This window comes from Solanum verrucosum, unplaced genomic scaffold (assembly GCF_900185275.1).
Source record: "Solanum verrucosum unplaced genomic scaffold, falcon-dt-bn FXZP01000278.1, whole genome shotgun sequence".
Lineage (NCBI taxonomy): Eukaryota > Viridiplantae > Streptophyta > Magnoliopsida > Solanales > Solanaceae > Solanum > Solanum verrucosum.
The window spans coordinates 997,221-1,119,116 of NW_026020332.1; the positions used below are offsets into that span (position 1 = coordinate 997,221).

The window sequence follows — 121,896 nt, forward strand, 5'->3', positions numbered from 1 at the left end:
AACTAAAGGAAAAAATTCATACCCAATTTATAGAAGACGAAATATAAGAAAAAGTCTGAAAATTAGAGGACACTTTCTTGATAATTCGTGGGTTGTTCCTTACAATCCATATTTACTTTGTAAATTCAACTGTCATATAAATGTAGAGATTTGTTCAGATATAAAAGTTGTTAAGTACATTTATAAATACATTTGCAAAGGACATGATAAAATAGCATTTCATATACAAACTAATGAGGTAAACCTAGAGATAGATGAAATAAAAGAATATAAATATGCTAGGTGGGTATCACCACCTGAAGTTGCATGGAGAATATTCGCTTTTCCTATTATCAAAATGAGTCCAAGTGTATATCATCTACAACTACATCTTGATGGACAACAACTTGTTTCCTTCAAAAGTACCGACAACATTAGTAAAATTGCAAGTAATCCCATGATAAGAAAAACAATGTTAACTGAATTTTTTTGGCATAATACATATATTGGACCCTAAACTTGGCTTCAAATTCTAACTTTGACCTCCAACTTTCATAGTGCACAAACAGACACTTTAACTATCCAACCTTTTAATAAATAAACACGCGATTTTTGGAGGCAAAGAGCGTGAAATGCAAACGCTCCCACATGTATTAGTGAGTCACTCAGTGGCTGCCAACTAATTAAATACTTTACACGTCCATTTTAGAACTAAAAAAAAATTAAAATTACTTTTAATTAATATACAAGGGTTATAGCTCTTTTTCAACAATGACAAAAAAAATTAGAAGCCATTTGCACTAAATATGAGCACAAATCGTTTTAAAAGAGAGGAATTTTTTTTTGATTTGAAAGAGGAGGAAAGAGAAATGAGATTTTGATTTGGAAATATAAAGATATTATATAAAATGGATTTATTAAGGGTAGATTTGTCATTTCAGCATTTTTTTACTGTTGTGGGCCTCAAAAAATACTCCTAACTCGCGTAAAATACATGCACATCACGCGTTTTGCCAGGTAGGACACGCGTGTTTATTTATTAAAAGGTTGGATAGTTAAAGTTCCTGTTTGTGCACTATGAAAGTTGGAGGTCAAAGTTGAAATTTGAAGCCAAGTTTAGGGTCCTATTTATGTATTATGCCGAATTTTTTTTAATGAATAAATCAAACAAAGAAGTTATGGATCTAAATTTATTATATCGTGAATTTCCAGAACATTTTGTATGGTCAACATCAGATAAAATGTGGACACGTCGTAAACGAGGTCATGTTATTGGACGTGTAGTTACATGTCATCCAACCGAGGGAGAAATATACTATCTTAGACTTCTTTTAATGAACGTAAGAGGGCCAAAATCATATGAAGATTTGCGAACTGTAAATGGAGTACAATATAATTCATTTAGAGAATCTGCAGAAAAAAGAGAACTATTACTTTGTGATAATAATTTGGTAGAATGCATGTCTGAAGCTGCAAGTTATCAAATGCCATCCAGTTTAAGACAATTATTTGCTATGTTATTGATTTATTGTAATCCAACAAATCCTAGAGAATTATGGGAAATATTTGAAAGCCCAATGTCTGAAGATTTCAAAAAATGTTCGATCATAAATTTAAGAGAAATACGTTATAAAGTATTAAATTGCATTAATGATGTTCTTCATTCAATGGGTCGTGACATTAATGAATTTGAACTAATTTCAGAATATATCAAACCTTCATCAATAGCAAGAGAAGCTAAAGAAGTTCATTATGAAAGAAATATCATTGTTAGTGAGGAAGATTTATTATTAAAAAAATAAATTAAACATTGAATTGAGAAAGGCTTACGATATTATTCTTGATAGATTATTGTCAAATAAATTTGGGGCATTCTTTATTGATGGTCAAGGTGGAACTGGTAAAAGTTTTTTATATCATGCTTTATTAGCTACAGTAAGACACAAGGGGTTTATAGCTTTAGCAACTCCAAGTTCTGGCGTTGCAGCTTCACTTCTTCCCGAAGGTCGAACTGCTCATTCTCGATTTAAAATTCCTATTGATGTCAATGAAAATTTTACTTGCAATATTAGTAAACAAAGTTCACTAGCATCTTTAATACGAGATGCACGATTAATTGTGTGGGACGAAATTTCAATGGAAAAAAAGAAAATGGTTGAAGCATTTGACTTACTTTTAAGAGATCTAATGGAAACTAATACATTATTTGGTGGTAAAATAGTTGTTTTTAGTGGTGATTTCAGACAAACTCTTCCTGTTGTTTGTAGTGGAAAAAAAGAAGATTTTATTCGTGAAAGTTTATTGTGTTCTGAAATTTGGAATCAATTGGAAAAATTACAGTTATCGAAGAATATGCGTGCAACTAAAGATCCTGAATTTTGTGAATATTTAATGAGAATTGGTGATGGAAAAGAAAAAAACAAATGACCATGGAAAAATTGAAATTCCTCATTCTCTCATTATTCCTTTTACTTCTGAAAAAGAATCTCTAAATCTCCTCTTTAGAAATACTTATCCTGATTTATACACATGCTGTACAAAAACTTCATTTATTACTTCTCGTGCTATTGTAACAACTAAAAATGATTTTGTTGATGAAATAAATGACATGTTGATCTCTCAATTTCCAAACATTGAAAAAGTGTATATTGCTATAGATGAAACTATTGATCCAAACGATCAAAGTGAATATGAAGATTTCTTACATACTTTAAATCCTACTGGTTTACGTCCATACAAATTAACTTTGAAGAAAAATTGTCCGATTATGTTATTAAGAAATTTAAATCCTTGTGAAGGTTTATGCAATGGGACATACTTAATATGTAATGATTTTAAACCTCATGTTATCAGTGCAACAATATCTAGCGGTGATTTTAAAAATACACATGTATTTATTCCACGAATACCACTCATGACTTCAGAAGATGAAAATTGCCTCTTCCTTTTAAGAGAACACAGTTTCCTGTACGATTATGTTTTGCCATGACTATAAATAAAGCTCAAGGACAGACATTAGATTTTGTTGGTATATATTTACACGAACCTGTCTTCTCTCATGGACAATTGTATGTTGCTTTATCAAGAGCCACAAGTTCTAACAGTGTGAAAGTATTAATTAGACCACCTATAATTGACGAAAATGATGATCATTCGACATATAATGTTGTCTATGATGAAATTAATGAAAAGGCTTTTTCTTGAACTTTGTGCTATAATTTGCAATGGTAAATCTCATGTACAACTTACATATATATATATATATATATTATTTATCTATATTATAATATTGCGTTCATTATACATTTGCCTTTAGTTTATCCTCTTATAATGTATTTTAATTGAAGATATTTCAACATGGCGGAAAGATATACCATCAATATGATCACTCCAACTACTAAAAATGATCACTCCAACTACTAAAAATTGGACCTGTAAGGTCCAAGTTGTTGATAAAAGTCGACCAAGGGACAACAAAGATAAAACCACAAAATACCAACTCTTAATTCTACAAGATGAAGAGGTATTTATTTTTATTATTAATATATTATTGATTTTAAAATCCTAACTTTAATTGAGTTAACTAAATAATCCATCATTTTATATTTTTACTTTAATAATATGAAAAATAATAAGATAACTTTTAAATTTTACACAACTAATCAAACTTTTTACAAATTCTTTTACAGGAGAATCAAGTTCAGGCCACTATTTTCAGTACTGATATAACATATTTTGAAAAAGAATTTACTCCTTTCAAGACTTACTTGGTATCTGTTGCATTTGTGAAAGAACCACCTCTTGGATATGAAAATTCACTTAACAAATTCATTTGGACACTCGATAAAAACACCATTGTTGAACCAGTTGAAGAGGTCAAACCTCCAGAGGATCCATTACCACCACCAACCCGACTAGCTGTTGCCACATTTGACACTTTTGAGTGTCAACCCACATAATTTGAATTTGGTATTTATAAATTTAATTAATTATTATTATTATTATTCACATAAATAAAATCTAATTGTTAGTATATATAATAGAATAGTTCTCATGATCTAATTATTCTTTCTTTATTTTTGTTTAATGCAAGATGTACTTGCCATTGTCATTAATGGCAGTCCTTCAACAAAGACTGCAACTGGAAAACGAATTCAAGAGTTTATTGTCATGGACAAGCCGTAAGTATATATAGAATATCACTCTTGTTATTTATCTTCATATCTTTGTAACATCCGACAAGTTGAAATAACTATTAAGAGGCTTAGAATTGGAAATAGTCATTTTTTTTGGAAGGAATTCAAAAATCGGGAAATTTGGCTAAGTATGGGAAAAAAAGAGTTTTTTCCAACTTTGAGTAGCCATAACTCCTAGCTCAGGTTGATTTAGGTGTAGTTCCAGTTATTTTTGCGAAGTTCGTGGAATGATCTTTCCAACGCCATCGAGTTTACTCGATTCCGAGTTCTATGAGTGAGTTATGCCCTTTGGAAGTTGGGCAGTTGGCAGGGAAGTCTGTCCGGAAATTTGTAAGGGTATTTTGGTCTTTTCCCTAGCCTTTTCTTTTGGATATATTAGTGTGTTAGACTGATTTTGATCAGTTTATCCCATTTTTAAAGAGTGAAAGTAAGGGTTTGAGAGTGAAGAGGAGAAGAAGAGGAGAAAGAGAAGATCAAGCAAGGTTTCGTCAAAGATCGTCGTGGATATCGTCGGGGGTGATCCGTACTAGGTATGTGAGCTCATAGTGTTGGGATTGGTCCTTTCCCCCACACGCCAACCTCGTTTTATTTCGAGAAAAGATTGATTTTGTTTGTTGAAGTTGTTGGTTGTGTTGTTGAAGATGTTGATTGTGTTGTTGAGGTTCTTGTTGATTTGAGACATGATTTGGTTGTATTTTTGAGTTGAATCTCTTGTATGTTGAGGGATTTTATGATCCTTAGTATTTGGGGTTGAAATCTTTGAAGTTAGGGTAGTTAGAGTTGGGAAGAAGAGGGAGAAAAGTCGGATTTTCTGGGGACGCGTGCCCCAAAAGGGACTCTGAAGTCCAGCCTTTGGGGCGGTGCGCCTAGCAGAGCGCCAGCAGTTCCCTTCTGAGTTTCAAGGGCTGGCGCTCCGCGCCAAGGACGCCAAGTTTCCCCATTCTTTTCATACTTTCTCATGCATGTTCCTTGGTATTGTACTTATGTTTCCTAGTTGTTTCCAACACTCCAAGGTTCGTCTAAACGTCAAGAACTCATCCAAAAACGTGTGATCATATACTTTGAATCCATAATCCAATTCAGGCCGAGTTAGGATCAAGTCAAAGTGAAGTTAAGGGTCAAGTCTAGAAGTTAGAGAAGTAAGTCAAAACAAGTTTTCAAAGTTGTCCAAGAGTCTTTATTGAACGTTTTAACTTCATTTTAAAGGCTCAAGTTTCAAGTCGAGTAAAGAGTATAGAGTTTCAAGTCAAGTAAAGAGTCTCAAGTTTCAAGTTAAGTCAAGAGTTTAAAGTTGAGTTCATTTCTCAAAAACTATTAGGGAACTAAGCATTCCCGAAGAAGTTTATAAATGTTTTTACATTTGAGTAAGAAAGGAACTATGATTCCAAAAGAGCCTTTGGGCTAGTTTTCAAGAAAAAGGAACATCGTTTCCAAGTGAGCCTTTGGGCTAAGTTTTGAGTAATTATCTCAACTAAAGAAAGATGTGTTTAAAACACTTAAAAGCTAAAGTATTTTTGGGAGTAGTCTTGAGCACCGAATTGGGGACACAAATTCATATTAACTCAACTCTCCATAAGAACCATGCAGCCAACATGGGATTTAACGGGTCAAACTTTTTAGATGATCATGTAAAGTTAAGCTAGTGGATCCACTTGGTAAAGTTAGCTCTCTATATCACGGCAAGGTATAGGATGGTCCTTGGGCAACGTGAGGTAAAACGTTGTATCACCACTTAGTTTCATAGTGGTGGTTGTCGGTTAAAAAATCTCCCACAAAAGTTATATTACTTTTATATAAGTAAAGTTGAGCTTGTTATTGTTTTATCATTAACGAGCTAAGTTGTTTACACTGTTTTACAAGCTTTATATATTGCATGTGTCTTATTGCTTTATATATTGAGTTCAGTTATTCATGAGTTGAACAGAGCCAAGGTAAGAGTTCCTTTGTACTCCTTTCAAGCATAAGTTGTGGTTTAGCTTTCCAGCTCGCATACTCGTACATTCAATGTACTGATGCCAGTTGGCTTGCATCTTATGACGATGTAGACGCAGGTACCCAGGATCAGCATCCAGCACGTCGTTGATCCAGCTGAGCATTCCAGAGTCTGTGGTGAGCCTCTTTGTGTTCCGGAGGACTCGATGATATTGTTCTCTTAGTTTTGTTTTATTAGGATGTTGCGGGGTCTGTCCCAACATCCATCTCAGTATTATAGAGGCTTCATAGACAGTCAGTCAGTTAGTTTTGAGTCTCTCATTTATGTATATATACAATATTCTATTTTGAGAGTCGAGTTGCCTTTTTGGCCAGATTTTATCAGTTGGTTGTTTTATAACCTTTCATTGCATTGAGTTATGATGTTGAGTTAAGTTTCCGCTGAGTTAAGAAAGCCAGGCCAAGGGTTCTCTTGGGGGCTAGCAATGGTCTTCGAGTGCCGGCCACGTCCTGGGTGTAGGCTCGGGGAGTGATAATCTTATTACTTGTTTTCAAAAAAAGGTTCTTTTTGGTTGATAGTATTCTCTTTTTTCTTTTTCATTTTTTAGTTGATGTATATACTTGTATTTAATAAAATGATTAATTCTTTCAAGTTTCAGTAACGTTGTCTTTGTAGTCGTTGGTCATGAATTGTTGAATTCTGATTGTTGTACAAAGAAGCCTTCTTCTAAGGATTGATGTGAAACTCTTTAGGCACTTACTTGAGTTAGTGAGATCCAAGATAAGAATGGAAGTTTGTCGAAACAGAATATTCCTAGGAGTTTCTTTATTGGTTCTTTTTGGTAGACATTATTCTTGTTTATGCTACATCTGTTGGTCTTCTCTACTTTCATGGTTTGAGTTGAAATTTAATTTCAAGTTGCTTTGGATTACCTTTTACATTGATAAACATATATATATATATATATATATTGGAGCTTTGTATAATGTATATATGTTGATGGATGCTACGTTGATTGTATAATTCAGTTTTGTTGTGCATAAAATACAACGAAATCCTTGTTCAACAGTTTTTAAGGGCTTTCTTGCATTAATTCTTACCTCATGGTGCTCTCGTGCATGTGCATGTCCATATACAGATCGACAAAGAACGAAAGGACTATGCAAAAGAAGTTTGGTATTAGGGAAAGATTGGTATTTTCAGTGGGTCTAGCTTTCTTATATCTTCTCCTTTATTAGTCTCCCATATGTTCATCTGCTTATGATATTGATAATAGTAAGTCAATCACCTTAGAATCAATACCAAAGATGTTTATGTTGCAGTCCATATTGTATGTAGTTGATCAATTTCACTGTCTTATATTCTGACTTTTATAGGACAAAAATGTTGGTATTTTTTATAATAATCTAATTTGAATTTTATTATTTATAATAGGGAAAAGGGTCAAAAATACCCCTCAACTTTGTTTTATTGGTTGACTAAATCCTTACCGTTAAAACGAAGTTAGTTTTACCCCTGCCGTCTACAAACTCATCATATGTACCCTCCAAATTAACGATTTGCCCCAAATCAATCTCAAATTCTCAATTTCGACCCGAATTACCCATTTAAAACTCATTTAGAATGAAATTCTTTTCTAATCTTATCCGACCCATATAAAACCCACCACCATTATAAACAAAATTTAATTTAATTTTCAATTTTCTCAATCTTGTTGAGTCCATCAAAACTAAAAAGAATGGATTTCTCCCTTGTCATTGAATTTGTTGTAGTGTTACTCATTCTGTAAATATTTTCAAAGCCATTGTTAAAAGCTTCTAAGGGTACTAGTTTTTGAATTGGAGCCTGAAAGTTGAAGAACCAACCATGGAAACTTCATAGCCATTAATGGAGCTTGGAGCTTGAGTTTGATTTTCGAATTTTACAAGCGAGTTCCAACTTCGAAAAATCAATAATTTCAACTTCTTCCCCAAAATACCCAAATAGAAAACATCACACCCATTTCTTCACACTGAAATCACAGATCTGAATTTGTGTAATTAGATAATTCCCACCCAAAATTGCAGCAGCATGAACTTTTTAGTTTCTTTCTTGTTGTTGTTTTCTGGTGGAATTCGACCGCCTAGTACTGCCTTTTCGCCGTCGTGTGCGGCGGATTTGAAGAACTAGTGAATATATCTATACAAGTGACTTTTGGGGAAGAAGGTTATTGGATTATTTCAATAGCAATATTGTTCTTATTTTTGTGTATGAACATAAGGCTGGCATGTCTTCTTCCTCTGCTTTTGCTCCTAACATTGCTTCTTAAAAGCTCATTAATGGCTGGAAATTTATTTGTTCATTAGGAATTGAAATGGGTTTTGGTGAATTCATTACTTTTTTTTTTTTATACATTTGGTATGTAAGATCAGATTAAATGGGTTATGGTCGGATTTAATTGATAATTTGTTTTTAAAGGGATAATTCGGGGCGAAGTTGAGAATTTGGAATTGATTTGGGGAAACCGTTAGTTTGGAGGGTACAAATGATGAGTTTGTAGATGGCAGGGGTAAAACTAATTTCATTTTAACAGTAAGGGTTTAGTCAACCAATAAAACAAAGTTGAGGGGTATTTTTGACCCTTTTCCCTTTATAATATAATGTTTTTACAATATCACATATCTTCAGTAACTTTATTTTAATATTTGAAAACATCCTTCGAATCATATGCAGGAAAAAACCAACAAAACTAACCCTTTGGGAGAACTTTATTGATCATGAGGGTGTTAAACTTTTCAATCAACTTCATGATTACCCGATCATTCTTGCTAGGAGAATTGGGAAATCATCCTCAGGTAAAAGTGCAAATAAATTTATTTTTTTCTTTTTTGAAAAATATATGACATGATGAAACTAAAATCACATATTCAAATGCACGTAGGAACGTCAAATAGATTCGTTGGTTTGACGAGCAAATTCAATACAATAATTGAAATCAATCCTCCATATCCACAAGCTGCTGAGTTAAGGATGTGGTAATATACATTTTTATTTAATGCATCGGAATTCCAGAATATTTTGAGATATAAAACACATCTTTAATCTTACAATCACAAAGTTTTAAATTTCACTTTTATTTCTTTTTTCATAATCTTTCTACAACACATATATAGTAAAATGAAGATAGTAGTATTCTTATTTGTTTTTGATAAATGTATGAACCGTAGACTTCTTTACAATCCTTTTTACAATTTCAAAATGATACAAGTGTTTTCGATGAGCCAATATTAATAAATTTTCATAATTTTACTTGTTTATAGGATCAAAACAATTGAAACAAAGCTTGTTGCTTATAAGATGAAAAGTACAACTCCAATAGGCTCTATTATGTTGATTCCATTTGAGGATGAGGTTATATCTGTGGCTAACATCCAAGCACAACCTCCGGTAAGAACAACAAGTATATTATTCTATTTTTACATTTTTTTTTATTTTCAGTAAAAAATAACATTTGGTATATTGAATTTGAAGGGACAAATATTTAATGTTGAGGCTGAATTGTCCCTTCCAAGTAAGGATCAACTCTTTAGCGTGTTAGCATGCTCAAATTGTAAGCAATTGTTCACAAGATATAACGTGTGAAGGGAAATCTACTGCACAAGTTGTCACCGATCCACACATCTTATTCCTAGGTATATTTGCTCTTCTAGAAAATTAATAATAACTAATTAAGATTATTTATTTTGTTTGTTCAAAGAAATAAATGTCTTACGTAACCATTATTTTTAAAATTTTTCATTAATTATCAAAACAGATGTCAATTTGAAGTTACTATTAAGGACAACAACGGTTTTGCAACAGCTATTGTTTCGGATGAAATTGCAGAGAAATTGTTGCACCTCACTTCAGAAGAAATTTATGAAATTTGCTTCGTCAAGGTACATATTACTTTTTTCGCACCAACTAATCACAAAGAACTTGTTGTGATTTTATATTTTCATTTTTTCTCATTTCTTCTCTTCAACACAAGCTTGTAACAATTAAGGGAATCTACAATGAGATGTTCTAACTCACTACTGTCTAAATGATTAGCACAAAAGCATGTTCAAAATTGAAATTTTTGCTTTTACCATCTTAATAAACTCGGTATGTCCTTTATAACAAGTGCTCTAGCAGGAGAGTCGCAATATACTGATGTGTTTGATAATACATTTCTGAAATCTTACTGCTCTCATTGACAAATAAGGATTGTAATAGTTGAGCACTTATGAAGTTATGGTAGTATATAATCGATTTATGATGATACAACAACCTCACAGATATTTTTGAAAAGGTTAAGTTATAATATAGTAATAGATTTCCTTATGATCAAGTGAACATATGACTTCCTTAACTTGAAAAGGATACTATAGCTCTATAGGCATAGAACTCTAACATAAGAGAATTTCTAATAAAGATTTATTTTTTATGTATCATATAAGTTGTCAAGACCTTTATAGTTGAAGAACTTGAGCTCACAACTTTCAAACAATATCTCGTGAGTTCCTTATCAAATAACATAGAATGTTGTAGATAATAAGGGAATGGAAACTTACCTTCAATAGACAAATATCTCGTGAATTAATTATTAATTACTTATTCTAAGATTACAAATCATATATTTATATTTCTATCTTATTATTTTATTTTATTATATATATATATAGAAATGTGAAGCCTTGGACGACCAAGGGCAATCACTTTCTTTAATTCTGTCAAAAATATACTATCTAACTTCTAAGGGTTTCAAATGAATGTATATATGATCATATGAACATATGGGTTATGTCACGCCCCGAGCCTACACCCTGGGCGGTACCGACACTCGGAGACCATTGCTGGCTCCAAGCAAACCCTTGGCCTGGCTTTCTTAACTCAGTGGAAACTTAACTCAACAAGGTAACCCAATGCAAAGAAAGGTTGTAAAACAACCAACTGATAAAAACTGGCCAAAAAGGCAACTCGAGTCTTAAAATAGAATATTACATATATACATAAATGAGAGACTCGAAACTAACTGACTGTCTATGAAGCCTCTAAAATACTGAGATGGATGTTGGGACAGACCCCACAACATCTTCAACAAGCAAAACCAAGAAAAAAAACAAAATGACCGAGTCCTCCGAAATGCAAAGAGGCTTACCACTGACTCTGGAGTGCTGAACTGGATCAACGGCGTGCTGGATGCCGATCCTGGGTACCTGCGTCTGCATAATAATAAGATGCAGGCCAACTGGCATCAGTACATGGAATGTACGAGTATGCGAGCTGGACCGCTAAACAAATAACTTAAGTTTGAAAAGTGTAAAAAGGAACTCTTACCTTGGCTCTGTTCGACTCATGAATAACTGAACTCAATATATAAAGCAATAAGACACATGCAATATATAAAGCTTGTAAAACTATTTAAAACATGACGTAAAAATCATATTTATTATATCATAAAAATACCATGCTTCCTCTCAAAGTCTACTTGTGCAATGCATGAATGAAGTCCCATACCCCCATCCATACTAAGCAGAACTTTTCGAGGAACCAAGCTCTTTCTACTGTGGGAGTTCTCTAACCGATAACCACCACTACATGCTTAAGTAGTGATACAATGTTCTACCTCACGTTGCCCAAGGACCATCCTATACCTTGCCGTGATATAGGAAGCTAATTTTACTAAGTGGATCCACTAGCTTAATTTTACGTGATCATCTAAAAAGTATGACCCGTCAAATCCCATGTTTGGCTACATGATTCTATGGGGGCTGTGAGTTCTTTGAACGCTCCCCCAATTCGGTGCTCAAGACTACTCCCAAAAATACTTTAGCTCATTAGTGTTTTAAACACATCTTGCTTTAGTTGAGATAATTACTCAAAACTAGCCAAAAAGACTCTTGAAAACTCTTTCTAAAAAGAACAAATCAAAACCATATTTTTTTAATATGATCATTGATGACTCGGGATATCCATACTGCTTAAACATTGATGGTATATCTAGAGACCATACTGTTTAAACATTGATGACATACTCGATTTTTCATACTAATCATGTTTTAGAAACTCTTTCGCAAAACTCATCTTTTCTTAAAAAGAGATAGTACTCAAACTTCTCAAAACTCTTTTGGAAACCTTAGTTTCCTCTCATCTTAAATGTGAAAACATTTATAAACTTCTTTGGGGAAATACTTAGTTCCCTAATAACTTTTGAGAAATGAACTCAACTCTTGACTCTTGACTTAACTCGAAACTCTTGTCTTAACTTAAAACTCTTGACTCTGGAAACTCGATACCCTTTACTCGACTTGAAACTCTATACTTATCTTGGAACTCCATGCTCTTTACTCAACTTGAAACTCTATACTTAACTTGGAACTCTAGCCTTAAAAAGAAGTTATAACGTTCAATGAAGACTCTTGGAGAACCTTAAAGACTTGCTTTGACTTAATTTCTAAGCCTGACTTCTAACTTCACTTGACTTGGAACTAACTTTCCTTGAATTGGAATTATGAATTCAAGGTGTTTGATCACATGTTATGGAGGGATTCTTGATGTTTAGACGTACTTTGGAGTGTCGGAAACAACTATGAAACATAGGTATAATACCTAGGAACATGCATGAGAAAGTGTGAAAAGAATGGCGGAACTTGGCGTCCTTGGCGCTCTGCAAGGTGCGGAGCGCCAGCCCTTGAAGCTCAGAAAGGGCCTGCTGGCGCTCTGAGAGATGTGCCACGCCAGGGGTAAAACATCAGAACCCCTGTTGGGGCGCAGTGGCTGGTGCGACGCCCCCAGCCTTTTCCCCCAAAAATCCAACTCTTCTCCTTCATTTTTCCAACTCTAAACCTCCTTAACTTCAAGGTTTCCAACCCCAAACATTTAGAATCATAAATCCCTCAACATACAATAGATTTCAACCCACAACACAAACGGAAACATGCCCAAATCAACAAGGGACTTCAACAACACAATCAACAACATCAACAACACAACCAACAACTTCAACAACATATTCAATCTTTTCTCAATAATAAAAATGAGTTTGGTGTGTGGGGGAAAGGATCAAATCAACACTAAGAACTCACATACCTTAATAGGGATCACCCCCGACGAAATCCACTACGATCTTGACGAATCTTAGCTTCTTCTTCTCTTTTCTCCTCTTCTTCTCCTCTTCCCTCAAGAACCCTAACTCTCACTCTCACTCTTTTAAAATGAGACCAAATGATCCATAATTCAGCCTAACACAACCATATAACCCAAAAGAATTGGTTAGTGAAAAGACCAAAATGCCCTTAAAATTTCCGGACGGACTTCACTTCCCTGCCAACTGCCCAACTTTCAAAGGGCATAACTCACTCATATGAACTCGGAATCGAGCAAACTTGGTGGCGTTGGAAATATCATTCTACGAGCTTCGCAACCATAACTGGAACTATACCTAACTCATCCTGATATAGGAGTTATGGCTGTTCAAAGTTGGCCAAAAACTCACTTTTTCCCCATACTTAGTCAATTTTCCAGATCTTTAAAATTCTTTCCAAAAATGAAAATTTCCAATTCTAAGCCTCTTCAATTATTTCACATTGCCGGATGTTACAGGTTAATTTCAAAATTCATGATCCTTGCATATGCTATTGTTGTTGAACAACTTCTGTAATGGTAAAAATATCCAATCTCTTTCTATTTGTCTGTTCGCTTTATTTTCTAATTATTATATATATAAAATATAAAATATTAATGATTTTGTTATTATTAATCAAATTTTTTTCATTTTTTCAGAAAGAAACATTATCGCTCCAAAATGTGGAAAATCAATTGAACGGCAATCTATTCAACATTCAAATGAAAAGGCTATTCACAAAAAAATTGGATGCAACGCAAAAATTATCCATTTTGTCTTACCTGGAGAAACAAGATGTGATTCATAAACCAATGACATCTACGACAGTCAATGTTACAGATGCAAAAAAGCGCACAATTGAACATCTTAGTTCAGGGGAAAAAGAATATCCAAGCATGGCAAACAAATATAATCCTTCCACCCACAAACATAGCATGGAAATGAAAAATCATCCCATGAAAAAGAATTAAAAGGTATTTGAATTATTTTGTACATTTTTAAAAACTTCATCTTTGCAATTGACTAATATAAATGGGATTGTATTTATTTTATTTGACTTCGATTCAGTCTCTAGACACATTTTCTTTTATTGTTTTGAATTGCAGTTGGAACACTTTTTGCTGTGGTTCTTGAAGTGATTTTTTTGGAACCCTGTTGTTGCTGCCACTGGATGTTGTGTTTTGCAAGCTTTTGATATTGCTATGTGGATGCCTTATGCCCTGTTCTTTTGTAGAAATTGAAAATATTTTCTCCTTTGATAACAGGTTAGTTAAAAGTTATCTTTTTACAAGTACTCCATTTATCAACTTAAATGAAAATATATTCTTTTTGGTGTTATGATTATTATTATTGCTGAAAACTATTATGTTCATTTTTAGTTCCTAAAAGATGATGTAACTTTCCTCTATTGATCTTGTTGGAATAACCACCTTAAACTGATAGAATCAAAAACTACAATACAAAATAACAATTAGTAATTAAAAACTTGTGAAATCAAACCTATTTGGTAGAATTGTTTGCCTATTTTGATTTATATGACTATTAGACCAATCTCTTCAGTGATTTCTCCTTGTTGATTTGTTTGAGTTTTTCCTTATGGCTTACATTGATCATAGGATAAAACTTTCGATTCTTCCTTTAAAGAGTCAAAATCAAGCGCTAGCTCACAACTGTGCCTTTCTCAACTTCAGCCAATCAGTGTCTGTTGTATCTCCACCATTTTATAAATTTTGTGACCCATATACTTTTGCCAACTGATCCTACACAAGTCAAATAATAGGCATATATGTGGTTGACAGCTTAAAATTAAGGAAGTCAAATTTATCAATGTTTAAATTTGCTCTTCATGTTAGTTACTGTTGCGGCTTGTATATATCAATGCAATATGACAGATCTTTCGAGTAATGGTAATTAAAGCAACCACTTAAATAAATCTTTTTCCATCAATGAAGCTTCCCTTACAATTGTTTAGTATATTAAACTCTCGTATTTTATACTCATTATTCATCTGTCACGCCCCGAGCCTACACCCTAGGCGGGACCGGCACCCGGAGACCATTGTTGGCCCCAGGCGAACCCTTGGCCTGGCTTTCTTAACTCAGCAGAAACCTGACTCAACAGAATAACTTAATGCAATGCAAGTTTACACCACAACTTAACTTATACAAATCTGGCCACAAGGGCATCTCGAATCTCAAAATAGATATTTACATATATACATAGAAGAGAGACTCAAAACTAACTGACTGACTGTCTATGAAGCCTCTAATATACTGAGATGGACGTTGGGACATACCCCGCAACATCCTAATAGAACAAAACTAAGTACACAAAATAATTGAGTCCTCCGGAATGCAAGGAGGCTCACCACTGACTTTGGAGTGCTCAGCTGGATCAACGACGTGCAGGATGCTGATCCAGGGTACCTGTATCTGCATCGTCATAAGATGCAGGCCAACTGGCATCAGTACATGGAATGTACGAGTATGCGAGCTAGAAACTAAGCAACAAAGGCTAGAAGAAAATCTGGAAGAAATTGAAATTGCTTACCTGGCTCAACTCAACTCAACTCAACTCAACCTGACCGACTTCTTTCAATATAAGGCAAATTTTAAAGCAAGTGCGATATAAAGAAAGACTGCTTTAAACATGCTATACACTCTGTGTGTATACAAAGATACAATAAGCCTGAGATGTATATAGAAATACAAATGAACTGATGTATATAAAATACAATACTTTTTGTGTATGAAAATACAATAACTGCTGTGGGAGTTTCTCTAACCGACAACCATCACATGAGAGCTATAGTGATGATACAGCGATCGACCTCACGCTGCCAGAGCATCTTATACCCGGCCAAAGGTATAAGACCTGAACTGCCTAATGGATCCATTAGTCTAATCTGAAAAGGATTCATCTAAAAAGTATGATCCTTTTCTACCCTTGGTGGCTAACATGGTTCTATGGGGGCTGTGGGTTCTTTGAACGCTCCCCCAATTCGGTGCTCGATACTACTCCCAAAAATGTACTGGCTCTTATGTTTTTAAAACATATGTCTTCCTGCTGATATGAGATAATTACTCGAAAACTAGCCCGAAGGCTCTTTTGGAAATCTCAGTTTCCAACCTTGTTTAAATGTAAAAATATTTCTTTAAAACTTCCTTGGGAATACATAGTTCCCTAATAACTTTGAGAAATGAACTCAACTTGGAACTCTTTACTCAACTTGAAACTCTTAACTGAACTTGAAACTTTTGACTTAACTTGACTGGAAACTTGAGTCTTAAATGAAGTTAAAGCATTCAATAAAGACTCTTGAATAACTTTAAAAACTCACTTGAACTTACTTTTAAACCTTGCTAGACTTGACTCTAACTTCCCTTAACTTTGATCCTAACTCGCCTTGAATTGGATTATGGATTCAAGACATATAATCGCATGTTTATAGATGAGTTCGGGAGGTTTAGAAACACTTTGGGGTGTTGGAAACAACTAGGGAACATATGTATAACACCTAGGAACATGCATGAGAAAGCATGGAAAGAATGGGAAAACTTGGCGCTCTTGGCGCTCTGAGAGGCGCGGAGCGCCAGACCAAAAAGTTCAGAGAGGGCCTGCTGGCGTACTGAGAGGCACGCCGCCCCAAGGGGGAAACTTCAAAACCCCTTTTGGGGCGCGCTGGCAGGTGCGACGCGCCGACCCCTTGCCCAGAAAACTCGACTTTTCTCCCTTGTTTCTCCAACTCTAAACCATCCCTACTTCAATGGGTTTAACCCCAAACACTAAGGATCATCAACCTCTCAACATACAATAGATTACAACTCAAATATACAACCCAATCATGTCCCACAACCAACAATAACTTCAACAACACAACTAACAACATCAACAACAACTAACAACTTCAACAACAATTCCAATCTTTTCTCAAATCATAAAAATGAGCTTGGTGTGTGGGGGGAAAGGATCATCCAACACTAAAAACTCACATACCTTGAAAGGGATCACCCCCGACGAAAATCCACGATGATCCTTGACGGAAACTTGTTGATCTCCTCTTTCTTCTCTTCTTCCTCTCCTTCTTCTCTTCTTCTTCACTCTCAAGAACCCTAACTCTTTCTCTTTTAAAATGGGACACCAATGATCCAAAATCAGCCTAACACACAATATAATCCCAAAAGAAATGGCTAGGGAAAAGACCAAAATGCCCTTAAAATTTCCGGACGGATTCCCTGCCAACTACCCAACTTTCACTGGCCATAACTCGCTCATACGAACTCGGAATTGAGCAAACTCAGTGGCGTTGGAAAGGTCATTCCACAAGATTTACAACCATAACTGTAAATACTCCTAAATCATCCTGATCTGGGAGTTACTATTGCTCAAAGTTAGACAAAAACTCACTGATTTCCACACTTAGCCAAATTTTCCAGATTTTGAATTTTTCCAAAAATGACTATTTTCGAATTTCCAAGCTTTTTCATAGTTATTTCAAATTGCCGGATGTTACATCATCCATATGTAAAAGCTATAACTTTCACATTTTTCTCTATGATATTTTAAGTTTCCAAGTTCCATTAATTGTGATCGCATTGCACTATGTGTAATTAGACAGGTTCTTATTGAAAACATTTAGTTGTGGCTTAGTTGGTTAGTTTCCTTCAATATCAACTCTTCTTACAATTTTATTATTGTGCATGTATGTAATATTGTCAAAATGAAAAAGAGGCTTACTATTGACACAATCATGCCACTAACTAAACAGTGAACGAGCAAAATAATGTTTTTCCTTGTAAGTTTTGTTACTACGAACGCCTAAAGAAGAAACTCTTATTTTTAACATTTATTGTTCTAAAAAGGTGTGTGCACTTTCTGTTATATGTGCTGCTTTATGAAAATGTAGAGATGTGTGTTGCTTTTCAAAACCACCTTAAACAAGGAAATGAAGAAACCAAAAGGCTTTGAAAAAAAAAATTCAATTAATCTTGATATTATAATCCATGAAACTTTTACAATGTATTGGCTGGTAAAAGTTAGAATCTCTTTTCCCTGTGATAGTTCCATGCCTTGGCCTCTTCAAAAGAAAACAAAACATTTCTCATGCTACTAGAAAGGACTTCATGCAGGGTAGGGCATATTGTAGTGGTGCTGATCAGTCATTAAGAAGTAAAAACGATAGTTTTGTTGAATTCGTAGTTCTTGGTGGCCTCACTGTTTTATTTTTACAAGTAATGTGTCATTTACTTTCAAGTTACGTTCAATAAAAATCATCTTTACGTAAATTATCATTGTTTCTATTGTCAGCTTATCTACTACAAAATGGATAACAACAACATTTCTTATGTTGTTGTTGGGAAGGAAAGAATATGTGAGTTTGTTGAGAGTTAAATGTCTTGGCCATGTGGTTTATAATGCTTCAGTTATTTCCGTTACATTGTTTGTTGTTGTTTTTAGTGCCTATATTGTCAGAGTTAGATTAAATTATTTATAAATCCTAGACTTGCTAACAGATATATCCTGTGCTGTATAAACTATGCGATTCTGTGCTAACATTTAATCCCTCAATTTTAATGTAACAGGTGATTTTGATAAAAAAAAAATATGGTCCAGAAGATCCAAGCATGAAAGATGCATCTATTTTTGTCTAATTTAAAATAGTATGTAAATGTATGTAATTAGCACTCCCACATATGAAAATGTTAAAACTATGTAAGTATCTCACTTCAACATTCAATAGTATGACATTCACATGAATATATAATGAACAAATTTGGCAGCTATAATGTGTTTAAATTAGTAATTTTTTTCATTGAAATATATTTTAGATCCATTATAAATTATACATCGGGACTGTGCTGTTGCTCATGCCACTACTTTTCTGGAATGTACAGGGAAAGTAGCCACAATGTTTTCTGCCTAACATGTATTCGTATGAGTATAGCATGGCAAATATTAACAATTGAAGAGTATTTAGAAGACACATGTCTGTAGTAAAGTTGTTTCTGTAATGGGAGAAATTAGTTATATAATTGCACTTTGAAGTTCATGTGTTTTAAGTCTATTAGATATGACATTTGTAAAAGATACATATGGCTGTAAAGCAGCATAACTAATGCAATGATCTGTTAACTTTTACACTATATACTCTTATTATGTCATTTAACAACATGAACCATTTATTTCAATTTTATGCCTCAAATTCCCAGGCTGATGTCTTTATTCTTCTCTTAGAAGTCCCTTTTTACCATTTATAACATGTAAATGTCCTGTGAAAAAATTGTATTTAAGCAGCTTGTTCTTTCGCTTTCATTTCTAGACTCCCTCGAAAATTTGGAACCTGTTCTAATAGTTTTTTAGTTTTCTTGTTTTTTTTCTTCTTTCTAAACTCTACATTTTTTATTTTATCATACCTATTCTGCCTGTGTAAAATTAATTATAGAAAGTTGTTTCTATTAAAAAAAATTATTCATTTAATTTTTAAAGAATAACGACACACTGTGCTTTACAAGTAGATTTTCTGTCATGCATTCAATATCTATGTAATAATAATCGATTGCCTTCTTATTATGTATATATTGATAAACTTTGAATAAGGATACTAAATTGTGAATGTTTGCCCAACTTAATATTGAACTAATTGTTGAAACTTGAAAGAAAAATAATAGTGCCTCTCGCTTGTATCTTATTACATGTGGATTCTTTTATCGTGCAGATTAAGAAATGTAATTCGTTACTAAAATTATAGACATTGTATTTTTGAAATTACAGTTATTTAAAAATATTTTTTACCCATGTTGGATTTCAAATATATTTCATAGTAAATCAAACAGAAGCAAAATTATGATAAAATTTTAAACGTTGAACCCGTGTTTAGCACGGGCAATGCTCATCTAGTATTAATAAAAAATAAATCCAACCCTCGCCCAAAATCACCTGAATATAGGTGACTAATTAGGCAAAATGTTAACTAACGATTAGAAACTGTATGTATATTTTATTTTTTAAAAAAAAATAATTGTATGTCTATTACCAGATGGACCCCGTGTTTCCTCATGTATATCTTCTTTTTTTCAAAAAATAAACTAAAATTGAGATAAGATGAACATATTCTAAACAAATAAACATACCCATTATTTTATTTATATATGTAATACACGTAATTATTTCACATCTCAATAAGTTTACTTTCAAAAACAAGTTCTAAAAAAAAAAAAAAACTTCATCAATGGAAGAAGGAAAGTCGAGAAAGCTAGGTGGTTCTCTGAAAGTCCCTAACGTTCAAGAACTTGCAAAGCAACAACTAGCAGCCGTTCCACCACGATATATACGTGATGATATTGAAAATCAATCATATTCTTCCATAGTAATATTGCCTCAAGTTCCAGTTATTGATACGAAAAAATTGCTGGATATTGATGATGATTCGGAGCTCGAGAGGCTTCATCTTGCTTGCAAAGAATGGGGATTTTTCCAGGTTCATTTTTTGTTTTGATGTTACAGAAATGTTGGAGTTGACTTGTTTAGCCATCAACAGTACAACCACTTGCACCCGACAATCTATTATTGTATCGACCATATCTGTTAGTTTTAAAATAAATAAATGTACCTTCGTGTCCCATGATGATATCGATTTTTAAAAAATACATGTGCAGTTGGTGAATCATGGAGTGAATTCATCATTGATGAAGAAAGTAAAATCGGAAATCAGAGCATTTTTCGATCTACCAATGGAAGAGAAGAAGAAATTTGAGCAAGAAGAAGGAGACCTCGAAGGATACGGGCAAGCTTTTGTTGTATCTGAAGAACAAAAGTTAGATTGGGCTGATATACTTTACATGATCATTCTCCCTACTCATTTGAGAAAACCTCACTTGTTTCCAAAGCTTCCAGCCTCACTCAGGTACCATAATATATAACTGAGTTTACGATTAAATATTTAGTGAATCTTTTTTCTTTACAATATTTAATTTCTTGGACTGTCAAGGGATGCATTGGAACAATACTCAACAGCACTGAAGGAACTTGCTATGAAAATTCTATACGTAATGGCAAGAGCTTTAGGGATGAAAGCAGGGGATATAAATGTACTATTTAAACAAGACGGGACACAAATGATGAGAATAAATTATTACCCTCCTTGTCCTCAACCAGAGCGCGTAATGGGGTTATGCCCTCATACTGATGCTATTGGTCTAGCTATACTACTTCAGGTTAATGAAACGGAAGGTCTTCAAATTAAGAAAGATGGTGCTTGGATTCCGGTTCCATATCTTCCTGATGCCTTCGTTGTCAACATTGGAGATATTTTAGAGGTGAGAAATAAGTATATATATGTATGGTGTAACGAAAGACATTTTTCAGCTTCGGAAAAGTTATTTTCTTGTGTTCGGTTATGAGAAAACGTAACTTCTCAATGTTGTTTCATGTGCAGATTGTGACAAATGGAATTTATAAGAGCACTGAACATCGAGCAATTGTGAATGAAGACAAAGAGAGAATTTCGATTGCTACATTTTTGAGCCCCAAATTGGATGGAGATTTAGGTCCAGCTCCTAGCCTCCTCACTCCTCAATGCCCTGCAGAATTTAGGAGGATTGGAGTGGCTGATTACTTCAAAGGATATTTCTCTTGAGAGCTCGTTGGAAAATCATATGTCGATTCTATAAGAATTAGAAATGGAGATGATGGAAGCAATTGATCAATGTTTGCATTTTACGCCCTTGGATACCAACAGCTTGTTTAATTTGGATGGATTTGCTACTGTATTATTTTGTGAATGTATAATGTTTGAATAAATTGTGGCATTTGTTGTGGTTTAATAACATCATTATTGCTTGCTTTTAATGTATCAAATCGTTTATTAGCTAGCTACATGGTTGAATGGAACGATGTGTCCAAGTTCTGCATGCCCCGTGCTACTTGGAGAAGATGCTCAACATCTACTTCAGGGAAATGTGTTACTAATCTGTGTATATAAAAATCAGAATTACTGATTTCAATAAACTTTGCAGAAACACGAAGTAACCAAAGTTTAATAAACCAGTAAGAATAGATGAACAGAAATTAATTGACAAAACAAAAAATCTGTAATAAACGTACCACAATCTGGAAAAAACAGAATCAGAAAAAGATCAAGCCCACTGAATGCACAGTGTCCCCTTAAGGAAATTATTCCCCTCTAGTATCCGAGGTTTGATTTGGAATATGTCCTCCCAGGATAGAATGATCTCAATCACCAGTGTATTGATACCCAAAACGCTGGTGTCAGCGAATCACTCAACAGCAGTAAAGTACACGAAGAAATTTTGTGCAGAAGAAGAAGAAGAAATCAGAAAAATTCGTAAGGAATAAATCTGAAGAATCAATGTATTTATAGGCAAGAGGAACTGGTTCCGAAAGGTTGCAATCCTTTCAGAATCCACACGACCATTCATGAAAGTTTGCAACCTTTCAAACGGTCATGGCTGTTTCTGAAAGTTGCAACCTTTCAGAACAGTCACTGCGGGAAATTTAAATAAAACGGGAAAGATTTAAATAAAACGGGTCGCGCATGGATCCGAGTCGGGTCGGGTTAATTAACTAATTAATTGAATCGGTTAATTAACTAATTAAAACGTTGGCCATTTAATTTAATTTAATTAATTAACTAAAATAATTAAAACAAACTTTGTCCAAAAAATAATCTCTCGATCGATTTTCCAAATCCAAAGCCAAAGCCGAAGCCGAGCCGAGCGAGCGACGACGACGACGGCGCGAGGGGGGTCCCTCTTTCCAACCCTTTTAACGATTAATAGGAGTGTTTCTATATTTAAACTCTCCTATTTTTCTTTCCACCACCGATGAGGGACAAATGTCTTTTCAATGTCTTTTCAATAAAGCATAAGAGGACTTTTCAAGTTCTCAACTTTTCAAGTTCTCAACTTTTTCCAAGTTCCTCTTTCATCTTCCCTCAATTTCCCATTAACTCTTGCTACATACCCAACAATCCCCCACATTAATGGGGAATGGTTATAACATAAGGAATGCACGGACGAGTGTGTACTTTACAAGCAAGAATCAATTGCATCTGGATAAGTAGGTTTCCCCTTGGACTTTCCGTAGTGAACATATGTCGGATATACTCGGTCAATCGGTAGATGCGATATCTTTGAACCGTCGAGCTTTGGTGTATACCTAGACAACCATATGTCACACAATTAACCCTTTACTGTTTATGGTTCTTACGGTTGTGTTCGTTTCAGCCATGAACACCTCCTGGTTTCATGAGTGTATAGAGAATAGGCTTTTGACATAAAATTCTCTTTGAAGCGGCTTACACTTCACACTCACATAGGTGATTTATAACCGTGTCATCTCGTAGATACACTATTTGGTCAAATCTGCCAAACTTTGCAAATCATTAAAAACTTTAAGCTTTATTAACTCATTAACAAGCCTTAAAGTCTTAACCTTGTTCCTGAACATTGTCTTCATCATGAGAATGGATTGAGTTGATTGACAATGTCGAACCGTCAGTCACAACTTTGTTTTTCTCCTTGAATCTAGCTCTTGGGATCTCCAGTCTGCTAGATAGAGTTACCGTCATGCTGACTTGTCCTAAGCCGTAAACCCATTCCCTTAGATGATCTTTCAACTGCCTCTCTCACTAGGCCTTTCGTTAGTGGATCTGACATATTATCGCTTGACTTCACATAGTCAATTGTTATAATTCCACTAGAGAGGAGTTGTCTTACGGTATTATGTCTCCGTCGTATATGACGAGACTTCCCGTTGTACATAACGCTCCCAGCCCTACCTATTGCTGCTTGACTATCACAATGTATGCAGATAGGTCCCACAGGTTTGGGCCAGAATGGAATATCCTCTAAGAAATTTCGAAGCCATTCAGCTTCTTCACCGGCCTTATCTAAGGCAATGAATTCAGATTCCATTGTGGAGCGAGCGATACATGTCTGTTTGGATGATTTCCAAGAGACTGCTCCTCCACCAAGTGTAAACACATAACCACTTGTGGATTTTACTTCATTTGACCCGGTGATCCAATTTGCATCACTATATCCTTCAATAACGGCAGGATATTTATTATAATGCAAAGCATAGTGTTGTGTATGCTTTAAATAACCCAACACACGTTTCATTGCCATCCAGTGAGTTTGATTCGGATTACTAGTGAACCGACTCAGTTTGCTAATAGCACATGCTATATCTGGTCGCGTACAATTCATAATATACATCAAACTTCCCAACACTCTGGCATATTCCACTTGAGAGTCACTTTCGCCTACATTCTTTTGAAATGTAAAGCTTAAATCAATTGGAGTTTTGACAACATTGAAATTCAAGTATTTGAACTTATCCAATACTTTTTCAATATAATGAGATTGAGATAATGCTAGTCCCTGAGGAGTTTTGAGAATCCTGATCCCTAAGATCAAATCAGCAACTCCTAAGTCTTTCATATCGAACTTGCTGGACAGCATGCGCTTAGTAGCATTTATATTGTCAATATCTTTACTCATTATTAACATGTCATCAACATACAAACAAACAATGACTTCATGATTCAGAACGTTTTTAATGTAAACACACTTATCACATTCGTTAATCTTGAATCCATTTGTCAACATTGTTTGAACAAATTTAGCATGCCATTGTTTGGGTGCTTGCTTGAGTCCATAAAGCGACTTCACAAGTCTGCACACTTTCTCTTCTTTACCAGGAACCACAAACCCTTCAGGTTGTTCCATGTAAATTTCTTCCTCCAACTCTCCATTTAAGAAGGCTGTCTTTACATCCATTTGGTGGATTTTAAGATCATGCACTGCCGCTAGTGCTATTAACATTCTAATTGATGTTATCCTTGTTACTGGAGAGTATGTATCAAAGTAGTCCAGACCTTCCTTTTGTCTATATCCTTTGACTACAAGTCTAGCCTTATATTTGTCAATAGTCCCATCGGCTTTCATATTCCTTTTAAAGATCCACTTTGATCCAAAAGGTTTATTTCCTGGAGGAAGATCAGCCAATTCCCAAGTATGATTACTTAAAATTGATTCGATCTCACTATTGACAGCTTCTTTCCAATAGATTGACTCAGATGACGACATAGCTGCTTTAAATGTTGGAGGCTCATTTTCAAGCAAAAATGCCACAAAATCTGGTCCGAAAGAAGTGGATTTCCGTTGGCGAGTACTACGCCTAGGATCTTCATTAGGTTGTGCATTTTCCTTTGATTCTTCCCGTGGTCGTTTAGATCTTTCACTTGTCGACTCACATTCAGTTTTATACGAATAAATGTGTTCAAAGAACTCAGCGTTATCTGACTCAATTACTGTATTCACATGAATTTCAGGATTATCAGATTTGTGAACCAAAAACCGGCAGGCCTTACTGTTCACAGCATATCCAATAAATACACAATCCACTGTTTTGGGTCCAATTTTCACCCTCTTAGGTAAAGGAACTTCTACCTTGGCAAGACACCCCCACACTTTGAAATATTTCAAGTTGGGTTTCCTTCCTTTCCACAACTCATATGGAATTGATTGCGTTTTGCTATGGGGTATCCTATTGAGTATCTTGTTAGCCGTAAGAATGGCTTCTCCCTATAGATTTCTTGGTGAACCAGAACTGATTATTAAGGCATTCATCATTTCCTTTAATGTTCTGTTCTTCCGTTCAGCCAATCCATTTGACTGCGGTGTATAGGGTGCAGTAGTTTGATGGATAATACCATATTCCAAACATATCTCAGCAAAAGGAGATTCGTATTCTCCACCCCTTTCACTTCGAATCATTTTTATCTTTAGATTCAATTGATTTTCCACTTCATTTTTGTATTGCTTAAATGCATCAATTGCTTCATCCTTACTATTAAGCAAGTATACATAACAAAATCGAGTGCAATCGTCAATAAAAGTTATAAAATACTTTTTCCCACCACGAGATGGTGTCGACTTCATATCGCATATATCTGTGTGAATTAAGTCTAAAGGTTTTGAATTTCTTTCAACAGACTTATAAGGATGTTTAACAAACTTACTTTCCACACAAATTTCGCATTTCGATTTATCGCATTTAAAATCAGGCAATACTTCTAAAGTATCCAATTTCCGCAAGGCTTTGTAATTTACATGTCCCAAACGGGCATGCCATAAATCATTTGACTCCAATAAGTAAACAGAAGCAGAATTCTTATTAATACTGTCAACAACTATTACATTCAGTTTGAAGAGGCCCTCAGTGAGGTAGCCTTTTCCTAAGAACATCTCATTCTTACTTATTACAGCTTTGTCACTAACTAGGACACACTTGAACCCGTTTTTAACGAGCAGTGCAGCAGAAACTAAATTCTTCCTAATAGTAGGAACGTGCAGAACGTTGTTCAGAGTCAACACCTTGCCGGATGTCATCTTCAACATTACTTTCCCAGTTCCTGCAATCCTTGCTGTTGCTGTGTTTCCCATGAACAAATCTTCATCAACCTCAGCAGAAGTGTATGTTGCAAAGGCTTCTTTCGCAGAGCAAATATGTCGAGTGGCACCTGAGTCGAGAAACCACTCCTTGGGATTTCCAACTAAGTTGCACTCTGAGATCATTGCACACAGGTCATCTGCATCTTCCATCTCTTCCACGATATTTGCTTGACTTTTGCCTTTGCCTTTGTCTTTGTCTTTGTCCTTTCTTGGAGCACGACAGTCAGAAGACTTGTGACCAGCCTTACCACAATTGTAACAGTTGCCCTTGAACTTTTTCTTGGCCTGTTCTGACTTCTGTCCGTTGGACTTCTTTCTCTTCTTGTCTTTGGTAGGAGCTTCTTCAACAATATTAACTCCAATTACTGTTGAACTCTTACGAGACTTCTTTTCGGCGATTTTGTTATCTTCCTCAATCTTGAGCCGAATCACAAGATCTTCAAGCTTCATTTCTTTACGTTTGTGCTTTAAATAATTCTTGAAGTCATTCCACGAAGGAGGTAACTTCTCGATCATTGCAGCCACTTGAAACGCTTCATTTACTACCATATCTTCAACAATCAGATCATGGAAAATAAGTTGAAGTTCCTGCACTTGTGATCCAACAGTTTTACTATCTGACATTTTATAGTCTAAAAACTTTGCGACCACAAATTTTTTCAAGCATGCATCTTCTGTCTTATATTTCTTCTCAAGTGCATCCCACAATTCTTTCGAAGTTGTCATTGCACTATAGACATTATATAAGTCATCTTCTAACGCACTCAAAATGTAGCCCTTACATAGGAAGTCTGCCTGTTTCCATGCTTCAATAATCATGAATTTTTCTCTGTCTGGCATTTCAGCAGAAGGCACTGGAGTTACTTCATTGGTAAATTTCTGCAGACCAAGAGTGGTAAGCCAGAAAAATACCCGTTGCTGCCATCCTTTGAAATTCACACCAGAGAATTTTCCCGATTTCTCTGCTGGTGGTACAGCAGTTCGGGTTGGTGCAGCAACAGCCACCGTAACATTGTCATTATCCATTTCAGAATCTGTAACAAACAGAAATTGATACAAATGACTCAGTAAGCAATAACTTAAGTTGCAAACTTAACAGGAGTATAAAACCACGAAGGTTTTTCTCTCCACCAGAAACACAGATTAAAAAGTATAAAAAATAATTTCCTTAAGATTGTTACTAATCTGTGTATATAAAAATCAGAATTACTGATTTCAATAAACTTTGTAGAAACACGAAGTAACCAAAGTTTAATAAACCAGTAAGAATAGATGAACAGAAATTAATTGACAAAACAAAAAATCTGTAATAAACGTACCACAATCTGGAAAAAACAGAATCAGAAAAAGATCAAGCCCACTGAATGCACAGTGTCCCCTTAAGGAAATTATTCCCCTCTAGTATCCGAGGTTTGATTTGGAATATGTCCTCCCAGGATAGAATGATCTCAATCACCAGTGTATTGATACCCAAAACGCTGGTGTCAGCGAATCACTCAACAGCAGTAAAGTACACGAAGAAATTTTGTGCAGAAGAAGAAGAAGAAATCAGAAAAATTCGTAAGGAATAAATCTGAAGAATCAATGTATTTATAGGCAAGAGGAACTGGTTCCGAAAGGTTGCAATCCTTTCAGAATCCACACGACCATTCATGAAAGTTTGCAACCTTTCAAACGGTCATGGCTGTTTCTGAAAGTTGCAACCTTTCAGAACAGTCACTGCGGGAAATTTAAATAAAACGGGAAAGATTTAAATAAAACGGGTCGCGCATGGATCCGAGTCGGGTCGGGTTAATTAACTAATTAATTGAATCGGTTAATTAACTAATTAAAACGTTGGCCATTTAATTTAATTTAATTAATTAAATAATTAATTAAAACAAACTTTGTCCAAAAAATAATCTCCAAATCCGAAGCCGAGCGACGACGACGGCGCGAGGGGGGTCCCTCTTTCCAACCCTTTTAACGATTAATAGGAGTGTTTCTATATTTAAACTCTCCTATTTTTCTTTCCACCACCGATGAGGGACAAATGTCTTTTCAATGTCTTTTCAATAAAGCATAAGAGGACTTTTCAAGTTCTCAACTTTTCAAGTTCCCAACTTTTTCCAAGTTCCTCTTTCATCTTCCCTCAATTTCCCATTAACTCTTGCTACATACCCAACAAAATGTTGTAAAAGCTTCAAGTTGCCAACAAAATCACCCCTAATTAGTTTGCTTTTAACACACATCAGCATAGCACAACAGATCCGCAATAGCATCTCCTGTAAATGAGACATGGAGTTGGATGAGAGAGTCTTATATATTAGATCAACCACGATGTCCATACATATAAACACACATTATATATTGTAGTCCAAATTGGTCGGAGAAGTACCTGAAGGCCAAAGGGATTGCTGAGAAGCGTATCCCAGATCCTTAAGATGTGATGCAAGCTAAACTCCTGAGTAAGGAGCAGAGTGATCCACCTAAATGCATAGAATTGTGGGTTAACCTGAAATCAAAACGTTAGCTAGGACGACTGATATATATGTGAACAATAACTTAGCTATTTATAGCTGTGCTTAAGAAATAGGTTCACATTCACCTTTGTTTTAAATTCAAGATGGTGCCACAATTCCTCATCATTAGTTTTCAATAACTCTGACAATTTCGAAAGAGTTGAGTGGATACCAAAAGAACCACAATCAAATTGTTGACAGAAGTGATCCACACAGCTACTCAACAGTATAACGAAACAGGAAAAAGTATCTGCTTCTAAATTTGCCTGCATAGCGGAGAAAAACAAATGAAGCTTCTACTATTTACGAAAGAGTTGGCGAAGGCATCAATATAAACTGTAAGTGCAAATTTGAGGAAGACACTAACAACATTATGCTCATCATTATCGGTGCTGAAGACATAGTACAACGGGGCCAAGACCTCATTCATGCCTTGTACATAACTAATTGCAGGATTTAATTTCGCAAACAAAAGAAGAATGTTTCTCATTGACTCCTGTAAAGCAAAACATAAATTCAAAAAGAAAAAAGTATCACAGACGAAAATGTTAATATTAGGAGTTGAGAGATATAAGTAAAATGTTACCTTATTCTTCCTAGATAGTGATGAGTCTCCTGAGAAGAACTCTAAATCTGGATGAGTTCGCTGCAAATCACGGTCTATCTGCTCTGAAATTTCTGTAAACTACAAACACCACATTTGCATTCATAAAAAAAGGTCTGATAAAAAAGGTTGCAGAAGAAACTCGCGGTGCAGTAGGTACTTGCCTCAAAGTACTGATGCCATATGCTAGTTTTACCTAAACTTAGTGGATGATCATCCTCTTTAGAAATGTTGTAGCGTTTAAAGGGCTCAATGACTCCGCTGCTAGTGTCGTGTCCAAGCAATGTCATGCTTCTATCTTTTCTCCATGACAATTCTGACTGGCTAGATTAAAGAGTTCTATGAACAAGCCATAACAAAGGGGACCAGCTAAGACCATAAGTTACAAGGTAATGCAGCTTACAGGTTTTCGTAGAAACTCCTCCTTTAGCTTGTCATATTTCAATCGACTCTCGTTTAACTCCTTCTCCCATAGATCTTGAGAAGTAGGTAAATATCCAAACAGTAGCTGCAATTTATAATCATGGAAAAACAGAGTTATTCAATTACAATTTCAACACATTTGGCGAAGAATATATAAAGCATATACTAATGCGATCAATTACGGTAATTAATAACCTTCCAAATTGTTGCTCGCAAACTCCCTCCATCAGGAATACCTGAACTGGCAAGTCGTTGCAACTTCTCCAAATTAATCTCCTTTCGAGAAATCTGTTTTACAAACAACATCAATAATCAAAGAATGCGACAATGAAGTAGTGATCACCTCTAAGCAAAGAGTGGAAACAATGAAAATTGTGATTAACTGTCTCACTTCATATTCAAGATCAGATCGTTTTTCATCATCGTTGCAGGCGTGCAATACAACTGATCCCAAATTCCTATTTTTATTTTGGGGAAAACTTATAAGCTCATCATCAAAGTCATAACATCGGTCCTTAATCATCTGTTTCAGAGCAAAATCGCGAGTCAGATCAAATGTCTGTAATTCTTCACCAGATTCAATTTCTTCATAATTACTTTCTTCTCTACCATGATGGAAGCCATTGATCACTAAACTTCCAATCCTTTCAGGAAATACTACTAATTTCCTCGGTTTTTCTGGAACGTTGAGCTTGCTAATTTTAGGCATCATTGTCTCGAAAGCACGAATGAATAGAGGAAAAAAGAGTTTCTGCTTCACTTCAGAAGAAAAAAAAAGATTTTCTTTTGAAGGATTTTGGTTTCCATCTTATTTTTCAGTGTTTTTCAGAGAGGGAGAGGAATGACAGTTAGCCGTTTGAATGGTAGGCGACTTCTTTTCATAAAAAAATAAAACCATAATAAGCTGAATTTTTCAAGTATGATAAAAAATTCTTTCATTTAAACAAGACAAATACATAAATATGTTTTTTTTAACTTTGTCTTATTTCACATTTTTGCTCTCGTATGTGTACATGAAGACACTTAAACTTGTATAAAGTTGAAAAAGTAGACACGTGAGTCCTATGTGGAACAATACACGTAGGACATCACATAAGATACAAATCATGTAGGATGTGACATATAATGTGTATATATCTATTTGCTTAATTTTATACAATTTTAAGTGTCTACTTGTGCACATGCAAAGTTAGATGTCATAAATGTGAGGTAAGGCCAAGTTAAAAAACATATTCACGTATTATGTCTTTAAAGTATTAAATTTTTCTTTTTAATAAAATAGAAAATATTTTCATTTCTCAATATTTTTGGAATTGAACAATGATATAATCATTGATTTTAAAGTTAAAATAGAGCAAAAGAGAAAATGCGTTGAATAACCATAAATCAAGTTCTTGTGAATTGGTGATGTATGCTAATGAGGAAGTCCCAACCGTTTGTAAGAATAATTTCAATAACGATTTACTATTGTTTTTCCTGTCGTTTTCTTTTCTAATTGTTTTCTCAATTTTGCTTTCAATGGTCAAATAGAGTTGCTGAAACTGTTCCGGTAAATTTGGTACCTCACGATTAAACAATGGAAAATGGCATATATAATTAAAAAATTAAAAATTATACTAATTATATGGTTTTGGAAGAGCCTGATTAAACCCAAACCCAAATTAATAGAAATTTTTCAAGTTTGCAACAAAAGCAAATGGAGTCAACGCCGGGAAAATTATACTTTGGAAAATCTCTGTTAGTTCCAAGTGTTCAAGAGCTTGCCAAACAACACCTAACCATTATTCCGGACAGGTATGTCCGCCCAGAGCAAGAAACTCCGGTCATATCCACCGGAGCTCGTATCCGCAAAGTGGACTTGTTTAGGAATTTGCCTTCAAATCTCAGGTGCCTATCTCCTTATAACTATACTTTTTATTAAAACTTGTATTTCTAACTTGGGCCGTGATCTTTGTTCTCCTTATCTATTAATATGTTTGTGAGTTTGAAATGTAGGGACATATTGGAAGCATACTGCAGAGAAATCAAGAGCCTAGCAACGATCATCGTATGTCAATTGGCAAAGGCTTTAAGGATGGATGAAGAAGAAACGCGAGATCTATTCAGTGAAGGTATGCAGTCAATGAGGATGAATAATTATCCGCCTTGTCCTGAGCCAGACAGGGTAATTGGCTTAAGCTCTCATTCTGATCCTGGTGTCCTCACCATCCTGAACGAAACTGAAGGTCTCCAAGTCCGAAAAGACGATATTTGGGTGCCCATAAAGCCCCTCCCAAACGCTTTGATTGTGAATGTTGGGGACATGATGGAGGTAAATATTCTACTATCATTGAAAATATTATGCGCGTAAATCATGTGTTATTTGACTTGCCAGATATTGAGCAATGGTGTGTATAGGAGCATTGAGCAATTGTAAACTCAAACGAAGAACGGCTCTCTGTTGCGACATTCTATTAACCTTGAATCCGAATTAGGACCTGCAAACAGCCTCACCGGACCACATAATCCTCCCATTTTCCGAAGAGTTTCCGTGCATAAATATTTACAAGACTTTTTTGCACGAAAACTTGACAGAAAGTCGAACCTTGATTTCATGAAGGTAGAGATGAGTGATGGAGAATCGTAGCATTTGATACACTTGTACAAGTTATTGTTTCAGTTGTAATTTGGAGTTTTTACGTCCTTATTTTTCTGTTATGTCATAGTCTCTAACTTACTGTGCCCTTGCCTCAATAAATATATGATAGTCTTTGATTGAATATAAAATTTGAAAAAAGTGATTTTTGAAATTTGTAGTTCAAAACAAGTTAGTAATAAATATTAATATACATATAAATTGTAAGAGTAAAATAAAAATTAAAAGTTAAGTAATTTCAGAATATAATGTTAATAGTATTATTTTTTTTAGACAACTTAAAAAAAAATATACCATCACATAAATTAGGATAAAATGGGCTATTTTGCATGCGGCTCATTAATTTTTACCTAATGATCTGAAAAGTCGTGCATATAGATTGATGAATGGTTATACAACGTTGATACTTATTACTACCTCGGTTATTTTTATTTGTCATTGTTTGAGTTGATACACATTAAGAAAATAATTATTGATATAAGTATTTTACCTCACTATTCTTGCCAATTAATATTTAGTATTTAATCTTGAAAAATGATATGGAGAATAGTATTTAATGCTAAGGGTAAAATATGAAGAAAAAAAATTATTTTTTCTTGATATGTCAAAAGTGACAGGTAAAAATCAAAATCTATTTTAGAAATAAGTGATGACAAGTAAAAGTGAACGGAGGGAGTACCTACAAGCTAAGTAGGAATGAATAGTCTTGTTGCCGTCCTACATATTTACCCACAATTAAAACGTTGTCAACGCACCAACAAGGGTTGTGGTGGAATAGTAAACATTCCTTCATCCTTAACTAAAGGTTTCGGGTTCGAGTCCCTCTAGAGTACGGAATCGTCTTTGTTAGGGAGCGTTTTATCCCATAATGTGGAACTTTTCTGTGCGAATCCTGATTTAGTCAGACTTCAATGTGGATACAGAATACTGGGTGGGAAACCAAATATAAAACGTAAGTACCATCAAGTTTTATTGACTACACACGTAATAATCTAATTAGATCCTCCTAGATCCATCATAAATAGTCTTGCGTCGTTGTCCTACATAATTACTACCAGTACTAATCAATAGTCTTGGGTCGTCCTACATATTTATCCAACAATAAATTAAAACGTTGTTAAGGCAACGCACCATAAAATCTTACGCAATAATTTTTTTATTTTGAATTTAAATAAAAGATGGTTAAATGTAGAACAAAAGTCAAAATTTAGGTTAAGTTCTACCCAAAAAATTAAGTTTTTTTTTTTCAAAAGCTGATATTTAATGCTACTATGTAGTTGTGGCATGGCTATTCACGACAAATCAGTATTTTTCCATTATAATGTCTCATTGGAAAATGTCAAGTAATTCACAAATATTTAAATTGAATCGAGAAAATCATAATAATAATATTTTAATATGAAATTTTTTTTAAAATCCCATTAAGTCAATGAGAATTTGAAATAATTTGGCTAGTGGTTATGTATGAAATTCCCCTTATAAATAATCTTTCTATCCTAGTTAACTATTTTGATTTACGGAAAAAAATAAAGTTGATGATGAAAGAAGCAAGGTCGAGAAAGCTAGGTGGCTCTTTGAAAGTTGCTAACGTTCAGGAGCTGGCAAAACAACAACTAGCAGGTGTTCCGCCACGATATATTCGTAATAATGACGAAAATCAATTATATAGTTCTTCCATATTATTGCCTCATCAATTAGCTCCAGTTATTGACATGAAAAAACTGCTGGAAATTAAAAACGATGATACGGAGCTTAACAGGTTTCATCTTGCTTGCAAAGAATGGGGATTTTTCCAGGTTTCATAGATCAAACACACACTCTTCATTTTTGTTTCATGTTCCATAACTTTTTCTCATACATACTAACCTCAGTATTTAATAAATTGTGCATGCAGTTGGTGAATCATGGAGTGAGTTCATCATTGATGGAGAAAGTGAAGACAGAAATCAGAGCATTTTTCGATCTACCAATGGAAGAGAAGAAGAAATTTGAGCAAGAAGATGGAGATGTCGAAGGATACGGGCAAGCCTTTGTTGTATCTGAAGAACAAAAGTTAGATTGGAGTGACATACTTTACATGATCACTCTCCCTACTCATTTGAGAAAACCTCACTTGTTTCCAAAGCTTCCCACCTCACTCAGGTACCATACATAATATATACTAACTGAGTTAAGTTTACGATAATGAATCTTTTTTTCTATAGAATATTTTTAAGTTGTTGGACCTTCAAGGGATGCATTGGAACAATACTCAACAGCACTGAAGGAGCTTGCTATGAAAATTCTGTACGTAATGGCAAGAGCTTTAGGGATGAAAGCAGAGGATATGAATGTGCTATTTGAAGAAGACGGGACACAAATGATGAGAATAAATTATTATCCTCCTTGTCCTCAACCAGAGCGAGTAATGGGGTTCTGCCATCACACTGATTCTATTGGTTTAACCATACTCCTTCAGGTTAATGAAACTGAAGGTCTTCAAATTAAGAAAGATAGAGCTTGGATTCCGGTTCCATATCGTCCTGATGCCTTTGTTGTTAACATTGGAGACATTTTAGAGGTGAGAAATAAGTATGTTTGGTATGAATTATGATACAAGTCAATTTGTAAAGCTCTGTCGTCAATTTTGTTTTTGCAGATTGTGACAAATGGAATTTACAAGAGCATTGAACATCGAGCCATCGTTAATAAGGACAAGGAGAGGATCTCCATTGCTACATTTCTGAGCCCTAAATTGAATGGAGATTTAGGTCCAGCAGCTAGCCTCCTCACTCCTCAATCCCCTGCACAATATAGGAGGATTGGAGTGGCCGATTATTTTAAAGGATTGTTTTCTCGAGAGCTCGTTGGAAAATCATACATAGATACTCTAAGGATTGGAAATGGATATGATGGGAGCAATTGATCAATGTTGCATTTGGATACCAACAGCTTGTTTAATAATTTGGATGGATTCTTCTTTTAAGAATATAATATTTGAATAAATTGTGTCGTCTGTTGTGATTAATAACATCCTCATTTTCTGATTTTAATGTATCTTATCATATAATGACCAAGAATTTTACCTAAATGTCCTCAATATTAGAGGGGCTAATCGCTTATCACTTTATATAACATGTTTAATTTTTAGGATTTTGATTACTCCATTTGTTTCAATTTAATTATGGGAGAAGTAGAAGTTAATTGATATGAAAAGATTGATCAACTCTAATGATTATGACTCCATGAGGAGTGTCATATTTTGATTAATAAATATTTAATATATTAGATATTTTGTACTAATATTTAATTTAACGTAGGAGTAAAATGATAATCTAACTTTGTATTTGGAGCTTTCCACTTTAGTAATATATGATATATGATGATATGATATGATGTGCTGTTTATTTTATTGAGAATAAAATGTTCTTTTGTTGTAGTATTATATTGGTATGAAGGAAATATAAAATTTGAGGCTACATTTTTTGAGCCCCAAATTGGATGGTGATTTAGGTCCAGCACCTAGTTTTCTCACTCCTCAATGCCCTGCACAATTTTGGAGGATTGGAGTTGCTGATTACAAACATATTCACTGTCCATCTTTAGTTTAAAATCAATTTAAGAGTATTATTTACCTGGTTAAATTCCATGTCAAATCATAACTAAACAATCAAATTAAAACTCAGGAATATATATGAAAAGTAAAATTGATTTTTTTGAAAGTACGAACCATCCTAGATTTTTAGTAGATCTTTCTAAGTTTTTAGTATTTATTATGTCTAAGAAGTGTGTAAATGTTCTAGACAATTCTATTTATAATAAATCATAATATAATCTACATCTTGTAGTAACTAGAACCATCTTACACAACTCCTAAATAGGAGTGAACTTAGTTATTTGTTATCATTCCAAAGAAAACATCTCAAGCCAATTCTAGTTTTTTCATTACGAAGTTCTCTAATCCAAAATCCTCCTTTATCCTTTTATAGTTTTTCTTCTTATTTATTTGAATCTTTCGATTCTAATTAAAGACCTTTGGGCTAATCGTAGGTTTTCATGATTATATTTAATTTTTCTTTTGTTATTCTCTACCGTAAGAAAGACTTCATTCTATGGAAGAAGCAAGGTCGAAAAAGCTAGCTGGCTAGCTCTTTGAAAGTTCCTAATTTGAAGGATTTATTTCTCGAGAGCTCGTTGGAAAATCATACATAGATACTCTAAAGATTGGAAATGGAGATCATGGGAGCAATTGATCAATCTTGCATTTTATTTTTGAGTGTCAGAATAGTCATTTTTTAATGTAAAATTGAAATTTGAACGAAAGTACCCTACTTAAAATATAGAATTAAGAACTATGAGCATTTGAACATTTATCGATTCAAACTCCATGGATGTGTTATTTATTTTCACTGTGTTGGCGTGAAAAATCTCCATTATTGCTACGTTGTCTCGTACCTGAATTCTAGAATAGTTAAATATTTTTATAGACTCGTGTTTAGTACATGGCGTGTTGCTGGTAAGAAGTGACATGTATTTTGTGAAATTTATCAAGTATGCTAAAGTTTGAAATGAACACCGCGCTCATAAAAAAAATATTAGTACTTTAATAGTTTTTGAATTGATGACTAATACTATTTGATAGTTGACATTAAAAATGGTCACTAATTTGCCGGTGCTATTCATAAATTTAATTCCAACTACTCATTTGTCACTCCTATCCACAATATATATGGTGATCTTCCGTTCTTATTGACCACACACGCAATATATATATATATATATATATATATATAGTTAGATCCCTCCAAGTCAATAAGTATAGGATAATCAATTTGGGACGATCATAAAATAGTTGAGGAAACAAGTGTTAATATATCAATATAGTATAGCCATGGAAACACGTACGGGAGAACAGCTACAAGTTAATTACAAGAAAGTTCCGTCTGTCCAGGAAATGGCCAAGAACAAACTTGTGACCATTCCATCGCGATATGTACGCGAAGATCAGGACCGTTCAAACGTTGCATCATCAAATAATAAGGAAGTTCCAGTTATTGATATGCAACGATTAATCAATGACTCCATGAATCTCGAGTTTAACAAGTTGCACTTTGCAGCCAAAGAATGGGGTTTCTTTCAGGTACTTTATCTATTTAATTACATGTTCGGTGAATAGTTTATCGTAGATGTTGTATTTCTGTTTAAAAATCTATAATTATATTTTGCAGTTGATTAATCACGGAGTTAATTCTTCATTGGTGGGGAAGATAAAAAACGAGATTAAAGAATTATTCAATCTTCCATTAGAAGAGAAGAAGAAATTTGAACAATCATCAGGGGAATTAGATGGATTTGGACAACACTTTGTTGTCTCTGATGAACAAAAGCTTGATTGGGCTGACCTCTTTTACTTGAAGACTGCACCTCCATACTTGCGGATGCCTATATTTTCCAAGCTTCCCCTTTCACTTAGGTACGTTATTTAACGTTCCTAATTATCAATCTACTAATCATCTATCATAATATTTAAAAATTTATTACAAAATTTTTGTTGACTTTTTTTTACACAAAGCAAGAAAGAATTTTTTAATATATATTTAAGAAAAATATAATGTTGACTTAGAATTGTGGGATTGTAAAAATCTTTTAGGAGAAAATATATGAAAGTAATTAATTTTTCAAATAACCATAGTCAGGGCTTTATTTTAATTAACTAAATCTTAGCCATTAAATTAATCATATGCCATGTGTCAGCAATCCAAATAGGAACTTGGAGAAAATGGAGATCAGGAGCCGAATCTGAAGTATTAGAATTTGAAATATGATTTGGGAATAAGTAATTAATATTAAAAATTAATAAGCAAATAAATAAAAATATATTTTCTTGATATATATTAAAAATGACAAGTTGAAACGAAAATCTATTTTTAAAACATACATAGTAAAAGTGAATAAAGAGAGTATTATCTAGAAAATATACACCCTTAATCCCATATTTTTGGACTTATTACTATGTAGAGAGACAATCGAAGAGTACTCAGAAGAAGTAAAGGAGCTAAGCATCAAACTTTTGAAAATGTTGGGTAAAGCTTTGGGGATTGATGAAGAAGAAGTGAAGAGTCTTTTCGAAGAAGGAATGCAATCAATGAGGATGAATTATTATCCACCATGTCCACAATCAGAAAAAGTGATGGGACTTACTCCTCATTCAGATGCAACAGGCCTTACAATACTTCTTCAAGTCAATGAAATTCAAGGTCTTCAAATTAAAAAAGACGGAATTTGGATTTCCATTTTACCTCTTCCTAGAGCTTTCATAGTCAATGTTGGAGATGTTTTTGAGGTACATACTTCTCTCATTCTCTTCTCTTTAAAAAATTAAAGTTAAATTATTATAAAATATAGGGAAAGGGGTTAAAAATGCTCTTAACGTATCTCAAATGGTTCAAAAATGCCCTCCTTTCATCTTTTGGTTTAAAAATGCCCTCAACGTTTTCTTAAGGTTTAAAATTGCCCTTTATTAACAACCCTAATGATGACTCATTTAATTAGCCAAGTGACTTTATCTTATTGGTCCACCTAATTTTTAAAATCCAGCCCAACGACCCGACCCATTTGTGCTACAAAAACTTAAACCCACCCAAAAATCCATTTTCATATTAACCTATCTTATCTTTGAGCTCCATTTTAGGACGACTCTCAACCTCTTTTGTAGCATCCAATGATGGCGATTGAGGGTTGCAAATCACAACACCTCTAGTTATGTTCTTCAGATAATACTTTTTTGTTTCTTCAATTTTTTACACAGTTGATTCCACTACTCTGCAACTTAGGTAATGTTTTGCTTTTTTAGGAGTTTGATTAGGAGTTTGTAGAGGTGGGTTTACAGCAGAATCTTGATATTGATCAGTTTCAGCTTTATGTTGAAATTATGAGATGTTTTTGCTTGAGAATTGTTGAAATTCAGGTCAATTATTGACTTTTGATGAGCTTTTCTGCTCTAGGTCGATTTGCTCCTAAGCTTTCAAGGCATTTTCTGAAGATATGTAGGGGGATTCTATTAAAGATGTCTGTAAATTGCAAATTGTTGGGCACGAATTAGAGCTTCTCTTCAAGTTTTAGGCTGAAGAAGGCAAGAGAGTCTTTGCTAGAACCAAATTGTGGGTGGAGATGGCAAATGAAGCTTTTGTTTTTATGGCTCATTTTCTTGGGAATTGGATTTTTTGGTTGGTCATTAACTTGAATGGTGTTGTTTATAGTTGGAAGCAGGAGGCTTCAGAACCAAAGGAAGATAAATCTTATTTTCTTCTTGAACGTTTCAATGTGGAACAAATTCAAGATTTAGCTAACCTTATTCTTTGTAGTTCTTCCTTTAACTGAGAACTGGAAAAAGAAGACGAACTGAAGGAGGTTGGAAGAAAGAAGAGAGTTAGAACAAATGGGAACAAAAGATCCAAAATTAATCGGTCATTCCGGGTCAGATTTGAAATGAATTTCTAGACTAAGTGGGTCATATATTTTGAAATAGATAAAGAAAATCCATGTCACAATTGTCATGTCATTGTGCTGTTAATAAAGGGCAATTTTAAACCTTAAAAAAACATTGAGGACATTTTTAAACCAAAAGGTGGAAGGAGGGCATTTTTGAACCATTTGAGATACGTTAAGGGCATTTTTAACCCTTTTCCCTAAAATATATAAAGGTGGATTTCTTTTTGCATAAATTAAATAGAAAATATTATCATAGAAATTGATACGGAGAGAACAATGGATGGAAAAATTCAATTTTCCCTACCTACTAATTTTACGTGAATATATATTTGACTGAGCACAAAATTTTAGAAAGAAAAAGACTATTTTGAACTTTTAAATCTCAAACGGTATCATGACATCTTTGTTATAAATCATGTTATGGAGAGTAAAATGATAAATTTAAGATTAATTTGTCTCCAAAAGCCGGAGGAAATTATCATTTTATAAGGACGAATTAAAAATAAAAGTATATCACTATTAAATATGTGAATTTGAATATTTCCTAATAAAAATATTACTTTTAAATAACTTTATTTTTGTTTCTTTTCTTTTAAAATCACTTTAAATAATAAATAAATAATACTAATAATTTTTTTTATTCTTAATTTCATGATATTATCAATTGAAATGGAATAAATATATATTTTTGCCTCAGTAAATAACAATAAGATCATTTTTTGGATTAAACTATTGGCAGCGAGAATATTTTGAGATCAAACTACTAATCGAAAACATTTTTATTCAATTTCAAGCATTTTTTACTATTTTCCATCTGTTTTAATTATAGTTTACTCTTTGAGCTTTATCTAAAGGTCTTAATTTTTTGCCAGATTTTCTCAAATGGAATTTACAAGAGCATAGAGCACAGATCAGTGGTGAGCTCAGAAAAAGAAAGGATTTCAATAGCAACATTTCATAATTCAAGATTGGATGGTGAATTAGGTCCAGCTAATAGCCTTATTGATGCTCATAATCCACCAAAATTCAAAAAAATTGATGCTACTGAATTTTATAAAGGATATCTCACACGTGAACTTGTTGGGAAATCATATGTGGACACCATGAGAATTAATTAGTAGTTGTATTATTGGTACCTACGTAAAATCCTTCGATTATGAAAGGATTAAAACAAAATAAATACCCCCCCCCCCCTTTCCCCCCCGCTTGATATAATATGTGATGAATAGATATAATTATAATATGCATTACATTGAAAATGCATAAGTTAAGGTAATTCCGACTTCAAATATATTATTGGCTAATTTGATCGGTAATTTGCATTTTTAGTATACATTTAATGAACAGACAACGACGACAACAACAATATCAAGCAGTTTTCTCTTTGTGCTAAAAGTTACTCTAATGATGGATCTTAGATTTTTTGTTTGATCAAGCTACCAAAAACTTCTTATTTTATAAAGTACTTTTGTTTAAAAAATAATTGAAAAAATACTTTTTGAGAGAAATATGGAGGTTGACAGACGAGATTGATGGTGACAACTGACGATTGATGATTGTGGCGGATGATTGTAATAACTGTGATGGTGATGAATAATTAGTGAAAATGGTTGGCAATATATAAAGTATTGGTGATGGTTGGTTTGGTGATAATGACCACTGATTATAGTTATTAGTGGTGGATGGGCATGTAATTGATAATAGTGGATGATAATTGTAAATAATGGCTAGTGACTATGATAACGACAACTGATTATAACGATCGACAATGATGATGGTTATTGGTGGTGGATCATGGCATGTAATTGATAATAGTGGATGACAATCTATATTCTATACAGGGGCGGCTCAACATAGTTGGGGGCCTAAAACGAAATTCCAATTCGAGGCCTAAAATATAAACAAATTTCGTATACACATTTATTCAAATTTTATATCTATAAGCAATAAGTTGACAAATCTATATATATAAAGGAGAATGTCAGACTTGCTTATGTGGCATGCCTCTAAGGCCACCATTCTTTTTTCTCTTTTTTTGGCCTTTTTTTTCTTATTTAAATTAGTTTATTACTTAGTTATATATTTACAAAGAACAAAATTCTTTATTACAAGAGAAATATGTTACTGGAGAGTTTAAAAGTTACAACTGTTACGGAAGACTTAGAGACGTGTTCCGTTATGAAAAACCAAAAAGTTTCTGCCGTATTTATCTTACCCTCATTCCGTTACTCTGACATCTTCTATTTATTCCTTCTTTTTGGTTGTCTTCTTCTTGTAGCTATGTCGTCCTTCCTCTAATCATTTCCTTGTCATTTCAATTCATGTTTTATATAAAAGGAGACTAAAGGGTGATTTCACTATATGAACAAAGTTGCTTTCATCGATGGTCACTTGATATCAATGATCAGTTTGTGGTAGTGAAATTTTTTCTTTATTGTATTGGAATTTCAAGTATATATATATATATTTTTTATTTATTTATTTTTTTTTATATTTTTTTTTGTATAATATGTAATAGTACCATATAATTAGTTACTGTACTAGATTTCTTTGACTTGTACGTAATTGTTGAACCATTTATTTTTTTGTTTTCACATTCGGTGTTCGAATTTGCATTGAAGCTCTGATTAAATCCAAATAGCACAGGATCCATTCGGGGGTATGGTGAAGCTCCTATAGAAACATATGCATCAGCTTTTCGAGTCTCTTTGTTTTTTATAAAATATTCAGAAGGTGAAGTTCATCGTTAATTTGATTTGTCTTTTAAGCTTGGCTAATAGTTTTTACTTCTCAATTTGAGTATGTGATAATATTGGATATGTCAAGTTTGCGTCAAAATGTTAGTTCTAAGTTGATTGAATCTCGACCCACTGCATAGGTAAAATGAGGCGTTATTGCACATATGTCATTGTTTATTTGTTATATTGTTCAAAAAATTTGTAAAATTATTGATCAATGAGATTATGACAATTTTCGAACTGTTTGATTCTTTTGGTGAGCCTGTATTTATTGAAAAGGAAATTGTTAAATCAATTTGATCTCAAAAATAAAACAAACTACTTAAACGGCATAACTATATTGATTGGTAATTTCCTTACATTTGTTATTAAAAATATGAAAGCATATATGATACTTAGGAGATGGATTTGGCTCATTTCCATTAAAATAATAATAATAATAATAAATCAAATCGATGCCCACAACAAGAGATTCAAGATGAGTTATACTTTTACTCACCCTTATTTATTTATATTCTTCTTATTTCTTCCTCACTTTTAAGTGAAACTATAATTTTTATGCTTAGTAGCATGGTAGTGCTGCTTTTGTGTATTTAAATTATACAAATTTCATTTTGTTGGTAGAAACAATTATTTTAAACTAAATGTAGGGATTAATGTTTTTTTATTATCTTTATTTACTTATTTGTGTTAGTTTTTGTATTTTTAATTTTTCATCTATTACGTTTATATTTTTTATATATAAAAAAGATTTTTTGTACGCAGACAAGTACACTAGAGAATGTGATGTGACATCTCTTTATGGCTTCCATTTTCATTTATATTTTCTCCTTTTTTCTTTATTTTTTTTCATTAAATAATTTGCTTATTAATAAAAAAAATTCAATCATATTTACTATTCTAATTATATCTTATAAGTTACAAAAAAAACCTCCATATATTTATCTTCTCTACTTAAATAACATGTCTCTTCAACTTCTTTTATAACTATTCTTATGGTTTATCAAATCTATAAATACCAATTATCTATGGAGATGTTCAATGTTCATTTTCATTTTCTCATTCTTTTTTTTTTAGTATAGTTTTTTCTCCTATTAAAAAAAATTATTCATCTTTTTCATCAATCATGTACTTAATAATGTTACGATATGACCTTCACTTTGATAAAGATGATAGATATATTCTTCAAAGATTCATGATAGAGATGTTTGGTATAAGTTCATCAAAATGAAGAAGCTAAGGAAGCTTAATTATCTTAGAAGATTCATCAAAAGAGATGCTCATATTAGTATAAAAGTTTGAATGGTTTTCAAACATTATGAAGATTTATTAATGTATTGTCCTGATTTCAATTAATATTAGTTTATTCTTTTTTTAAAAAATAAAATTTGATCAAATATATTAAATTTCCTTTTATTCAATAAAAATTAAATTATGAAACTCTACTAACCAACATATTAGAAAGTTCAAATAGCATTTATTATTAATTAACTTTGCTCTTCTTCTTATTATGCGAATGAATGAGATGAAAAGTATCACATTTTTGTTTTTGTGTGTATCTATTAGTCAATTTCTAATTAATATTCTAAAAAAAAAATCATGGTTGAAATGTATAATATTACCTATGGTACATTTTTCATAGGCCATAGCTATTGGATGTTGTTGCCCCTAAAAATATATGATATGGTCTATCATATTAGAAATCAATCACAAAATAAATAAATAAGTCGATCTTTTTAGTATTTTTAAAATTTTAATTAATAAGCAAATTATTTAATCAAAATAAATAAATAAGTCATCTTTTTAGTATTTTTAAAATTTTAATTAATAAGCAAATTATTTAATGAAAAGAAGGGAGAATTTTTTTTCATGTATGCGTACATATATAATAAAAAGTTATTTTATCCTATAATAATTGTACATATGTGATTAGTGTGTATTTAACCTATAATTATTTAAAGCAAAAATTTTCTATCTGAATTTTCCACATTAAAGAATGAGTTATCTTTTGAATAATTATTATCATATATTAAAAAAAATTTAGTGATGACTACAATAATAATTAGATTAATGTTATAAAACTCTTTCACTCCTCTAGTACATGTGTTAGGGACAAACATTGATCCAACTTTTGATATACTTTTCTATAACTTGACACTTCATGTACTCTAAAAAATTATATTTTGTCACTATGATAATCTTTATATAATCGAGTAGATAAGTAACAGGTCAAATTACTAATGACATCGACTTTTTATAAATATACATTTTATTTTATATTATGTGTTTCGATTCATTTATTTTCTGGTGCAAAGTATAATCTCTGATGTAATGTTGTATAATCAACTTAATTTCTTTTTCTTGAGATATTTTTTATGTTTTTCTTCTTTTTATCAGCCATGTTAAGCGGAAATTAAAGTTTGAAATTATCTTTGAATAGACAATATCAAGACCGTGACTTGATTTGTATTGTTTTTTTTTTATACACTTCTTATTGAAAAATAATCAATTAACAACATCAATTATTTTAAATATATATTTAATTTTGTGTGAAGCGCGAATGTGTACACTAGTATTGAATAAAGATAAGAGTTAAAACCATAGAATCTCATGAAGTTGATGACTTGATATACCTCAATTTAATATGCTTGTTGTAATGCTTGAAGCTAAAATTTAAAAACAAATAAAAAAGAATTTGTAATTCACTTTGTTCAACACTTTTCATTATTAATTCTTATTTTTAACAAAGTACTAAAGATGTTAAAGTGGGTAAAATAATATATTTTTAAAATATTATACTTTTAATCATAAATAATCAATTTTTTCTATAATTTTTTAACAAATAATTTATTCTTGATAAAAAAATTTAACAAATAATTTTTCTATTAGTGTCGTTTTTTTCTCATTCTTTCTTTCTAATAATGTAGTTTTTTTTTCTCTTTTAAAAAAAAATAAAAATTATTCTTCATCTTTTCCATAAGAAATCATAGAAAAGATAGTGATAGATATGCTCTTCGCTTTGATGAAGATCAAAGATATATTCTTCAAAGATTCATTATAAAGAGATGTTCACATTAATTTAGTACAAGATCATCAAAATGAAGAAGGATTAATTATGTTGAAAGATTCATCAAGAGAGATGATTATATTAGTATAAAGTTTGAATGTTTTCAATATTTTAAAGATTCATTAATGTATTGTTTTGATCTCAATATTCAAAAGTTTTTCCATGCTTGAAAGTATATTATCTATGGTACATTTCTTATAGCTATTACATATTGTTGTACTTAAAAATCTCATAGAGAAATGAAGTTACACCTCTCTTGGCCAAAGATTCTATTTATCTTTTTTCCACAATTTTCCATATTTTTCTACTTACTTATTATTGTACAAAAAATAAATATATCAATTACTACTCCTCTATTTATTGTGTTATACTTAAATGTCTGAAAAATTATTTACACTCATTATTATTCTTTGTTACAAGAAAACAAAAGTCTCAATATTTACTACTTTAATATTTCAAGATATTTGTCTATTTTTTTATTGTATTTTTTTTCCTCTTTCACTTTTGTATAACACAATGGAGTAGTACAAAAAGAGAAGAAGTTGATTTGCTTGCTTTCCTAATAAAACTTAAATACCCAACAAATGTTAAATAGTTCATGAGTTTTTTCTGGTCTTCATTATTTTATTTTTTCCTTCTTTTATTTATTTAAAAATTCTTATCTCCATAACTTATACCTAATTGAACTTTTACTTTAATTAATATTATTAACTCTTTTTCTTTAAATTTTTATATTCATAACCCCCAACTATTTAATTTCAAAATTTAAGATACCTTATGATATTAATTTCTTCAACTTTGTCAATACAAATTCATATTTTTTTTATTAGATTCCTACTCAAGATTATTATTTTTATTCCATATTTGAAATAGTGATATTCTATATTATTGTTATAGTATTGGGTTATATACTTTAGTTTGACTCCATTAAAAGGCTCTTGGATATGGATAGAAGGGGTGCCTAATAAAAGCTCAAAAATAATTGCATTGATTATATGATTTTTTATCATCTTTATTTTTGTGATAAAGGACTTGACAAAATTGTGTTGTTATTTTTCTCTTCTTACTTACTTTTACATATATTCTCTCTCTCTCTATATATTTTTTTAAAATTTAGGTTCTTATAAATTTTTAATTTTACTAAATTACATTTTCATTTAGGCTCAAATTATTTATTTGTAACTTTGTCAGAACACAACTAACTACGCTAATAGTCGTTTAAATTTTATTACTCATGGCTAAAAAAAATGCATTGAAATACGAAATTCTTAGGTATTTCTTATTGTGAAGAACCATTTAAATTTGTTCATTTCTTCTACTTCTAAAGAATCACCAGAATAATATAAGATATATACGAAAAATTAGCAATAGAGGTTTATTTAGATGATAATGAAAAAATAGAGAATAATATTATTTAGAATATGATAATAAGAGAAAAAACAAGGACAAAGAAAGGATTAAATATCGAAGAAGAAATGAAATAGAAAAATTTATCTCTATTTCCTCCTATTTTTAGTTTAATCATCTATTTTTTTTAACTAAAGGAAGAATCATCAGATAGTAAATTTATCATTTGACAAAAATAAGAAAAAAAAAAATCAAGTCCTTAAATATGTTTATAAGAATTTTATGTATTAACATCATAATATATGAATTTTTTTCTTAATAAATTAATCTTTTATTTTTGAAAAAAAAAATTGATAATAAAAATGTAATACTTAAGCTCTAATTCTACAAAAATATTTGTATTGTGATTTTATCATTTTTCTTATTTCTATGATAGATTTTTTATTTTTTGTTTCATAATTATTTTTTAAAAATAAATTTACATATATATTTCATAATTGCGTGAAGTGCGGTCAAATTTCCTAATTAATAGTAATTGACAATAATTGTAACGATGAACAGATAAAATTGATGAACTGATATTTTTTTAACGTAATTTCTTTTATCCTAACACATTGTCATAAATATAGGGAAGGAAAAATTGATCTAGGCCCACCTAACCCAACCCAATGTCACATATTAGGGCATGACATTGTTTGACAGGCTTATTTGGGAAATAACTCATCTAGTAATAATATACTAGCCCAAACTCAACCCAAAAGTATATTGAGAAAAAATTTAAATATGTCATTAAATTTTTAAAAAAATATTTAGTTATGTCATTTGTTAAAAGTTAAATTCACCTAGGTTATTTCCGTGATACTCTGTGTTCAATGTCGTCATTATTTATTAACGAAAAATATAATTGATTGTGACATATTATTTTGTACATGTGGCCAATTTGCGAATCCAATATTTTCCAAGCTTTACCTTTCACTTAGGTACGTAATCATATACAACATTGATACTTATTACCTTCGAGAAGTAATTACTAACGGGTCGTTTGGTTTGAATACAAGTTATGATGGGATAAGTTATGCTGGGATAAGTTATGTTGGGATTAGTTATACTGGGATTAATTATCCTGGTATTATTTCTTATTGATTGTTTGGTTTGTTGTACTAAAAATAATACTTTCTAAAAGTAAGTGGTTTGATTACAAAAATACCCTCTTATTTAACTTTTTGTATATTTCTTTGGTAGAGTTTTAGTTAAAACCAAATTTAACTACTCAATCCATCCAACATAGAAAATCTTATCAGCTTTTCCCAGCGGATCTGTTTCAGCAAACACTGTTTGAATTCCCACTTCACTTGCTATTGCTCTTGCTGCCGCCCAGTTATCACCAGTCACCATGACACTTGTGATGTCCATTGAGTGGAGAAAAGAAACAACGCGTGCAGCGTCTGGCTTTACAGGATCAGTCACAGCAAAAGCCCCAGCTATTTTCTCATCCACAGCAACCAAAACACAAGTCCGAGAAAATGTTCATGCTCTGAAATGTAGTTATCAACTTCACTGCTTACTGGGACGTTGAAAGCATGCATAAGCCTCCTATTTTCGACTAGGATTTTCCGTTCTCCAACTTTTCTGCTTACGCCAGCTCCAGTGTGCACTTCAAAGTTCTTTATCTCAGAGTGAAATTCATTTTCAGCACCGTGCTTCAGGCGTAACTTTTTGGCATGGTCCACAACTGCTTTTGCAATAGGATGCTCACTATTTGCCTGAAAATCAAATTCTGGACAAATAAATCCAACACAGATATTCCCAAGATAATTGATACTTCACTAACTTTTTTTTAAAATAACTTCTTCACTGATGATTACACAATGAAAATACCTCGTTTTATTTGAGTTCATTGAATAGCCTAATTTTATAATGGAAAATCAAAAATATATAGAAGGAGTAAAAACTCGTCTTTATTGAAAAATCGAAGAAAAACCCTTTCGTTAAAAGTAAGAAAGAACCTTTCTAGAAAAAAAGAACGAGCACTAGAATCTATACATTGATTCACAATTTTTTTGAACCATATGCATCAAAAGGCGCATGTATGGGTTTAGTGATTCCTAACTGAACACGATTGTAGGTATTCCACTTTTATTATGAGAAGTCCAAAAATCTTTCACTTCAATGGAATTAATGTTAGCTGTGGTAACTGATGTAACTATATAGCTGCAATAACTGATGTAACTACATTCACAACAATTAACACTCTCTTGTAGAACAATATAATATGTTCCCAAGTCAAATTTGCCTGCAATATCAAGGTTACACTTCAAAAGAAAAAAACGGAACTAAAAGTGGAAAGCGATGCATTATCATTTTACAAATACAAGTTGAGAAGAAATCATGTATGCACCAAAGTTATTATCTCATGTACCAGAGGGCCATAATATTCAGTTCAAATAATTTACTATTACGATAGTACTGAAGCTTCAATTCATGGAGAGGGCCATAGGATAGGAGGTAGACTAATTCAGAAACTTTATGGTGATAATTGAAGGTCAGTCATGTTGAGCTATGAGCTATGAGTCCTTAGCTATGCCACATATGGAGTTTTGATGATTAACAAATATAACAAACATGATGCAAGAACTGGATGTTAAACATGTCTCAATAATGGCAGATATTGTTTATGACAAAGAACTACTGAAGAACCAATTCCTTAACATGTCTATTGTGTTTATGGCAAAGAACTACTGAAGAACCAATTCCTTACTGTCTATTGCAAGATCTGACTACAGAAGTACACTGCAAGAAGCAAAGGAATTAGGTCCTTCACAGGATACTACTGAAACTGTTGATCAGGAACAAAGCAAATTCCAAGTGCATGAAGGATTCCTTGAGGAAATGGAATTACAGCTAATCACATAGATCAAGGAACAAGAAATCAAAATGAAAATATTACAACAATTGCACACTTGGAAAGAACTTTGGAAATAGGAGAAACACAAAGGAGGCTGACGCGCAAATGAAAACCAAGTTAAACTTGGATTAGGTTCTTGGATTCTTCCACTTATTGATAGCATCCAAAACACCGGGTCGTTTGGTTTGAATACAAGTTATAATGGGATAAGTTATGATGCGTGTATGCTGCTGTATGTTGTTAAACAGAGGCACCAGCAGTAAACAGAGGCACCAGCAGTAAACATTTTCCAGTATTAAACAGAGGCACCAGCAGGATACAACAAACCAACCAACACTACAACTAAAACAACAGCTAAAACAAGAGTAAAATTTCAGTAAATATTCACCAAAACACCTGTCAAAACTGAAACAAAAGCTCTGCATCAAAGCAACAGAAAAAACAAGACCAAAAATTGGTCTACCATAGTAGAAAAAATGAGACAAAAACTATAGGGAAGCAACATAAGCAACTGCACAAAAATTGATAACTAGTAACAAACTTACAACAAACTTAACTTTTACATGAGAGTTAATCTATTTAATAGATTTTACATATACAAAAGATTCTAGCATCCTCATGACCTACATTAGTCATACACAAAAGAGTGTGAACATAACTAGAGGATCAAAAAATGGCACTCCAATCAAAGTTTTGATTTGAAACTTTTAGTTGAGCAAAAACTATCACACTAGTGCCACCATTTATATACACAAGCTTATCATACTTCAAAGTTTATCATTGACGACCATGAACATCATTGTTTGGCGCTCAAGCTCACCCATACGTAAAAAGATTTCCATATTTTTGACATCTTCACAGATAACCTTTTTAGCTTTGATACGTTGCTCTATGGTGTACAAATCAAATGTAGGAGATTCAATGATGGAATAAATTTGACCACGCATATCAGAGTGGTCACGATTTCCAATCTTGTCTATCAACGAACCAATTCTTTTATCTTGGCTTTCAGTAAAGCTTTTCATAACTTCCGTCATACTCTTGAGAAATGTTTCATTAACATCTTCCACAACCCTCTTTCTTTTCTTGCCTTTTTCTTTTTCATTGACACTAGAAGAAGATGTTTTAGCATATTTACCTTGCTTTTCAGATGGTCCAGTATGTTCACGAGGAGATCCTCCAGCATATTCATTTTCAGTTGTTTGAGTAAAATTATGTCCTGTATCAGTATTTTCAGCTTCTTCAGTAGGTGCATTAGGTCCATGACTAGATTCATCTTCATATTCATCGTCATCAACATTGATAAGAAATCCTAAACTCATATCAGTAGAAAGTCCTGATGTTCGACTCTTTAAGATATCCTCAACAGCATCCAGTGGCCCTTCTGCATGTTCCCCAGTTGCCCTATCTTTTCCAAAAATTTCCTCCCAATCCGCAAACAGTGGCCATTTTTTAGAATTCATGTTGCTTGCACCAGGTTCATCCTAGACAAACAATAAAATAAAGATGACAATTTTATATGTATTAATTATAAATTATGAAGACTGAAGAAATATCTATATGAAGTAATAATATTCTAATAGCAAAATATTAATTACCTTTAAAAATTTATCCCATTCTTTTGGATCATCAATAATTATAGTTCCATCACTATATTGAAATCCCAAACCACTCCTACCTTTTAGTAAACTTAAGCTTGCATAACTTCTCTTCCAAAATTTTAATTTAGAATTGACATGTGGTTCGCCTTTCAAGCCACTTTCAGGATGATGTTCACGCAAATAGTGTTCCAACTCCATCAGATATCCTGGCCTAAAAGTTCCATTATCAGCTCTCCAACCATTAACACGTAACTCTTTCAAACCATTTATAAGAGTACTTTCTTCCGTAGGAGTCCATGTCCTTCGAGTTGACGGTGTTGATCGTCTTCGTCTTGATCTTTTTGGTGGTTGCATTGAAGATTTCTGAATTTCCATTTGTCTGAATAATTTTGTGAAACAATCATTGTTAGTATTAGTTACCATCATAAAAAGCGAAAGTATCTCCAAATCATTAGTTAGCATCATAAAAAAAATTCATACACTTCAATGTACAAAAACAATAAATTAAAAACATACAAATACAACACAAAAAAGAAATAAATTAAACACATTATAAATTAATGTAAGTAATTGTTTCTTATATCATAAAAAGCTAAAAGTCGATGCATCTTACAAGAATATCAAAAACTAAAGGGAAGAATAATTCAAATGTAGCATAAAACATATAACAAGCACAACATAATGGAAAGATCAATTGTTTAAGTGAGCATTCCACATTGATTGAGCCAACTCATCCCTCCATGTGGTCCACTCTTGAGATGATTCAACAACATCAATGTTATCTTGTTGATATTCTACTTGTTCTTCCACATCGATCTCTAAGGGATCCACTTCCATCTCTCTACGAATAAAGTTGTGTATCAAACAACAAGCGCTAATAATCCTGTTATGTATCTTAACCGAGTACCAAGAAGGGCTTCTAAGAATTCCCCAACGTCCTTTCAAGAGACCAAATGTCCTTTCAATAGCATTACGAGCTCTAGCATGCTTCATATTGAAAAGCTCTTCTCGACATTGAGGTGGTGGATTTTCACCTTGCCAATCCCTTAACCAATATCTATAACCTCGGTAAGGTGAAAGAAAACCATTTCCATTTGTATATCCTCCGTCGCACAAATAATAATTACCTATAATATAAATAAGAAATTAGTTGCTTTTATACAACATTATTTTTGTGATATAATTTTAATGTGAGCATATGTATAGAATTACCCTCGGGAATTTTCAAACCATTCGTTCGAGTTATAGCATTTCGTAATACACGACTATCAGCCGCTGATCCTTCCCAACCAGGTAATACATAAGTAAAATTAAGATTTTTATCACAAACTCCTAGTACATTAGTTGCTATTTCTCCTTTTCTTGTCCTGTATCTTGGTTTGTCCTTAGATGGAACTCTAATCTGAATGTAAGTACCATCCAATGCACCTAGACATCCCTATAAAAAAATTATAACACTATCTCAAACAACAAAAATTTCTTCGTAAAATTATATTTATTTTACTTTTACATAAATTAATAGATACCTAATTGAAAGTGCATATACCTTAAACCATCTCCATCGATCGTCAAGCTCATCTTCAAGCACCGGTTTGGGGTTAACAAGTAACAGTGGAGCTAGTTTTAGAATAACTTTCAAGCATTCATTGAAAGCTTGACTTACGCTCCAGCCCGATCTAATATAATCAACCTTAATGGATCTATTCTTCTCATGATGAGCCAAAATATTTAAAAACATTGCTAACTTTTCACTACTTGACATATATTTGCTATCAGTCAAACCTCCAACTTCCTTAGTTAAGAGAACTAAAGTGTGAAAAGAATTTCGATCCATCCTTAACTTATCAATACATGATGTGTCACTGTCTTGTATAATACAATTTAAATGAGATATAATTTTAGGAACTCGACTACTCATAAGGTACCTAATCACATGCCTATTTCTTTTTATAGAAATACCATGAATAACCATGAAAAGAAAAATAAACATAACAAGAAATTGTTGGCACAATATCTCCTCAAGTATGATAAAACATTCAATATCGGACTGTAGTTGATGATCCATAAGAAAACCTATTTGTTCATTAAAAAATGAAAAGAGTTAATACACACACACACAAAAAAACAATTAAAAAGAATCAACAGGGCAACTTTAAAATGAGGACAACTTGAAATTGTTTACAAATATTTCAAGCACATATAAAGAACAAACTTTTTTCAAAATTTACAAAAGCCCTAAAACATAACATTCTAGATTTATTTATTTTTTTGATTTAAAATTTACAAAAGCCCTAAAACATAACATTCTAGAATTTTTATTTTTTTTGATTTCTTCCATTAAGTAGAAAAGATGAGTGTATCCAAATTATTATGCAATAGATCAGAGAATTATTAATGATGACAAAGAAAGAAAAGAGAAACAAATTCTGAAAAATAAAAAAAATTTACCTTGTTAGAAACTTGAAAGTTGAAGGTTATTGGTAAAGAAGTTCTTCAATCACCCATCTATGGCTTCAATGGAAAATGAAAAGTTGAGTGTACCCAAATCAAAGAGTGATTCTTCTTACTACAATGAAGAAGAGAAGAAAATTGGAAGCTAACACCATAAGCGGTGTTTGTGAAACTTATCATAAAGGGTTTGAAGGGTAGTTTTGTCATTTAATAAATTTATCCCATCACAAATTGTGATGGGATTACTATACCACCTTTTTGGAGGGATAACTTATCCTGGTACTATTTATTAATCCCAGGATAAGTTATCCCAAACAACCCAACCAAACACTAAATAAAGTGCCACTAAATATTTATCCCGGGATTATTTGTCCCAATCCTTCACACCAAACGACCCCTAATAGTCTTGTCGCCGTCCTACATATTTTGCCAAAATTAAAACGTTGTCAAGACAATGCACCATCAAGTTTTATTAAATATTAACCACACACACAATAATCTTACTAGAACCTCCTAGTCAATAAGTATAGGATAATCAAATTGAACATTATAAATAGTGCAAATTCTAGGCATTAGATCGGCCACTAGACTTAGGCAGGCCTAGATCAATTTTACCACCCCTAATTAATTAAGGACCCAAATAATTGACGTTTTGCGTTTTTTTTTGTTGAAGGATACGTTTACAAAGCTTTATCAATTCCTAAAAATGTAGCAATATCGCCTAAACATTAAAGGATATTTTAGTATATTTTTAGTTTAAGATTATAAGATATAAAAAAATATTATTTAATTTCTTAAAGTTGATGCAAAGTCAAAATCAAACAAAACAAAATATCATTTGTACCCATCAAATGAATCTTTTAACACAAATATAAGGTCTAGTCAAAGTTACTGAGTTATGTCAAATCCATAGCCTAAGGCATGGCTCCGCCCTTGATGGTAAGGGCATTTTTGTGTCAAAGAGCAGACAGAGGATAATTGCTCTGTCCTCAATAATTCAGCAACATTTTTTACCAATTCAAGAAATATAAGATTGAAAGTTTATGGCATTTCTTAGCAAACTCATGGTTTTGAATATAACTAACTATAAGCGTAACTGTTCTTCTGCAACCTTTTACATCACATGAGAAACTTCTTTTTATGAATGCAAATGGTGGTGTTTTGTTTCTAGTTTACAGAAATTTCAGAGCAGATAGACCATGATTTACAGCGAACTCATCCAGTTGTTATTTGAGTGGAATAAAATACAACATTGATCAATTGCTCTCATCATCTTCATTTCCAATCCTTAGAGTATCTATGTATGATTTTCCAACGAGCTCTCGAGAAAAATATCCTTTAAAGTAATCAGCCACTCCAATCCTCCTATATTGTGCAGGGGATTGAGGAGTGAGGAGGCTAGCTGCTGGACCTAAATCTCCATCCAGTTTGGGGCTAAAAAATGTAGCAATAGAGATCCTCTCCTTGTCCTCATTAACGATTGCTCGATGTTCAATGCTCTTGTAAATTCCATTTGTCACAATCTGCAAAAACAAAATTGACGACAGAGCTTTACGAAATTGACTTGTATCATACCAAACATACTTATTTCTCACCTCTAAAATGTCTCCAATGTTAACAACAAAGGCATCAGGACGATATGGAACCGAAATCCAAGCTCCATCTTTCTTAATTTGAAGGCATCAGGACGATATGGTACCTGAGTGAGGCGGGAAGCTTTGGAAACAAGTGAGGTTGAGTAGGGAGAATGATCATGTAAATCATGTCAGCCCAATCTAACTTTTGTTCTTCAGATACAACAAAGGCTTGCCCGTATCCTTCACTATCTCCTTCCTCTTGCTCAAATTTCTTCTTCTCTTCCATTGGTAGATTGAAAAATGCTTGGATTTCTGACTTCACTTTCTCCATCAATGATGAACTCACTCCGTGACTGCGTAATTTTACTAAACTAACTTTATTTACTATGTTCTGAAACTTTAAATTTAACTTTATTAAATACTGAGGTTAGTATGTATGAGAAAAAGTTATGGAATGAAGAGTGTTAGTTTGATCTATGAAACCTGGAAAAATCCCCATTCTTTGCAAGCAAGATGAAACCTGTTAAGCTCTGTATCATCATCATCTTTAATTATTTCCATGTCAATAACTGGAGCTAATTGATGAGGCAATAATATGGATGAATTAATTATACAATTGATTTTCGTCATCATTAATACGAATATATCGCGGCGGAACACCTGCTAGTTGTTATTTTGCCAGCTCCTGAACATTAGCAACTTTCAAAGAGCCACCTAGCTTTCTCGACCTTGCTTCTTCCATCATCAACTTTATTTTTTTCCAGTAAATCAAAATCGTTAACTAGGATAGAAAGATTATTGTGTGTGTTGTCAATAAGATTTTATGGTACTTTGCCTTGACAACGTTTTAATTAATTGATGGATAAATATGTAGGACGATACAAGATTATTTATAAGGGGAATTTTTATACATAACCACTATAATAAATTTAATTATGTTTCATATGTATAATTTGTATATTTACGTGCTATTGCTACAGTTTAAACTCTCTTTGTATAATTCGTGATACGTTTGTATAATTCAACTATTTTTGTATAAACTCGAACTAACGAATTTATACAAACACAAACATCTAAACTTTGTATAAACTCGAATTAACGAAGTTATACAAATTATATTACACAAAATCACATTATATAAAAGTTATACAAATTCCAAATTATACAAACGTGCAAATTATACATACTAAAACAATGAGTTGCGTAGTTATAGCTAAAAGTAGATCGCAAATTGTATTTAAGGCATACTATAGCTATGTTAACTAATTAACTACTAATATATATGTGCTTATTCGCGTAATTTTCCCAAATTATTTAAAAGTGAAATTTGAAATTCGACCTCTAAGTTTGTCACTCTATATATACACTAACTAAAAAAAATAAAGTTACTTACATATAATATATTTTTTTGCTGTGAAGGCGAGGGCTTGCCGAGCCTCCCAATATTTCACGAAATAAATGCGCGCTAGCCAAATTATTTCAAATTCTCATTGACTTGATGGGATTTCTTTAAATTTTTTCATATTAAAATATTATTAATATTATTTTCTCAATTCAATTTAAATATTTGTGAACATAGCTACTTGACATTTTCCAATGAGAAATTATAATGGAAAAATAATGATTTGCTGTGAATAGCCATGCCACAACTACATAGTAGCATTAAATATTCAGCTTTTGAAAAAAAAAAATCTTACTTAATTTTTTGGGTAGAACTTCACCTAAATTTTGACTTTTGTTCTACATTTAACCATCTTTTATTTAAATTCAAAATAAAACTTCAATTATGACCTTAATACTTGCAAATTAGATGGTGCATAACTTTGCTAATTTAAGATGGCATAATTAATTAAATCTTTATTAAAATGCATATATAGTCTATTTGCATGCAATTCGTTAATTATTTTTACATAATCTGAAAAGTGATATAGATTAATGAATGATTATACAATGATAGTCATTATTACTTACTTACCGTCCTATATATTTCCCCACCTGTTAAAACCTCGCAGAGGCAAAGGACCACAAGTTTTATTGATCAACACGCAATAAACTAATTAGAAATTTGAAATATTTCTAAAAAATAATATTTTTTTTTGGAGGGAGGGTGGAGGAAGGGGTGGGGTGATAGAAAAATTAAAGATTTAAAAAAAAAAAAACATATCAATTTCTTTTTTACATTTTTTGGGGATAGGCAACTTGTGGTTGGGTGGTGGGGGGAGGGGGTGGCGTAAGTGGTAAAAAATAAATTTAATTTTTTTTATAAAAAAACAATTGAAAAAAATTAATTTCCTTTGAGGGGTTGGAGACGGGGTAGGGGGTGGGGCCAATGTGTGATAAGAGATTTTGCTTCTGAAGCTTTTAACAGAATTCCTATTATTATACTATAATATTCATATTCATATTTATCCATATTATTAATTGGATAACACATTTTTATCCATTTACATTTTACCCATTTTTACTTAATATTCGATTTGTCCCACTCGTTTGCCACTCCTATGATGAATACCATCAAGTTTTATCGACCACACACGCAATAATCTAATTGGATCATCCTAGTCAATATGTATAGGATAATCAAATTGGGATTATAAAATAGTTGAGGAAACAAGTGTTAATAAATCAATATGGCCATGGAAACACACACAGGAGATCAGTTACAAGTTAATTACAAGAAAGTTCCTTCTGTCCAGGAAATGGCTAAGACGAAACTCGTGACCATTCCATCGCGATACATACGTGATAATCAGGACCCTTCAATTGCATCATCAAATTATAAAGAAGTTCCAGTTATTGATATGCAACGATTAATCAATGACTCCATAAATCTCGAGCTTAACAAGTTGCACATTGCAGCCAAAGAATGGGGTTTCTTTCAGGTACTTTTCTCGGTGAATTGATGAAAAGTTTGTTGTAGATCTTGTGTTTCTGTTTAAAAATCTATAATTATATTTTGCAGTTGATTAATCACGGAGTTAATTTTTCGATGATGGAGAAGATGAAAGACGAGATTAAAAAATTATTCAATCTTCCATTGGAAGAGAAGAAGAAATTTGAACAATCGTCAGGGGAATTAGATGGATTTGGACCGCTGTTCGTTGTCTCTGATGAACAAAAGCTTGACTGGGCTGACCTCTTTTTCTTGAAAACAGCACCGATATACTTACGGAGGCCTATATTTTCCAAGCTTCCCCTTTCCCTTAGGTACGTAATTTAACGTCCTTTATCTACTAACCATCTACCATAATACTATTCAAAATGTTAACATACGTCTGACAATATTAATTTAGAGAGATTTTACTGTATTATACAGAGAGACAATTGAAGAATACTCAAAAGAAGTGAATGAGCTAAGCATGAAAGTTTTGGAAATGTTGGGTAAAGCTTTGGGGATTGATGAAGAGGAAGTGAAGAGTGTTTTTGAAGAAGGAATGCAATCAATGAGGATGAATTATTATCCGCCGTGTCCACAACCAGAAAAAGTGATGGGACTTTGCCCTCACTCAGATTCCTCTGGTTTAACAATCCTTCTTCAAGTCAATGAAATTGAAGGTCTTCAAATTAAAAAAGATGGAATTTGGATTTCCATTTTGCCCCTTCCTAATGCCTTTGTAGTCAATGTTGGAGATGCTTTGAAGGTACTAATTCTCTCATTCTCATTTACTTTTTTTTCTCTTTCACTTTTCTCTTGTTTCAATTTATGTGATGACATTGAATAAGATAACTTGTAATTTGAAAAAGAAAAAGTCATTTAGATATTTGTGTGATTATATATATTATTTCATTAAAGAAATTAAATTATATATAAAAATGAATTCCTTTTTGGACAAATTAAAAAGAAAATACTATCAAATGACAGAGGAAGTAATTGATGAAATGATTACTCGATTCAATCCATCCTATTTTATGTGAAGGTAAATGAGTGTAAAATTATAGGAAAAAAATATTTTAAACTATGTTATCTTAAACTATATGTCATGATATCTTTATTTATAAATCATATAACGAAGAGTAAAATAAAAAAAAATCAAGATTAAATTGTCTCCAAAAGAAGGAAGTTGTAATTTTATTAGAACGGATGAAAAAGAAAAGAGTATTAACATATGCTAAAATTGTCACGTAAAAGAGGTTAATAATATAGTAAACCTTTACACTTCTGAATCTATTCATGGTCAGCTTCTAAATTCATTTGCTTACGGAATTCAGTAAACAATATCCCAACAATTTAATGTCCTTAAAACTTCGTGAAATTGATTAAAAATATCATTTATTAATAATTTAATTTTAAAATGTCTTTATCATTAATAGTTTTGTCCAAAAATACTTTCACAATAGGTTGATTAAAAAATGACTCTCTGTTACTTAATGAGTCAAAAATGTCCTTTTTTCAAATAAAAAAATTAGCATTTAAAAAAAAAACAATACAGATTCTATTCCTAATAAAAATTACTACTTTTTAAAGAACAGGTTTTTAAAAAAATCATTTTAATTAAAAAATAGTAAGTAAATAATTTTTTTATTCTTAATCTCATAATTTATCAATTAAAATGGAATAACTTTATGTACCTTTTTAATTGACAATATTGGTCATTTATGTAAGATCATAATAAATCCTTAATTACTTTTCATTTAGATAACCATAAAAAAATTCCTTATACAATAGTAAATATTTTATATCTTAATTTTCTCCCCATTGAATTGAAAAAGGAAAAAGCATCTTGCTAATAAAAAAATATTATTAGGAAAACAATATGCTTACAAAGAAAAAGAATAATGTATTTACTTTTAAAAATAACATATTTTATCCATTGATAATAATACGAGAATTTTTTTTATCAAACTATTAGCGAGAAAAAAACATTTTTAGATCGAACTATTAACTAGAAACATTTTTATTCAATTTCAAGCATTTTTGACCATTTTCTATCTGTTTTATTTGGTTTACTCTTTGTGAGCTTTGTGTAAAGTTTTTTTTTTGCCAGATTTTCTCAAATGGAATTTACAAGAGTATAGAGCATAGATCAGTGGTAAACTCAGAAAGAGAAAGAATGTCAGTAGCAACATTTCAAAATCCAAGATTAGATGGTGAATTAGGTCCAGCTAATAGCCTTATTAATGCTCATAATCCACCAAAATTCAAAAAAATTGGAGTCACTGAATTTTATAAAGGATATGTCACACGTGAACTTGTTGGGAAATCATACGTGGACACCATGAAAATTAATTAGTAGTTGAATTAATTGTACGTAAGTTAATCCTATCATTATGAAAGGATTAAAACAAAATAAACATCCCTTGATATAATACCCTCCTATGTTCCTAATTACTTGTCTAATTTTTCTTTTTTACTTGTCCTTGTTTGCTTGTTCATTTTGACATATCAAGAAAAGACAATTTTTTTTTAATCTATTATATCCTCAATTAATTAATTTTGAAAAAGATAGAACTTTTTGAAAATCTTAAATTTTTAATCCATTCAGGTAAAATAGTAAACTTATTATGTCAGTCATTGTTTACTTAATAGATATGTCAATTCAAAAGTGAATATGTAATTAGAGACGATGACATCTGTCATATGTGTTTGAATATTAATATCATGAATAATATACATTAAGGTAATTCCGACTTCAAATTTATTTATGCCTTTGGCTAATTCGTTCGATAATTTGCACGTTTAGTATACATTTAAAGAACACACAACAACAACAATATCTAGCAGTTTTTTTCTTGCTAAATGTTACATTAATGATGAAGGTTAGATTAACTGTTTGCCCAAGCTATCAAAAACTTCTTATTTTAAGAAGTATCTTTGTTAAAATTAACGATTTTTGAATAAATACTTTTTGAGAGAAGTATGGTGGTTGACAGTTGAGATTGATAGTTGTGGTGAATGATAGTAATAGCTTATGGTGGTGATGAATAATTAGCGAAGGTGGTTGGCAATACACAAAGTGATGGTTGATAGTGGTGATTGTAAATGGTGGCTAGTGACGGTGATTACTGATTATAATGATTGATAATATGATGGTTGTGTGGTTATTGGTGATGGGTGATGACATGCAATTGATAATAGTGGAAGACAGTGACGATAGTTCATAATGATCGATAATAATAGTAACGATGAATAGATGAAATTGGTGAACTGCTATTTTTTAAAGTGATAAAATGAATGGAATTCTTAAACGTAAATTGTTTAGATCCTAACATAATTCTTAACATAATGACATTATTGACAGATTTATTTGGAAAATGACACATCTAGGTAAAATACAAGCCCAAACACAACCCATAAGTAGAGGAAAACAATTCAAATATGTCATCAAATATTGAAAAAAAAATCAGTTATGCTATTTGTATAAATGTTGAGTTCACCTATGTTATTGGCATGACACAAAGTGTTCAATCATGTTACTATTTATTAACGAAAAATATAACCGATTTTGACATACCCTTTTGTACACATGACCATTGATTGGAAATATTTGCAAGTTGAATGGGTTGAAATACGACTAAATTTTTTAACAAATTTTGATTTTATTTTGTTTTCTTATTCCTAATGTCCTGTTTTGCTCTTTGTAAATTATTTTAAAAAGTGACTTTTTAATAATTTTGTAGTGAAGCAAATATGTTGTGATGTAAATCATTAAAAAAAAAATCGTAGGATAAGGGGTAAGTCATAGCAAAGGATATACGTGTGTGGTTCATTTATGCGCAATTTGAATAGACATTTACGAATGAACGGTTATATAATAGTGGTCCTTATAAATTATTATTCTCTTTGTTTTAATTTTTGTGTGTTTTAAACATGTCATGTGGAAAATTAAAATTAAAAAATTGTCAAAAAAAACACATTTTTTTTAAACAGACCAAAAAAAATAAGACAACTCCACTGTCCCACATATATCTCATGTAACAAGGATATAAATAAATATATTTTTCTGGTGGTACATCTCTATATATTTTCTGCTTTTGGTCTTTGTTTGTCCTAATTTTGCCAACCAATTGTGACAGTTTTATTCAGAGGCGTATCCAGGATTTTGAGATGATGGGTGCACTGTTATATAAAAGTTGATCTATGATATAAATTTGATCGGTTTGACATTTAGGTTTTTACTACTAAAAATCGTTAAAATTTTAAAATTATAGGTCTAAAATTAATTATTATATACCAATTTCCACTTAGAGAACTGTTATTTAATTTTAGAAAGAAAAATAAAACAAGATAAATATAAAATTCAACTTTCTAACCTCGCGGAGAGAGGTGCACCCAGTCATAATCGCATTATGTGATAATTGAAGTGCGGGTTCACGCATCTATATTTCAATATTTTCTTAAAATTATAACACTACTATATATGATTTCAGGAGGAGACCATGGGTTCACGTGAACCCGGTGACCCCCCTTTAGATACGCCTCTGGTTTTATTGACCTCACACGCAATAATTTAATGAAATTGAGATACCATCGTAAAATAGTTGTGGACAAAAGTGAAAGGAGATGGATCATAGAGTTAATATAATATCAAATTATTCAATATTGGAACGCCATAGACTTAGTTAAACATAAATGGAAGAAACACGTAACGATTCCATCGCAATACTAAATTATTCTAATACTATATATCAACAAAATATTTTAAAAAATATCATGTTGGAAGCCTCACCCCCAAATGGACTCTAAATTATTAAGTCAACCTCTAATTTTGTATTTAATTAGAGAATCCAAACTCTCTCTATATATAACACTTTAAAAAAAAAAAAAAAAAACGCTAAAGAAAAATACTTCACATATATCATATAAGTTTTTTAACGAGGGGTGAGAATCTGCCTAAACTCCCAATACTTCACAGGTTAGGCATGGCATTTTTTATTTAAACATTTATTTTTGTTTTCTTACTCCTTATTTCCTGTCTTGCCTTAGTAGATTACAATGGGGGTGCAAATTGTAAATTACTTTATATATATAGGAGTCCGGAGTCAAACGAATAATTTATTTTCTTTCAAAAAGTATGAACGGCATATCATTTTTTAAAAAAAAATTAAAAGGGCACAATCGCTCCTCAGAAGCGATATCCTTTACACATAATTAACTCCGTCTACTCCGTTAATTTTTTTTATTAAAATTGCTGCCCAGCAACGATTTTGTCAGAAAAAAGTTTGTTTTTTCTAAAAAAATAAAATCGCTACTCCAGCAACAATTTCTTAAAAAAATGATTATTTTTTCAAAAGATAAATCGGCCTCCCAGGAAATCACTGTAGGGGCAACAATTTTAGTCAATTTTTTTTAACAAAATAAACTAAGTTAATTATGTGCAAAGGATGTTGCTCCCTCGGGAGCGATTTTGCCCTTTTAGTTTAAAAAAAAATTGATATGCCATTTATGTTTTTTGAGGAGAAAAGGGTCAAATGCCCCCTCAAGCTTTAGCCATATTTCCAACTACATACTTAACCTTTGCGGGGGTCCTATTATCCCCTGAACCTTTTTTTTTAATATTAGTTCACCCTCAGACGCTGATGTGTCCACATACGTGAACTCACCTCCGTGAGGCGCGTAAGAACGTAATAAAATGTCCATGTGGAGTCCAAATAAGCCTCCCAACAGTAACTTTACTCTTTATTTAACCATACATTTATTTTTTATTCTTTTCCCAATTCATTTATCTCCATCTCTGTTGTTCTTGAACAAAAGCTCTCTTCTTTGTTCTTCATCCACCATTTTCAAAGCTTGAATTTAGTTGTTGCATCTTCTCCAACTAAGATTGAATTTAGGGTTTGCAATTTTCTCGAATTTCATATTGAACAATCGAAATCTTCCCCAATTCGACAACTTGATTTTTTTTTTCACTTTGTGTTATTAGGGTTAGTAAGTAAAGATCTAACCATTTCTCAGAAGAAATAGTAAGTAACCTTTCCGAGCAACATCAGTAATGGAAGATCGTAGAGAAAAGGAAGAAGAACTAGAGATTAGATTAGAAAGAAGATCGTAGAGATTAGATTAGGAAGAAGAATGAGAGTCAATTAGGTTCATAAAATGTAAAGGTAAAGTTTTGTGACACGTGTCAATTTGTGAGTTGTGTAAATTCATGAGGTCCACTAATATATACGTGGACAGCGCGTGTATACAAACATTTTTTATAAATCTGGTTTATGTGGACACATCATCGTCTGAGGGTGAACTAATATTAAAAAAAAAAGGTTCAGGGGGGTACTAGGACCCCCGCAAAGGTTAAGTGTGTAGTTGAAAATATGGATAAAGCTTGAGGGGGCATTTGACCCTTTTCTCGTTTTTTGAGGGAAAAAAGTTGTCCTTTTGGCTCCGAACTCGTATTTATAGTCTAGTTTGCGTGTAGCTTATTTATACGCAGTTTGGGTAGCGACATCTGCTGATGAATGGTTATATAATTGTGGTCCTTAATTAGTTATAAGTTACTACTCTCTTCATTTAATTTGTTTGTATGATTTTGATTTTACATATAGTTTAAGAAAATAAAAGGGAAAATGCATAAGTACCCCCTCACCCTATGCCCGAAATCCCAGAGACACACCTAACCTTTACTAAGGTCCTATTACCCCCATCGAACTTAATTTATCTATAATATTCTACCCCTTTTCGGCCTACGTGGCACTATCCTTGAAAAAAATGTCAACATGCGCTGGGCCCACTTGATAGTGCCATGTAGGCCAAAAAAGGGTAGAATATTACATATAAAATAAGTTCGGGGGGGGGGGTAATAGGACCTTAATAAAGGTTAAGTGTGTCTCTGGGATTTCGGGTATAGGCTGGGGGGGGGGGGGTACTTATGCATTTTCCCAAAATAAAAAAGGACTTTTCAATTTTGTAGTGTAAAACATGTTATATGAAAATTAAAATTAAAAGGTTGTCAAAATGAGAAAAAAAAACATTTATTTTTTAAATAGACTATTTAAAAAAAATAAAATAGGATAACCAAATTGAAACTGTCTCAATTGTCCCACGTTATGTATGATACAGAAAATGGTCAAAATTACCCTCGAATTATTCGAAATAGCTCATATATACCCTTTATTTATGCTTGGGATCAAAACTACCCTTGTTGTCTATGTTTTGGACCACAAATACCCTTACAATGTTATCTTTGCCATATGTGCCAACATGACAATCCACCTAGGCAGTCCAACGTGACAAAAATCCCTTCCTCTCAATTATGTTGTTCTTCCTTGTTCATCTCTATCACAATTTTTTTTTAAAAATAATTTCAAAAATAGTTTTTTTCGTTGTTCTTGCTTGAGTTATTGTTCGGACTTTAAAATTTCAATTTTGAAGTGCGCTGAAGTACGTTTGAGATAATAGTTGTGTGTTGAATGATCGAGTTCATTGTTTGGGTTTTGATGTCATCGAATCTGAGGCTGAAAATTCAATTCTCAAGGTTGAAAGATGTTGAAAAACTGTTGAAGTCATTCTTTTTGTGTTGAAACTCAGAAATAGCTACTCATTTGAAAGCTTGTTGGTGAGAAATTTCAATATGAAAGAATTATTAAAAGCTTGAAAAATCTAAAAATCGGTTTTGTGAATCTATGACTCCAAATCCCAAACAATGAACTCGATCCATCAACACACAATTACAACCTCAAACAAACTTCAACATACTTTGAAATTGGAGTTCCAAACCCGAACAACAACTCAAACAAGAACAATGAGAGAATTGTACTCCCTCTATCCCAATTTATGTGACTTACTTTCCTTTTTAGTCAATTTAAAAAAGAATGACACATTTCTATATAAAGTAAATATTTAACTATAAAATATCTATTTTACCCTTAGTGAAATGATTTACAGCCACACAAATTTATATCATTCATTTTGGACCACAAGTTTTATTAGTCTTCATTTCTTTCTTAAATTTTGTGTCGAATCAAACTACCTACATAAAATGGAACGGAGGGAGTACTTGATTTTATTTTTGTCATAGGGATGAACAAAAAAGAACAACATTATTGAGAGGAAGATATTTTTGTCATGTTGGACTGTCATGTCAGCTCTAATGGCAAAGCTAACGTTTTAAGGGTATTTGTGGTCCAAAACATAGACAGCAAGGATAGTTTTGATCCCAAACATAATTAAAGGGTATTGTTTACATCCCTACTTTAATCAAATAAGAAGAAACGTCGTGATGACTCAAAAAAATAATCAATTAAGTCGATTTTAAAAGAATTTCAAGAAAAAAGAGTTTTAAAAGAGTCGCCACCTATTTTTAGAAAAAAAAAAAGGAAATCAATTAAAAAATATCTAAAAACCAATAGATTCTAAGTAAGGGGTTCAAGTGATTCTGAAGGGAAGGTGTTAAACATCCTTCGAAATTCACAATTGTGATTCCGACTGAATTCATTTTTTTTTCAAATTGAGGAGGAGATAAAAATAATATACAAGTATAATAAACATGAAATATACACAAATAATAAAGTAAATAAGTAATATGAAAAACGACCTATTGTTTGTCTATCGTTAACGATATACACAATAATGAATAGAAAATATAATTCAAACTCCTTTCGAATAGCTTCAATGGGAAGCGACTCCGGGATACTTGTAAATACACTTAGTAAAAGTATTTGTAATAAATAAACATAAATAAAAATAAATAACAACTAAAACAAAAATCCATCTTATATACATGGGAGGCCTTGAATATCGATATAATTTCTTCATCGGCCAATTTAACAAAACAAATAATATAAATTTAAACAAAATTTTCGTCTTTTAAAATGGGTAGGCCTTGAAAATTGATGGAGAGATTTTTTTCATTAACCAATTAAGCTCGACATCTATTCAATATCAATTAATAACAAAAGGGCAAGATAATCAAACAAGTCGGAGTAATTGTTAATGGAGCAACAACAAAATGTAACAGTGAAATAAAAAAAATGCAACAGATGCTTTAAAATATGATAACTGATCATTAAGAAATGCCCCCTCAAGCTTTAGCTATATTTTCAACTACACACTTAACTTTTGTGGGAGTCCTATTACCCTCTGAACCTTTTTTTTTAATATTAGTTCACTCTCAGACGTTGATGTGTCCATTTTGAGCTTCAACCAAATTGCTAGAATTCTTTTGAGGCAAACATTTTAATTTAATGTCATTTCTCTCCAAATAAAGAAAGACATTGAATATTTTAATTTAATGTAAAATTGAATTTTTTGGGGTTATGAATATAAAAGGTTTGAACGTTATGAATATTATTAATACTAATTAAAAGTACAATTTATGAAGATGAAGAAGTGTGAGTTATGAAAATAACTTTTAAAAATAATATAATTGAGAAAAATTCAAAAAAGGAGAAAAAAGAAAAATGACAATGAAGGTCATAGAGAGCACCACATCACCGTTTAAGGTAGCTCTACTGATAATTGTGAAGAAAACATATTAATGGATTAAAAATCAAAAAGAGGTAATTAAACCCTAAAATATTATAAAGACATCTATAAAATTTGGTTGAAGTTCAAAATCTATTAGTGCCATATAAATTAGGATAGAGGAAATAACATATATTATTTAAAATAACATGAAACGTACTACAAATCACACAATAATTAGCAACTTCAAAATTTAAAGGATATACAAAAAATTTGATCAACTCTCAAAATTCTACTAATGTCACATAGTTTGGGATATAAAAAATAACATATACGTAAAATGTACTATAACTCATAATAATTAAATAACTTCAAAATCTAAAAGACATATACAAAATTTGCTTGATTTTCAAAATTCTATCAATGACACATAAATTGGGACAAAGAGAATATTGAAAATTACATATAAAGTATTATTAACCACAATAATCAACAATTTAAAATTTAAAGAACATACAAAAAAATTGTTTGACCGTTAAAATTTTATAAATGTCACATAAATAAAAATAAAAAATAAAAAAATATGTTGGGCCCGTGCTAGCACGGGCTACTGTAACTAGTATATATATATATAAATGGGCCCAAATGAGGTAGGTAATTAATGGTGTTAAATTGTCCAATAATATAAATTTTAAAGGTATAATCATAAAAGAAGAATGTACAACACTATCTAAGTACATATCATCCAACACTTGTCATATCCTAAGTAGTAGATATTCCCACTTATTATATATAGTAATATATATTTTAAAGAGGGCAAAGGGCCCTTAATTTATTAATAAAAACAAAAGAAGAGTCAGTACAACTCTTAAACAAAAACCAAAAAGAAAAACAAAACCCAGCACCTAGACACAAACACAAAACGAAAAGAGGAAGGACGACACCAAAGGAAAAGAGAAAACGGAAAGCGTAGAATCACTCCTCGACCCCAAGAATTTGTCGGCAAACCACCGAGGCTGGCCACAAAAGACCAAGTCGCGGTCAGCTCAAACAACAACCCAGACGGAGCTTTCCTCGGAACCAATGTAAGCTTCAATTTGTTGAACTTAAGCATCTTCCATTCTCGCTAGAACTTTATCGAAGCTGTACTAACACAAAATTAGCTTTAATCCATCAAGTTCTTGGTTGATTAAACTAAGGCAGCCTCAACGTTCTCACCAGATGCCGTGTAAATCAGATCCAAGAGGAAATAAGCTTCTAAACCTGAGGTAAGCTTTTTCGTGATATGAACAAAGCGATAAAGTAAACTAGACTTCGAATCAATGATTGAATAGCCCCGATCAACACCTAATCCATGCGTATTCCTCCTTTCAACAGATTGAAGTTCTAAAGAACTTGATACCACTGTCCAAAAGAAAGAATACTAGGTGTTGAAACTTATAAAATTTCTCGATACGAAACTTGGTCGTTTTACTTTGGTAGAATTTTTTTAAAAAAAAAATTATAAAATTAATACTCACTCCGTCCCATTTTATGTGTCACATTTTTACTTTGCACTTGCATTAAAAAATGATTTAACTTTACCCTTCTACCCTTATTTTTTTTTTTTGGAATTCAAGTTTTCAATCAATGAATATAAATTAATTTATTTTGATTAATTAATTTAACCAATGAACATGAATCATTTATTTAACTTTTCTAAGATGGTCAAATGTATATTTTCAAGGCTAATAATTCACAAGGGTAAAAAAAAAACAATATGGTAATTTATGCATTGATTTTATGAAATGACAAGTATTGTGGACCAATTATTTATAGAAATGAATGACATATAAAATGGGACGGAGGGAGTATCAATTTTGTTTGGAAGGAGTTGGGAAGGGGGTGAAGTCAGGATTTAAAAAAAATATTTTTATTAAATAAATTTAAATAATAAAAGGATTGGGGGATTGTCGTGGCTGGGGTGAGGGTGATGAGTGAGAAAAATATTTTAAATTTTATCTTTTAAAAAATAATTATTTTAAAAAATAAAGTTTTTTTCATGGATAGCAATACTTTAATCTTTAACTTTTAATTAATATTAATAACTTATTTTATTTTTGTCAAGATGAATAATTTTATTCATGTGGCAAAATTTTACCAATAAAACAGATATTGTATTACACTTCCAATAGTTTAGTTATTAGGTATGAAACTAAAAAAAATGTGATGTTTTAGATGTATTGTTAACACTTATCTCGTTTTTTAAAAAAAATAGAGTGACAATTATTTTTATATTTAGTAACAATATAAATTCAAAATATTAATTTCACTCTAGATAATAATTTTAACTACTTAAACATATTATGACTTATTTCAGGCTACAAACTTAAAAAATCTTTTCATATTTTCTTAAACTCCATGCCAACAAAGGGAGTAATAACAAGTTCAACTACATTTGCAGTTAATTAATCATGGAGTTAGTTGTTCAGTAGTGGAGAAGATGAAACATGAAACTCAAAAGTTCTTTGATTTGCCATTGGAAGAGAAGAAGAAGTGCGAACAATCATCAGGAGATACAGATGGATTTGGACAGTTATTTGTTGTCTCTGATGAACAAAAGCTCGACTGGGCTGATCTTTTTTACTTGAAGACCTCACCGACATATTTGCGAAAACCTATATTTTCCAAGCTTTACCTTTCACTTATGTACATTATTAATATTGTTTGCGCTTTTTTGTATGAAACGCTAGAAAATAAGTAAAAGAATCACTTATTAATGTGTATGTAGAGAGACGATGAAAGAGTACGCGGATGAAATAAAGAAGCTAAGCATGAAAGTATTGGAAATGTTGGGTAAAACTTTGGGGATTGATGAAAAAGAAGTGAAGAGTGTTTTTGAAGAAGGGATGCAATCAATGAGGATGAATTACTATCCACCATGTCCACAACCTGACAAAGTGATGGGACTTACTCCTCATTCAAATGGATTAGTCCTTACAATACTTCTTCAAGTCAATGGAACTCAAGGTCTTCAAATTAGAAAAGATGGAATTTGGATTCCCATTGAACCACTCCCTAATGCCTTCGTAGTCAATATTGGAGATACTTCCCCAATTCTCTTCTCTTTATCTATTATTTATTTCTCTATAGTTTAAATTTATGCGATCATATTTGACTGAATATTGAATTTTGAATATATATACACATTTGGAAACTTAAGATCCAAGATCTGGCTTGACCTTGACTTGAAACCCAAGACATGAGACTCGACCCTCGATCTCGACCCGTCACTCTAGACCCTAATCTCAAATCTCAACTGAGGACCTGACCCTAACCCTAACCTTAGACCCGAATCGAGACTCGATTTTGATCTAGAACTCAAGCCCTAAGATTGACCCTCAAATTTGACTAGAAATTGGAGATCCAACCCTAACTTGGGACTCGAGAACTAACCTGACTCAAGAAAAAAGATCTCAAAACCGACCCCAACCCAAGACTCAAGATCTAACTTTAACCCAAACTCAAGACATAAGACCCTAAATCCAACTTAAAACTTAAGACCTGACTTTTCTCGATCCCCTAGATTCGACTTTGACCTAAAACCCGAGACGCGATCTCAACAAATGATGACCTTGACTCTGACCCGAGACTTGGGACCTAAGTTTGACTGAGACCCAACCCCAACCCCAACCCTGGACACGAGATCCTAGACCAGACACTAACTAAAGACTCAACTTGGACCCAGAACCCAAGACTCGACCCTGACTTGAAATGAACCTGATCCTGATCCGAGACCTAACTTTGACTCTAAACCTTTCCCCTACCTTGACGCGGGACTCAAAACCTAAATTTGACCCAAAACCCTCATCTCGACCCTGACTTGACTTTGTTGCCCCGTTCTTATTTTTCTTTATTGTTTTTGGACCAGATTTTCTCAAATGGAATTTATAAAAGTATAAAGCATAGGTCAATGGTGAGCTCAGAAAAAGAAAGGATTTCAGTTGCAACATTTCAGAGTTCAAGATTGGATGTTATATTAGGTCCAACAAGTAGCCTTGTTACCGCTCACAATCCACCAAGATTCAAAACAATGGGAGCCACTGAATTTTATAGAGGATATCTCAACCGTGAACTTGTTGGGAAATCATATGTGGAAGCCATAAGAATTAATCACCAATGAAGATGATTCAAGGAATTAATTGTGGTACGTACGTAAGTAAATCCTTTGATATGAAAGGATTAAAACAAAAATAAATAACATTGATATTTGTTCAATGTTAATATCATGACATATCGAATAAATATGATGTGCATTAAGAGTTAAATATTTGAATTTGAATACATATTCAAATTCTTATTATGTTGTAAAATATTATATTAAGATTTGAATACTAAATAATTCTGACTGTTTATTTTTTATACATTTGAATATATAATTTTTTTTCTTTATTTAAAATTAATAAACATAAATTAAATAAAAAATACTAATTTGATCTAATACATATATCAACAAAATGATTTTTAAAAATTATATGGTGATCGTAGAATATGTATCACGATTCAACTCATCAGGCTGTGCGGGCACCTACACACTATCACCTGAGTAGGAGAACCCTCATATCCCAATAGTTAAAACATATGGAAAACTAAATAAGCGGAAATAATTATACTAACAAAATTTTATACAAAGAACCTTTAACACAAATTCGTCTAAGTCTTGTAAAGTAACCAACACCCACAAGGATCTAGTCTAAACAAGTACTAGAGCTACTAAGAGTACAACTGGACATACTAAATAAAGACACACCTCCCACCATGCGGAAGAAAAGATAGAAGTTGCTGGAGAATATCTTCGTTTTCACCTAACGAAACATCACTAATCTTGCATCCAGACTATGCCAAAAAGGCATAGCAAGAGTAGTATTAATACAAACACACGTACTGGTAGACATCATCGGTCAACCTGACGCCCACCACATAACATAAGAAATCAACTAGTAAGACATGCAATAAACCACTCGCTTCTCCACTTTTACCCTTTCTTGAATACCTCAGAATTACACTAGTACCTTTACTACTAACCATCTTCTCAGTCCACCTACTTTCCAGGTTCTTGATTATAGCCTAACCATTCTAACGCATAGAAGAGTCCACAATACAACTACAAGCATTCCGACTAACCACCTACGACATACCCTTACTTTCTCTTTTTCATTACCCATCCCTTGCCATATGGTACGTTATATCACGCTTCCAAAATACTAACCACAAATCCCTTCCTCTAAGGTGAAATCTACCTGGGTGTTTACATCATATACACTACCTCCACTTCTCGCTCTCACAACACGCGGACAACCCTTTACTCGAACATTTGCAACTCTTGAACCCTTGACTTCTCACCTACCATATCACATCCCGATTTGGACTTGCCCCTTCCGGTTCATTCAACAACGAGATACTTAATCAGTTTACTCAACATAATAGAACAATCAGATATAGGTCATCATAATCACTTAACAATTCTGGGGAAACAACATCAAATATCACTTACAGATAGCATATAATTTCATAATTCTCTAATTACACAATTATGTCACGTCAGTGGTTCTCTCAAGGAACTCAAACCCAAATAGTTAGCATACCGTAAAGTGGTACCCGATCCAATGTTTATGCTGGAATGTGGCAATCGACCCCATATTTATGCCAGAACGTGGCAATCGATCTAAGTTTGTATGTCGGAACACAACACCCGATCCATTAACAAGCCACAATCACAATCACATAGTGCATTCTCATAATCATACAATCAAGTCATGATTCATAGCATTCATCATTCATCTATCCTCATTTACAACAAGTGTGATCAATAATGCAACGTTCGCATACATACACATATTATAATGAAGCAAAAATAAATATATATCACACAATCATGAAATCACAACCATCACCTACAAATATACGCTGACATATATCACCTAACAATAACTCGACTATACTCAGCCCTAGTTCATCATCTAAGCCTTCTTCCTATGATTTAATCATATTTTATTCAGTGCACGAAGGCCTACGCATGAATACTACCATTGATTATCATTATACTACGCAGTGGGCACATATTTATAACTACTCAATTAATAAAACCTAGCCTATCTGGGCGCCAAGCAGCTACACGGAGATTTTGGCTTCAATTCTTGTTTTCGGACTTCGTGACGGTGATCTTGACTAGAAATCCGCCATCCACCACACTCTTTACGCTAGAAATCTCCTTCCCCTTCCTTCCCAAGCTTAGAGCAGCTTTTTGGGGGTTTCTAAGGTGATTTACGTCTAAATTAGGTATTTTATGAAGAAGGAGAAAATAAGATTTCGTGTTATTTACATTCTGCCTCGCCTATTCCGCCCTAGCGCCAGCTTACCCCACTATGGCACCGCTGCCTTAGCGGCATCTGGCCCGCCCTAGCGGGACAGTGGCCCAGTATTTCTCGAAGTTTCGCTTTTCCTAATTAACGACGGTTCGGATCGTTACAATATATGCCGATTGCGAATGATGCATATTGGCTAATATATAATTACTGGATAAATTATTTTCTTAATTTCAATAAATATATGACAATTTTCCCCCCAAAATAGTTTTGAGTGATAATCACCAAATTAGCTTTTTGTTGAAAATAAAATAAAATAACTAAAGCTAAGCTAAATCGAGTGAGCTGATTTTGTGCTTTCTCAAATTTGCGCAGTCATTTCACAAAAACAATGCATAAATGCTTATATTTACATGTCTATATTAAAAATAAATGTTTTTTAATACTTATCATTTCACAAAAATAATACATAAACAACACTATTTTTCTATTTACCTTTGAAAATATTAATGTGACCAACATAGAAAAACTAAGTAAATAATTACTATATTGATCAAATTAATTAATCAAAATAAATTAATTCATATTTATTGATTAAAATTTAACTGAATATTAAATAAAATTAAATGATAAACTTACCTAATTTTTTTAAAAAACATGAATTTTAAAAAGATAACAACTAAATAAAAACGAAGGAAGTATAATGGAGTAATATTTTTGTCTTTTTCTCCTGCACATTTTTCGTATCTAGGAGTAGATAGCATCAGGACTTTTACCAACAAGTCCTTAACCAAGAGGTCTCGGGTTTGAGCCTCCTTGGGTACGTAGTCGCCTTTGTTAGGGAGCGCTTTACCCCCTAATGTGGGACCTCCCAACGCAAATCCGGATTTAGTCGGGCTTCAATGTGGATATCAGACTTTCCGACGCGAATTCAGATTTAGTCGAGCTTCAATGTGGGTACCAAACACCAAATGGAAAATAAAAAGAATCAAGACTTTTGATCAGATAAAGCTGTCCGACCCACAACAACAACAAAAAAAGTGTTGTCACATACAGATGCAAATCTGTTAGGTCTATTTCACAATTAGATTTAATTGACATTTTATTTCTGTGTCATGAATTAATTTTATTTTTATTGAAAAATTAACCAAATTAAACGTGATGAATTTTCCTTCAGTCATAAATATAAAACAACAAAATAAGAATAGTACTACTTAGTTGACTACACGCTGAAATAAAATGAAAATAAGAAGTCCCAAATGACCAGGACTCGTTTGGCCCTGAGAAAAATTTAGAAAGTGGTGTTTGGTCATATAATTAGATAATTATATTTGTTCAGTATCCCAAGTTCTCAAATACTAGAAAAAACTAATATTTGAGTCAAGTTCTAATATTTGGAAATTTAAAAAAATTCAAAAATTTCTCCAAACTTTTATATTTTATAAAAATATCCATTATTTATTAATTCTAACTAATATTTGTTACTGCCTTCTTCGGAAAAGTTTGAGTTCTAATTTGAGTGTTAAAATTGGCAAAAAAGAACGATTTGTGTTTAATGAATTATAATAATAACTGGATCAGTGACAAGTTTGTGTATGCGATTAATGTCTGGTCTTGCCTATATTGTTATTTTGTTATTGTTGATTGTTATCAATTATATTAAACAATTTTTTTTAACGGAACATATTCATTATAAAATGATAATATAAATTTATGGATATTTTTAATAATTTTTAGAACTTATGGGTATAAATCATATATTTTTGAAATAGTCAAATATTTTTGAAAAAATTTGGGGTCAAACACATGGTGAAACTTCACCAAAAACTTCACCCAAACATGATTTACCAAAAATATTTAAAAACTTGGGACCAAACGCTAGCTATATCAAAATTGAACTATGACCATTAATTAAATCACCTAACACAATATATAAGTAAGGTAGTAGTAACCCTACAACACTTGCTACAGTCATGCTCTTATTGATAAATGAAATTAAAGAAAAATCTCAAATATGTCATTGAACTTTGAGAAAATATTTATTTATATTATTCGTTAAAAGTTTGACTCATTTATGTTATTTTTGTTTGAGAAAAGGATTATTGATGTCATTATTTAATAGGTTAACTGAAATGGTATAGATGAGCCAAAACATTTAATGAATGACATAAATGAACATTTTCTCAAAGCGATGACATATTTGAGTCTTTTCTCTTTAAAAAAAATATGTTGTAATTAAAAATGTGGTTGAATCATAGTTGACCACCTGTGTAAAAAATAATTTCGTAAAATCAGAACTATTTATTTTATTTTTTAAAAAAACGTAGGATAAGGGATAAGTCATAGCAAAGGAAGAATGGAAAAATTGGTATTATTTTTTGTGATCAAATAACCTAGCGCCACCGATAGCAACCATGACAGTGATGATGGCTGGCCAGCCTCCTATTGAGGCAGGTCAGTAGACTTATGCTAGTTTATTGCGCCCTATAACAGGAGTTGTGAAATCTTTGTCGCTCAAGCCTATTTCGTACTTGCATGGAGAACCTCGTTTAGTTTGGGATCAATCGGAGGTTAAACATATGATAGTCAATGAAAATCTCCAATATGCTGTGGTTGGAAAGTTTTCATATGGGTGGCTTGAGATAAAAGAACTACACAGACTAATCCCAAAACAATGTGGCCTGAAAGGTGAATTCCATAAAGGGTTATTAATGAATATATATGTGTTGATTAGGGAGACCCTATTGGAGGGTTATGTTAACTTGTTGTCGAAGCTGATTTTTTACATTGGCCAACAAAATGGGACATACCCGATGAGAACATTGAAGTGGGATCCACTATTTGATCCAAAGGAGGAGACGTCGACTACGATAGCATGAATCTCATTCCCATCATTACCCCCTCATTTCTTTGGGAAAGAAACATTTTTTTCCTTAGCAGTTGTAGTAGGTAAACCACTATAGGTGGATATGGCGACAAAAAATCAAACAAGACCAAGTTGTGCTAGAGTGAAGGTGGAAGTCGATCTGCTCAAAGAGTTTTTAGGATAAAATCAAATTGGGTGGTGCTAAAGAAGTGGATTAAGATTAAATATGATTATGTGCCCAAGTATTGTAAGACTTGTATGATACAAGGACATGATGAACAACAATGCTATGTGGAACATCTAGAACTGCATCCATACAGGTAGAAGAACATGGAGAGTGCAAGGGAATGTGGAGATGAGAAGAGAACAGCTGACCAAACTGAGTCGGAGCAACAAAGAGAATTAAGAATCAATATAATCATGCAGGGTAACATGGCGAAAGATTATGATAGGAGAAGGGAAGAGGCGAGCAAAGTAGAGAAAGTTCAAGAAGAGAGCAACTCAAGGGAGGGCTAAGCAAAAAGATACATCAGGTATGAACAAAGGTGAGGTTCGTACTACAAATAAATTTGATCCACTCAATGCGGAGGAGGGGACAGAGAACACTGATCAGGGGAAATTAGAGGAAATAAGTGGCAATGACAGTTCCACAAAACAGTGGGTGTAGAGTACTTTTACATCTCCAGCCAAGTCAATTGATTGTGAGAAGAATTTGGAGAATGGGGGAAATACAATGGGAAGTATGAGATCAAAAGAATCAAATGAAGTTAGCAGGAACACACCAGTGGACCAAATTGAAGGCACAACAAATACATTTCATAATGAGGAATCAGATGAATGAGTGCATACTCCTATGGGGTTACAGTTAGTAGTTGCAGGTACTCCAACCCATCTTTTCACAAAGAAATACTCGGAGGAGTATGCAAAGAGCAGACAAGAGTTGGATGAGGATGAAGAGATTGAAGAAAATATTCAATAAATCAGCAGGGCTGGGGATTTATCACCAAGGCACGTTAATAGTATGAAGAAGGGTTTAAAGAAAGGCAAATTGATTATACCACTGCAGGTCAGAACAAGGAGCAATAAGGAAAGGAGAATACAAATTTATCAATGATTGACAAAATTATATTTTGGAACATAAGGTCAGTCAAAACTCAAAAATCATTTGAGTGTTTGATTGACCTCGATAGAAGACACCATTACAAATATTTAGCGATCTTGGAACCCTTCAGGGAGACAAGTCAGCTGGAATAATGTAGAAGGAGGTTAGGATACGAAAATGCTCTTGCTAATGCGGCAGGAAAAATCTGGATTTTTTGGGAGGAGGAATATAATGGGCAGATTGTGTTGAACACTAGTCAGTAACTGACGATAAAATTATCTAAGTATAACACTAGTGTATTGGTGACAATAGTTTATGCAAAGTGTAGCAGTGAGGAGAGAAAGGACCTTTGGGATGATCTTGTACATTTAGTTGAAGATAATGAACATCCATGGATAGTAAGAGAGGGCTTTAATGTGATTTTAAGGGAATAAGAGAAATTGAGAGGGGTTGCATTTACACAAGCAGAAGCAATAGAATAACTGTGCAATAGCTGAACTAAAATTCTCGGGGAGCATTTTCACATGGTGGAATGGTAGAGTTGAGGAGGAATGTATTTTCAAGAGGTTAGACAGGGTTCTGGTTAATCATGAATTTTTAGATCTATATCCTACCAGTGAAATCCATCATTTAGTGAGACAAGGTTCGAATCATGCGCCTTTACATGTAGTTTGCAATACTATTGAGCAACCTATTATCAAACCCTTCAGGTTTCTCAACTTCTGGACAAAACATAAAGGATTTAAGGAGGTGGTTCAACAACATTGGAAATCGGACAGACATGGAAGCCCATTTATAATGTTTCAGGATAAGCTAAAGAATACTAAAAAGGTGTTGGCAAGATGGAGCAAAGAAACTTTTGGTGATGTTTTCCAAAGAATTGCCACTTTGTAGGATGTAATCAAGGTAAAAGAACTGTTACTTGAGGCCCAGCCATCTCATAACAACTGAGCAAAATTGAATAAGGTGGAAGCAGAGTTGAGGAGGTTTCTAGCTATTGAAGAGGAATACTGGAAACAAAAAGCTGGGATGAAATGGTTTAAAGAAAGGATAGAAATACAAAGTTCTTTCATTCATATGTCTGGGGAAGGAGAAAAAAGCTTCACATAGAAAGTATTAAAGATATAAAAGGAGTTGAAGTACATGCTAATGATTAGAAGGGAGAGGCATCAATGAAATATTTTCAAAATCAATTCTCAGAGGAGGAACGCCATCGGGATTATAGTTTGGTACAACATATTCCGAGATTGATCAGTGAAGAACAAAATGAAGAGATATTCCAGCTCCCAAACAAAGAGGAAGTACGGAAAATGATATTCAAGCTAAATGGAGAAAGTTCCTCTGGAATAGATGGCTTTTCGAGGAGTTTTTTCCAATATTGTTGGGAAATCATAGGGGAAGACCTTACAAGATTAGTCAAGGCATTTTTCTGTAGGCAGAAGCTGCCCAAATTCATTACACATACAAATATAGTATTGATTCCAAAAAAAAAGAATGTGCAATAGTTCCAAGAATGATTCATAAAAGGATAGTGGGAGTATTACCAAATAATATTTCTCAGGATCAAAGTGGTTTTGTTAAAAGGAGAAATATAACAGAAAATGTGTTATTGGCACAGAAAATAATTAGGGACATACATTTAAGAAACAAAAAAGCTAATCTAGTGGTAAAGCTAGATATGGCTAAGGCTTATGATAGGGTTGATTGGATTTTCTTGACAAAGGTTCTAAGAAAGTTTGGTTTCTCAGAAGGGGTTATAGATATGATCTGGAGGTTGGTTTCGGAGAATTGATATTCAATAATGATTAATAGACATACAACATGATTTTTTCCACTCCACTAGAGGGCTAAAACAAGGAGACCCACTTTCCCAAACATTAGTTGTTATAACAGCTAAGGTTCTTTCCAAAAGCCTAACAATCTTAATGAACATGAGTCATTCAAAGGTTTTGGTATGCTGAAGTGGAGCCCTAAGATTAATCACCTAGCTTATGCAGATGACACCATATTATTTGGGTCAGCAGAGAGACAATCAGTGATAAATATGATAAATGTCTTAAGGGAGTATGAAAGAATTTCGGGACAAATGATCAATAAAGATAAGATCTTCTTTTATGTTCATGAAAAAACTCCTTTGGTGGTGACTATACGAATGAGGAAGATGACTGGAATACGACTTGGGAATTTCCCATTTACGTATTTAGGTTGTCCAATATATTATAGAAGGAAGAGTTAAAGTTATTTTGAAGGCCTAGTCCGAAAGGTTGCTGCGAGAATTTTCTCATGGCACAACAGATTCTTGACTTTTGGAGGAAAACTCATACTGATAAAACATGTGCTACAGTCCATGACAATATACATGTTATCTACTATGATACCTCCAAAAAGTGTGATAGAGCAAATTCATCAGATCTTTGTGAAGTTTTTTTTGGGAAATTATTCTGGAAATAGAGGAAAACATTAGGTCGCATGGTCTGAGATGTGTTATCCCAAGAGAGAAGAGAGGGTAGGTTTCAGATCCCTGGCAGATAATCAGATGCCCTGTTTGCAAAGCTGTGGTGGAATTTTAGAACTAATACATCTTTGTAGAGCATATTTATGTGGAGCAAGTATTGTAAAAAATTCCATCCCACAATAGCAAACACTAAAGGGGCATCACAGGTATGGAGAAAAATGATGAGAATCAGGGAAGAAATGGAACATGAAATATGGTGTCAACAAAAAGGAGGGACTACTAGTTTTTGGATGGACAATTGGACAAAGCTGGGAGCTTTGTACGTTATTGAACCACAAGGATTGAATGAAGATGTGGAAGTGAAAGAAATGATTCAAAATGCAGAATGGAATATACCCAGACTTCGGCAAATAATTTCTGAGGACATGGTGGAATATATCGTGGAGAACATTAATCCTGTGATGGAAGGGGTAGATAAAGCTTGGTGGATGGGTAACTCACATGGTGAGTTTACTATTAAGTCAACATTTCAAGTATTGAGAAGGAAAAGGGAGGAGCAGGAATAGATGAATTACATTTAGATAAAAGATCTCCCCTTTAAGATCTCATTCTTTCTGTGGAGGGTATAGAGAAAGAGAATACCTACAGATGATGTCCTAAAGAAGATGAAAGTAAACATGATGTCTAAATGTTACTGTTGTGATGTGGAGGGAAGAGGAAACAAGTCATCATCTTTTTCTAACGGCTCCAATAGCTCAACAACTATGGAACCATTTTGCTTCTTGTGCAGGTATAAATATTGAAGGATTACACTTACAACAGCTGATAACTACTTGGTGGGAATGGCCATCAAAGCATAAATTGAAACAAATACTCAATACAATGCCAGCTATTATAATGTGGGAGCTATAGAAGAGAAGGAATGCAAGAAGACATTGAAGGGCAGTATCATATGTGCAGATGCGTAGTCAATGTCAACAAACTATTCAGATGTTACTGAAAGTGAGATTGGATTAAAAGAGGAGATCAGAAGGGGAAAGAGTTGATTGCCAGTTTAGATAAATATAGGCCTACACTACATTATAAATTAGTATATTGGGAGCCGCCAAAAACAGATTAGGTCACATGTAATACAAATGGGGCTTGTAGGGGAAATCCAGGTCATAGTTCCTATGGATTAAACATTAGGGATAAGAATGGTGATCTGATTTATGCAGAAGCACAGTGCATTGGGGAGGTGACTAATATGGAGGCTGAGATAATGGGGGTTTGAAAGGCATTGCGATACTGTGAGATAAAGAATATTCAGAGCATCATCTTGGAAATGGATTTATTAGTACTCAAAAACATGATAACAAATCAGTGTAGGATTCCTTAGGCATATGCAGAAAAAATGGAGGACATACAAATGAGCATAACTAGTAGGCAAGTGCATGTCAAACATATTTTTAGATAAGCAAATAATTCAGCAAATTATTTAGCAAATGCAGCATTAGATCAAACAGAAACAGTGCAAACGCATGGGTTCTATGATTTATCAAGCAAAGGAAGAAGAATCATCAACACAGAGAAGCATAAAATACCATCATTGAGAATAAAAACACGAAGGATTAGCCCAACATGCTAACACAGAGCAAGAATCTACAGATATACACAGGCTTAGATATTTACAGATCGTTGTTCATTCTATGAAGAGAAGATCTAGTTGTGTACAGGACTAAACTACTTCAACTTACAAAAAGGACCAGATTAAGGGGGGATGCCAAAACCCTGTCTTTCGATGTGGCACTGTCTCGATTCAGCAGGCGATGTTTTTATGCTCATATTTAAAATTTCAAACTTCATTTTTATGCTCATGTTTAGAATTTCAAACGTTCTTCCCGAATCTTTCTCATGGAATCGGAAACACCAGATAAGACATCAATTTATTTGCTTTCCAGATAATAAAAAAAATTAAGAACTTACATTAGAGAATTGAAATCGAAAGAGGTTGCTTCTTTGGAGAATTTTTACAAACAACTAGAGAGCAATAGTTGACTTTAAATAAGAAATATGCAAAAGTAACATGCTTGTTTTCCCTAAACCAACAAAGAATATAACGGAAATTACGAATTAAAAAAATAACCTCATAATTTCTTTTCCCCTAAATCACACAAAACTCCAAACAATCAATTAGCAAAAAAAGTAAAAATGAAATCCCATGATTTCATTTTTCGCACATAGAAAATCAACAAAATTTAAGGACGATAAGTATACTTTTCTCTTTAAACGCAGAAATATTAGTGAACACATAAAGAGAACTCCAACCCAAACAATCAGACCCAAAAGCATTTTTCTTAGTATTCATTTGCCTATTGATTCTTTACTCTCCTTTTTCTTAGTATTCTCTACACGTATAATGTTGGTTTTCTGATTCGAGAGTAATTTTCTCGCTAGGATATTAATTTGATGTGGTAATTTATCACTATAATTTATCGAACACTAGGCAAAAAATTGAAAGAAAAATCATCAGCGTTATTTATTTGTTTTATCTATTTTTGTTCACTTGATTTTCACAAGAAAAATCCAATAGAACATGGTTATGCTCACAAACATAGCTTATTCAAAAGGGGCAAGAACGAAAAAAATAAACGCCATGCATTGTTGGTATCTTGGATTGAAGTTACCTTACAACAACTAATTGAAAGGATACTAACACAATTAAAATTTGTGAACAGTTAAAAAGTAACCGATACATTAACAAGAAACGTACTAAGAAAACTAAAAGACTAAGTCTGAATTTTAAAGAAAACGTTACTGTGAGTAATAGTTTAGCTATAAAACGTGCCTCCGAATAACGAATCATAAAACGTATTTGACAGTAACGTTTTATGCTTAAAACGTTACCACCAATAACGTTTCGTTATTTAACACCGTCAGCCCATATATTTTACGCGTCAGAATTTTTTTAAATAAAAGTATAGCCTAAAATGTTACTCAGGATTACGTTTATACTAGTTTTGTAAATTTTCAAAAAAAAATATTATTTTGGTGAATTGATTTAAATAGTGGCTTACTTTGGTCAAAAATTCTCAATGGATAGATGAGAGCATTAAGATGGAGCTGGGTGGAAGCAGGCATGAATGTCACGTGCAGTGAAGTTGTGACTACATTACTACGTGGAGTAAAGATGAAAGCAAGAATATGACTGAAATGATGCAAATGCCCTTCGTAAATTAAAAAATGACCATAAGCAGACAGGTTGATGCCATGCTGCTACCCATGCTTCTAAATTCTAATATAGTAGAAAGTGAAATAAAAGGACCACTGGTCCAAAATTTAAATTAAAAAAAAGTCATAGCAAAGGATATACGTGCAAACCGCAAAATTTCTTTATACGTGTATGGTTCATTTATACGCAATTTAGATAGCGACATCTCTTTGTTTTAATTTATTTGTATCGTTTTGACTTGACACAGTTTAAAAGAGTAAAAATATACTTTTATTTTTTGTGTGTTTTAAATATGTCATGTAGAAAATTGAAATTAAGGAATTATCAAAAAAGTAAAAAACACATTCTGTTTTAACCGACTAAAAAAATAAGACATCTCTGTTGTCCCACATATATCTGATGAAACAACTATATAAATAGTACTATTTTTCTGGTGGTACATCTCTATACACATTCTGCTTTTGGTCTTTGTTTGTCCTAATTTTGCGAACCAATTGTGACAGTTTTATTGAGACCTCACACGCAATAATTTAATGAAATTGAGATACCATCGTAAAATAATTGTGGACACAAGTGAAAGGAAAGGGATGGTAGAGTTATATAATATCAAATTATTCAATATTGGAACGCCATAGAATTAAGCAGTTAAAGCATACTTTGAAATTGGAGTTTCAAATTCGAACAACAACTCAAACAAGAACAATGAAAGAATTATGGAGAACTTGATTTTCTTTTTGTGATAGGGATGAACAAAGAAGAACAACATTACTGAGAGGAAGGTATTTTTGTCATGTTGGACCGCCTGGGTGGACTGTCATGTCAGCTCTAATGGCAAAGATAACGTTTTAAGGGTATTTGTGATCCAAAACATAGACGGCAAATATAATTTTAATCCCAAACATAAATAAATGTTATATATGAGCTATTTCGAATAGTACGAGGGTAATTTTGATCCTTTTCCATTTATAAAAAGGGTATAACCATACATAATATGCTTTTGGTGGTACACGTGTATTCTGCTTATGGTCTTTGTTTGTCTTATTTTTGCCCACCAATTCTACGGACTGTTTTACTGACCTTACAGGCAATAATTTAATGATATTGAGATATCATGCAAAGTAGTAGTGACTTGTGGACACAAGTGAAAGGAAAGGGATGGTAGAGTTAATATAATATCAAATTATTCATTATTGGAACGCCATAGAATTAAGCAGTTAAACAAATATGGGAGAAATAGAAGTTAAGTACATGGAAGTTCCTTCTGTCCAGGAACTGGCCAAGAAGAAACTCGTGACGATTCCATCGCGATACGTACGTGATGATCAAGACCGTTCAATTGCAACATCAAATTATAAGCAAGTTCCAGTAATTGATATGCAACGATTGATCAACTCTAACGATCATGACTCCATGAATCTTGAGCTTAATAAGTTGCACTTTGCAGCTAAAGATTGGGGTTTCTTTCAGGTACATATTTTATTATTAACAAGTTTATTGCTTAAAGGTACGTCAACTAAATAGATCAATAATAGAATAGCAAAGATTAAGTGACTCATATGATACAAAACAAAAAATAATATCTTTTTTCAATTAAAAGTGCTTGTGTATGCTTTAGTTTAATAAACTTTTTAAATAAAATTATCATATACTTTAATATAATATCAGTTTTCAAGATTGTTTGGTTCAAAAACAGTAAAGCCCTTTGGCCTTGAAGTAGTCCAAATAGGGGTCCTAATTTGTATGATACAATTTTTTTTCAGTTAATTTTAAAAAAGAAGTAAGTGTCAAAAAAACACATCTAAACTATTCTTTTTTTTTACCTAAATTATTGAGAATGTGAGTTTCATACGTAAGTTATCACTTATTAGTTTGAGAAACGCATCTCTCTTTCTTTTATTACACTCTTATCATGGTGTACTACATCCTCTCTTTTATTTTCAAAAATCATGTACAAAATATTCTATCTTAACAAAAATTAAATAAATTATTCGTATTAGTTAAAATAATGGACAAAACTACATTCCACCTTAACAAACAAATAAATAAATTATTAGTATTAGTTAAAGTTAAAAATAAAAGTATTACTATCAAAAAAATTATAAAATAAAATGTAAAATATTTTTCTTACCCCAATCCACCACTTCCCCCCCCCCCCCCCCACCCTCAACTTTTTTACTTTTTTTAAAAAAAAAAATCATTTTATAAAAGCTTTTTGAAAAATTCTTACTTCATCTCTCCCTACCCTTCAAATAATAATATAGATATTATTTTATTTTTTAAAAGAAAAAATAATTCTACCTCACCCACCTAACCCTACGCTTTCAATTTTATCCTCATTTTGTGTTATATATAATATTTTCCTAAACATATATGTACATATTCAACACGAAACGAGAAAAATGTTAAAAAAAAAACAAATAGAAAGAGAGACTTAGATGGTGTGTGGTGGAATTTATTTATTTTAAAATTATAAAAATAATATCATTTTTTTTGGAAGGAGTTGAGAAGGGGATGACGTCTGGATTTTTTAAAAAAATATTTATAAAAGAAATTTAAATAATAAAAGGATGGGGGATTGTCGTGGCTGGGGTGGGGGTGGGGGTGAGAAAAATATTTTAAATTTTATCTTTTAAAAAATATTTTTTTAAAATTATTTTTGGATAGTAATACTTTAATATTTAACTTTTAATTAGTATTAATGACTTATTTTATTTTTGTCAAGATGAAATAATTTATTCATGTGGCAAAATTTTACCAATAAAACAGAGAGTGTATTACACTTCCAATAGTTTAGTTGTTTAGGTATGAAGCTCAAAAAAATGTGATAGTGTAGGTGTATTGTCGACACTTATTTCTTTTTTAAAAAAACAGAATGACAATTTTTTTTTATATATATTTAGTAACAATATAGATTCAAAATATTAATTTCACCCTAGATAATAATTTTAAGTACTTAAATATATATGACTTATTTTAGACTATAAACTTAAAAAATATTTTCATATTTTTTTAAACTCCATGCCCAATAGAGGGAGTAATAACAAGTTCAACTACATTTGCAGTTGATTAATCATGGAGTTAGTTTTTCAGTAGTGGAGAAGATGAAACATGAAACTAAAAAAATCTTCGATCTGCCATTGGAAGAGAAGAAGAAGTTTGAACAATCGTCAGGAGATACAGAAGGATTTGGACAGCTGTTTGTTGTCTCTGGTGAACAAAAGCTTGACTGGGCTGATCTCTTTTACTTGAAGACCTCACCGACATATTTGCGGAAGCCTATATTTTCCAAGCTTTACCTTTCACTTAGGTACGTAATTGTTAACATTGTTCGTGCTCTTTTGTACTAAACACTAAAATATAAGTAAGAGAATCACTTATTAATGTGTGTGTAGAGAGACGATTGAAGAGTATACAAAAGAAATAAAGGAGTTAAGCATGAAAGTTTTGAAAATGTTGGGTAAAGCTTTGGGGATTGATGAAGAAGAAGTGAAAAGTGTTTTTGAAGAAGGAATGCAATCAATGAGGATGAATTACTATCCACCATGTCCACAACCAGACAAAGTGATGGGACTTACTCCTCATTCAGATGCAACAGGCCTTACAATACTTCTTCAAGTCAATGAAACTCAAGGTCTTCAAATTAGAAAAGATGGAATATGGATTCCCATTGAACCACTCCCTAATGCATTCATAGTCAATGTTGGAGATGTTTTTGAGGTACTTCCTTCATCTCATTCTCTAAATATTTATTAAGTAGTACAATATTATTTTTGCAGTCATTTTAATTTATGTGGTGATATTTGACAAGCTAATTTTCCAATATATTCACAAGGAATATTCCAAATCCCTTGTGACCTTGCCCCTCCCTACCATCCATCAAGAATCGAGTCTTAGGGTCTGAATCACAACCCTAACCTGAGATCCAAGACCTGGCTATTAGAGCATCACAAGTCAGTTCAAACATTAGTTAGTAGTTTAGTCAGCATTAGTGTTTTAGTAGTCCATACTTATTTAGGAGTCTGCCTTAGCTACATCAGCCACTCAATTTATTTAGGAGTCTTATTTTTTGCTATGTAATTCTATTTAATATCTTTTTGCCTTCATTAATTAAGTATTGTTTTCCAACACATATTCAGTCTTTATATGGTATCAAAGCTTTATTATACTGACCTCTACCCAACATTGACTAGAAACCCAGGGTGTGAACCTTATAATCCTCAACCTCGATCCGAGACTCAGGACACTAAACCTGAGACTCCACCCTAACTCGAGACCTGAGATTCGACCATAACCTGAGACATGTATTTGACCTCGACTCGAGATCTGACCCCGACTCAATATTCGAGCTCTAGCTACCAAGGACGTGGGACCTGACCCGATAAATCCGATCTTGACTCGGGTTACGTTTCGAGATCCTACTTTGACCCAAAACCTGAAACTCAATCTGACTTTGGCACAAAACTTGAGACTTGGGTTTCAACCCTAACCTAGGATCGAACCTTGACTTGGGACTAGAGTTGTAATACTCGAATCCTGGCCTATAGAAAAAAATCAAAGTAAATTTTAAACAGTAATTAAATTGAAATTAAAGTAAATCTTAGAAATAAGCTATAACTAGGCTAATATTGAACTAAATTGAAGATCACTTTCAAAATGAGTTATACTGAAGTGGTCTAAAATTAGCCCAATATAAAACTATCTTGTGCCCAATCCTTAAAATTCTTGGCGAGCCATCACACTTTTGTAGACCATATTTGACACCCTTACTTGTAGCTCTGCTCTTATCTTCTTCTTTATAATATACTAACTTTATTTTTGGAGTAGATTTTCTCAAATGGAATTTACAGAAGCATAGAGCATAGATCAGTGGTGAGCTCAGAAAAAGAAAGGATTTCAGTAGCAACATTTCAGAGTCCAAGATTGGATGGTATATTAGGTCCATCAAGTAGCCTTGTTACAGTTGATAATCCACGAAAATTCAAAAATATCGGAGTCACTGAATATTATAAAGGATTTTTCACCCGTGAACTTGTTGGGAAATCATATGTGGACATCATGAGAATCACCAATGAAGATGATCTACAGAATTAATTAGTAGTATTTGTATTAATGGTAAGTAAATCCTTTGATTATGAAAGGATTAATATTTACATATGTATAAGGATTTAGATATCTCAATTTGAATATCTATTTGAATTCTTAAGACGTTGTGTTAAGATTTCAATACTAAAAATTAAGACTGTTTATATTTTTAAACATTTACAATATGTAAAAAAATTATATGATGATTACGGATGTTGATGGAGGATGATGCATCTTATTTAATAATTACTGTGTAAATTATTTTCTGAATTTTCTATAAATATATGACGATTTTTCTCCAAAATAGTTTTAAGTGAGAATTTCCAAAAAAATTTGTTGAAGAAAAAAGAATAATAACTAAAGCTAAGCTGAATAGAGGTAGCTGATTTTATGCTTTCTAAAATTTATATTACGCAATCAAATACATAAGGAAATAAGATAATAAAGTATTCATGTTGTTTTCTCCAGCACTAATCTACAAATTATCTGTCATCATTATAATTTATAAAATTAGCAAACAAAAGTAAGTTGCACGTCATTTAAGTTCATGACTGAGATTTTTGTTCATTGTAGTCATTTTTCAAGTTTTTCACATCAAGAGATATATAGTATCAAGACCTTTGTGTCCAGACTCTTCATCACAGGGGCGGACCCACGTAGAATCCTCCGGGTGATCGAGCACCCATTAACCTCGTCTTGATTTTATAAAATTAATATAGAGCACTCAATTAACAAATCATTCTAATTCGAGAAATACACCACTAACGGTCCTTAAATATGCATAAATCTTAGGACAGTAGAATCAAGGGATCAACAAAATTCTACCTGCAATCTTGATGAATAAAATTATGTTTTTTCATATTTTTTTTATTGCAATTTATTTTCTATCACTTTAAAATTTGTTACAAACACCGAGATCCAACTTTGACCCAGAATCCAAAACTCAATCTGTCTTTGACACGGAACCCAAAACCTAGGTTTTGACCCTAACTACGGACCGGACCTTGACTTGGGACTAGACTTCTAAAACTCAAACCCTGACTTATATATAGTAAAAAATAATAGAATAAATCAAAGCTATAACCGGCCACTAATGTAAAGCTAAATTGAAGATCATTTTCAAAATGGATTATACTAAATTGGTCTAAAATTAACAAAATATGGAATTATCTTGTGCTCAATCCTTAAAAATTTTGGCGAGTCATCGCTTTTGTAGGTCATATTTGACCCCTACTTATACTAAATTGGTCTAAAATTAACCAAATATGGAATTATCTTGTGCTCAATCCTTAAAAATTTTGGCGAGTCATCGCTTTTGTAGGTCATATTTGACCCCTACTTGTAGCCCTGGTCTAATATATATTCTTCTTTGTAATAAAATTTATTTATTTATTGGAGCAGATTTTGTCAAATGAAATATACAAAAGCATAGAGCATAGATCAGTGGTGAACTCAGACAAAGAAAGGATTTCGGTAGCAACATTTCAGAGTCCAAGATTGGATGGTATATTAGGTCCATCAAGTAGCCTTGTTACAAGGTGCGGGGTCAGGATTTTCAATAAAGGGGTTCAAAATTTGAAAAAATAGACACATAAAGCAGCCGAAGGAGGTTCGACATCTACTATATATATCTAAGAAATTATTTTAACCATGTATAAATAATATAATTTTCTATCTAAAAGAATTCAGATGTACCCCTGAATGTAAGTTGGCTCCGCCACAACTTGTTACAGCTCAAAATCCACCAAGATTCGAAAAAATGGGAGTCACTGAATATTATAATGGATTTTTTAACCATGATTTGTAGGAAAATCATATATGGACACCATGAGAATCACCAGAGAAGATGATTCAAAATATTAATTAGTACTTGTATTAATGGTACCTATGTAAGTAAATCCTTTGATTATGATCAAATGATTGATATTAACATATGTATAAAGATTTAGGTATCTGAATTTGAATATACATTTGAATTCTTAAGACGTTAGGTAAGATATTGTATTAAGATTGGAATACTAAAAATTAAGACTGTTTATTTTTTAAAACATTTGAATATGTAAAAGTTTTCTTTATTTAAAGTTAATAAATAACCCTCAAATAGACTCTAAATTATTAAGTCGACCTCTAATTTTGTGTATAATTAGAGAATTTAAACTATATCTATATATATATAATACTAAAAAAAAATAAAGAAAAATACTTCACATATATCATTTAATTTTTTAACGAGGGGGTGAGCATCAGCCTAAACTCCCAACACTTCACTGGTTAGGCATGACATTTTTTATTTAAACATTAATTTTTGTTTTCTTACTCCTTATTTCCTGTTTTGCCTTAATTTGTAAATTACTCCGTGTATATAGTTTAGTTTGTGTGTAGTTCATTTATACGCAATTCGGGTAGCGACATCTGCATATGAATGGTTATATAACGGTCGTCCTTATAAGTTTTTAGTAACTTATATAATGGTGGTATGATTTGACTAGTCACAAAATTTAAGAAAATAAAAAAAGACTTTTGAATTTTATAGTTTTAAACATGTCATATAGAAAATTGATATTAAAAAATTGTACATTCTTTTTTAAATAGACTACATTAAAAAATAATAATAAGACAAACAAATTGAAACTGTTTAAATTGTCCCACGTTATTGATGATATAACAAGGATATAACCATATATAGTATGCTTCTGGCGGTATCTAGATCTGCTTTATGGTCTTTGTTTGTCCTATTTTGCCCACCAATTATTATACTGACAGATTTATAATAGTTGTGGACACAAGTAGGAAAGGGATGGTAGAGTTAATATAATATCAAATTATTCATTATTGGAACGCCATAGAATTAAGCAGTTAAACAAATATGGGAGAAATAGAAGTTAAGTACATGGAAGTTCCTTCTGTCCAGGAACTGGCCAAGAAGAAACTCGTGACGATTCCATCGCGATACGTACGTGATGATCAAGACCGTTCAATTGCAACATCAAATTATAAGCAAGTTCCAGTAATTGATATGCAACGATTGATCAACTCTAACGATCATGACTCCATGAATCTTGAGCTTAATAAGTTGCACTTTGCAGCTAAAGATTGGGGTTTCTTTCAGGTACATATTTTATTATTAACAAGTTTATTGCTTAAAGGTACGTCAACTAAATAGATCAATAATAGAATAGCAAAGATCAAGTGACTCATATGATACAAAACAAAAAATAATATCTTTTTTCAATTAAAAGTGCTTGTGTATGCTTTAGTTTAATAAACTTTTTAAATAAAATTATCATATACTTTAATATAATATCAGTTTTCAAGATTGTTTGGTTCAAAAACAGTAAAGCCCTTCGGCCTTGAAGTAGTCCGGGGTCGGACCAAAACGGACCATATATAGGTTGTATGCATATATTTACTTTGCTCCAATTTCTATGATACAATTTTTTTCAGTCAGTTTTAAAAAGAAATAAGTGTCAAAAACGGCTAAACTTATCTATTTTTAATTCTATACCTAAATTATAGAAAATGTGAGTTTCATACGATAAGTTATCACTTAGTAGTTTGAGAAACACATCTCTCTCTTTTATTATACTTTTATTTATGATGGTGTGTGTACTACACCTTCTCTTTTATTTTAAAAAATCATGGACAACATTCTATCTTGACAAAAATTAAAGAAATTATTAGTATTAGTTAACATAATGGGACAAAATTACATTTCACCTTAACAAAAAATTAAATAAATTATTAGTATTAGCTAAAGTTAATAATAAAGGTATTACTATCCAAAAAAGTATAATAAAATGTAAAATATTTTTCTCACCCCACTCCAGACTCCACCACTTCCTCTCACCCACCCTCCCCCCACCACCCCTTTTTAGTTTTTCTTTTTTAGAAAAAAAAATTCCTTTTATAAAAGTTTTTTGAAGAAATCTTACTCATCTCCCCCTAATCCTTCAAATAATAATTTAGATATAATTTTATTTTTTTAACAGAAAAAATAATTCTACCTCTCCCCACCTAACCCTACACTTCCGATTTTTTTCTTGTTTTGTGTTATATATGATATTTTTCAAAAAATATATGTACATATCCAACACAAAACGAGAAAAATGTAAAAAAAAAAGAAAAAAAATAGGAAGAGAGAGCTAGATGGTGTGTGGTAGAATTTTTTTTAAAAAAAAAATAATAATATCAATTTTTTTTTTTAAAGGAGTGGGGGAGAGGGTGAAGTCTGAATTTTTTCAAAATATTTTATAAAAGAAATTAAAAGAATAAAAGGATGGGGGGGAGGGATTGTCGGGGGTGGGGATGGGGGAGAGAAAAACATTCTAACTTTTATCTTTTTAAAAACAATTACTTTTTAAAAAAAAGGTTTTTTTGGATAGTAATACTTTAATCTTTAACTTTTAATTAATATTAATGACCTATTTAATTTTTCTCAAGATGAAATATTTTATTCATGTGACAAAGTTTTGCAAATGAAAGAGAGTATATTACACTCCCAATAGTTTAGCTATTTAGGAATGAAACTCAAAAAAATGTGATAGTTTAAGATGTATTTTTGACACTTATCTCGTTTAAAAAAGAATGACAATTCTTTTTTATATTTAGTAACAATTTAAATTCAAAATATTATATTTTACCGTAGATAATTTTAACTACTTAAACATATTATGACTTATTTCAGACTACAAATATAACAAAACTTCTCATATGTTCTTAAACTCCATGAGCAACTGAGGTAGTAATAACAAGCTCAACTACATTTGCAGTTAATTAATCATGGAGTTAGTTGTTTAGTGGTGGAGAAGATGAAACATGAAACTCAAAAGTTCTTCGATCTTCCATTAGAAGAGAAGAAGAAGTTTGAACAATCGTCAGGAGATACAGATGGATTTGGACAGTTGTTCGTTGTCTCTGATGAACAAAAGCTTGACTGGGCTGATCTCTTTTACTTGAAGACCGCACCGACATATTTGCGGAAGCCTATATTTTCCAAGCTTTATCTTTCACTTAGGTACGCTATTAATATTGTTTGCGCTTTTTTGTATGAAACACTAGAAAATAATTAAGAAAATCACTTATTAATGCGATGTAGAGAGATGATTGAAGAGTACGCGGATGAAATGAAAAAGCTAAGCATGAAAGTATTGGAAATGTTGGGTAAAGCTTTGGGGATTGATGAAAAAGAAGTGAAGAGTCTTTTTGAAGAAGGAATGCAATCAATGAGGATGAATTACTATCCACCATGTCCACAACCTGGCAAAGTGATGGGAATTACTCCTCATTCAGATGCAACAGGCCTTACAATACTTCTTCAAGTCAATGAAACTCAAGGTCTTCAAATTAGAAAAGATGGAATTTGGATTCCCATTGAACCACTCCCTAATGCATTCATAGTCAATGTTGGAGATGCTTTAGAGGTACTTCCTTCATCATCTTCTCTTAATATTTATTAAGTAGTACAATATTATATTTGCAAACATTTTAATTTATGTGGTGATATTTGACTACGACCTTTCGTCACTGGGAGATATCACACAATACCATCCATCAAGAATTGAGTCTTAGGGTCCGACTCACAACCCCAACCTAAGATCCAAGACATGACTATTAGAGCATCACAAGTCAGTTCAGACATTAGTTAGTAGTTTAGTGGTATTACTGTTTTAGTAGTTCATACTTATTTAGGAGTTTGCATTAGTTATACATCAGTCGTTCAGTTTGTTTAGGAGTCTTATTATTTGATTTGTAACTTTATTTAATATCTTTTTGCCTTCATTGATTAAGTATCATTTTTCAACACATATTCGGTCTTTTTATGGTATCAGAGCTTTATACTGACCTCTACCCAACCTTGACTAGAAACACAAGACGTGAGCCTCATAATCCTCAACCTCGATCCGAGACTCAGGACACTGAACCTGAGACTCCACCCTAACTCGAGACCTGAGATCCAACCATGACCTGAGACCTGTATTTGACCTTGACTCGAGATCTGACCCCGACTCAATATTCGAGCCCTAGCTACCAAGGAGGTGGGACCTGACCCGCGACTTGACATCGAACCATAAATCTGATCTTGACTCGGGTTTCGAGATCCTACTTTGACCCAAAACCCGAAACTCAGTCCAACTTTGACATAGAACCTGAGACCTGGGTTTTGACCCTGACCTTGACTTGGGACTAGAGTTGTGAGACTCGAATCCTTGCTTGTATTTATCAAACTAATTATCTTAAACCGTAAATTCAAATTAAAGTAAATCATAGAAATAAGCTATAAGTAAGCTAATATTGAGCTAAATTGAAGATCACTTTCATAATGAGTTATACTGAATTGGTCTAAAATTAGCCCAATATGAAACTATCTTGTGCCCAATCCTTAAATATTTTGTAGGCCATATTTCATATTTGACACCCCTACTTGTAGCCCCGCTCTTATCTTCTTCTTTATAATATACTTCTATTTATTTATCATCTTCTTTATAATATACTATTTATTCTTTTTTATTTTTTTTGGAGCAGATTTTCTCAAATGGAATATACAAAAGTATAAAGCATAGATCAGTGGTGAGCTTAGCAAAAGAAAGGATTTCAGTAGCAACATTTCAGAGTCCAAGATTGGATGGTATATTAGGTCCATCAAGTAGCCTTGCTACTGTTCATAATCCACCAAAGTTCAAAAAAATCGGAGTCACTGAATATTATAAAGGATTTTTCACCCGTGAGCTTGTTGGGAAATCATATGTGGACACCATGAGAATCACCAATGAAGATGATCTAAAGAATTAATTCGTATTTGTATGAATGGTAAGTAAATCCTTTGATTATGAAAGGATTAATATATTAACATTTGTATAAAGATTTAGCTATCTCAATTTGAATATATATCTGAATTCTTAGTAAGATGTTGTATTAAGATTTTACTACTAAAAATTAAGACTGTTTGTACTTCTAAACATTTGAATATGTAAAAAATTATATGATGATTGTGAGTGTCGATAGAGGATGATGCATCTTATTTAATAATTACTGGTTAAATTATTTTCCGAAGTTTCAATAAATATATGACGATTTTTTCTCCAAAATACTTTTAAGTGCGAATTACCAAAGATTTTCGTTGAAGAAAAAAGAAAAATAACTAAAGCTAAGCTGAATAGAGGTAGCTGATTTTATGCTTTCTAAAATTTATTACGCAATCAAATACATAAAGAGATGAGATAATATAGTATTCATGTTGTTTTCTCCAGCACTAATCTACAAATTACCTGTCATCATTATAATTTCTAAAATTAGAAAACAAAAGAAAGTTGCACGTCATTTAAGTTTATGAATGAGATTTCTATTTATTTTTTTCCCACACGATGTTTAGAGCCCACATTCTACTCATAATAGACATTTTCGAAGTTTCACATCAAGAATTCAAGATAGTATCAAGACCTTTGTGTCCAGACTCTTGATCAGGGGAGGAGCTAGCATGTCTTTAGGGGGTTCATCCGAACCCCCTACAGCGGAAAATATTACTATATATACATGGTTAAAATTATTTTTTAGATGTATATAATAGATGTTGAACCCCCTTCGACTAGTTCGTATGTTTACTCCTTCGGATTTTGAACCCCCTTATTGAAAATCCTGGCTCCGCCACTGCTCTTGATCATAGTGGGGATCCACATAGAGTCCTCCGGATGCTCGAACAACCCTTAACCTTATCTCGAAATATATATATATATGTGTACAAATTAAGAAGGATTTATATAAACTTAACACAGAGCACTGAATGAACAAATGGTATAATTAGTCCATTAGCTCCTAGGTGGATACTTAAGGCTCTTGTAGTGTTGTTTATCCTGAGTTTGAATCTCACCGTGAACATGTCTTTTTTATATTTTTGACTCCACTTTCAGAGCACCCATAACCATAAAATTCTAGATTCGCCACTGCTTGATCAAATAAAATATTCCATTAATTCACAGCCAAAAGTGTAGTCATCACATATAGATGATATGTGTTTTCAGTAGTAACGTACAAGCTTATCGGCATAACATTATTTGATTGTGGTGGAAAATTAGGCCTTGTACTATACATAACATGGTCCCTGTGGCAAATGATTTTCCAAAAATACTTTGTCCAAAATTAGGCCTTGTACTATACATAACATGGTATATATGATTGGAATTTCAAAATAATTAAGTCAATATCTAATTTTATGTTTAATTAAAAAATTTAAACTTTATATATACATATACTAAAAAAAATACCTCAAATATATCATATGATTTTTTAACGAGTGGCGAGGGTAACCATTACTATTGAATATTTTTCAATGAAAAATTTCAATAGAAAAATAATGTTTTTTTAAATAATGAATTAATTGCCATGCCACGATTACACAGTAGCATTAAATCTTTAGCTTTTGAATAAAAAAAGAAACTGTTTATTTTGGGTATAACCTATCCTTAATTTTGACTTTTGTATACAATTTAACCATCTCTTATTTAAATACAAAATAGAACCTCAATTATGACTTTAATGAAGCATTTGAAAAAGAGATGGGTACTAATATGTGATTACATGATGTGATAACATTGCCATCACATGTGAATAGTCATTACATAAATGTCAAACATTGGCTACAAGAAATCCTTTTTAAAATAAATATATTTTCAACGAAAGTCTAGTTTGTGTGTGGTTCGTTTATACGCAATTTGGGTGGTGACATTTATTATTGATGGATGGTTATACAATATAATATAATGGTGGTCCTTATAAATTATTACTTTCTTTATTTTAATTTGTTTGCATAACTGTGACTTACTTTTATTTTCAATCCGTCCCAATAAAATGATATATTTCTATATTTAGTAACAATTTAACTTTAAAATTTTCATTTTACCCTTAATAAAATAATTTATAACCACATAAACATGCATCACTTATTTTAGAGCACAAGTTTCAAAAAGGAACGGAAGGAGTACTAATTTTGCCCCCTAATTGATATAGAGGCCAATTTTGCACAAGTTTCACATGCTAATTAGGTTTTGTTAACCCTCACACGCAATTATTCAATAATTAGATCTTTCTATAATAATCAAATTGAGATATTATCATATATAGAATGTTAATTTGGACACAAGTGATCGCAGAATTATTATTATTATATATATATCAACATTATCTTGCCATAGAATTAAGCCCTTAAACATAAATGGGAGAACTAGAAGTTAATTACAAGGAAGTTCCTTCTGTCCAGGAGCTGGCCAAGAACAAACTCGTGACGATTCCATCGCGATATGTACGTGATTAGGAGTGGCAAACGAGCGAGTCGAGTCGAATATGAGTCGATCAAAAAATGAGTCAAATGAAAATGGGTAAGTTACTCGACTCGACTCACATTTTAAATGGGTAAAAACGAGTTACCTAATGGATAATATGGGTAACCATATTTACCCATATTATAATAGAAATCTTGTTAAAAGCTTTAAAAACATAAAAAAAAAATTAAATTTTTTTATCACTTCACTCCACCCCTACCATCCCCCCCTATCCTAAAAAAATGTAAAAAAAAAATTCCACCCCACCCCTACCAGTCCTCCCCCCACACCCCCAACCCATCCCAAAAAAAATTAACAAAATTTTAAAATTTTTCATAATTTTTTTTTAAATAAATTACCACCACCCCCCCCCCACCCCCTCCACACCCCATCCAAAAAAAAATAAACAAAATTTTAAATTTTTTCATTAAATTTTTTTAAAAAAAAAATTACCACCGCCCCCCCCCCCCTTCACACCCCCTCCAAAAAAATTAAACTTCATTAAAATTTTTTAGGGAAAATGCATAAGTACCCCCCCCCCCCCAGCCTATGCCCGAAATCTCAGAGACACACCTAACCTTTACTAAGATCCTATTACCCCCCCGCACTTAATTTATCTATAATATTCTACTCATTTTCGGCCTACGTGGCACTATCCTTGAAAAAAATGTCAACATGCGCTAGGCCCACTTGATAGTGCCACGTAGGCCAAAAAGGGGTAGAATATTACATATAAAATAAGTTCGGGGGGGTAATAGGACCTTAGTAAAGGTTAGGTGTATCTCTGAGATTTCGGGTATAGGCTGGGGGGATACTTATGCATTTTCCCTTTAAAATGTTTTTTTAAAAAAATTTACCACCCCCTCCCTACCCCCCCCCCCTTCAACACCCCATCCCAAAATAAAATTAACAATTTTAAAAAAAAAAAATTACCAGCCCCCCTCCACACCCCATCCAAAAAAAAATTAGCAAAATTTTATTTTTTTAAAAAAAAAAATATTTAAAAAAAATTACCAACCCACTCCCCCTATCCCAAATTAAATGTAAAAAAAAGTTTCATGTTTTTTTATAGATTTTTTTTTTTAAAAAAGACCTTCTTACCTTTATCACTTTTTTTTGTTTGCTTTTACCCATTTTATCCATTTAACTACCCACTTTTAAATGGGTAATATGGGTATTACTCGTTTTTTACCCATTTTTAAATGAGTTGGATAGCCAATCCATTTAAAATTGGTAATATGAGCGGATATCCATATTATTTACCCATTTTGCCACCCCTATACGTGATGATCAGGACAGTTCATCAATCACATCATATGATCGTAATAATAAGGAAATTCCAGTCATTGGCATTCAACGATTGGTCAATTCTAATGATCATGACATCATGAATCTCGAGCTTAACAAGTTGCATTTTGCAGCTCAACACTGGGGTTTCTTTCAGGTGACATAGCTTGTTTGTTTTACTTAATTTCCTTTTAGTTCATTTTTAAAAAAAATCTTTAGTCCTCTTTTGACTACTCCTTAATTCTAACTTTCCACATGTTTCAGTTGATTAATCATGGAGTTAGTTCTTCTGTGGTGGAGAAGATGAAACACGAGACTCAAAAGTTCTACGATCTTCCATTAGAAAAGAAGAAGAAATTTGAACGATCACCACGCGATGCATATGGATTTGGACAGCTGTTCGTTGTCTCTAATGAACAAAAACTTGACTGGGCAGACTTTTTTTATTTGAAAACCGCACCTCCACATTTGCGGATGCCTATATTTTCCAAGCTATACCTTTCACTTAGGTACGTAATTAACGTCATTCGCACCCTTCTGTATTAAACATTAGAAAATAAGTAAGAGAATAACTTATTATGTAGAGAGACGATTGAAGAGTACACGGAAGAAATAAGGAGCTAAGCATGAAAGTTTTGGAAATGTTGGGTAAAGCTTTGGGGATTAAAAAAGAAGAAGTGAAGAGTCTTTTTGAAGAAGGGATGCAATCAATGAGGATGGATTACTATCCACCATGTCCACAATCAAACAAAGTGATGGGATTTTACCCTCATTCTGATCCCTTTGCCTTAAAAATCCTTCTTCAAGTCAATGAAACTCAAGGTCTTCAAGTTAAAAAAGATGGAATTTGGATTCCCATTTTACCCCTCCCTAACGCCTTCATAGTCAATATTGGAGATACTTTTGAGGTACTTCCCTTATTCTCTTCTCTTTATCTGTTATTCTTTTCTCTAAAGTTTTAATTTACGTCATCATATTTGACTGAATATTGAATTTTGAATATATACACATTTTGAAACTTGAGATCCAAGATCTAATTAGAAACCCAGGACATGAGACTCAACCCTCGACTTCGACCCATCACTCTAGACCCTAGATGAGAGACTCGAACCTAACTTGATGCTTGAGATCCGATAATGACCCGAGATTCGACCCCCAATCCAAGACCCAACTTTGACTAAGAATTCGAGACTCAAGTCTCAAACCCTAGCTGAGGACCTGACCCCAACCCTAACCTTAGTCCCAAATCGAGACTCTATTTTGATCTAGGAATCAAGCCCTAAGATCGACCCTCAAATTTGACTAGAAATGGGAGATCCAACCCTAACTTGGGACTCGAGAACGAACCCGACCTAAGACAGGAGATCTCAAAACCGACCCCAACCCAAGACTCAAGACCTAACATTAACCCTAACTTAAGACATAAGACTTTAAACCCAACTTAAGACTTAAGACCTAACTTTTCTCGAGTCCCTAGACTCGACTTTGACCTAAAACCTATGAGACGCGACCTCGACTCATGATGACCTTGACCCTGACCCAAGACTTGGGACCTAAGTTTGATTGAGACCTAACCCCAACCCTGGACACGAGATCCTAAACCAGACACTAACTAGAGACTCAACTTGGACCCAAAATCCAAGACTAGACCCTGACTTGAGATAACCTCGACCCTAATTCGAGATTCGAGACCTGACTTTGACTCAAAACATTACCCCTACCTTCATGCGGGACTCAAAACCTGACTCTGACCCAAAACTCTCATCCCGATCCTAACTTGACTTTGTAGCCCCGTTCTTATATATATTTCTTTATTTTTTTTTGGACCAGATTTTCTCAAAATGGAATTTACAAAAGTATAGAGCATAGATCAATGGTGAGCTCAGCAAAAGAAATGATTTCAGTTGCAACATTTCAGAGTTCAAGATTGAATGTTATATTAGGTCCAGCAAGTAGCCTTGTTACAACTCATAATCCACCAAAATTTAAAACAATGGGAGCCACTGAATTTTATAGAGGATATCTCAACCGTGAACTTGTTGGGAAATCATATGTGGAAGCTATGAGAATTAATCACCAATGAAGATGATTCAAGAATTAATTAGTAGTTGTATTAATGGTACGTACGTAAGTAAATCCTTTGATATGAATGAAAAAGGATTAAAACAGAAATAAATAACATTGATATGTGTTCATTGTTAATATCATGACATTTCGAATAAATATGATGTGCATTAAGATTTAAATATTTGAATCTGAATACATATTCAAATTTTTATTATGTTGTAAAATATTGTATTAAGATTTGAATACTAAATGATTCAGACTATTTATTTTTTAAACATTTTGAATATATATAGAAGTTTTCTTTTTTTAAAATTAAAAAAATTAAATTCAATAAAAATACTAAATTAACAAAATGATTTTTGAAAATTTTATGGTGATCGTGGAATATGCTGATTGAGGATGATGCATGTTGGCTAATATATAATAACTGATAAATTATTTTCTGAATTTTTAATAAATATATGACAATCCCCCCCCCCCCCCCCACCGCCAAAAAAAATAGTTTTAAGTGATAATTACTAAAGCTTTTTGTTGAAAAATAAAATAAAATAACTAAAGCTAAGCTAAATCGAGTGTGCTGATTTTGTGCTTTCTCAAATTTGCGCAATCAAATACAAACATAAAGTGATATGATAATACTCTCTTAGTTCATATTTACATGTCGTCCTTATTAAAAATAGATGTTTCTTACTTCTTTCGTCCCATTTTATATGAGGTAGTTTGACTCAGCACGGAGTTTAAGAAAAAAATGAAGACTTTTAAAACTTGTGGTTCAAAATGAATTATAGAAATTTATGTGGCTGTAAATAATTTTATTAAGGGTAAAATAAACATAATATAATTAAATTGTTACTTAATATAGAAATGTGTCATTCTTTCTGGAACGGACGAAAAAGAAAAGTAAATCACATAAATTGAAACATAGGACATTTCACAAAAACAATGCATAAATAACATTATTTTTCTATTTTACTTTTGAGAGTTATTTGTCTTCAAAATATACATTTGACCAAGATAGAAAAACTAAGTAAATAATTCTTGTATATTGGTCAAATTAATTAATCAAAATAAATTAATTTATGTTCATTGATTGAAAACTTGACTTTAAGAAAATACTAAATAAGAGTATAATGATAAACTTGCATAATTTCTGAAGTAACGTGAAATCTAAAAAGATGATAACCAAATAAAAACAAAAGAAGTAAAATGAAAATTGCTATCAGAATGGCCCTGCATATTTTTTGTATTCTTATGATTTTGCCTTTGATCTGCTTATTTCTGTGAAGTTTTGGGGTTCAAGAGGATATTTTTCCAAGTAACTCATGAGTAATGAATATGGTGGTTATCTAAAAATGTAATAGCCACTAAAATGTTTATTTGTTGATCAATATTTTGTTTGCCAATCAATTTTTTATTATTTCTTTGTTAGGTCCAAATTACTCAATGACTACCGAAAGACACTATCATCATTGTTTGTTGGATGACATTTTTCCTCTTTTTATTTTGTGAACTTTGTATAACTCAAAATGTTAATGGATATACAAGAGTAGTGTGTTTCATTTATTAATCTCTCGATAAAATGTACTTCATCCATTTCATAGTAATTGTCCTTCATAATAAAAATAGTTATTCCAATTTATTTGTATAATTTATAAAATTAAGAGAATTTTATTATATCTTTCTTTTTCTATCTTAATATCAAATAATAAAACTTTATTTTAAGAAAATATGTTTACAGCTAAAGCTTTCTTAAAAGATATGTAAAGTCAAGAGGATTTAAATAATAAAACAGAAAAAGTAAAATCTCTTGCATATAAAAGAAAAACGACATTGAAAGACACAAAGTTGAGTGCGTGCTCTGCACGGGCAATCTCTATCTAGTCTAGATAGTATCAAGACTTTTGTGTCCCGACGTTCGATCAGATAAAGCTGTCCACTTTATATATGACCCACAACAAAAAAATTGTTGTCACATACAGTTGCAAATCTATTACTCTCTCTGTTTAAAAAAGAATGACTAAATTTCCTTTTTTAGTATGTTTAAACAGGAATGACCTATTTCTTTTTTTAGCAACACTTTAACTTCAACTTTCCACGTGACATGTTTAAGGCCACAAAATTAAAGAGCATTTTGATACATTTGATATAACTTTAATTTAGAACCACAAAATTAAAAAGTCTTCTTTCTTTTCTTAAATCCCGCTCCAAGTCAAACTAGGACTTTCTTTTTTGAAACAGAGGAAATACTACTACTTCACAATTAGATTTAATTTACATTTTTATTTCTGTATCATGGATTAATTTTAGTTTTATTAAAAAATAAACCAAATTAAATCTGATGAATTATCCTTTAATCATAAATAATAAATAACAAAATAAAAACAGTGCTACTTAGTTGACTACACACTAAAATAAAATGAAAATAAGAAGTCCCAAATGACTAGGACTTATTTAGCCCCAAAAATATTTGGGAAAATTTGGAAAGTAGTGTTTGGTCATATAACTTGGCAATTATATTTGACAAATATTCCGAGTTTGCATATACTAGAAAAAAATAGTATTTGGGTCAAATTCTAATATTTGGGATATTTATAAAATTCAAAAATTATCCCAAACTTTTATATTTTATAAAAATACCCATTATTTAGTAATTCCAACTAATAATTGCTACTATCTTCTCCGGAAAAGTTTGAGTTCTAATTTGAGTGATAAAATTGAGAGAAAAAAAGAACAATTTGGGTTTAATGAGTTCTAATTATAATTGTATCAGTGACAAGTTTGAATATGCAATTAATCTATTGTCTTGCCTATATTGTTATTTTGTTATTGTTGATTGTTATCAATTATATTATAGTACTGTTATTTTTTAACGGAACATTTTATTATAAAATGCTGATATGAATTTATGGGTATTTTTAATAATTTTTAGAAATTATGGGTATAAATCAATTTTTTTGAAATAGTCAAATATTTTTTAGAAAATTTGAGACCAAACACATGGCGAAACTTCACCAAAAACTTCACCCACATATAATTTACCAAGAATATTTGAAAACTTAGAGCAAAACGCTAGGCCGGAGGAAGGATGGATAAAGTGTAATACGGATGGTGCAAGCAAAGGTAATCCGGGAGTGAGTTCTTATGGCTTCTGTATTAGAAATGAAAATGGAGATTTATTGTATGCAGAAGCAAATAGGATAGGAATAACTACAAACATGGTAGCAGAATTAACAGGAATATGGCAGGCATTGAGATACTGCAAAGAACAAGGTTATGATCATATCAAGTTAGAGACTGATTCTCTAAGTCTAAAAAGCATGATTCGGAAGGAGTGGAGAATACCTTGGGAGCTAAATGAGAGAATAGAGGAGATTCATGAACTAATGAATACATTACACATTCATATAAAGCACATCTTCAGGGAATCAAATCAATTAGCTGATCTCATCGCAAATACAGCTATAGATCAAGAGGAAAAACAACAGTTTCTGAATTTCAACCAGTTACCAAGCAGGGCAAAAAAGATTTTGAACATGGATAAACAACAAATAGCAACAATCAGGATAAGAACAAGGAGGATCACACGCAGTCCATAACATGGAAAACAGAGGTGAGACCACGGAGTCACACAACTACAAGTTTTATATCAAGGTTTGTAGTCAGTTAAAGGACAAAATAGTCAGTTGCGCAAAAACAAACTAGTCTAAGCTATATCAGTCAACAAAAAGTGAAACAAATACCATCGAAAAGTGAGAATCGCAGAACCAGATATGCATTGAAGTCCTTATGTCCAGCTAGGAAATCAGTAGGAAGTAATTTGGGAGCAATTTCCGTCCTACTTCACATCAAATGGGGAATATTAAAGAAGAATTCAGCTGGAACAAAAGAAAAAGGGAAAGAGAAATACTTACAGATCTACAAATTTGGAGCACTAGGTTTAGACTCTCTTACGAGATTCCCCACCGGAAGGTACACCTACAAAGAAGAAGACATTTTCAGATGCAAGGAAGAAAGAAGATGAAAAAGAAATGACTGGAAATGTACAATTGTTTATTTGTTTTTTTTTTTTATGTTTGTTTTCTCTGTTTCATGGTCTCATTTTGAGTCCATCTGACGTTCTTTTTCAATAAAATGGGACCAATGGTCCAAGCTTATTTTAAAAAAAAAAAAAAAAAAAACTCTAGCTATATCGAAATTGAACTATGATAAATCACCTTATTATGTACATGTTTTTGTATCTTCATATATGACCATTAATTAAATCACCTAACACAATTATACAATATATAAGCAAGCTAGTAATAACTCTGCAACACTTGCTACAGTCATTCTCTTATTGATAAATAAAATTAGGGGAAAAATCTCAATATGTAATTGAACTTTGAAAAAAGGTTTATTTATATTATTTGTTAAAAGTTTGACCCATTTATGTCATTTCTATTTAAGAAAAGGTTCATCTATGTCATTATGTAATAGGTTAACTGAAATGACATAGATGAGCCAAAACATTTAACGAATGACATAGATGATTATATTTGAGTCTTTTCTCTTTTAAAATAAATGATGTAATTAATAATGTGGCTGAATCGTAATTGACCACCTGTAAAAAAATAATTTCATAAAATTGAAATTATTTTTAGCTAACAAAGAATAACATGGATGAACCTTTTATCAAATAGAAATGGCATAGATGAGCCTAATTTGTTTTTCTAAGTTCAATATCATATTTGAACATTTTCCCATAAAATTATGAAATAATGGTGTGTTTTATTGATTTTTAAGTGATATAGATACAAGATTTAAACTTATGAGTTTGTGTTAGTACATATAATTCATTTGATCTATTAATATATATTTCCTTCGTTTCATATTAGTTGATCGTCTTACTAAAAACGGAAAAGGGCCAAAAATACTCATGTACTATTCAAAAAGGTTTTAAAATACCCCTCATCCACCTATAGGGTTAAAATATCCCTCAGTCAACCTTTTTGGTTCACTATTACCCTTTAAACTAACAACCTTATATTTTTTAATTATTATTATTAATAATAATAATTATGTGGCGACTTTTTATTGGATAAAGTTAATTTCCAATCCACCAAACTTTCTCCTACCCCACCCGACCCATATGTCACCCCTTGACCCAAACCCAATTAAAAGATCCATCAGAAATTTTAAAAAAAATTGAATCATCTCTTGTCCCCCTAAACCCAATATCTTATTTTTCTTCTTCCCCTTTTCTTATTAAGCGATTTCAAAATCAATTTCACTCAAAATAATCAGATTTTCGATGCAACATTTTATTGAAGTTGACAGATTCAAGTTGGGAACATTGATTTTTGAAGTCTTTTCTCTTCTAAGTAAATCGTTTTATTCTTGAGATGTTTTCTGAGTTTGTGACGCAACTGGAAAAGAGGAAAAAATAGACAGTGAAGCAGAAGTTGGAGAAAGAAGTTAAAGTTGTGCTTACAAATATGTACAAATCCAACTTGAATCTTTCAACTTCAATAAAACGTTGAAATTGGGTTTGGGTTAAGGGGGTGACATATGGTCGGGTGGGGTAGAAGAAAGTTTAGTGGATTGGAAATTAACTTTATTCAATAGAAAGATGTCACATAATAATTAATAATTATAATAATTAAAAAATATAAGATTGTTAGTTTAAAGGGTAATAGTGGACCAAAAAAGTTGATTGAGGGGTATTCTTAACCCAATAGGTGGATGAGGGGATTTTTAAATCTTTTTCGAATAGTACAAGAGTATTTTTGGCCCTTTTCCGTACTAAAAATAGTTGTCACATATTAGTTGTCCACCTTACAAATCAAGAAAACACTGATTAATTTTTTCCTACTTTTGCAATTAATTCTTTTTAAAAAGTTTTCAAACTAATTATTGCAGTAGGTTCCGCCCCTTTAATTTGATTAGGTAAAAGTCAATATAATGCATATTATTCACGTCATTTAAGTTCATGAATGAGATTTTTGTTCATTGTAATCATTTTTTAAGTTTTTCACATCAAGATATATAGTATCAAGACCTTTGTGTCCAGACTCTTCATCACGGGGGCGGACCCACGTAAAATCCTCCGGGTGATCGAGCACCCATTAACCTCGTCTTGATTTTATAAAATTAATATAGAGCACTCAATTAACAAATCATTCTAATTCGAGAAATACATCACTAACGGTCCTTAAATATGCATAAATCTTAGGAGAGTAGAATCAAGGAATCAACAAAATTCTACCTGCAATCTTGATGAATAAAATTATGTTTTTTCATATTTTTTTATTGCAATTTATTTTTTGTCACTTTAAAATTTGTTGCAAACACCGAGATCCAACTTTGACCCAGAATCCAAAACTCAATCTGTCTTTGACACGGAACCCAAAACCTAGGTTTTGACCCTAACTACGGACCGGACCTTGACTTGGGACTAGACTTCTAAAACTCAAACCCTGACTTATATATAGTAAAAAATAATAGAATAAATCAAAGCTATAACCGGCCACTAATGTAAAGCTAAATTGAAGATCATTTTCAAAATGGATTATACTAAATTGGTCTAAAATTAACCAAATATGGAATTATCTTGTGCTCAATCCTTAAAAATTTTGGCGAGTCATCGCTTTTGTAGGTCATATTTGACCCCTACTTGTAGCCCTGGTCTAATATATATTCTTCTTTGTAATAAAATTTATTTATTTATTGGAGCAGATTTTGTCAAATGAAATATACAAAAGCATAGAGCATAGATCAGTGGTGAACTCAGACAAAGAAAGGATTTCGGTAGCAACATTTCAGAGTCCAAGATTGGATGGTATATTAGGTCCATCAAGTAGCCTTGTTACTAGGGGCGGAGTCAGGATTTTCAATAAAGGGGTTCAAAATTTGCAAAAATAGACACATAAAGTAGCCGAAGGAGGTTCGACATCTACTGTATATATCTAAGAAATTATTTTAACCATGTATAAATAATATAATTTTCTATCAAAAAGAGTTCAGATGTACCCCTGAGTGTAAGTTGGCTCCGCCACAACTTGTTATAGCTCAAAATCCACCAAGATTCGAAAAAATGGGAGTCACTGAATATTATAAAGGATTTTTTAACCATGAACTTGTAGGAAAATCATATATGGACACCATGAGAATCACCAGAGAAGATGATTCAAAATATTTATTAGTACTTGTATTAATAGTACCTATGTAAGTAAATCCTTTGATTATGATCAAATGATTGATATTAACATATGTAAAAAGATTTAGGTATCTGAATTTGAATATACATTTGAATTCTTAAGACGTTAGGTAAGATATTGTATTAAGATTAGAATACTAAAAATTAAGACGGTTTATTTTTTAAAACATTTGAATATGTAAAAGTTTTCTTTATTTAACATTAATAAATATAATTAATTCAATAAAGATACTAAATTAATCTAATAATATATATCAACAAAATATTTTAAAGAATATCATGTTGGAAGCTTCACCCTCAAATAGACACTAAATTATTAAGTCGACCTCTAATTTTGTGTATAATTAGAGAATTTAAAATATATATATACACACACATACATACTGGTTAGGCATGACATTTTTTATTAAACATTTATTTTTGTTTTCTTACTCATTATTTCCTGTTTTGCCTTAATTTGTAAATTATTCCGTGTATATAGTTTAGTTTGTGTGTAGTACATTTATACGCAATTCGGGTAGCGACATCTGCATATGAATGGTTATATAACGGTGGTCCTTATAAGTTTCTAGTAACTTATATAATGGTGGTATGATTGACTTGTCACAAAATTTAAGAAAATAACAAAAGACTTTTGAATTTTATAGTTTTAAACATGTCATATAGAAAATTGATATTAAAAAATTGTACATTCTTTTTTAAATAGACTAAATTAAAAAATAATAATAAGACAAACAAATTGAAACTGTTTAAATTGTCCCACGTTATTGATGATATAACAAGGATATAACCATATATAGTATGCTTCTGGCGGTATCTAGATCTGCTTTATGGTCTTTGTTTGTCCTATTTTGCCCACCAATTATTATACTGACAGATTTATAATAGTTGTGGACACAAGTGAAAGGAAAGGGATGGTAGAGTTAATATAATATCAAATTATTCAATATTGGAACGCCATAGAATTAAGCAGTTAAACAAATATGGGAGAAATAGAAGTTAAGTACATGGAAGTTCCTTCTGTCCAGGAACTGGCCAAGAAGAAACTCGTGACGATTCCATCGCGATACGTACGTGATGATCAAGACCGTTCAATTGCAACATCAAATTATAAGCAAGTTCCAGTAATTGATATGCAACGATTGATCAACTCTAACGATCATGACTCCATGAATCTTGAGCTTAATAAGTTGCACTTTGCAGCTAAAGATTGGGGTTTCTTTCAGGTACATATTTTATTATTAACAAGTTTATTGCTTAAAGGTACGTCAACTAAATAGATCAATAATAGAATAGCAAAGATCAAGTGACTTATTAATGCATATGTAGAGAGACGATTGAAGAGTACGTGGATGAAATAAAAACGCTAAGCATGAAAGTATTGGAAATGTTGGGTAAAGCTTTGGAAATTGATGAAAAAGAAGTGAAGAGTCTTTTTGAAGAAGGAATGCAATCAATGAGGATGAATTACTATTCACCATGTCCACAACCTGACAAAGTGATGGGAATTACTCCTCATTCAGATGCAACAGGCCTTACAATACTTCTTCAAGTCAATGAAACTCAAGGTCTTCAAATTAGAAAAGATGGAATTTGGATTCCCATTGAACCACTCCCTAATGCATTCATAGTCAATGTTGGAGATGCTTTTGAGGTACTTCCTTCATCTTCTCTTAATATTTATTAAGTAGTACAATATTATTTTTGCAATCATTTTAATTTATATGGTGATATTTGACTACGACCTTTCGTCACAAGAAGATATCACACCCCCAACCTAAGATCCAAGACCTGACTATTAGAGCATCACAAGTCAGTTCAGACATTAGTTAGTAGTTTAGTGGTATTAGTGTTTTAGTAGTTCATACTTATTTAGGAGTCTACATTAGTTATACATCAATCGTTCAGTTTGTTTAGGAGTCTTATTAATTGCTTTGTAACTTTATTTAATAACTTTTTGCCTTCATTGATTAAGTATCATTTTTCAACACATATTCAATTTTTTTATGGTATCAGAGCTTTATACTGACCTCTACCCAACCTTGACTAGAAACCCAAGACGTGAGCCTTATAATCCTCAACCTCGATCCGAGACTCAGGACACTGAACCTGAGACTCCACCCTAACTCGAGACCTGAGATCCGACCATGACCTGAGACCTGTATTTGACCTTGACTCGAGATCTGACCCCGACTCAATATTCGATCCCTAGCTACCAAGGACGTGGGACCTGACCCGCGACTTAACCTCGAACCATAAATCCGATCTTGACTCGGGTTCTGAGATCCTACTTTGACCCAAAACCTGAAACTCAGTCCAACTTTGACATAGAACCTGAGACCTGGGTTTTGACCCTGACCTTGACTTGGGACTAGAGTTGTGAGACTCGAATCCTTGCTTGTATTTATCAAACTAAATCTTAAACCGTAAATTCAAATTATAGTAAATCATAGAAATAAGCTATATATAAGTAAGTTAATATTGAGCTAAATTAAAGATCACTTTCAAAATAAGTTATACTGAGTTGGTCTAAAATTAGCCCAATATTAAACTATCTTGTGCCTAATCCTTAAATATTTTGTAGGCCATATTTCATATTTGACACCCCTACTTGTAGCCCCGCTCTTATCTTCTTCTTTATAATATACTTCTATTTATTTATCTTCTTCTTTATAATATACTATTTATTCTTTTTTATTTTTTTTGGAGCAGATTTTCTCAAATGGAATATACAAAAGTATAGAGCATAGATCAGTGGTAAGCTTAGAAAAAGAAAGGATTTCAGTAGCAACATTTCAGAGTCCAAGATTGGATGGTATATTAGGTCCATCAAGTAGCCTTGCTACTGTTCATAATCCACCAAAATTCAAAAAAATCGGAGTCACTGACTATTATAAAGGATTTTTCACCCGTGAGCTTGTTGGGAAATCATATGTGGACACCATGAGAATCACAAATGAAGATGATCTAAAGAATTAATTAGTATGTGTATGAATGGTAAGTAAATCCTTTGATTATGAACGGATTAATATTAACATATGTATAAAGATTTAGCTATCTCAATTTGAATATATATCTGAATTCTTACTAAGATGTTGTATTAAGATTTTACTACTAAAAATTAAGATTATTTGTATTTTTAAACATTTGAATATGTAAAAAATTATATGATGATTGTGAATGTCGATTGAGGATGATGCATCTTATTTAATAATTACTGGTTAAATTATTTTCCGAAGTTTCAATAAATATATGGCGATTTTTTCTCCAAAATACTTTTAAGTGCGAATTACCAAAGCTTTTCGTTGAAGAAAAATAACTAAAGCTAAGAGGTAGCTGATTTTATGCTTTCTAAAATTTATTACGCAATCAAATACATAAGGAGATAAGATAATATAGTATTCATGTTGTTTTCTCCAGCACTAATCTACAAATTACCTGTCATCATTATAATTTCTAAAATTAGAAAACAAAAGAAAGTTGCACGTCATTTAAGTTCATGAATGAGATTTCTATTTTTTTTTGTTTCCCACACGGTATTTAAAGCCCACATTGGAGCTGCGAAATTTCTATTCATAATAGCCATTTTTGAAGTTTCATGTTAGTGAAAAACTTACAAGATAACAAAAAATACAAGATACAATTGAAATAAAATGAAGAAACAGAAATCTCTTCAGGCTAAGGCGCGGATATCTCGCTCTCTTTAAGGAGATTCAAGCCCACTGCAGCAAATGTTTTCACCGGTCCAACAGTAGTCCTCTTGACTTGTCCCCTCCAGGATACAACAGTCTTCACAAAGTATAACTCAACAACTCTGGACAAGAGTTGAGTCCAAAGCTCCACAAAAAAGAACACCTCCCTCAACTAATAAGAACTCTCTTTTTTTTTTACTAACTCTTTCACTCTATTTTTTTCTTATATGTTGTGTGAAACAAACCAAATGAAAACCACCATTATTTATACTTCAAGAAGTCTTCCTAGCAATGAATAGGAAGATAATGGGATAGTAAATAGTGAAGATAATGGTCTTAGGAGTTACATAGGTTACACGGATAATTGAGGAGTAAAGAATGGAATAATGAGAGGGGTAACCAATGCCTCTAACGTGTACTTGCACAACGGCCAACTTTCCAACGTTCACAGAAAGCAGCAAAGTGCACAAGCCTATGGTCATTAATTGACCACTAACTAATAAGGCACAAATGCATGTAACTCCCACGTCCTCTATTCCATCTTCATGGCAGAATGGCTATACTAAGTTTTAACAAATTAATATACAAAATATTACTATTAAAATGCTAATAAACCAACATTTCACATCAAGAATTCAAGATAGTATCAAGACCTTTGTGTCCAGACTCTTGATCAGGGGAGGAGCTAGCATGTCTTTAGGGGTTCATCCGAACCCCCTTCGGCGGAAAATATTATGTATATAATATATACATGGTTAAAATTATTTTTTAGATGTATATAATAGATGTTGAACCCTCTTCGACTAGTTCGTATGTTTACTCCTTCGGATTTTGAACCCCCTTATTGAAAATACTGGCTCCGCCACTGCTCTTGATCACAGTGGGGGATCCACATAGAGTCCTCCGGATGCTCGAACAATCCTTAACCTTATCTCGAAATACATATATATATATGTGTACAAATTAAGAAGGATTTATATAAACTTAACACAGAGCACTCAATGAACAAATGGTCTAATTAGTCCATTAGCTCCTAGGTGGGTACTTAAGGCTCTTGTAGTGTTGTTGATCCTGAGTTTGAATCTCACCGTGAACATGTCTTTTTTATATTTTTGACTCCACTTTTAGAGCACCCATAACCATAAAATTCTAGATCCGCCACTGCTTGATCAAATAAAATATTCCATTGATTCACAGCCAAAAAGTGTAGTCATCACATATAGATGACATGTGTTTTCAGTAGTAACGTACAAGCTTATCGGCATAACATTATTTGATTGTGGTGGAAAATTAGGCCTTGTACTATACATAACATGGTATATATGATTGGAATTTCAAAATTATTAAGTCAATATCTAATTTTATGTTTAATTAAAAAATTTAAACTTTATATATACATATACTAAAAAAAAATTCCTCAAATATATCGTATGATTTTTTAACGAGTGTCGAGGGTAACCGTTACTATTGAATATTTTTCAATGAAAAATTTTAATAGAAAAATAATGTTTTTTTAAATAATGAATTAATTGCCATGCCACGATTACACAGTAGCATTTATGGCTGGCAACGGAACCGGGAGGTACCGGTACCGGTTCCGGTCCGTTACCGGTTCCGTCTCGATTCCGGATAGTACCGGTTCGATCCGGTATTGTGCCGGTCCGGGAGGGGTAACGGGACGGAAACCGGGATTTACCGGTTCGTCCCGATCCGGTTAGTCCCGGTTCTGGTCCGGTTCGTTCAGTTTTTTTGTTTTTTTTTTTAATCTGAAATTTCAAAATTATAGCCGTTGAGAGCCGTTGGGCAACGGGTTTTGGGCCCCACCAATGGCTCTTTCACCCCCATAACTCCCCTTTACACCTCCCTACCCCCCAAACTTTTTTTAATACCCCAACCTTCTTAAAACTACATTTTCATCCTTTTTTTAAACTATAAATACCCCTAATCTTTCATTCTTTTCACTCACAAAAATATCTTCTAATCTCTCTACTCTCTAAATTCTCTTATTCTAGTTAAAATTACGAATTTGGTCTTTGGAAATTGGAGCTTCAAAATTCAACTTTCAATTTTCGGCTTCCGGTCATACACGTCTACTTTTTTAGTAGACGTTTGGTACATTCGTTTCAACTCACTTTTCATTTAGTTATTTATTTGTTTGCATTTAATTATTTATTTTGTGATTAATTAATCTCTAGTCTCTACTTATTTAGTTATTTATTTGTTTAAAGCTTTGCTAATCATTTTCGTATTATATATAATTTACTCACTTTTTATATTTGAATATGGATTTCGGAAAAAACATTATTGAAAAGGGTAAAACAACCATAGTTAATTCGTTCACTAATTTATCTAGCTCAAAATCCAAGAAAAATAAAAAAACCGGTAGTACTTCTCAATTAAGAATAAATACGGATGATTATACGCATGTTGATGAAATTGTTTTTAATATTGATAGTAATAGTGGATTAGATCATTATCATGAACATTTACAAAGAAGAATTGGTAATTTTGAAGAGAAATTACCTGAAGATGATGAACATGATGATGTTAATGCTTATGTTGATAGTTTTGATAATAATGTTGATGAATATGATGATGATGAAACTGAGCCACCGTCGGCTACTAGTCCCACTCCCAATCCCTCTTCCCCAGCTCCCGCTCCCTTTCGTTGTCCTGCTCCCGTTCCCCCCGTGCATCCTAGGACTAAGGTAGAACGCGCTAAAAAATCAGTTGTGTGGCAATTTATGACTCAGAATGAAGATAAAACACAAGCTATTTGTAATAAATGTAAACATAGAATGAATCATAAAACTGTAGGAAAACAGGGTGGGACGGGACATTTGAGTAATCATTTAATGTCATGTTGTAAAAATGAATTTTTGCATGCTAAAGCTGTAGCCGAAGCTAAAAAAAATGGTACCACCCTTCTGAAAATGTAGGAGTAGAGGGCTCTAATATGGTCCAAACACAATTAAATCCTTCTAATGTTTCTGGTTCTAGTATACAACAGTCATATAATAGAGAAAAAGATCTTGAAGAATTAGCTAAAATGATTGTTGTTATGGGTTTGCCATTTAGTTTTGCTGAAAATCCCGGTTTTATTCATTATATTCAAATTGTGTATAATCCACATTTTAAAGGTTTTACTAGAAATACAATTAAAAAGGCTATCTTTGATTATCAAGCTCAACATTTTCAATATCTTCGTTGTTTATTTTATTATAACCATTGTAAAATAGCTATTACTTCTTATATGGGCCGTAGTGTAAATGGTAATGATTATTTCACTATTACTGCGCATTGGATTGATGAAAATTGGACTTTGCAAAAAAGAATTTTAGGTTATAAATATTGTGAAATGCATAAAACCGGTAGTTATATTCTCAAACAATTATAGATGTTTAGCAAAACTATGGAATTTGTGATAAAATAAGTAGTGTCACATTAGATAATGCTTCTAATAATAGAACTGCTGTTGAAATACTAAAACCGTCTCTTTGCCCTATTTATATTGATGGTTTTCATATTAGGTGTGTTGCACACATATATAATTTGATTGTTAGAGATGGTATAGCAATGTATGATGATGGTTGCACAAAAGTTGAAACTGCATGTCATTTTATTTTTAAATGTCAAGTTAAGTCTAGACGTAGAGATTTTGAAAATCGTTGTCGTGAATTTAATCTTCCACCTAGAAAAATTCCAAAATCAGTGTGTACTAGATGGAATTCTTTATTTGAAATGCTTGAAGTTGCTTATGAATATAGGAAACCTTTACAAATGGTTTGGAATGCTCATAATTCAAATATGACATATAGATTTGATGATAATGATTGGAATGACATAAAAGAACTTATAGAATTCTTAAAAGTTTTTTATTTAACTACAAAAAAAATATCTGCACTTTATTATCTTTAGCATTTGAATAAAAAAAGAAACTGTTTATTTTGGGTATAACCTAACCTAAATTTTGACTTTTGTATACAATTTAACCATCTTTTATTTAAATACAAAATAGAACCTCAATTATGACTTTAATGAAGCATTTGAAAAAGAGATGGATACTAATATGTGATTACATGATGTGATAACATTGCCATTACATGTGAATAGTCATTACATAAATGTCAAACATTGGCTACAAAAATTCCTTTTTAAAATAAATATATTTTCAACAATAGTCTAGTTTGCGTGTGGTTCGTTTATACGCAATTTGGGTGGTGACATTTATTATTGATGGATGGTTATACAATATAATATAATGGTGGTCCTTATAAATTATTACTTTCTTTATTTTAATTTGTTTGCATAACTGTGACTTACTTTTCTTTTCAATCCGTCTCAATAAAATGACATATTTCTATATTTAGTAACAATTTAACTTTAAAATTTTCATTTTACCCTTAATAAAATAATTTATTACCACATAAACATGCATCACTTATTTTAGAGCACAAGTTTCAAAAAGGAACGGAAGGAGTACTAATTTTGCCCCCTAATTGATATAGAGGCCAGTTTTGCACAAGTTTCACAAGCTAATTAGGTTTTGTTAACCCTCACACGCAATTATTCAATAATTAGATCTTTCTATAATAATCAAATTGAGATATTATCATATATAGAATGTTAATGTGGACACAAGTGATCGCAGAATTATTATTATTATATATATCAACATTATCTTGCCATAGAATTAAGCCCTTAAACATAAATGGGAGAACTAGAAGATAATTACAAGGAAGTTCCTTCTGTCCAGGAGCTGGCCAAGAACAAACTAGTGACGATTCCATCGCGATATGTACGTGAATTTAGGAGTGGCAAATGAGCGAGTCGAGTCGAATATGAGTCGATCAAAAAATAAGTCAAATGAAAATGGGTAAGTTACTCGACTCGACTCACATTTTAAATGGGTAAAAACGAGTTACCCAAAGGATAATACGGGTAACCATATTTATCCATATTATAATAGAAATCTTGTTAAAAGCTTTAAAAACAAAAAAAAATTAATTTTTTTTATCACTTCACTCCACCCCTACCATCCCCCCCCCCCCCCTATCCTAAAAAAATGTAAAAAATAAAAATAAAAAAAATTCCACCCCACCCCTACCAGTCCCCCCCCCCCCACAACCCCCACCCCATCCCAAAAAAAATTAACAAAATTTAAAAAAATTTCATTAAATTTTTTTAAAAAAATTACCACCCACCCCCTACCAGCCCCCTACCCACTACCCCGCCCCCCCCACACCCCATCCAAAAAAAAAAAAACATAATTTTAAATTTTTTCACTAAGTTTTTTATAAAAAAAAAATTACTACCCCCCAGCCCCTACCCCCTACCACCCCCCCTTCACACCCCCTCCAAAAAAATTAAATTTCATTAAAAAATTTTAAATGTCTTTTTAAAAAAAAATTACCACCCCCTCCCTACCCCTCCCCCCTTCAACACCCCATCCCAAAATAAAATTAAAAGTTTTTTTAAAAAAAAATTACCACCACACCCCCTACCAGCCCCCTACACCCCCTACCCCTACCACCCCCCCTCCTCCACACCCCATCCAAAAAAAAATTAACAAAATTTTATATTTAAAAAAAATTACCAACCCACTCCCTACCAACCCCCCACCCCACTACCCCTATCCCAAATTAAATGTAAAAAAAAGTTTCATTTTTTTTTATAGATTTTTTTAAAAAAAAAGACCTTCTTACCTTTATCACTTTTTTTTTGTTTGCTTTTACCCATTTTATCCATTTAACTACCCACTTTTAAATGGGTAATATGGGTATTACTCGTTTTTTACCTATTTGTAAATGAGTTGGATACCCAACCCATTTAAAATGGGTAATATGAGCGGATATCCATATTATTTACCCATTTTGCCACCCCTATACGTGATGATCAGGACAGTTCATCAATCGCATCATATGATCGTAATAATAAGGAAGTTCCAGTCATTGACATGCAACGATTGGTCAATTCTAATGATCATGACATCATGAATCTTGAGCTTAACAAGTTGCATTTTGCAGCTTAACACTAGGGTTTCTTTCAGGTGACGTAGCTTGTTTGTCTTACTTAATTTCCTTTTAGTTCATTTTAAAAAAAATCTTTAGTCCTTTTTTGACAACTCCTTAATTCTAACTTTCCACATGTTTCAGTTGATTAATCATGGAGTTAGTTCTTCCGTGGTGGAGAAGATGAAACACGAGACTCAAAAGTTCTACGATCTTCCATTAGAAAAGAAGAAGAAATTTGAACAATCACCACGCGATGCAGATGGATTTGGACAGTTGTTCGTTGTCTCTGATGAACAAAAACTTGATTGGGCGGACCTTTTTTATTTGAAGACCGCACCTCCACATTTGCGGATGCCTATATTTTCCAAGCTATACCTTTCACTTAGGTACGTAATTAACATCATTCGCACCCTTCTATATTAAACACTAGAAAATAAGTAAGAGAATAACTTATTATGTAGAGAGACGATTGAAGAGTACACGGAAGAAATAAAGGAGCTAAGCATGAAAGTTTTGGAAATGTTGGGTAAAGCTTTGGGGATTAAAGAAAAAGAAGTGAAGAGTCTTTTTGAAGAAGGGATGCAATCAATGAGGATGAATTACTATTCACCATGTCCACAACCAGACAAAGTGATGGGATTTTACCCTCATTCTGATCCCTCTGCCATAAAAATTCTTCTTCAAGTCAATGAAACTCAAGGTCTTCAAGTTAAAAAAGATGGAATTTGGATTCCCATTTTACCCCTCTCTAACGCCTTCATAGTCAATATTGGAGATACTTTTGAGGTACTTCCCTCATTCTCTTCTCTTTATCTGTTATTCTTTTCTCTAAAGTTTTAATTTACGTGATCATATTTGACTGTATATTGAATTTTGAATATACACATATTTGGAAACTTGAGATCCAAGATCTAATTAGAAACCCAGGACATCAGACTCAACCCTCGACTTCGACCCATCACTCTAGACCCTAGATGAGAGACTCGAACCTAACTTGATGCTTGAGATCCGATAATGACCCGAGATTCAACCCCCAATCCAAGACCCAAATTTGACTAAGAATTCGAGACTCAAATCTCAAACCCTAGCTGAGGGCCTAACCCCAGCCCTAACCTTAGACCTAAATCGAGACTCTATTTTGATCTAGGACTCAAGCCCTAAGATCGACCCTCAAATTTGACTAGAAATGAGAGATCCAACCCTAACTTGGGACTCGAGAACGAACCCGACCTAAGACAGGAGATCTCAAAACCGACCCCAACCCAAGACTCGAGACCTAACATTAACCCTAACTTAAGACATAAGACTTTAAACCCAACTTATGACCTAACTTTTCTCGAGTCCCTAGACTCGACTTTGACCTAAAACCTATGAGACGCGACCTCGACTCATGATGACCTTGACCCTAACCCGAGACTTGTGACCTAAGTTTGATTGAGACCTAACCCCAACCCTGGACACGAGATCCTAGACCAGACACTAACTAGAGACTCAACTTGGACCCAAAATCCAAGACTCGACCCTGACTTGAGATAACCTCGACCCTGATTCGAGATTCGAGACCTGACTTTGACTCAAAACATTACCCCTACCTTGATGCGGGACTCAAAACCTGACTCTGACCCAAAACTCTCATCCCGATCCTGACTTGACTTTGTAGCCCCGTTCTTATATATATTTCTTTATTTATTTTTTACCAGATTTTCTCAAATGGAATTTACAAAAGTATAGAGCATAGATCAATGGTGAGCTCAGCAAAAGAAAGGATTTCAGTCGCAACATTTCAGAGTTGAAGATTGGATGTTATATTAGGTCCAGCAAGTAGCCTTGTTACAACTCATAATCCACCAAAATTCAAAACAATGGGAGCCACTGAATTTTATAGAGGATATCTCAACCGTGAACTTGTTGGGAAATCATATGTGGAAGCCATGAGAATTTATCACTAATGAAGATGATTCAAGAAATTAATTAGTAGTTGTATTAATGGTACGCACGTAAGTAAATCATTTGATATGAATGAAAAAGGATTAAAACAGAAATAAATAACATTGATATGTGTTCATTGTTAATATCATGACATTTCGAATAAATATGATGTGCATTAAGATTTAAATATTTGAATCTGAATACATATTCAAATTCTTATTATGTTGTAAAATATTGTATTAAGATTTGAATACTAAATGATTCAGACTATTTATTTTTTAAACATTTTGAATATATAAAAGTTTTCTTTATTTAAAATTAATAAAATTAAATTCAATAAAAATACTAAATTAACAAAATTATTTTTGAAAATTTTATGGTGATCGTGGAGTATGCTGATTGGGGAAATAACTAACGCTAAGCTAAATCGAGTAAGCTGATTTTGTGCTTTCTCAAATTTGCGCAATCAAATACAAACATAAAGTGATATGATAATACTCTCTTAGTTCATATTTACATGTCGTCCTTATTAAAAATAGATGTTTCTTACTTCCTTCGTCCCATTTTATATGAGGTAGTTTGACTCGGCACGGAGTTTAAAAAAAATGAAGACTTTTAAAACTTGTGGTTCAAAATGAATTATAGAAATTTGTGTGGCTGTAAATAATTTCATTAAGGGTAAAATAAACATTATATAATTAAATTGTTACTTAATATAGAAATGTGTCATTCTTTCTGGAACGGACGAAAAAAGAAAGTAAATCACATAAATTGGAACATAGGGCATTTCACAAAAACAATGCATAAATAACATTATTTTTCCATTTTACCTTTGAGAGTTATTTGTCTTAAAAATATACATTTGACCAACATAGAAAAACTAAGTAAATAATTCTTGTATATTGTCAAATTAATTAATCAAAATAAATTAATTTATGTTCATTGATTGAAAACTTGACTTTAAGGAAATACT

The 121,896-nt window shown here is 32.4% G+C and overlaps 5 protein-coding genes, 1 long non-coding RNA gene and 3 pseudogenes across 7 annotated transcripts; 7 read left to right on the forward strand and 2 right to left on the reverse strand.

Annotated features, from left to right (window-relative positions):
• The first annotated feature begins 8,879 nt into the window (after nucleotides 1-8,879).
• On the forward strand, nucleotides 8,880-14,205 carry LOC125836351 (uncharacterized; annotated as a pseudogene).
• A 6,240-nt stretch (nucleotides 14,206-20,445) lies between these two features.
• On the forward strand, nucleotides 20,446-22,053 carry LOC125836124 (protein SRG1-like). Its single transcript, XM_049515206.1, has 4 exons — nucleotides 20,446-20,711; nucleotides 20,890-21,137; nucleotides 21,222-21,549; nucleotides 21,669-22,053. Exons 1-4 carry the CDS (start codon nucleotides 20,463-20,465, stop codon nucleotides 21,867-21,869), a joined length of 1,026 nt encoding a protein of 341 aa, XP_049371163.1. The 5' UTR covers nucleotides 20,446-20,462; the 3' UTR covers nucleotides 21,870-22,053.
• A 52-nt stretch (nucleotides 22,054-22,105) lies between these two features.
• Nucleotides 22,106-30,957, reverse strand: LOC125836352 (TBC domain-containing protein C1952.17c-like). Its single transcript, XM_049515529.1, has 10 exons — nucleotides 30,632-30,957; nucleotides 30,436-30,528; nucleotides 30,221-30,325; nucleotides 29,982-30,137; nucleotides 29,800-29,898; nucleotides 29,581-29,709; nucleotides 29,300-29,479; nucleotides 29,090-29,206; nucleotides 28,883-28,976; nucleotides 22,106-22,191 (listed from the first exon to the last, which is right to left on the reverse strand). The coding sequence occupies exons 1-10, from the start codon at nucleotides 30,950-30,952 to the stop codon at nucleotides 22,106-22,108; spliced, it is 1,380 nt and encodes a 459-aa protein (XP_049371486.1). The 5' UTR covers nucleotides 30,953-30,957.
• A 963-nt stretch (nucleotides 30,958-31,920) lies between these two features.
• LOC125836125 (codeine O-demethylase-like) lies at nucleotides 31,921-32,890 on the forward strand (annotated as a pseudogene).
• Nucleotides 32,891-34,413: 1,523 nt separating this feature from the next.
• On the forward strand, nucleotides 34,414-35,837 carry LOC125836115 (protein SRG1-like). 2 transcript variants are annotated; one of them, XM_049515197.1, is made up of 4 exons: nucleotides 34,414-34,671; nucleotides 34,770-35,017; nucleotides 35,108-35,435; nucleotides 35,514-35,837. In XM_049515197.1, the coding sequence occupies exons 1-4, from the start codon at nucleotides 34,414-34,416 to the stop codon at nucleotides 35,778-35,780; spliced, it is 1,101 nt and encodes a 366-aa protein (XP_049371154.1). In that variant the 3' UTR covers nucleotides 35,781-35,837. The 2 variants fall into 2 exon arrangements, with proteins under 2 accessions (XP_049371154.1, XP_049371156.1); XM_049515199.1 differs by lacking the exon at nucleotides 34,414-34,671 and having other exon boundaries at nucleotides 34,764-35,017.
• Nucleotides 35,838-37,745: 1,908 nt separating this feature from the next.
• On the forward strand, nucleotides 37,746-112,467 carry LOC125836353 (uncharacterized). The gene is made up of 11 exons (XM_049515531.1): nucleotides 37,746-37,994; nucleotides 38,083-38,327; nucleotides 38,873-39,197; nucleotides 41,218-41,320; nucleotides 59,350-59,672; nucleotides 61,017-61,111; nucleotides 85,777-85,813; nucleotides 87,409-87,653; nucleotides 87,739-88,063; nucleotides 89,171-89,282; nucleotides 112,113-112,467. Exons 1-11 carry the CDS (start codon nucleotides 37,746-37,748, stop codon nucleotides 112,265-112,267), a joined length of 2,214 nt encoding a protein of 737 aa, XP_049371488.1. The 3' UTR covers nucleotides 112,268-112,467.
• On the forward strand, nucleotides 92,266-96,217 carry LOC125836120 (protein SRG1-like). The gene is made up of 4 exons (XM_049515204.1): nucleotides 92,266-92,537; nucleotides 94,198-94,442; nucleotides 94,524-94,848; nucleotides 95,951-96,217. The coding sequence occupies exons 1-4, from the start codon at nucleotides 92,295-92,297 to the stop codon at nucleotides 96,215-96,217; spliced, it is 1,080 nt and encodes a 359-aa protein (XP_049371161.1). The 5' UTR covers nucleotides 92,266-92,294.
• On the reverse strand, nucleotides 94,546-110,909 carry LOC125836126 (uncharacterized). Its single transcript, XR_007443449.1, has 2 exons — nucleotides 110,779-110,909; nucleotides 94,546-94,684 (listed from the first exon to the last, which is right to left on the reverse strand). It is a non-coding gene; the product is annotated as an uncharacterized LOC125836126 (long non-coding RNA).
• A 5,224-nt stretch (nucleotides 112,468-117,691) lies between the features above and the next one.
• LOC125836123 (protein SRG1-like) lies at nucleotides 117,692-120,965 on the forward strand (annotated as a pseudogene).
• The last annotated feature ends 931 nt before the right edge of the window (nucleotides 120,966-121,896 follow it).

Coding starts and splice junctions, on each gene's coding strand:
- LOC125836115 (XM_049515197.1), top strand. CDS start 34,414: ATGAAAGAAGCAAGGTCGAGAAAGCTAGGTGGCTCTTTGAAAGTTGCT. Junction 34,672..34,769: donor AAGAATGGGGATTTTTCCAG/GTTTCATAGATC, acceptor TTGTGCATGCAG/TTGGTGAATCATGGAGTGAG. Junction 35,436..35,513: donor ACATTGGAGACATTTTAGAG/GTGAGAAATAAG, acceptor TTGTTTTTGCAG/ATTGTGACAAATGGAATTTA.
- LOC125836120 (XM_049515204.1), top strand. CDS start 92,295: ATGGGAGAAATAGAAGTTAAGTACATGGAAGTTCCTTCTGTCCAGGAA. Junction 94,443..94,523: donor AAGCTTTATCTTTCACTTAG/GTACGCTATTAA, acceptor AATGCGATGTAG/AGAGATGATTGAAGAGTACG. Junction 94,849..95,950: donor ATGTTGGAGATGCTTTAGAG/GTACTTCCTTCA, acceptor TTTTTGGAGCAG/ATTTTCTCAAATGGAATATA.
- LOC125836353 (XM_049515531.1), top strand. CDS start 37,746: ATGGAAACACGTACGGGAGAACAGCTACAAGTTAATTACAAGAAAGTT. Junction 37,995..38,082: donor AAGAATGGGGTTTCTTTCAG/GTACTTTATCTA, acceptor TATATTTTGCAG/TTGATTAATCACGGAGTTAA. Junction 59,673..61,016: donor ATGTTGGAGATGCTTTGAAG/GTACTAATTCTC, acceptor TTTTTTTGCCAG/ATTTTCTCAAATGGAATTTA.
- LOC125836124 (XM_049515206.1), top strand. CDS start 20,463: ATGGAAGAAGGAAAGTCGAGAAAGCTAGGTGGTTCTCTGAAAGTCCCT. Junction 20,712..20,889: donor AAGAATGGGGATTTTTCCAG/GTTCATTTTTTG, acceptor ATACATGTGCAG/TTGGTGAATCATGGAGTGAA. Junction 21,138..21,221: donor AAGCTTCCAGCCTCACTCAG/GTACCATAATAT, acceptor TGGACTGTCAAG/GGATGCATTGGAACAATACT.
- LOC125836352 (XM_049515529.1), bottom strand. CDS start 30,952: ATGATGCCTAAAATTAGCAAGCTCAACGTTCCAGAAAAACCGAGGAAA. Junction 30,529..30,631: donor GATCTGATCTTGAATATGAA/GTGAGACAGTTA, acceptor TTTGTAAAACAG/ATTTCTCGAAAGGAGATTAA. Junction 29,710..29,799: donor CACTATCTAGGAAGAATAAG/GTAACATTTTAC, acceptor TTTGCTTTACAG/GAGTCAATGAGAAACATTCT.